Genomic DNA, 143357 nt, shown 5'->3' with positions numbered 1-143357 from the left:
ACTTCTGTGATGTCCCTGCAGTGCTCCATCTTGCCTGTGGTGACACGGCTGCTGCAAAGGCTATCCTCTTCTTATCTTCTGCCGCCATCACACTCATCACCGTTTCTATAATCCTGGTCTCCTACACCTACATCCTGGTCACCATCTGCAGGATGCACTCACTCCCTGGAGGCCCAAAGGAAGGCATTCTCCACTTGTGCCTCCCACCACACTGCCATCTCTCTTTCCTATGGCACCATTATCTTCATGTACGCTCAGCCAAGCTCCAGTAAATCCTCAGACCAGAATAAGGTTGTGTCTGTCTTCTATACCACTGTGATCCCCATGCTCAACCCTCTGATCTATAGCCTAAGAAATAAGGAGGTGAAGACAGCCTTGAGGAAGAAGCTCCAGGGAAAGACTCAAGAGAAAAGCTAGAATATTCTTTCCTAGGGCAATGTCCCATCCTGCTCCAGTGATCGTGATTTAATGGGAAAAGCCCTGGGTTTGAAATCAAAGGGCCTGAATTTGAGCCTTGGGTAATCTACCTACCATCAGTGTGACCTTGGGCATATCAGTGTCTCTTTCAGAGCCTAGTTTCTTCTTCTGTAAAGTGAAGGAATTGGACTAAATGATCTCTAAATTTTTTCCAACTCCAAGACTCTATAATTCTATGATTCTGTTTTTCTACAGGAAGTCAATCCCACCTGCCATGGCAATGAGAATAACAAAGCAAGAAGCCTTCTGATGAAGTAGATAGAGTGCCAAGCCTGGAATAAGAAAAACCTGGGTTCAAATCCAGCTGCAGACACTTACTAGCTGTGTAACCCTGGGCACGTCACTTCACCCAGTTTACCTCAGTTTCCTCATCTGTAAAATGAACTGGAGAAGGAGATGGCAAAACTACTCCAGTATCTTAGCCAAGAAAACCCCAAAAGTAATCACAGAAAGTTAGATACAACTGAAACAGCTGAACAACAACAAAAAGCTGTTAACAACTATAAGATGTTGGGCAAGTTCATTTGCCTCTCTGTACATCAGGTCCTGCCATTTATCATCCTCATTTTTCAGAGAGAAAATGGAGGCTTGTTACAAATTACTTGTCCAGGATCACGTATGACTGGACCATAACTGGATCCTCAGCCCGACACCAAGATCAATACGATACCCTGCCTCAATGGCACCATGCACTCCCACTTTACTGTAGGTCGAACCCTGACTGCTCTGGTAGGCCAATCCTAGACACCAAGCAGTTCTTAGACCATCGCACTTCCCTCAGTCTTAGCAATGAGTAAAGTTTACTTTACTTTATGAGCATCAAGGAAAGCCTCGAAGGGGACAAGAAGAAGAAGGTCGCTAAAGGACAAATAGAACTAGGTGGTGGTGGTGTTCGTGGGAAAAAACAATGGCGGATAATAAAGTAATACCAGGATGCTTAAGGTATAATAAGGTGATACCAGAATGCTTAAGGGTGAGTGTATGTTTATGAACCACCCTTCTTTCTTTCTTTTAAGCACCAGTTGGGCAGATTGCTTTTACCTGTGGCACTTCTCCCTGAGTTGTTCCAGCTTCTTGGTCCAGCTAGCAGGTCCAGGAACCAAAATATCATTGCCCTGATTTTCCATACACTGGGATTCATAGCCTACTTTCATATACTCAAGTAGTGGTATGTACTTTGGGAAAGTGGAAAGAACTTTGGGCTTGGGATCAGGGAAGACCTGGCTTGGAATCCCTCTTCTGACAGTTATGTAACCATGGCCAAGTCACTTAAACTCTCAGAGTCCTTTTCCTTATCTATCATATGAGGGTATTGATCTTAGCCTTTGCTTGTCTCACTCACAGGGTCGTTGTGAGGATCAAAGAAATGGATCTGTAGGAAAGTTTTCAAAAATTGACACATTGAGGGGCAGGTAGGTGGCGCAGTGGATAGAGCACTGGCCCTGAAATCAGGAGAACCTGAGTTTAAATCTGGCCTCAGATCAAACACTTGACACTAGCTGTGTGACCCTGGGCAAGTCACTTAACCCCAATTGCCTAAAAAAAAACAAAAAACAAAAACAAAACAGAAACAAAAATTGACACACAGAAAGGCTGCATGATATAGTGAATACATGACCAGACAGAGTCCAGAAGACCTTGGCTCAAATCCTACCCCTGACACATGAGCTGTGTGATTGTTGTTCAGTCATGTCCAACTTTTCCAGACCCCATTTGGGGTTTTCTTGGCAGAGATAATGGAGTGGCTTGCCATTTCCTTCTCCAGTTCATTTTACAGATGAGGAAACTGAGGCAGAGTTAAGTGACTTGCCCAGGGTCACACAGCTAGTCTGAGGCCAGATTTGAACTCAAGAAGAGTCTGTCTTCCTGATTTCAAGCCCAGTGCTCTATGCGCTATGGCACCACATAAGCTGCCCATTAGCTGTGTAACTATGTACAGATAAATTACTTAACTTCTAAGTTCCCTCAGGCATTTCTCAAAGACTAAATGTTTCAGACAGTAGTAAACTTCAAAGGGTGGAGAAAGTTTTCACAAGAGCAGTTCCTCATCCTGATGAAAGCATCAGTCCAGATCACTTCTACTCCCTCCTCCAATTCACTCTTTTTAACTGGACCTCAATTTCCTCTTCTACCAAAGCAGTATTTTGGATTAGACAATCTCTCAGGGGTCTTAGAGCTCTGAGTTCTATGAACACTTTGAATAACAGATTTATACCATGCCTTACATACTGTTATTGTTGTTCAGTCATTCAGTTGTGTCTGATTCTTCACAACCCTGTGGATGACAGCATACCATTCCAATGTCATATCTTTTAGCATTTTAATATGGTCCATGGGGTTTTCTTGGCAAAGATATTGGAGTGGTTTGCCATTTCCTTCTCCAGTGGATCACTGTTTGTCAAAACTCTCCACTATGATCCGTCCATCTTGAGTAACGCTGCATGGCATAGCTCATAGCTTTACTGAGCCTGTGCAGACCCCTCCATCGCAACAAGGCATTAATTCAGGAGGGAGCCTTACATCCAATAGGTTTTAATTAGTGTTTTTTTATTTGAATAATCAATGTGTAATTCAGCTCTCTCATTGTAAATGGATGAGACTATGAAAAATAAGTTTCTCCTTTGCCCCAGCAATCCATTAGTAGGTACATATCCCCAAAAGAGTAAAAAGTGAATAAAGATAAAAACTGATAAAGAATAAAGGCCCATGGGGCAGCTAGATGGCGCAGTGGATAGAGTTCTGGCCTTGGAGTCAGGAGAATGTGAGTTCAAATCCAGTCCGAGACACATGACACTAACTGTGTGACCTAGGCAAGTCACTTAACCCCGATTGCCTCACCAAAAAAAAGGCAAAAAAATAAAATAAAATAAAGGCCCGAGATATACCAAAATATTGATAGTAACACACTGATAGCAAAGAATTCAAAACAAACTAGGTTTCCATCAATTAGGGGATGGCCAGAAAAATTTGCTATGTGGATATAATGGAATATTATTGTACTATAAGAAAATATGCATAAAAAGAATTCAAAAACCATGGGAAGATTTGTGTGGACTGATGCAAGGTGAAGTCAGCAAAACCAGGACACTACAACAATACATGTGAAAAGATTACTCAAAAAAAAACTAAAAGATGAGCAATTGAAAAGTCAGTGAAGGCCCAGATTATGAAACATCAAATAATGAAACATCCCTCCTCCTCTCACAGAAGAGGAAAAAAAGACTACTGGGATTGAATATTGGGTACATTGTCAAATTATTTTGCTTAATTGCTTTGCTTCATCACAAGAGAGGGATCAGTCTGGCCAGGGGGCATTGAAATGACTTAAAAATAAAGAACAACAAAAAATTATACTCTTTAAAAAAAGAAAAAGGTCTCAGGTACCAGGACTGATTGCCCTGAGTATTTATTGTACATATCTGTAACCCCTGGGTATCACAAATGGTTTGATTCATTAAGCCACCTACCCTTTCTGATTACCATACAGAATAAGAATCTACTTCACCCTACCTTTCAAGAGCTGCCATTTTAAAGGAGACAAGTTGAGGAAAGATGACTTGGTCTTCATTCTTGACTTTAAAAGATGGAAGGCAAAACATACCTTCCTCCTCTTGCCAGATTGGGGCAGACTATAAATGAACACTGAGGCATTACAGTGTTTAGACAGGGCAAGGATATTGATTAGTCTTGCTTAATTGTACTTCTTTCTTCCACAGAAGGATTGTATAGGAATTGAGCTCTCATTAGAAAGTGACTGCAATACTTTTTCTAAGCATCAATGTAACATTTCTTTTAAAAAGAAGAATTGAGCTCTCTCAAGTTCATATTTCAACCGTATGTACACACGTCTCTTACCACATGGATGATCTAGGCCAGTGGTGTGGGTGGGTGTGAAAGAGAGACTAAGGAAATCAAGAAATGACAAACAAGGGTGACAATAATAACATCTTAACTTGAAAACTGCTCAAGAAAAAATGGCTTGAGCAGATGTAGGCATGTGCAAATGACATGTAAATGTTACGCATGTGTTGGTCCAAATTCTGTGTCCCTGTTTTCTCCATTCCAGCCTTAGCCATGGAGAAAATCTTCCCATAAACTATGGACCTGAAGCATAGATTACCCTGATGCCATTGCCCTCCAAGAGATTCCAGCAACTTCATTAGCCCAGAGGGTTGCTTGGGGGCCTAAGCATTAGTTTAACAGAAAAAGCACTGGATTTGGAGTAAGAAGGTCAAGGTTCAAATCCTGAGTCAGCTACATAACATCTACATACAAGTCCATGAGCTTCAGTTTCTGTGACTGTAAAAATGAAAAGAAAGAGAATAAAAGTAATAACATGGAGCGGGGAGCACTAAAGAAGAGAGAAGAAGAAAGAGAAAAAGGAGAAGGGGAAGAGGAGAAAGAAGAGGAAGAATTAAGAAAATAAAGGCCTTGGTAGTTTGCTAGCCATCAATTCTTGCATGGATCATGCCTAGGTTGCAACCAGGAAGGTCCATTCCAAGCTAGAGTAAGGTCAACAAGAGAGAGTAAGTTTAGTTTTAAAGAAAGTTTTAAGCCTAAGGCTATTTAGCCAGTAGCATCTCTGTTTTCTAAGGAGCTTGGTGCCTGGGATAAAGAAACTTCTACTAGAGATGAAAATCTATTCCAGCCGAGACTCAGAACGGAACAAGAAAGCCAGGGTAGGGAGTGTGGGTGGAGGAGGCAGGGAAGTTTTTGTTTTTGTTTTTTCCCTAGGATGCACTTCCGCTAACTCATATCTGAGAGCTAATGCTTTTCCAAAGGAGCTACAAAAACCTTTGAAGCTCTAAATCAAGATCACAGCAGAGTCCACTCTCATCATGAGGGTGACGTAACACTATAGCCAAGGGCTCTCTCCACAAGCTAGAAACAGAGAGAATCTTCATAACCGTGCCCAATGAGACCATGCCTGAGAGTGGAGAACAGAGACTACACAAACCACAGAGCATCATATGACAGAAACTCTTCACAAAACAGAGGAGTGCTCAACAGAGACTAAAACTGATAGGGACAGTGCAGCATCCAGAAAAGAAGCTACATCAGGCAAAGGCATTGTCACCCCAGAAGATTTCAGCAGACCTGCAGCATCAGAAATATGAGTTGCAGCTCTATGCATGCTCTGGTCACGCATGTTTCCTACTTGTTTGTACCTCCAAATGTGAGCCCTATGTAAATTCACTCTTCTCACTGATGCTATGACATTTGTGGGAAATTGTGCCCCCAGGTTTGTGGGAGAAATGTTTTATTACTAGTTTCCTTACAATGCTATTCTATTAGATGCCTTTCTTCGCCTTGAGGCAATTGTATTCTCTAGCTGGCTAATAAAGGTAAACACATCAGTGGGGGCTCATGAGTTATGACTAACCCCTTTAAGTAAAGAATTGTTTCATTTTTATCTTTCTAACCCCAGCACCTAGCACTGTGCCTAGAACATAGTTGATACTTAATCCATGTTGATTAATTGATTAATATAGACCCACAGAATACATTGAACCTCGGCTATCCTCATCTGAGAAACCCACTCTGTGAATTAGGGTCAGATGCCATGTAAAAGAATATCTCACATCCCCCAACAACTGCTTCAGAGGCCTTAAAGATCTCCATAAATTCAATTCATTCAACCAAACGTTTTTAGTGCCAACCATGCCCAACCCTGACTCAGTGCTGAGAATACAAAGATGAAAAATTATCCAGTCTCAGATCACAAAGAGCTTATGATCTAAGTTACTTACCCATCCTACCAGGGGCATATATCTATAACACAGTGCTCGGTACAACACATGCAAAAGAGAAGATACTGTTGAGTGGGAGGGGATAGAGTTGAATGAAATGGATAGAACTGACACGAGAACAAAATGATCAATTTCTTAAAGCAAAATCAATGGAAAACATCATTCTGATATATTCCCATAGCATGTCAAAGACAAGTTAAGACTTTATTACTCTGTCAGTGAACTGGTTAGTGATCTCCAGCTACCTGTGTCTCAAAGAGGAGAAACTGTCTTGTGCCTCTTGTGAAGGCACCAACCTCTCTGCCTTCAACAGAGAAGGGTGTGAGCAATTATAATCAAAATCTTAGGGCTTGGAATTGGCAAAGAAAACAGAAGATCGTAATACTCAGTGTTGGAAAGGCTGCAGTAAGACAGATACAGTAGTACACTATTGGTAGAAACATGAATTGGTCCAAACATAATGGAAAGCAAGGTAGAAGGCTGCTATAGTGACTCAAATGTCCATACTCATTGATGCAAAGATCTCACTGCTAGGCACGTACCTAGTGGAGGTCAAACATAGAAGAAGAAAAAGGTCTCACAGATATCAAAATACTCATAGCAATGTCTTGTGGTAGTTAACATGCCCATTAATCAAGGGATTAACAATCATGGTACCAGAACATAATGGAATATTACCTCACTATAAGAAATGAAAAATATGAAGAATTCAGAGAAACATAAGAAAACATAAAAACTGATGCAGAGTGAAGTAATCAGGACCAAGAAAATAACATACATAATGTCTGTGAAATTATAAAGACTAAGCATGCTTGGTTGGTCCTGAAGAATGGAGAAAATGCACTTCCCTTTGTTCGTTGAAACAGTGAGGAACTATGAGTATGGGATGTTACATATATTGTCAGACATAGCTAATATGTTGGTTGATCTTGCTGAATTGTTTTTGTTTTCCTTTTCTTTTTAATCTTTGTTATAAGGAAAGGTTCAATGGAGAGGCAAGAGGAATCTATTGGGAAATAAATGCGATCTAAAAGCAAAAGATATCAACTTAAAAGTTTTAGACTTTGGGTTGAAAAGGACCTTAGGTCATAGGATTTCTGACCTGGAAGGGACCTTAGAGATCATGTAACCCAACTTTTCCATTATTACAGATGAGGAAACCACCAGAGAAGAAAAGCAACTTGCCTAAGATCAAGAGATACAAGGGAACTTAGAGATCATGGAATCCAATGCCCTCATTTTACAGAGGAAGAAATGGAGGCCCCAGATCATAGCCCCACTACCACCACCACCAACAGCAGCAAGCTGGTAGAAAAAGGAAGACAAAGAGTGAGAGAAAAGGAGGAAAACAAGACAGAGTAGAAGACATGGATTTGGAAATAGAAACACACAGACAGAAAGTAAGACCACATAGTCCACAAAAGAAGGAAAGACTCATTTGTTTGCACCCGATGATAGAAACAAAGTAGTTCCTTTACAGAATGAAGAAAGAAGAGTTGAGACCAAGATCATTCCATAAAGACTGATTTTCAGTAGAAAAAGATAGTTGGAAATTTTCCCCAAATAAATATTATTGGGGGAAAGGATCTCTCATTCAAATTGCGATGGAAAAGAAAAACATTCAATATTCTTTTCTCTTTCCTTAATGAATGAACAACATAAAGTGAGAGTCAATAGAGAAGAAAAAAAATCAACACAACCACTCCATGTTCCCGGACCACTGCAGCCACCCAGGCCTGGTTTGGTAACAAAAATGCTAGTAACAGTGGTCAACTTTGCCCTTTCTTTTTTTTTTTTTTGTTTTATTTTTTTTTAACTTTGCCCTTTCTTCTCCAAGGCACCTAGTGTGCCTCTTTGAAGCTTCCTCTGAGCCTCAAGGCGGTTCAAAGGTCCTGGAAAAGTGGAGATAGGGAGATAGAAGAAAACACGATGGCATTCAAAAAGATAATTAAAAAAAAAAAGTTGAGTGTTTCCACTGCCAAAAAGGGTCAGGAGAAGATGCTGAATGAATAGGAAGGTAGCATACTGCCTGAAACCTCAGAGAAGTGAGATGTGAATTAGATATAATCATTCAAACTCAATGATTATAAGAACTAGAAACTTCTGGTTGAGAAGGATGATAGGCAGACAGCTTCAGGGCTGGAATGGACCGTAGAAGGTATTGAATTCAACCCTCTCATTTTACAAATGAAGAAACTGAGACTCAGAGACATTAGGTGACTTGACCAGGTCCTGCAGCTAGTAGGTATGTGATTCAGGGTTTGAACCCAAATCTATCTGATTCTCCATCTATCACACTGCAAGTTATGACATCTCGGCAAGTACCTAGTTTGCCATTTTTTACACCAGCAGGTGGGGCCATGGGCTTGACTAATAAGAGAACTGGAAATGTCTCAACTAGCCCTGAAGCATGTGTGCTCAGTTTCTCTCCTCCTTGTAACACTTGTAACACTTTCCAAAGGATCACAGACAAGCAAAACAGCTTTGAAAGTTAATCGATGAAATTGATTTTGTATTTTAAAAGAAAAACAAGCTGTACTTACTTGAGATCCACAGCTTCATATACAATATTCTTTGTTCTGCCCCGTTTATGGAAATGCTCGTTTTAATTGATGTTTATCAAAATCAGAATTTAAAAGTTCCCCAGAGGATGTGGATGAGGATGCGGGGACAAAGATGGAAATGCAAAGAAGGAAGAATAGAGAAGGACAAAGAGGAAGAGGGGGAGGGAAGGCAAGATGGTGACGAGGAGGAGGAAGAGGAAGCATCTAAGCCTCAACAGGATCAGGTGCTAGGAAGCGATGCAAGAGAAGTCCCGGACCACACCGCAGAGCTGCAGTCCCCCAGAGCCAAGGAGCACCCATGCACATAGGCAGAATGTTAAGGAGCAGACTCACATCTTGACCTTCGCTGTTACTGTGAGGCATGCACACTATAGTATCGAAGGAAGATGGAGGGAAGTTCCAGCAACTCCAGGGTCTTTCCTCTCTTGAGCAGCAGGGTGGAGGGAGGTGGGGCTTCAGACTTAGGGGCTGTAGGTCTAGAGAGACACAATGGTCTATAATGCAAATACGGATGGACTCAGAGTTAAGAGGTCCCAATTTGAATCCCTTCTGGCCTTTACTAGTTATCTGAATAGGAGCAAGGCTCTGACTCTCAGTTTCCTCATCTATAAAGCTAGGGGACTGAAATCCAGGCCCTCTGAGGTTCCCTCCAGCTCTAAATCCATGAAACCATGAAACAAGCACAAAAGTAATAAAGCTTTTTAAGGTTGTCAAAGTGCTTTGAAGACCATCTCATTTGATCCTCAGAACAACCCTGTGAGACAGGTGAGATTATCTCCATTTTACAGATAAAGAAACTGAAGATCACTCGTTTAGTGACTTGCCCAGGGCTAGTATCTGCAGCACAAATTAAACCCAATCTTCCTGATTCCAAGGTTATTCGCCACACCATTCTTCTCTTAACTATGACTGCCAAGAATCCTGGGCTCACCAAAGGAGAAGCCCTTCTGGACCATCCATGGACTCGGTTTCAAGTCCCTTTCATATTCTTGTTGTGTAATTAACTCATCCTACATTCCATGCCTCAGTAGCTGAGTGCTAGCAAGGGAACTGAAGACACCCAGATGAGAACAAGAGACAAACCAAAGCTGGTATTCTTAGATTTTTCTGGGAGGGGCATGAGTCATAGACAGTATTAATTTTTTATAATCTCCCAAGTTCAAATCTGGGTCCACATGAGCCTAGAGATGTAACATTATATAAATATAACAGACAGGGAAATACTGGGGGAAAAAACCCTCAAGTCCTCTCTTTCTAGGCTCAGCTTCTGCCAATGCCTTGGTATATGATCTTGGCTCTCTTATTTCTCTGTGCCTCATCTTCTTTATCATTCTATGTCAAGTCAACAAGCATTATTAAGTACTTAATACATGTCAGGTATTGTGCTAAGCACTGGGGATATGAGGAAAGGCAAAAATAGTCTTTGCTTTCAAAGAGTTCGTATTCCAATGGGGAGTCAAGCAAACAATTGTGAACAAAGAAGATATGGACAGGATAAAGTGGAGATAGTTAAAAGAAGGAAGACCCTAGCATTAAAGCAGAGTTGAAAAGGCTTCTTGCTGAAGGTGGAATTTTAACTGAGATTTTAAGGAAGCCAGAAAGGCCACAGGGTAAAGATCCTCTGCCTCCTGGGAGAGAATCCCAGGCATGGAGGATAGCCAGAGAAGTTCACAGAGTAAGGAAATGGAGAATCTTGTGTAAGGAACAGCAAAGAGACTAGTGTCAGTGGATCACAGAGTAGATAGAGGGAAGTAAAGTATGAGGGCAGCTAGGTGGTGCCATGGATAGAGCACTGGGCCTAGCACCAGGAAGACTCATCTTTGTGAAGTCAAATATGGCCTGACAGATGCTTACTAGCTATGTGACCCTGGATAAATCACTTAATTCTGTTTGCCTCAGTTCTTCATCTGTAAAATGAACCGGAGAAGGAAATGGCAAACCACTTCAGACTCCCAACTGAGGTCACAAAGAATAGACCCAACCGAAATATGACTCAACAACAACAACAAAAGGTATAAGAAGACTAGAAAAATGGGAGGGAACGAGGATATGAAAGGTTTTAAAAGCTAAACAGAGGATTTTATATCTGATACTGGAGGCAATAAGGAGCCTCTGGAGTTTATTGAATGGGGGTGACTTGACCGGACCTGAGCTTAGGAAGATCAGTTTGATAGCTGAGTAGAAAATGGGCTAGAATGGAGAGAGACTTGAAGCAGGGAGACTAATCAGCAGGTTATAGCCATAGTCCAAGAATGAGATAAAGGCCTTCACCAAGGGTGAAGGCAGTGCCAGAGGAGAGAAGAGGGCATGTACCAGAGAAGTTCTGAAGGTAAAATCAGCAGCATTTGGCAAGTGATTGGATATGGGGAGATGAGAGACAGTGAGCAACTGAAGATGACCCCCAGGTTTTGAACTTAGATGACTGGGAGGATGGTGGTACCCTTGATAGGGGAGGAAAGATAATGAGTTCTACTTTTGACATGAGTTTAAGGTATCTATGAGATCCATTTCCAGATGTCTAATGGGCAACTGGAGATGGGACAATGGAGGTCAGGAGATGTTAGGGCTGGATAAATAGATCTGAGAATCATTGGCATAGAGATGACAATTGAATCCATGAGAGCTGATGAGATTGCCAAGAGAAATAATGTAGAGGAAGAGGAACAAGAATTGCTTTGTGAATGAATGTACACGTCTCAAGTTGGGGACAAGAGCCACTCATGTTCTCCACCAAAGTGAGGAAGTTGTAAACAAAGTCCAGGAGCCTACATCAGGAAAAGAATGAAGCCGTATGGCAGAGCGGAAAGACCTGGGATCTAATCCTGGCTTGCTTTGACCTAGTTGTGTGGCCTTGGACGAATCATTTGCCAGTGAGAAGGAATTCTGCTCCCTGAACCTCAGGATCCTCCTAGGTAGGGTTGATTTTGACTCCCAAGGGTCCATCCAGCTCTAAAATGCAGGCCTTGGACCTCAAATCAATATTCAGAATCCAGACCTAGGAATGCCATCTGGGGGCCATAAAGGAACAGGGTCACCTGGTGGAAGAATGGACAGATGCCTCAATCACCACAACTGGTACTGCCTATCTGAAGAAAGAATGAGTCTGCCAGGAAGAAAGAGAGGGGTGGTTAACAGGGAGATCATCAACAGGAACTATTCATTCAATGTTAACAAACCCCTGAGCTCTTCCTTATGCCCATTGGCATTTCCAAGTTCTGGAAGTAAGCATCACTGCTGAGGGGAAAAAAAAACAAACAAACCCTGTGTGCTGACATAAATAAGAGGCTTAACAAGGTCCCAAGTGCCTCTTAATCAAATTGGCATCCCCAGAGCTCTGAGTTTCTTGGAAGACTACTCAAGCCTTCCTTCTCTGTGCTACACCCCTTGAAAGCTCTCCATACCATTGCTGATGGGTTTGCCAGCAAGAAGGAATTCTTCTCTAGCTCTAAGCTTTCAACTGCCCTAGATCAGTTGGGAAAAGACAGAAGGTGCAAATAAATGACTCGGGGTTGGTCTTCAGTGGCTAGGCAAGGATGACATATGAGCACCGTGGACAAGGCTGATGATAGAGCAAAATATTCTCCTCCTCTTTATTCCATGTGAACCACATGCCACCCCGAGGGCAGCAGGACCTGGACTAGGATAGAAAGTAGAAGAACTCAGGCCATGTGGACCTGTTCCCTCTGAGGTTCCCTGATGATAAGACTGCTGGACACCTACAGTCAAGCCAGAGACCCTTAATCCATCAACGGAAAGCTAGACTCCACCCTCCACAGGTCCCACTTCCTAAAAACAAAAACAAATGACCAAGAGCAAGTGAATGAACTTCCCCCAATCCCTCTGGAAGCCCCTAAGCAGTCTAGACCCCCAAGGAGTGGGTGTATGGTGGGTATATCCCCTTCCCCAGGGCCTGGAGCCTCTGAAGTCATGTCAGCTCCTGCAGGAATGGAAGTGGAGTTATAAAGTTCGGGCAGGATGGGAATGGAACCTACAGCTTGGGTGCAGCATTTCCAAACACCTCTGCCAGAGCCCTCTATTCCTCAGTCAAAGCTTTTGGTGGAGGAGGGGCTGGAGATTAGTTCCAGAGAAGTGAATGATGCAACATGGGATACCTGGAAGCCTCCTGACATGAGGACAATGAGGTGGACAAGCATTACCAATGGTAAAGCACCAAGCTGAAGAACTTTGTCTTTCACAGTAAGTGATTATCTCTAAGTTTCTAAGTTGAGGGAGAGAAAGACAGAGAGAGAGAGAGAGGATTTAGAGGAAGGCAGGGACGGGGAAAGGGAACATTTTTTAAGCATCTACTATGTGCTGGGCACTGGCCTAGATGCTTTACAAATATCTCATTTGATCCACATAACCCTGGGAGATAGGTACTATTATTATCCCCATGTTACAGCTGAGCAGACTGCAGCAGACAGAAAGTTAAGTGACTTGCCCAGGGACCCATGGCTAGTAAATCTCTAAGAATGGATTTGAACTCAGATCTTCCTCACTCCGGGCCCAGCACTCCATCCAATGGGACAACCTGTTTGGCTTATCCTCTGTGAGAACACAAGGGAAACCTGTGGGAGACTTTGCCTGAGAACCTACTGGGTCCTGGAGTGACTTCAGGAATCCTCTTCTGCTCCAACAGAGTCATTCTTACTAACACCTGTGTGCCTATTCCCTAGCACCGAATATATATTTGGAGATGATGATGGTGATGGCAATGATGAAGGCAGAGTGGGACCTGGAACATGGACTAATGGAAAGACCACTGGATTTGGGGATAGAAGAGTTAGGTTCAAATCCCAGTTCTGCTGCGCACTATTCTTATGACCTTGGGCAGTCACTTCCTCTTGCTGAGACATAGTTTCCCTTTCTGTCTAATGAGGGTATTGGCCAAGATGGTCTTCAGGTCTTTCAATGGAAAGAATGCTGGATTTGGAGTATGAGGACTTGTGTTAGAATCTACACTCTCTCACTTCTACCTCACTTAGCATCCCCAGGCCTCAGTTTCCTCCTTTATAAAAGAAGGGCATAGCACTTAGGTCTCTTTAACTCTGTATCTCTAATCCCTTTGGCAGGGACTTAATGTGTATCCTGCTGTTCCTTCCACCTAAAATGCCTCACACACCCCACACACCCCTATCCAAGTGGCACCTCCTCCCTGACCACATCAGCATTCGTGTCCAAGACCAGAGAGATGACTGTCTAGTCCTACTGTGCCCATGTCAGACCACACCCGCAATATTGTGTTCCGTTCTGGTGCCATACTTAGGAAGGACATTGAAAAATTGATTGGACTAGATATGAGGTCCTGTTCCTACTCAAATACTGAGCTTGTGAGAGGCAAAATTTTAGTTTTGTATCAATCAACCTGGAAAGATAGCTCGCTCACTCGTGCGCATACACATACCATTTTGCAAATGTCTCTAACACATTTAAAGTAACTTAAGTGTATACATTTTAAAGCAGGATTCAATAAAAAGAGAGATCATTTGGACGGGATTAAACAAGGAAAGCTTCCCGGAGGAGACCTGAAAATAGTTCTGGAGGATAGGTGGGTGACCACTGGTTGTATTTCATATTTGGAGGATTTCAGGATTTTGTAGTTGAATTCAACAAATGTTTAAGTGCTTACTCCTTGTGAGGCACTGTGCTCACGCGATGGATTCAAAGACCAATATGGAACAATCTCTACCCTCAAAAAGCTTCTATCCTATTCTGGAGATAAATATACACAAGTACAAATAGTATAAAATAATTTTACAAAAAGGAGAGCCCTAACAACTGGGGGAGATGAGGTGTGCCTTGTGCAGGTGTGTGGGATTCCAAGAAGGAGAGATGAGGAAGGAGTGAGTTCTAGATGTGGGTTAAATCATGGGAAGAAAGCTACAAAGGCAGAAAACATGAAGTCATTTTTTAAAGAATAGCCAGCAGGTCAATTTAACTGAAATGAAGAATGTGTAAAGGGAAGTAATAGGAAACGAGTCTGGAAAGGTTGGTGGGAACCAGACTGGAGAAAACTGCAAATGGCAGGCTGAGGATTTTGTATTTTGTCCTAGAGATGTTTGTTGTTCATTCGTGTCCAGCTCTTCTTGACCCCAACTGCAGTTTTCTTGGCAAAAATACTGGAACAGTTTCTTATTTCCTTCTCCAGCTCGTTTTACAGATGAGAAACTGAGGCAAACAGGGGTTAAGTGACTTGCCTAGGGTCACACAGCTAGTAATTATCTGAAGCCAAATTTCAACTCAGGAAGACAAAGAAGGAAGAGCTGAAGATGACTCCAAGGTTGCAAACCTTGGAACCTAGAAAGGTGGTTACGGTACCCTAAACAGAAATAATGAAGTTTTGAGAAGAACTGAGTTGGGGGATAAAGGAAGTTATTTCAATTTTGAGTTTGAGATGCCAAGAATATATTTAAGTGGAGATATATAACAGGCAGTTGACTTTTCAGGACTAGAGTCCAGAAAAGAGGATAGAGCTAGATATACAGGTTTCAGGCATTTGTACTTAGATAATAATTGATGATAATGGAAGCTAATAACGTCACTAAGTGAGAGAATACAAATGCAGAAAAGAGGGCCAGGACAGAGAGTCTAAGGATGCCCACATTTGGTAGGTCAGAAAAGGATGATGAACAGGGAATGGTCAGACTGTTAGGAGGAGAACCAAGAAAGCACAGTGAGGGAGTATGCAGGAGGAGGGGTGCCCAACAATGTCACAAATTACAGAGAGGTCAAGGTAAGTGAGACTTGAGAAAAGTTCGTTGGATTTAGTCATTCAGAGAGTATTGGTAACATTGGACAAAGCAGCTTCATTTGAGTGGGGTGGGGTGGTTGGGAGCCAGATTGCAAGGGGTTGAAGAGTGGGAGGTGAGGAAATAGAAATGAGTTTGGGCCCTTTTGAAGAGTTCAGCTGTGAAAGGAAAAAGATATTTAGGATGATAGCTGGAGCAGATGGCAGCATCAAGGGAAGGATTTTTAAGGATGAGAGACTTGGGCATGTTTGTAGGCAGCAAGGAAGAAGTCAGTGGAAGAGAGATTAGAGGCAAAATAAAGACAGGGAGTCATTAAACGGGTAAGTCAGGAAGGAATGGAATCAAGAACACAAGGAGAGGGGCTGGCCTTGACTAGAAGGGCCATCTCTTTGTCAGACGGTAGCAAAGGAAAACAGAATGGGGGACAATACAGAGCTGGGGTTCTAAATGTTTTTTTTGTTTCATGGGACCCTTTGGCAATCTAGTGAAGCCTATAGACTCCTTCTCAGAATGAAGTTTTTAAATTCATAAAATAAAATAAATAAGATTGTGAAGGAAACAAATTATATTGAAATACATTTATCAAAGTATTTTTTAAAAGTTCAAGGACTTGTAGAGAATTTTTGAAGTATGAAATAAAGCAGGAGGCAGACCTCACAAAGGATTTTATCAGTAAAGTAGGAGGTGAGGCCCTTTCCTAAAAGGGAGAGAAGAGAGATAAAGAAGACAATGCAGGAAAGTTAAGGAGGATAGACAAGATACAGAAAAGCAACTATGGGGAATGAAATAGTCAATTAGAGAAAAATGAAGTAGTGAAGCTCCAGTTGAGATTAGATTACATAAATCTGTAACAGACACAGTAAGCACAAATGTGTGACTTCCTCCAGGGATATCCAGCAATGCATAGCAGCAGAGGAGGCAGATGGTGGGGGAAAGACAAGTTTGAGATTTGACAAAGCATGAACAGAATAGAATAAGGGGGTAGGAATAAAAGGGTAGAGGAAGGAAGGAAGGAAGGAAGGAAGTTAAGTTTGTAGTATTAAGCCCTTACTATGTGGCAAGTTCTGTACTAAGTGCCAGAGATACAAATATGTGAGACAGTCCCTGTCCTCATGGAGCTTACTTAATGGAGGGGACAACACATTTAGGGAAGGGAAGGGAGTTATGGTCTAGGAACTGCCAAAGATGGAGTGGAACAAAAACGCAGTCCATTGACATGACCTTTCCAGAGGCAATGGTAGTGTGGATTTGATTACCATTTTTAGAGCAAGAAGTAGAAAGTGAGATAGAATGGGAGGTGGGAGAGAGAAATGATATAGATGGGTAGAAAGTGGCCAAAATGAAGAAGAGACACCATAGTCCCAGGGAACATAGAGCTGAATGTCTTAGCTCATCAGGCATAGTCTCTGGTGATCCAGTTTGAAGGACTGAGCAGCAGCATCAAGGGCTGAAGAGAAAATAGTGCATAGCTGAACAAATTAACTAAAGGATTAGGAATGGAAAAAAAGGGAAGGGAAGCCAGATGCGATGATGATCCAAGAAAGCACTAAGGAACAAAGGGACTAGGGAACATAGTGCAGATAAAGAAAAGATAAACACAGAGAGAGATGGAAGGATAGGAGGTTGTGGTCAAATAGAAGAATTTCAGAGTTTTTGTTTATGGAGATGGAGCATTTGTGATGGTGAGATCAAGGGTATGACCATCCCTGTCAGTCACTGAGAATGAATGGAGGTCCATGGGAGTTGAGAAGGTTAATAAATTGAAAGTCAAGGGTATTTGAAAGGGCATCAACATAGATACTCAAGTTCCCAAGTAAAAGGACAAAAAGTTGGGAGGAAGGAGGTGGAGAAGAAAACCTTGAGGCAAAAACTAAACTTCTTAGGGGCAGCTAGGTGGCACAGTAGATAGAGCACCGGCCCTGAAGTAAGGAGTACCTGAGTTCACATCCGGCCTCAGACCGAACAACACTTTCTAGCTGTGTGACCCTGGGCAAGTCACTTAACCCCAATTGCCTTAAAAAAAAACAAACAAACAAACAAACAAAAACTAAACTTCTTGAGAAAGGAGGGGAACCTGGACAGGGTGCTAGAAATGGATGGACCATACTGCAAAGGAGAGATTGCTTAGCAACAGTTGTTGAAGGAGGATCTGGAAGTATAAGCGAAGAGCAAGGAATATTCCTACCCTTCCTTCTGGACAGTGGGTTAGGAAGTATGCAAAAAGTAGCACCTGGAGAAGATAGTTGGAGATGGAGTATCTTATGGTAGGGAGCCAGTTTTCTAGGAATGCAAGAAGATGGAAGGAACATGAATTGAATAGACCTAATACAAAGGGAATTTTGTGAGGAAATAGAGGTTCTAGATGGCAGACTTTCAGATTGTCTTTCAGAGGCATAGCTAACAAAAATATGAAATCATGGTGAACTCAGTCAACAAACAATTAAATTATTTAGTTGTTTCCAACTCTTTGTGATCCCTTTTGGCGGTTTCTTGGCAAAGATACTGGAGTAGTTTGCCATTTCCTTTCTCCAGTTAATTCTACAGATGAAGAAACTGAGACAAACAGGATCAAGTGACTTACAAAGGGTCACACAACTAATAACTGTCTGAGGTTGCATTTAAACTCAGGTCTTCCTTACTCCAGGCCTAGCACTCTATCCACAGCTCCATCCAGCTGCCTCCAAATTAAACACTACAATTAAATACTAATCAAAAAAATGAGAAATTTAAGTTGTAAGCTAAGTATCTTCAAGTATCTGAAGGGCTATTGCCTCTAGGAGGGCTTAGACTTCTGTTTGACCCCAAACGACAGATAGGGCAATGCTAACGGTGAATACAAGAGGCAAAGGACAGATTATGACTCAGTGTACCAAAAAAAAAAAAACTTTCCAACATTAACTGCAGACTCAAAATGAAATGGACTGCCTTAGGAGATATGTGTTGTCTCCAATTGTTAAAATACCCTCTTTGAGGATGGAGGGTGTCTTTCCTTTTGGATCTGCATCCCCAGTGTTTAGCGCATAGTATGGGCTTCATAAATGCCTTTTCATTTACTCATTTTATTTAGAATCTCTAGTTGATAGGATGTCAGCTAATCTGCTAAAGATGGTGGAGTTTGATCCTGAGGGAAGGGGTGATGAGAGATCCAGATGAAAATGTCCAGCAAACTGCTGGAGATGCAAGACTGGAGCCAGAATGTGAGACAAAAAAGAGGTTGAAGCTAAGATAGATCTGGAAACAGATCGTACCAGCCTAACCTTATTTCTTTTTGTCGGGGTTACTAGACTGGTCAATTAGGCAAATGCTTCAGATACAGTTTATCAGATTTTAGCAAAGCATTTGACAATGGCTGTCATGCTATTCTTATGGAAAAGATGCGGAGCCATGGGTTAGACAATAGTACAGTCAGGTGAAATTTGAGCTGTTTGAATGGCCAGACTCAGAGAGTAGCTGTCATTAATGGGTAGATGTCAACTTGTAAGGAGGTTTGGGGTAGGGGGTGCCCACAAAGATCAGTGCTGAGCCCCATGGGGTTTAATATTTTCATCAATAACTTAGATAAAGGCATAGATTCCATGTCAATGACAGAAGGCTAAGCTTTTCTTCAGATGGCCTCAAGCATCTTGATGAATTAGGAGGCCAGGACATCTGCTATATGTTCAGGCAAATAAGGAGGGGAGAGTGTATGGTTGGCTGAGGAGAGAACAAAGAGCTTGCAAGTTGCCATGGGGATGAGATAAGGAATCAATAAAGACAGAGCAGCAGGATTGTTGAGCTGTACTGAGGGTCAAACTGAGATTATGTTCCATGGATGTGTGGGGAATGAAACCAACTTGATTTCATGTTTTACTCTAGTACTCCTCATCAACCCTGGAACAGGAATAGAGAATTTGAATAGGGGGAGAGGGCTTCACTCGGGAATAAGGAATTAGAAGTTGAGAGTTACAAGATCACAGGTGATCAAGGGAGTCCATAAACCAGGAATTGCCAAATGAAGGGTAGAAACCTGTAGCAGCTCAGAGTAGAGACAGAGGTCAAGGAAGACTGGTATGGTCAAGGAAGGCTTCCTAAATGATGCAAATCTGGAACTGAGTCTGGAGGAAGTGAAGCACTGGGGTAAATGGAGGAGAGAGGGAACATATCAGGCAAAGGGACCAATGTAAGCAGCCAAAATAAGCACAGTGGGCTTGGCGGACAATTGGGACAGGGTCTCCCAGATGATGAAACCATTCTTCCAAACCTGTCACCCTATCAAATTCTCCTTTCTAATCATCACTGCCAGGGAACCTCTGAGCAGTTGATAGGGTAGTTTCTGATGGATTTATAGAACTGTCAAGGTCACATAGAAAACTTTTCTGTGTGCAAGAGCCAAAGTACCTGGGTTCAAATCACACTTCTACTTGTATATTCAAAGACCTGTGATTTCACTGAAGTGAATGCTTCTCCTGTGACATATATCATAACCATTAGGTTCTAAAACTTGGGAAAGGGTCTTCAAGAGGCACTGTAAGGGATATATTCCCTATTGCACAAGCAACGTGGTCATTAGGCTCTCTAATATAGCAAAGTTGGTTCTCAGACAACAGACCTAAGACGAGCTCATACTTAAAGCTCTTTTCATTGTGGTAGATGAACTTCTGCTCCATGGGCAGGGCCTGCAAGAGGTTAGGGCTACCTCCATGGTTTCTTCAGTGGGAGACTTTAGTACCCTGATGCTGTTCCACATTCCTGGCCACATCACGAGCCAGAACTACCCTTCCTGAAGGTGGTCCATGAACCCCAAATCCCCTGAATCAAAATCACTAGTCCTTTAGTGGATCTGATCTCAGTGTGTATTTCTTTAATCAGATCTATTTCTTCCTGTTAACTAGTGTGAGGGACTTTCAGGCTGACTCTAAATATATGTGTGGGAAGGGGAGAACAAGAAATCTACATTTTTATAGATTCAGAGGAGCATATAGTGGGAAAGAACTTTACAGATTATCTGGTGCAACTTCATGCTGGCTCTCTGTAGTCACCCAAAACTAAACTCACTAGCTTTCTTCAAAAACCCTCCCCTCTTCCTAACTTTGCTATCACTGTCAAGGGCACCACCATCCTCCCAGTAATTCAAATTTGAAACCTAGATGTCATGTTCAATTCCTCATCTCCCCATAACCAAATAGTTGCCAATTCCTGTTGATTCCACCTTCAAAACATCTCTTGTGCATATTCTCTCCTCTGCTCGGGCATTACTTCCACCCTGGTTTAGGCCGTCATCACCTCACTCACACTTGGACTAGTGCAGTAGGATCTTCCTGTCACCAGGTCTCTCCCCAATCCAGTCCCTCCTCCATTCAGCTGTTAAATTGACCACAACACATACACCCCTTTCCAATAAACTCCATTGGCTTCCTATTACCTCCAAGATCAAATACAAAACCATCTCTTTGGTTTTTACAGTCCTTCTTATGCTGGCCCCTTCCTACCTTTCCAGTCTTCTTACACCTGACTCTTCCACATATAGTCTATGATCCAGTGACTCAGACCTCGTTGATCTTCCTCAAACAAGACATTTCATCTCCCAGTTTTGAGCATTTTCATTGGCTGTCTCCCATGTCAGTGAATACTCTCCTTTCTTGTCTCCACCTCATTTCCCTGGCTTCCTACAAGTCTCAGTTCAAATCCAATATCCAATTTATCTGCATACATCTCATTTGTACATAGCTGTATGTATGTTATTTTCCCATTAGACTGGGAGCTCCTTGAGAGCAGGAACTGGGCTTTTTGCCTTCTTTTGTATCCCCAGGATTTATGGCTGTGCCTGACGCATAGAAGGTGCTTAATCAATACTAGCTGACTAAGGCACTAGCTGGTGTGGTGGATCCTAGGACAAGAACTCAGGTGTCCTATCTTCATATGGGGTTTCCTTTCCTCTACACTGTATGATACTAGTCTTGTGTTTAGGGAAGGCATTGGATCATGACTCATATATAAAGAAGGATGTTATAGAACATCTAGCTTACCCTTCCCCTTTTTTGTAGATGAGGAAACTGAGGCCCAGAGAGGTGAAAAAGTAACTTGCCCAAGCTCCTACACTTATTCTTAGCACAGTGAGATCTGTTTAATGTCATCTCCCCACTCCTCCCTATCTGGAATAGAACTCTCTGAACCCAGACCTCCAGAAGCCATGGCCCCAATTCATAAGAGAGATGATCTACTCTTCTTTGGAACTACCACCATGGGACGAGCTGTGTTAATTAGTGAGTGAGTGATCACAAACTCATGGAACCCACTATATCTATGTGGCCCCAGCAGACCATGATTCACATCTTTTCTAGCTCTCTATGAGCTTAGTCCCCGCCCTGATTTCTATCTTTTGCTCTAGTAATCAAATCCACACTACCTTTGTTCCTAACATGGATGTATAAATCAACTGCCCTATACTTCCTCTTACCATCCTAGTTTTTCCCAGACCAAAATTCCCTATCCACCACTCCCTTATGTGTTGTCTCTTCCATTAAAATGTAAACTACTTGAAGGCAACAACTTCTCATTTTTGTATTTATATTTGCGGCGCCCATCACAGTGTCTGGAATATGTGCTTAATACAAGCTTTTACATTCACTCATCATTCTTCTCCACCATTTGCATAATCATTGATCTCAGATAAGAGAAGGAAGTGTCTCCTCCATGGTGTAGAGCCCAAGCTAAGGCTGGCCATGTGTCCATTTTATGTTCACTACTAACTATTCTCTTGAGTTATGTGGTAATAACAAGAAAAAATAATGAGTCGAGGGGTTCCAAACCTTATTGAACAGAGCTCCCTCTGAGGAAACTCCCTCTATCTGTGTAGATCGGCACCTGCTCTGCTACTTATAGTCAGAAAGAATCTTGACACACTGAGAGGTTAAGTGATTTGCCCAACATCAAACAGAAATTATGTATCAGAGGCAAGGCTCAAATCTAGGTCATTTTGACTCCAAAGCTGGTTTTTGATTCACTATACTATATTGCCATCATCATCATCATCATCATCATCATCCTCATCGACATTTAGAGAAACCTTTAAGGTCTGTCAATCACTTACATGCATTATCTCATTTTAATCTCCAAACAGTTCTGTGAGATGGGTACTACAGGCATCATGATTTCCAATTTTAAGATAAGGAAGGAGAGGCTTAATGGATCTACCCAAGATCACACGATTAGCATGTAGCAGAGGCAAGATTTGAACCCAGACTTCTCCTGACTGAAGGCCAGTGCTCTTTCTACTATACTGTCTCTAAGCACAGTAGAGGCTGTATTGTAATGATTAATTGATTAATTGGCTGTCAATTATCATTTTGCAGATGACTCCTGGAGAGATAGCTCTTGCCAGTGGCAACTTTACCCCAGTAACTCAATTTATCTTATTGGGCTTCTCTGAGTACGCAGACCTGCAGACGATGTTTTTCTTCATCTTCTTGCTGATCTATGCCATGACAGTGATGGGCAACACGGGCATGATGACCCTGATCTACATTGACCCCCGTCTTCATAGTCCCATGTACTTCTTCCTCAGCATCCTCTCTTTCCTTGACATTTGCTACTCTTCTGTGGTCACACCCAAACTCTTGGTCAACTTTTTAGCCACTGACAAATCCATTTCATTCACTGGTTGTGTGGTCCAGCTGGCCTTCTTTGTGATACACGTGACAACCGAGAGTTTCCTTCTGGCTGCCATGGCCTATGACCGCTTCATGGCTATCTGTCAACCCCTCCATTACGCTTCTGTTATGACCAAGGTGACCTGCCTCCAGCTGGTGGCTGCTTCCTATGGGTTTGGTGGGGTCAATTCCACCATCCAGACTGGGAATGTTTTTGTCTTGCCCTTTTGTGGACCCAATGAAGTCACCCACTACTTCTGTGACATCCCACCGCTCCTCCGCCTGGCATGCGCTGACACTGCCACAGCAGGCAACATCCTCTATATTTTCTCTGCCTTGGTGACTCTTCTGCCTGCCACAGTCATTCTCATTTCCTATGGCCTGGTCCTGGTGGCCATCGGGCGCATGCGCTCAGCAGCTGGAAGGGAAAAGGCCCTCTCTACATGTGCCTCCCATTTCCTAGCTATTGCCATTTTCTATGGCACTGTGGTCTTCACATATGTCCAGCCCCATGGAAATGACAGTGGCACAGATGGTCAGATAGTCTCAGTCTTCTACACTATCATCATCCCCATGCTTAACCCTTTCATTTACAGTCTCCGCAATAAGGAGGTAAAGGATGCCCTCCGTAGGAGGCTCCAGGCCAATGTCTTCCCCCGCTAAGGCTTGTTGGGTTGTAGAAGGAATAAGGGAAGTGTGATATCTTCCAAGGTCTAGCACTGATTCACCCCAGTCCTCAAACACAACTAATGGGGTAAATAGTAGAAGAGGGTACAAATGGGCAAGGATGTTGAGTGGAAACTCTCAGAAGGAACTGTAAAGAGTAAATAGCAATTACTGAGATGTCAACTGAGTACAGACTGGACAAATGCCCCACTTCTCTCCTTTCAACCCTCCTAGATCTATCTGTGACCAGGAGAGAGAATCCCACCTAATGGTGCAAATTGCAGAAGAGGGTATAGATGAAAAAGGATGTTGGGTAGAAATTCTAGCTTCTCAGAAGGAATTTTAAACAGCGAACAGTAATTACTGAGGACAGACTGGACAAAAGTCCCACTTTTCTCCTTTCAACCCTCCCAGAACTATCTGTGACCAGGGGAGAGAATCCTACCTGATGGAGTAAATGGCAGAAAAGGACACAGATGGAAAAAGGATATAAGATGGAAACTACCTACTTGGAAGCTACGACAAACAGTGAACAGTAATTACTGAGAACAAGCTGGACAAATGTCCCACTTCTCTCCTCCCAACTCTCCAGACCCATCTGTGATCAGGATAGAAAAAAGATCATTGTCTGTATATCAATACAATTGATTTCCTTTATCATCCTATATAATTAATATTATGCATTTAAAAATATTATTCTGAGAAGGGGTCCAGAGGCTTCACCAGACTGACTACCAAAGGGGTTCAATACCCTTGTCCTTGAGCTTAGTACAATATCTAGTATATAATACATAAAATAAATTCTTGTTGAGTGAATGGAAGCTATTCAAACTCATGAAGCATCAGTTATGGGGGGTAGCAAAAACTGGAGATCAAGGACTTTTCTCACCCTGACTGGGAAATCAGGTGAGAGCATAGATTTGAAGTTGGAAGGAACCACAGAAATTGTACAGTCTAACCTTTTTATTTTACAGATACATAAACTGAAGCACAGAGTGAAGCGACAATGGTAGGAAGAAGCAGAGTTCAGATTGCAAGCCATGGGCAGCTAGGTGGCGAAGTGGATGGAGCTCCAGCCTTGAGGACCTGAGTTCAAATTTGACCTCAGATACTTGACACTTACCAGACACTTGACACACAACTAGTAAGTCACTCTCCAAACAAAACAAAACAAAAAACAAAACAAAACAAAGACTGAAATCCAAGTCCTCAGTCTCCACATTTCCATGCTTCCTGTATTTTTTGACCCACTTTGTTTGAATTGCTTTGAATATCTATGATTATAAAACTTCAACATGACGCTCCAACTTGAGAAAGTTAAAAACAAACTCGTCTGTGCTAGGGTTGGAGGACAGCATCCTTGAGCTGCCCTTCCTGGCTCAAGGACAGAAAGTGAATGGAGGCTTTTCTCTTTAACAGGCCTTTCCTAATTGATTATAATGGTGAAAAACACCTCCCTCCTCCCTAGAGAGAGGTGGGTGACTATGGGCGTGGAATACTGCACGCATTATTAGACACTCTCTATGTTGATTGGTCTTGCATATCTGGTTGGCTTTATTGTGATTGTTGTTGAGTCATTTCAGTCAATCTTTGTGATCCCATTTGGGGTTCTCTTGGCAAAGATCCTAGAATGGTTTGCTATTTCCTTCTTGAGCTCATTTTACAGAAGAGAAAATTTTTTGAGGCAAGCAGAGTTAAGTGACTTGCTCAGAGTCACACAGTTAGGAAATATCTGAGGCCGGATTTCAACTCAAGTCTTCCTGACTCCATGTCCTGGTGCTCTATCCACTACACCACCTATCAAGAAATAACTGTGGTATAAAAACAAATTGTATCAATACATCTTTAAAATTAAATATAATAAAAGTGCTTCCTTGTAGCTGGGCTGAGAGTGAAAAGGAAGCTTCCATGTACCTTGCAGCGCTTAGCACAGTGCCTCGCACGGAATAAGCACTTAATAAATATTTGACTGACTGATATGCCTGCTGAGATGTAGGTTGAACTTTGGTGATCAGCCAACTTAGTCAACCTAAGAAGGCTTAAGACACAAATGAAATGATATTGTGTCCCTTTTTATCCTTCTCCAACATTTTGTGTACAGGTTAGAATAAATCTTAAGGGAAAAAATTCCAAACAGTGGGAAGGGCACTGAACTTAAAGTCATGAAACCTAGGTGTGACTACCACTTCTGCTTTTTCCCATCTGTGGTCAGTCTGACCTTAAGTCAATCAGTTGATTCCTCTGGATTTCAGTTTCCTCAGGTGTAAGGTAGGGGGTGGGAAGGAGAGCCCATTTGGAAGAAGGCAACCAGGATGATGAAGAGAGAGGAGATCTTGGCACGGTAGGCTTTTTTCAAGCAGAGGCTGGAAAACCACTGGTTGGCAATATTGTAGCTAGGATTCTTGATTGAGGGAGTTAAGGAGGGTAGGTATAACATGTATTGTACGTAAGTGCAGCTCCTCCTGCTTATGTGGCCTCAGAGCTAGCAATTTGATTATATAAACATATATCTTTGAAATGGGAAGCCGGGACAAGGAAGTCTTTCACAGAGCAGTAATGTGATAGGCAAGCAAAAGTGTGTGAGTGAGTGTGTGTGTGTGTGTGTGTGTGTGTGTGTGTGTGTGTGTGAGAGAGAGAGAGAGAGAGAGATGAGATGAGATGAGATGAGATATGAGACACAGAGATAGTGGACAGCCAGCTGAAAGACTTGTTGGCTAGTTTTGCTGAATTTTTTTTTCATTATTCTACTCTCCCTTTTTTGTTTTGTATTACAATATATAGCTTCTTGTATAGGAAAGGAGTTGGGGGGGTAGGCAAAAATTCAAAAATAAAGATGATGTCACATAAAAGATAACAATAAAAATTAATTTTTAAAAAGAAGTGACACCCTGTCCTGCTTGTCTGCCTATGTGTCTGTGTCCAAGTTTATGGCTTTGTAAATCCAGGGTGATCAGCTGCTCTGCACCAATTAAGTCCTATTTGTCCCAACCCCCTCCCATTGGGACATACCCAGAGAAGTCTCCATAACTTAAACACAAGTCAACAAAAGCCAGGCAGCCCTTTCCCAAACAGGAATTGTGTTTGAGGGTGTTTTATAGCCATGTAGAGAAGTCATACTGACTCATCCACTCCACAGATCTGCAGGAAAAGTGATTTGGTATTCAGTTAGAGGTGAGCGGCAGCTCACACTGACCCAACAGGAGATTGACCCTAAACACCCCAGACTGACAGTTCACTGACCCATCAGGGAGTTGACCTAGATCACCAGGTCTCCGGCACCTTGCCCTGAGTGACAAAAGCTGAAAGAGGCAATTAGAGTGTTCTAACCACCAATTCTCACTTCAAGGTCTTCTGCTGTCATCAAAGAACTAGAACCTTGAACTCAAGCAGGACCTGACCCATGGCCAAAAACATTTTATGTATACTATGTTGGCACGTGCTCACACACTGCCCCTCAGTTTTCTCTGAGAAGTAGCTAAACCTTTGACATTGTAAGAGAGAGGCTACAATTCCCCCTGATTGGCATGTACTAGGAGAAAAAGAGGTATCTGATAATTATAGTAAGAAGTGATGGTAAGAAATATTTGATGGACAGCTGGTCTCAGACAGCAAGGAAATGATGGGTTCAAATTCTACCTGACACACACTAGCTGAGACCCTGGGTAAGTCTGTTAACCTCTCAATGCCCTTTGCAGTTAATTCTTTGAGACTGTAAATCGCAGAGAAGATCAGAGGTTGCAAAAGGAGTCTCCTCATCTGGGAATCCCCAATATCAATGAAAGCACAAGTCTAGCCTCCCTCCCTAAGGGATGGTCAGAATCAATAACTGCCCTTGGGTTTATTTCAGGCTCAGGTATCTTCTCAGTCAGTTGACCCTTAGCCCTGCAGGGTTTTGGAGCATTTAACTAAATGGCTTCTGGTTAAAGTGGAGGATTTAGACAAGAAACCACTCTGAATGGCTGAAACTGCCTCTCTTTAGAAGCCTTCTTTGTTTCCAAACTAGGATGCCCTCTAAATGGTTGCCAGGGAGTGAGATGACGATGTTATGCAGAAAAGAAGATACAATGCACAAGATGCCTACGTGCCCTGAGACAGAGCCTCATGTTCTCAGTTACTTGTATGGGAAATGATAATGCAGCCCCCAAAATCACACCTGGAAGAAAACTCTGCGTTGGCATCCACTTCTGAAGTGTGTGCCAAGGTTTATAAAGCATTTTGCATACATTTTCTCATTGAAGCCTCCCAACAAACCTAAATAAGAGCACCTAAATTGGGTGCTATTATTATCCCCATTATACAGATGAGGAAACGGGATTAGAGAGATTAAGTGACTTGTCCAGGAACGTGGAGCTGGTGAATGTCTGAGGCTGAATTTGAATCCAGGCCTTCTTCAATACAAATTCAGTTCTCTATTCACTATACTTTACTGCTTCTCATTAGCTGACCCCACTGGAATATAAGCTTCTTTATTATAGCACAGTAAAAATAAATTTACGTGAAATGATACAGAGCAAAAAAAGTAGAGACAAGAAAAAATATACCCAGTACCTATAACAATGAAAATGGAAAGACCTCTAGAATCTTCTGTATCTCGAATGAAAAAAAAAAATCATAGATCACTGGTTCAAAAATAGTGCAATCAATTTCATAAAAAATGTCAGTGCTAACAAAAACCCCTATTACAGTTCCTGAGAAGTTGGTCCCTGCCTAACCTGTTCCTTCTTTGCACTGAGTAACTGAAGTTTTGAAGACAAGGCAGATCATAGAGTGGCAGGGAGGGTAGCTGGCGAGGGAAATGAATGCATTTAATGTAGCAGACATCACACTGTGAATGTTGAACAGCTTAAGAACCATCACAAAAGGAGGGCAGCTGGGTATGGTAGAAGCAGTGCTAAATTGGAAATCAAAAGAGCTGAGTTGGGACCCAGGCTCAGTCATCTACTAACTATACTACTGTGTAACCTTGGGTAAGGCTCCTCTCCTTTCTGGGCCTCAGTTTCTTCATCTGTAAAATGAACGGGGTTCAAACTCTGAGGTCCCTTCAATCAATCAACAAGTATTATTTTTTAAAGTGTGTGCTACCTGCCTAGGTACTGGGGCTACAAAGACAAAAAATAAAAACAAAAACAACTCTGCCTTTAAGGAGTTTACATTTCAACCAGAGAGACAACATGTACATATAAAACTACATACCGAATAAATGCAAAATCTTTCAATTCAAGGTAGTTAGGGAGGGAGAGTAGGGCAGCTAGGTGGTTCAGTGGAGACAGTTGCCAGATCTGGAGTCAGGTAGACTCAGCTTCCTGAGTTCACATCTGGCCTCAGACACTTACTAGCTATGTGACCCTAGGAAAGTCACTTTACCCTCTTTGCCTCAGTTTCTCATCTGTCAAATGATATGGAGAAGGAAATGACAAACCACTCCAGTACCTTTGCCAAGAAAACCTCAAATGGGATCACAAAGAGTCAGACACGACTGAAACGAATCAACAACAACTAAAGGGAAGAAAGGCACCAGCAACTCAGGAGAACAAGATGGGCTGCACATAGAAGGTGGTGCTTGAAGGAAGAAAAGGATTTTGTGAGGTAGAGGTGAGGAAGTGCATTCTAAGCATGGAGGACAGATGGAATTTTATGTGTGAGCATCAGAGGGAAAGCTAGTTTGGCTGGACTACAAAGTGAAGGAAGGGAAATAATATATAATGAGCCATAAAAGATAGGTTGGAGTCAAGGTAAGAATTTTAAAAGTCAAACATAGGAGCATGTATTTCATCTTTGAAGTAACAGGTAACCCTTTACCTGACGTCATGGTTCTCTTCAAGAACGAAGGACAAATAACAATAACCTGAAGTTTATCAAGTAGGTGAGGAATATGGTCAGACCTACACTTGAGGAAAATCACTCTGGCAGTTATGTGGAAGATGGATAGTTAGTTGAGAAAAGGAAGGATGACTGCCTGAGCCGCAGAGGATGCCTGTACTACCATTTTTGACTCCTTGAGGTGTTTGTTGTATAGATGAACGGTTCATTTAATCAAAATTGCTGGGTTTTTAAAAATTCTTCAGTAGTGCTTCATCTTCAGAATGAAGAACTATTGTCCTAAGGACAGCTGGAAACAACATGGTGAAAAAGGAAGAGGTCAACAAGCACTCAGATGAGAAAAACCCAGAAATAGGCAGTAAAAGAACAACTGGGCAATCTCCAATTCAAAAATCATACTTCATAAGTACCTGGTTCTCTTTATCACCCTACCCATCCTGAACAGGTGACCTGGCCACCTTTTGAACTGAGGTGAGCCAAAGCGAGCTTCTATTCCACCTCAATATTTCTTGATGTCTTTCCCATCTACCCAAGTGAAATATAGCTGGTAGAATATTTCATGTGTGCCTTTAGAGCAGGGGCAGTTTCTTTATCTTTATATCCCCAAGCCTACCCCAGTGCCTGGCACATACTATGCCCTTAATAAAGCTGGTTGATTGATTGGAGGTCAAATTTAATGGGCCAAGATGGTATTACTTGATTAATGAACCATCATAGTACCTACTCTTCCCTTTTGTTCAAGGAAAGATAAATTTTATATATATATATATATTTTGGCTTTTATTTGGTGAGGCAATTGGGGTTAAGTGACTTGCCCAGGGTTACACAACTAGTAAGCGTCAAGTGTCTGAGGCCGGATTTGAACTCAGGTCTTCCTGACTCCAAGGCCAGAGCTCTACCCACTGAGCCACCTAGCTGCCCCAAGGATAAATTATAGAAGTGTAAGGTTGCCTATATCATCAGTGGCCATCACTTTTAAGATGTTTTAGTTAATTGTTCTCAGGGCATATACCTGGCTGATAGCTAAAATTTTAAAAACTCAATTAAAAGGTAAAAGTTATCTAGAAGAGCAGGAGGAATATGGATGCTAACAACCTTCATCCCCACAGGGATCTCCAACCTCTCCATCCCTCATTACCTTACCCTCCTTCCCTTCCCAAATAATCAATAAAAATTTATTAAGCACTTACTATGTACCAAGCAAGCACTTGCCAAGTGCTATGGACACAGAAACAAAGATAATTCCAACTCTCAAGTTCCTAGTCTGTAGGGTGAGATGCATACATAGAGAACTATATAGTAGAAAAAATAAACAGTGTAATTAGAGAGGGAGGACACCAGCAGTTGGGCACGCAGGCTGAGTCTCAAGAAATGCTTTACAAAGAGAGGGATTTTCTGAGGCAGAGGTGAAGAGCGAGTACACTCCAAGCATGGGGGGAAACCAGAAAACCAGAAAGACAAGGAGAAATGAGATAAAGTGCTATATGGGAGAAACAGAATGAAAGCCACTTTTTTTTTTTTTGGTGAGGCAATTGGGGTTAAATGACTTGTCCAGAGTCACACAGCTAGCAAGTATTAAGTGTCTGAGGCTGGATTTGAACTCAGGTCCTCCTGACTCCAGGGCCAGTGTTCTACCCACTGCACCATCAGCTGCCCCAGGAATGCCACTTTTATTAGATTGTAGAGTATAAGGACGGGAGTGTATAAGGAGGAAGGAAAGATAGGTTAGGACCAGGTTGTGAAGGTATTAAAAGATAGAGGAGCTAATATTTAATCTTAGAGCAATAAGGAGCCACTAAGGGGCAGCTAGGTGGCACAGTGAATAGAGCTCTGGTCTTGGAGTCAGGAGGACCTGAGTTCAAATCCAGCCTCAGACACTTAACACTTACTAGCTGTGTGACCTTGGGCAAGTCACTTATCCCCAATCCCCTCACCAAAAAGCAGGGAAAAAAAAGGAGCCACTAGAGTTTATGATGAGTAGGCAAGGACATGGTAAGATCTTTGCTTAAGGAAAAAAGCCAAAGGAAGAGCAATTAGGAAGACAGCCAGTCGGTCAACAAATATTTATTAAGGGCCTACCATGTGCCAGGTACTGTGCTTAGCTCTGGGGAAACAAAGAAAGGTAGGGAAAGATGAGGAGTGGGAGAACTCCAGGCATGAGTGACATCTGGTGAAAATGAACAGAGAAGGGAAATGGAGAATCTCGGGGATCCTTGTTCTTCTGTGTTTAAACCACCCCTCATTCTCCTTTGCCAGCTCCTCATCCATATCCAGCTAACTGTGGGTGTTCCCCAAGGCTCTGTCTTGGGCCTCCCTCTTTCTTTCTCTCAGCTCTCATGGTTTTAATTATTGTCTTTATACAAGTGACTCATAGAACTACATATCCAGCCCATCTCTCCCCAGAGCTTCAGTCCTTTATTACCAACCGCCTTTTGTTTATTTCAAACCGGATATGTCCTGGGTATCTCAAAGTCAACATGTCCAAAAATGAAAATTTCTTCAGTCTTTCCCTCTGAACCAAATGCTCTTTCCAAATGCCCCACTTCCATTGAAGGTACCACCACCGTCCTGGGTTTATAATCTAGTTATTTTTGAGTCCTTTAGCCCTCCAAGGGACTAATGCTAGCTGATATTCCTGTCTTTTCCACCCATCCCTTTTTTACTATTGAATATCCCACTACTAGATAAATGAAATGATCATGCTAATTCTGTTTTGTGTTTGATGTGAGCTGTATTGGTAGAGATTGGAGGGTTGGCCAATATGTAGAAAAGAAAAGATATGTCCTGGACCTAGCTTGAGGCAGCAGAATAGTGAGGCAGTGCAATAATGATTTCTTTACTGGAACACCCTAAGCCTGGGGTCATCCTACAGTAGATTTTGGTTCACCAGCCAGCTTGAGGTGATAAATACAAGTAATACATAGAGAGTGATTAATAACCTGAAGCAAGGGAAGGGTAGGTACCATCTATGATGGCTCGCTAATAAGGTAGTACCATCTTGGCCCATTGAATATGATCTCCAATCAATCAAAAGAAATTAGTGAACCAGAAGCCTGGAAGGAGAGGCTTACTATGTGCTCTCCTGGATTCCTCTGTCTCACTCCCCTTATTTATTCCTACAGGTGAAATTCCCTTACTACATGTACATTGTAAATACTTATATGTGCACATATTTTTCTCTCCTGATAGAATGTAAGCTTAAGAACAGGGCCTGTTCCGTATTTGTCTTTGTATGCTCAGTGCCTGGTACGCTTCTGACACATAGTAGGCACTTAATTGCCTTTTGATTGATTGAAGGAATTGGGGATGATTAGCCAGAAGAAAAGAAAACTTGGCATGGGTGGAGGGGAAGGGAGGAGTGGAGAGTATGGGCCATGAGAGCTGTCTTTAAGTATCTGAAGGGTACTTACGAAAGAAGGACTAGACATGTTCTGCTCCGTCTCAGAGCACAGAACTGGAAGCAATGGGCAGGAGTTACAAAGAGTCCTATTTAGGTTTGGCTACAGAAAACTTCCTAACACAGTTATCCAAAAACAAAACAGGCTGCCTAATGAGATTTTCAAGCCAAAGGTAGACGGATGACAGTTTGGATTGGACTTGGTGGACCCTGAGGTCCCTTCCAACTCAGGTTCTATGATTAGATTAGCTCCAAAGAAGATGAGGGTAGGAGTGGAAATCAGCACAAACTTTAAGAAGGAGGTGACACTGGAGCTGCATCTTGAAGGACAGATACATGCGTGTGCACTCGACTCACGGGCGCACACACGCACATATGTATATGTGGGGGTGGGTGTGTATTCAAAAAATGGAGATGAATGGGCCATGTGCATATTTGGGGCATTTTTTTTAAAGGCAACCGGGGTTAAGTGACTTGCCCAGGGTCACACAGCTAGTAAGTGTCAAGTGTTTGGTCTGAGGTTGGATTTGAACTCAGATCCTCCTGACCTCAGGGCTGGTGTTCTATCCACTGCACCACCTAGCTGCCCCTCATTTGGGGCATTTTCAGGCACAAGAAATAGTGTGAGCAAAGGCAGGAAAGAAACGGTGCGTACTGGGATTCATTTACATCCTTATCCTAAAGTAGAATTCTGGAGACAGTCTTTAAAATGAAACTTGTTCGGTTTAAGTCTAGGATGTCCCCAAAAGGAATGAACTTCGTACAAAGTAGAACAGGTATAGGACAATTACTTACTTCATCACAAAAGGAATGCTCGAAATACAAGACTCAAACACACACATTGATCTAGAATTACAGCATGATACCCATAATTCCTATTACACTCCCCCAGAAATACTGAAACCCAGGAGGTTGAAACTTAAAGCATAAAAATACTTTGTGGAGTTCTTAAAAGATATTTTACTTTTCACCTCAGCTCTGAAGACTTTCTCAGTACCTCTTAATGGTAATGCCTTCCTTATGAAATAGCTTAATTTGTCTTGTATATAACTTGTTTGTACACAATTTTTTTATATGATGTCTCCCCCATTAGATTGTGAGCTCCTTGAGGGAAAAGATTTTCTTTTTTGGCCTTTCTTTGTATCCCTAGCAATTAACATAGCGCCTAGGCCCTCAATAATTACTTGTTGACTTGACTCTGCATTAAGTAACTATTAGGCTCTAGCAATGGTTTTCTCCTACTGGGTAACCAGAATCCAGTCCCAGGAGCTCCTGCCCTCTTGAACTCAAAAGGTCAAGGCTAGGAAGATCCCTTACGGAATTACTGTTTGTTTATATGTACTCAAGGAAGGAAACACATACAAAGCAAAGTCAAAAAGCTCCTTAATCTTAAAGAATTTATGAGAGGTGGAGGGTGGGTCAGAGAAAGGAACAACACAGAATAGACACATTTTATTACAAAGAAAATCAAGGTAGAATAAAACACTAATAATGGGAGTAGATAATAAAAGGCAATCATGAGAGAAACAAAGCTGAATGGAGCCTTGAAGGAAGACAAGTATTCTGTGAAATGGAGATGAGAATGGAGGACTTATGAAGCATTTGTACAGAAGGTGTGGCACCCATAACTCTCTGTTGCTCTATCCGTGGGTTCATTTGTTCCAATCTATACCCAAGCTGGCAGGTCTAGGGGATTCCCAGAAAGGGAGGAAAGGAATGCAATTCACTCTTATAAGGAGTAAGAAAAGAACATTGGATTTGTCAATTTGAAGAGAGCAGTTTGCATGGAATGATGATATAAGAAGCAGATTATAGACAGTTAAGACAACAGTGAGAGGAGAGGAAGTGGAGGCACCTATTATAGATGGCTTTTTCAGAGTTTAGCTACAAAGTTGGAAAGAAATGGGACAATGGTTAGCAGAGATAGAAGGACTAAGTGAAAGTTTTTTGAGGATGGGGTGACCTGGGCATATTTGTAAGTAGTATGAAAGCAGCTAGCAGTCACAGAAAGATTGAAGATAAGTGAGAGAACAGGGATGAGAAAAGGTGAAATCAACTGGAGAGGAGATGGAATGGGACGACATCGCTTGTACAGGTAGACTGGTTTGCATTGGCAAGAAGCAGGGTCACTTCTTTGTGTGAAATGGATGAAGGAAGAGATGGTGGCAGAAGGCATCCCAGTGATATTGGATGAGGAAGGAAGAAAGTGGAGCTCTCTGAGAACGGCTTCAATTTTTTTCAGTAACATATGAGGCAACATTCTCACCTGAGAGGGTGAGGAGAAGGTTTGCTGTGGGAAGTTTGAGGAAAGACAAAAAGTTTTGGAAGAGCTGTTATGTAGGGTGGCATAATGAGCTGAAGTGAGTTCAATGAGTTAGGTATAGAAGGATTACCTAGCAGTAGTGAGGGTCCAGTAGAGGTTATGTAATATTAATTTGCAATGGACTCAGTCAGAATGGTCTGGTTCTGATGGTTTCATTCACCTTCAACCAGCAACATGTGTGTAGGAATAAAGGCAGCAGATGGTGGGAGTGACCCAAGGCTGAAGCTTGGCAAGGAAAAATTACAGAGGTAAGGAACTCAAGAAGACAGTATAGAGTCAAAGTAATTCAACAAGGGGTAAGATGAGGAAAGGAAGAGAAAGGCTAGCACAGGGGTGATGGTCTGGGAGAAAACTGAGGGCTTAAGGAGTTGGAAGTCCTAGAGTGGATGAAGGGTAGAGTTTGGTATAGCAAAGGAGACAAAAGAGGTGGAAAGTCAATAGATTATGGGGATTTCAGGGTTCTTGATCATACAGGTGATTCATTTGTGGGTGATGACATGATTAAGAGTATGACCATTTTTGCGTGTGGCTGAGGTGGGGTGGAGGAGGAGGTCATGGGAAATAAGTAGGATGAGGAACTGAGACATTAGAGTTTGAGGCATTATCTGTCCCCCCAGTATGAGAGCAGGAGTTGGGGAGAAGAGAAAGACTAGCCAGGTACTGAACTTGTTAAAGAAGGAATGGGAGTGTCCTAGAGAACAACTACCAGGATGTTGATTGGGTGGAAGATGTGAATTGTATGGACCTCAAAGGAGGAGAGGTTACTGAGTTGTGGTGGTAGGGAGAGAACCCAGAAGTGACAATGGAGAGCAAGGAGTATTCTAATTCTCCCCCTCAACTAGTGAGCCAAGGGGAATGAGTGAAAGTGCAACCAGTGCTGGAAAGGGTGGCTAGGAAGGCTGTGTCATTAGGGGGAACAAGGTTAAAATGAAAACCAGAAGATAGAAAGAGTGGGAAGGAAAAAGATTTTATAGGAAAGCAAATGTGTTGTCTCTTGAATAGGCATCCCAAAGGGCACAGCAGAAGGGGTGGATATCATTTGGTTGAGACTTTCAAGTGGGTGGGTTGAGAGGAAATGAGAATGAGGAATTGGGTAGTGGCAGATAGGGAAAGGAGTTTGGATGCTTATCTACAGGGGTTCAGAATCACTGGAATATGCAGGGTATGAGTTCAAGCAGGAGATGGAAGGCATGTGGTCAGATGGTAGATCTCTGTGTTCCTCTCCTCTTTCCTCGGGAGACCCCTCCTTGCACTCCTGCCTGCAGCTAGAGATAGGCAGGAGATGGGCTCTGAAAGAAAGCAAACTACTCCTTCTCTTCCTACAGGAGATTTACTCAGCAAGAGATGGAAGGCCCATGGTGAGATGTAGGCCCTTTCTGCTTCCCAAATAAGCCTGCTCAGACCCTGTCAACTTCTCTCATTGGCTTCTTCCCCTCGACTCTTTCAGTTAGACTCTGGACTGTCTGATCTCTGCGGCTTCTCATCTATCTCTTAAACCAGGGCCATCTCAATTTATGGAGAACAGCAAAATTTCTGCTAGAGATGACAAATGACACATACTTGGTCACAAGCAATTCTTTTGGTGCAGAATTCCCTGGCAATAAATCCAAAGTCCTGAAAAGAGTCACTTTCAGGCTAGCTGCTGGAAAGCCAAGATAGCCACCATCTTTATAGTCAGGAGTTTTGCTTTTAAAGGGCAGAGTTCACTTCGGTCCTCTTGGAAGCATCCCTTCAAGTGCTTTATCTGAAGGGCTGCTTCCTCTCAGCAGTTTGTCTCTTCTCAAGCTGCTTTTCTCTGTCTCACACAAAGGTTCCTTTTTGCTGTCTCTTTCAGCAAATAAAATGTCCATAATTTAAAAAAGAGAGAAGTCACAATAATACTAGCATTTATATAATGCTTTAAGGTTTGCAGGGGGCTTTGCATGTTATTTCATCTGATCCTCAGCACAGTCCTATATTATAGGTGTTATTGTCATCCCTATCTTATAGAAGAGGAAAATAAGGCTAAGAGACTTTAACCTACCCAGGGTCACACAGCCATGAAGTGTTTGAGACAAGATTTGAACCAGTATCCTCATAAGTCCAGGATTCTGCCTCACCATCTGATGGCATTTACATAATTAAAGGCATGGGCAACAGCTTATAGCGATACATGAAGGCAGGGGATAGAATAGAATAGAAGAGAAGAGAAGAGAAGAGAAGAGAAGAGAAGAGAAGAGAAGAGAAGAGAAGAGAAGAGAAGAGAAGAGAAGAGAAGGCAGGGGATAGTTTGGAGAGACTTGAAAGCCAAACTGGGGTAGTGTGAGGTAAGGCTGGAAAAGTAGTTGGGAGTCAGATTCTAGAGGGCTTTAAAGGCTGAGCTATTAAGATTTATTTTAGAGGAGCTTTTGTTCCCTTAGAAAGGTTATATTGGCAGTTGTGTAGAAGATGAATTGGAAAGGTGAGAAACTGGGAAACAATTAGGAATGAATAAAGGAATGAAGCACTTATCAAGTGCTTAATGTGTGCAAAGCACTATGCTAAGTGCTAGGGATACAAATAGAAAAGACAGACCCTGCCATCATGATGTTGACATTCTAACAGGGAAGACAACACATAAGCAAGGTTTCAGTTGCAAGTCTGATGAAAAAGTCTTACGGTCTTGAAGATATCGTGACAAAGCTTATGCTAATGCCTCTTCACTTAATTAGGGGATTATTACATTAGTCCAGAGAAGAGGGACAAGGGCTTGAACTAGGGTGGTGGCTATATGAGGGGAAAAGGGAACAGATTTTTCATCACACTAAAAATGCCCTTCCTCTTCCTTTCTACTTACCTCATGCTACCTATCCTTCAAGACATAGCTCAAGTCCCACCTTCCTCTATTGAACCTCCTCCCCACCCCAACTCCCCATGACTCCTCAGTGCTTGCTTCCCTTTTTTTTGTTTGTTTGTTTTTTGTTTTAGGCAATTGGGGTTAAGTGATTTGCCCAGGGTCACACAGCTAGTAAGTGTCAAGTGTTTGGTCTGAGGCTGGATTTGAACTCAGGTCCTCCTGACTTCAGGGCTGGTGCTCTATCCACTGTGCCACCCAGCTGCCCCCTTCCCTTTTTTTAAAATTTTATTTTTAATAGTATTTCCCCAATTACATATTAAAACAATTTTAGACTTTTTAAAGTTTTGAGTCCCAAATTCTATGCCTCCCTCCTTTCCCCTTTCCCTGAGACAGTAAGCAATCAGATATGGGTTTGATTTTTTTTTTTGAGACTAGGTTTCCTTATCTCACCCAGGCCATTAATTCAGTGACCATTCACAGGCCCAGTTCCACTACTGATTGGCTTGGAAGTTTAGATCTTGTGTTTCTAACCCGGGCTAATTCATCCCTTTGCCTCACCCTCTAGATTTGGTGGGGTCATGTGATTAGCTTTAGCCCAAGAACTGCTCAATCAATCTACCAACCTTAACTCCTCCAATGACAAACATAAGTGTCAGTCACCACATCCATTCCCTCTCATCTCAGAAACAGGTTCCCTCACCTCTTCCATGAGGGGAAGTTGCATCAGCCAAGTACACCTGGTGTACTCACTAAGCCAATGGGCCAGTCCTCCAGCACCACCCCATCAAGTGAATTTGGAGTCCAAGAACTTGGATCTCAATCTGAGCTCTGTTACTTCCTACCTTTGTCACTTTACTACTTCAGGCCTCAGTTTACCTATCTGTAAAATAAAAAGGTTAGACTATATAATTTCTATGGTTCCTTCCAACTTCAAATCTATGATCTCACCTGATTTCCCAGTCAGGGTGACAGAAGTACTTCATCCCTAGTTTTTTCTACCACCCACAACTGGGGCTTCGTGCGTTTGAATAGCTTCCATTTATTCAATAAGAATTTATTTTATTTATATATTATATACTAGACATTGTACTAAGCTCAAGGACAAGGATATGTAATATTTTTATATCACGAACCCCTTTGGTATAACATTTTTAAATGCATAAAATCAAAACCATAGAATTACAAAGGATGCCAATCACATTGAAATACTTATAACTACATAGACATATAGATGTATCTTAATGTACAGACCACAGGTTAAGGAACCCTGGTCTATGGACACAAAGACAAAAAATAAACAGACCCTAATCACAAAGAGTTCATGTTATTTGTCGTGGGGGGTGGGGGTGGGCTGGGGAGCGAACATGTACATCATATGTAATCCTATATTTAAGTTCTAAATAATTTCTGGTGGAGTGCAAAAGAGCAACTTAGGGGAATTAGGAATCTATAGGAGATGACACAAGCTGAGCTTTGAAGGAAACTAGGGATTATCAAAATGAGAGGGTAGGAAGAGGCAGCTGGTGGCTCAGTGGAAAGAGCGCTGGGCCTGGAGTCAGGAGGACCTGACTTCAAATCCAGCCTCAGACACTTCCTAGCTGTGTAACCCTGGGCAGGTCACTTAACCTCTGATGGCCTGACAAAAAGATCTACTACAGAAGGAAATGGCAAGCCACTCCAGTATCTTTGCCATAAAACCCCATGGACAGCTATGGTTCTTGGGAGTCACAGTACCTAACTAAGCAACAAGCAACTAAGGTGTGCATTTTAAGAATGAAGGACAGACAGTCTGTACAAAGGCACAGAGATGGAAGATGAAGGTCACATACCAGCAACAGGAGGCAGGCCAGTTTGGCTAGAAGTAGAATTTGTGAAGTGCAGTAAACCTGGAAAGGTATGATGGAGACAGATTGTGAAGGGTTTAAAATACCAAATGGGAGTTTGTGCCTTATTCTAAAGGTGAGAGGGGAAGTTTGGCTGTGCTTCTGACTTTCCCACCTTTACTCAGCTGCCTTCTTACTCCGGAACATCGTTCCAGCTCCCTCTTATGTGTGGCCTTTCCCTATTAGAACACAAGTTCCTGCACAGAGCATAGCGTCTAGCCCACAGTAAGCACTTAATGTTGGTGGGTTTACTGTCATCCTTTCAAAACCTTACCTCTACCTATCTTCCCAATATTCTTATTTACCATTCCCCTCTAAGTACACAAAAATCCAGTGACACTGGCCTCCTTGCTGTTCCTAGCACCAGGCTTTCCATCTCCTGACTATTTTCACTAGCTGTCCCTGGTAAAGAGAATGCTATCCCTCATCTCTGTCTCCTGGCTACTTAGAGTCTCAGCTTAAATCTCACCTTTCACAAGAGGCTTTTCAGTCTCTCTACCCCCAACCTCAAGCCTCTCCCCTGTAAGACTGCTTCCAATTTGCCCTGTACATATAAAATCTATGTACATAGTAGGCATAATAGGAACTTAACAAGTGCTTACTGGCTTATTTGCACACACACACACACACACACACACACCCTACTACTACCAAAGAGAGTTGTATGCACCTGTTTCAGACAGCAGAGTTAAGGAGGAAAAGGCAGCAGGCATTCTCAAATAGCTATGGCTGCTTACATATTTAATGATACTTTAATGCCTTTAGCCATTTTCATTGGTAAGTCTCCCCTTCATTCGTAACACCTCTTCATACTGCAGGATTTTTATCTATGTTGTCATTCTTTGGCCATAGCAACCCACTGTTATTGCTAGATGGAGGGCACACAAGGTGATTTGTGAGGATCTCAGAAAAGATAAAAAGCTTTCAATAAAAAGAATTAAGTGTAATAAAAGCACTGAAAGAAAAGACATTTAGGAAGCATATAAAGGATTAAACTCCAGTGTTAATCTCCACAAATGGAGTACATACTTGGCTTATCTGGAAAACCTCTGACCACTCAATTTTCCTACTCCTTTAACCCTTGCTCTGGGTCACTATCACCTTTCTTGGGTCATTTCCCCCACTTGTGAGTTTTCTGGCAACTTCGGCCTCTTCACAAGCATTTCAGTTAATACACATACATGCAGATGGAGTCCAAATCCAAATCTGGGCCCAATCTTTCCCCTGAACTCCAATCCCATCTCTTGCTGCCTATAGCTTATTTCCACCTCAAAGTCCTATCACCCTCTCAAACATGTCCAAAACTGATCACCCTCCACCTACCCCTTAAAAAAATCTGCCCTCCCACCCAAAGTTATTTCAACTGAGCACCACCACCACCTTTCAAGTTACCCAGGCACAAAGCTTTGAAGTACATTTGTCCCTTATCCTCATATCCAACGTGCTGTCTCAGATATTTAAGCAGCAGCTGGACAGCACCACAGTGATCCACTGGGGCCCCTTAAAACACGGACCTCAGAAGTAGAAAACAAAGCTTTAAGAAAGGGGTCAGAAAGGAAGGAATAAATGGGGATCAAAGACATTAACTTAACCTGAACATTTTTCCTTCTGTATTGACCCATTTACAAGGCCAATCAACCAACCTGTGGCCAAATGAGTTGAGTTCTATATGATTAGGTTACTGTTCTTTTCCTTTTCTGCATGATGGAAAGATCCTTCAATCTGTGGAAAGGAAGTAATGAGAACTCCTGAAGCAGTTGTTACAGGAAGTTGTTTGTTTTTTTAAGTGAAGAAAGGGAAGTTGCTAACCTATAAAGCTGGAATTTTCTTCAAATGATCTACTGCTGCCAGGGGCAGTAACATAGTTGCCTTCCTCTAAGACGACCTTTTAAATTCTGTGGTATGGCCAATGGAAAGCATTTTTTCCATCAAATGCTACTGTTAACAGGAAACTAGATACAGGTTTGCAAAGTGCAACCTTTGAAGGTGAAGCCTACAACATCAGACAGCTAAGTGGCACACCGGCCTTGACCCATGTTCAAAACAGATGTTCGGGCAGACCATGGCCGAGTCACTTAACCGTTATGTTAGTCTTAATTTCCTTATCTGTAAAATAGCGATAGCAATACTTACCTGTTAGGATTGTAGTGAGGATTAAATGAGCTAACGAAAGGAGTTTACAAACCTAACATATAAATGCTAGTCATTGTTTTATTAGGAGGGCACAGTGGACACGCAGGCCTAGGGAAACTCAGAAGCCCTATAGTTCATGCTATTGGGCAGCTACATGATACAGTGGCTATTGCTGGGCCTGGAGTCAGGAACACAGCTTCTTGAATTCAAATACGAACTTAGACACATGCTAATTGTGTGATCCAGGGCAAGTCACTTAACCCTGCCTACCTCAGTTTCCTCATCTGTAAAATTAGCTGGAGAAGGAAATGGCAAACCACTCCAGTATCTTTGCCAAGAAAACACCAAATGGGGTCACGAAGAGTTAAACACGACTGAAAGCAACTAAACAACAAAGGAGACAGACAAATAAGCAACTTACTCGCCGAAGTCGAGGAAAAGGAAAAAAATATGGAATCCTCATAATCAAAATCCAGATGACAGAATGAAGACTATAAATTTTGGGGAGTCAAGAAACCTTGTTATAAGTTTAACACAAGAGACAGAGGAAAACAGCACAGTTTGGCTATGATGCTTGTTTAAAAAACGTGAGTTTGTTCCAACATAACTGAACATTTATTCTGAGCATGAGCTTACTTAAACTTGTTTTCTTTGGAAACAGAAAACTGTACCTTTTCACAATAACTCATAAGCTGCAACCTTTCTGATGTCTACTTCCATAAGCATACTTCAGGTCTTTGTCAAAGTAAAGTGTCATATTTACAGTGTATACAATCGTACATAAAATGCCAGTACTATATATACTATACCAACTGATTTTGCTTTTACACATTCGAGGCATGGGCCTCAGATTGCAGGAACACATGAAGGCAGGACATGGAGTACCAAGTTTGGAGTGACCCTAGAAACCCAGTTTAGCTGTGAGAAGAGAAGGTCTGGGGGCTCTACTCCCACCCTAACACCATGGTGGAACCAGGGCAAAGATGAGCAGCAGCACAAGGCCTCAGACACCACCACCAGCACTTATATTTATTTCTTAACTGTTGAACATGCATCAAACTGTTATTGTTTCTTGTTAAGCACTATCTTTTTAAAAAATGTGTCATTAGTGAAGTTTTTTAACATTTAGAGTTAACATTTTCCCCCAGAAGCCTTGCGGTTAATACATGATTTTGCATATCTCATTGCTTTTTAGTAAAGCATGTGTGTAACTGACTGTACAGTTGAAAGAGTATTGCCTCTAGAGTTAAAGGATAGGGGGTTCAAATCCCGCCAACGTTTATCACTGGTGTGTCCTCGGGCCACTTAACTTAAGGTCTGTTTCCTCATCTGTAAGATGAAGGCGGGGAGGCAGCTAGGTGGCACAGTGGATACAGCACTGGCTCTGAAGTCAGCAGGACCTGAGTTCCAATTCGGCCTCAGACCAAACACTTGACACATACTAGCTGTGTGACCCTGGGCAAGTCATTTAACCCCAAATGCCCCCAAAAAAGAAAAAAAAAGATGAAGGGGTTGGCTAGATGGCCTGAGGTCTCTTCCAATAATGATAATCAATAATGTATAGAGCACATTTTAGTAAATGCACATTGTAGCTCTTAGTTTTATACTGATTAAGGTCCCAAGGAAGTAACACTTGTGACTCTTCTCTGAAGACCTCTGCAAGCATTTGCTAAGCATCTCAGAATTAGAACGGCAGTATGTCAGATTTACTGGAGAAGAATCAATTCATTTTTCATTTCCTTTCAGCTGCTGGAACTATTGTAGAAGTTTCTATTCTTTACTCAAATGTTAGCTCAAATACAGCACATGCTTGCAGTAACGGGTTTAGCTAGATTTGGAATCTTAGCTTTTTGTCCTTAAGCTAAGACAATAGTCTTGGCCTTGTTTTCCCAATAAAAGCTTTTCTAATTTACCCAACAATATCATTTCACATTTGAAAATGCCTCTGAGAGGCCCAAGCAAAGCTGGGCTATATCATGTCCTGATCCATCAACAGCTTTTCAAAAGTACAAATTTAGTTAAGGGACTGGCACCTCAGTTTCTTTGGAAACACTTAACTTTACACCTCTCTGAGAACTCAGTCTGTCTCTTTCCTCATTTCTGCCCTAACTTTCAGCCTTTTGTCTCCTTTAAATATCTTCTCTACCTAAAACTAGAGAAAATGATCTGGCTGGCTACTACCATTATTCTCCTTTTTTCCACTGACACATGAAACAGCTGCAGTCCTATTCACAGCCATAAGAAGTAAAAATTTCCTATTGTTCAGCCATAACCAAAGGAAGATAACAATAACAAATCCTGAATTAATGGTGTCCCTTAAATTGGTCCAACTGAGAAAGGTACAGGTAGGACTTTGTATTATTATCTTGTATTTCCTGATGCCTCATCCCTTTACTCGAACATATCTAACCAAAAGGGTCTAAACACTTTTCAAACAAAAGAATGTAACTTTTCTGACATGGGTTTCAAAGAATTCACTGCATTATATAAGCAGGATTATCTAGATGAATTCAATCCAGACACGGCAAATTGCAAAGGTTTAAGAACAAAGTTTTGTCAGTAATTCTGTTACAACCTAGAGCTGCAATGGGAATGATGTGAAGCACTGAGAAACACCTGAGGCACAAAGGAAACACAGAGACATGGCTCAAATCAATGACTCTGAATTCTTTAACATACACACTTTAAAAATTTTATTTATATAAAAAACTCATTTGTTTTTAAAAGCGTTAACAAGAAAGAGAAAAGGGCACGGAGCAGAAGACATGTCCCATGGTAGTGTTCGGTGGGGAGGTGGGATTTTTGGTTCTTCTGGAATTGAATGTTTAGTGTTTTATAGTCACACAAAAAATTTAAAAAGGTCCCCAAAGCCCATATCTGTACTGATACCCACAACCCCACCGAGAAAACAAAAGAGCACCAGAGAAAAAGAGACAAAGGTGGAGGAGGGAGAGGGGGACCACATGGAGACCCAGTTCAGGCCAGGATCCACTCCCCTCTGTGCAGTGTGCGCGCTCCTGGGGTCACCGAGAGAGGAAAAAAGCTCCCCTCTACCAGCAGGGGGCGGGAAGGAAACAGTGAGCACCCAAGCTTTAGGGCAAGGCAGCTGGGCACTTCTACCCCAGCCCAATAATCACCACTTGGGGAGGTCTTCCAGTTGCATTGAATGTGGCTTTGAATTTTAGTGAGAGAGGGATAAGGTTTAAAAACAAACAAAACAAAAAACCTTAAACCACATAGCAGCTGACTCTTTTCACTACCATGCTCAAATGCACTAAGCTAGAGGGGTGGAAGAGAGCCCAGACTTTCCAGAAACCCTTCAGAGATGATGCTGAAATTTGGGGATCATGTCTCATAACTTTCCCCTGCCCCCCCACAACATTTTAAGATTTATCCAAGTAGGATTATTGCTGGAAATCCCAACTTTCACTGCTGGGTATAAGTATGTTAAGGCGGAAATAAAGGTTCATCCTCCCCCAGACCAAAAGGATAATTTGGGTTCCTCCAGGCCCTAAGAGCCAATCACTTGAACTCCCCTCAGTTTCAATGGGGAAGCAACAAAATCTAATTTGCAAAATCATTGGAAATGAGGCTGCTTCGGCAAAGAAAGGCACGTGGGGAGGAGGGGACCACCCCAGGCCAAAGGCACATGGGAGAGGCAAGGCCAGGGCAGCCCCCCTGCACAGAATGAGGAAGGGCAGGAGTTATGTACATAAAAATCCTTCTCTTGGCCAACCAACCCCAGGGTAAAGCAAAAGGAGAAGGGAAAGATAAAGGGTTAAACAAAAAAAAGGAAAGAAAAAAAGAAAAGCTTTAAAGCCTCCCACCTTAACTTCAGACCTTATATACATTCCTCCCTGCTCAATAGATGAGGGAGCTGATTGATTTGTTTTGTATGACCTCTTTCCCCTTCCACACTCTTCCAACTCACTCCCCCCAAGAACATTCCCTTAACGGCACAGCCTGATTTCCCTTCCTAAGACTTCTGAAGCAGATGTGGCCATAACATCTGTGGTAGGATGAGGAATGAAGGGTAGAGACAGGCTCAACAAGGGGCAGTAGCTACTCACTAACAGTGAGTTAGAGTCAAAAGTCCTTTGATGGTCCCTGCCCTGGACATGCAGGAAGAAAGGTCTACTCTGAAGGATCCCTTGGTGAGATGCCTCTTTCCCCAAATGGAATGTGCCAATATTACCAACATTCTTTGCTTCAAAACCAAAATATCCATTAGGAATGGGAGAGAAGAACAAGAATTCATTCCTTGCCCATTAAAAACAATTTTCCTTGCCCACCAAAAAAATATTAAAAAGAAAGAGTTTGTCAAAACATGAGAGCTTTGATAGACACCATATACACTGAAACCAACTTCTAATTCTTCCCATGGCTTTCGATGAAGAATCTCAAACTTTCTCCCAACCTCCATATAGGACCAGCAGTTCTAGGGAGAGCTGGCAAAAGAAATAATCTGCAGCAGTTTCTCAAGGCAGGAGAAATTGAGGCATCCTATGCAAATGACTGAGTCAGACTCCTTAGGAGAAACCAGGGTCAGGGAGGGAAGGGCAGGCATCATTGGAAGAGGCTGGGGTTGAGGAAAGGAAGGCAGCCCATATAGGGCCAATAGGGCAGGAGGCAGCCTGGCAGTTGGCACAAATGTCCAGCGAGGGAGGGGGTAGAATCATCAGTCCATTTCACCACCAAAAAATAAAAGTACATATATTATAAACCCAGATGAAGCTTGAAACAGTGGTGCTAAATCTTCTGCTGTAGAAAAAAAAGAGAGAGAAGAAGTTAAAAAGGTTGGTAGTGAATACAGCCAAGAAGATGTAAATCTGGATAAAAGAAAGCAGCACACAATGGAGGGTCAGATCACCAGCTGAATGTCCCAGCCTCCCAGGGCCACGATCATCACAGAATCCCCAAAGCCCCATTATGGTCAGAGGCATTCTTTGGTCAAATCTAATCAGTTTGATTGACCCACTGCTGGCACAAAAATGCCTGATTTGAGAAGGACCTCACATGTGGCTGAAGGACATACCATGGGGGGATAAGCCAACTGGTCCCCCTCATCATCCATAACCAAAACATCCAATTCTTCCTCCAGTGATTCCTGCCCTTCCTCCTGCTGTAAACACATGCAACTTGTTAGTATGGAAAGTAAGGTGACAGAAAACCATGTTAGTGTGTGCCAAACCCTAAGCAGGTTTCAGAACTTCTGAAAAGAGCAGTAATGGAACAGAAAGAGAGGAATGAACTTTCACAAAATGGTAGTGGCAGACAGAGGGAAAGCATATGGGATATGAAGATCAACAGATGAGGGTGGAGTTAGTCATATAAAAAATGTGCCTGCAGTAATCTTTTCCTCATCTTCAATATCTCACAGAGGGTCCAAGAAACCTCAAAATGAATAAAAGCAGATCTCTTTTCTTGAAGAGCTTACTAAATCAGAAAGTTTAGTGAGTGTGCTTTCAAACAAACAAACTGGAAAAAAAAAAAACCCTCCCTAGAGGGATAAAAAACAGACTCAAACGACAGGGTTATAGGATTGAAGAAATAGTTACCATTAAGGGTGTTCCTTTCAATGGTTCCATTTCACCCAGGTCCCCAGATCGGTCCAGTGTCCTATTGTGGTCTCCCCTTTCATTCAATGTGGCATAATTATCTGACAGAAAAATCACAAACAGATGTAATATCCCCGGCTAGGATCTAATCAAATACTCACCAGGTCCTTTTGTGTCCTATGCTAAACAAATACAGACTGTCTGCCCTCATTTAGCTCAAAATATATTTGGGAAAATAAGACTACTTTCATTTAACACTTAGTATTTAATTTTTATATACTGTCTTGTATTGTTTTCTAAATTATTTATCATAGACTATAAGTGTGATAGTAGTTAGTAGTGAGGGGCAAGTCACAGATTAATTCACAAAGAAGGAACTTTAAGAGTGTCCTATGAATATAATTTGGCGAGGCAAAGAGAGGGTACAGCATGAGCAGGCATACTGAAGAAAAACACAATTTGATGTACACATTACAATAAAAATGGGAAATGAGAATGGCTAGGGAGAATGAAATCAGCCATGGCCTTAAAAACCAGGCAAATCAGAATAAATTTTATACTACTAACAATTAGGAGGTAAAGTTCTCCAGAGTCAAACCAACTGTTATGAGAAAAGATGAAATAGAAAGAGTATATAGAGCTACATAGCCTCCCCTAACCCTGATGAAAACCTGCTTTCCTTATATGGGAGAATTAAAAACAAGAATCTTACCTGATGATTTCGTATTTGGACCCATGCTGCTCATCTGAATTTCCTCCCGGTCAGGTTTTTTATCTAATAAAGTCAAAGTGTGGCATGTCAAAAGCCAAACACTGAGCACCCTTATTTCCAGCTGTTATTTTTTTTCTTTATTAAATGTAAAAACTTAACCTCGAATCTTGACACAAACTATTAACCACTTGAAATCATAATTCAAATCACTAATAAAATAAATGTAAATCAAAACAATCTTGAGGTTTTACCTAACACTACAAACCAGCAGTGATTACAGAAAATGGCAAGAATGTTGCAGAAGCTGTGGGAAGATAGTCACACTGGTGCATTGCAAGTGGAAGTATGAATCAGTTGCTACCATTTTGGAAAGCAATTTGGAATTACTCAAATAAAGTGACTAAAGTGCCCATTCTTTGACCCATAGATTCTATTTCTAGGCTTATACCCCCAGGAGGCCACTTATAAGAAAGTCTTTATACACACCAAAATATTTTTAGCAGTACTTTTTGAGACAGTAAAGAATTGGAAAGAAAGTAGATGCCTATTGACTGGGGAATGCTTAAGCATACTGCGGTACATGAATGTAATGGTAAATAGTACTGTGCTATAAAAATAACTAATATGACGAATACAGAGAAACATGGAAAAATTTATATGCACTGGTGCAGAGTGAGGTAAGCAGAGTCAAGAAAATATATACGATGACTATGGAACAATGTAAACAGAAAGGACTGCCCCATACCAAAAAAGTGAATGTTACAAAATTATCAGAACAAGCATGTCTCAAAAGAAGAGATGAGAAAATACTCCCACACTCCATCCTTTTGCAGAGGTTGGAGGTCAACAAGTGTTGCATATATTTCCAGACTTTTTTGATGTATTGATCAGCTATACTAATTTTTTCCTCTTCTTTTTCTTTTTTGTCTTTAAAAAATACTATTTGTTATTTGGGGTGGCTCTCTGGAAGGATGAGTAGGGTTAGTAAGGGAAACTACAATTGAGAAAAAAATAAAAGACCAATAAAAAACTTATTTTAAAACAGAAATCATTGAGATCCAACACTTGGGTATATTCCCAAGGGAATTATTGTGTCAAAATCTGAGTATTTTTGCCATTTTTATCGAGTATTTCTAGATTCTTCGCAAAAGTTTCTGCAAGTCTGAAATTCCATCAATAATATACATGTTTCCTTACAACCTTATCAGCTTAGAAAGTTTTTTTGGTTTTACTTTCATCAATTGGGTAGTGTGAGATTGTATATCTATGTTGTTTTAATTTGCATCTGATTATTAGTGAAGGTTAGCGTGCTTCCAAGCCATGATCTTATATTTCTTCTTTTTTTTGTAGTGACCATTATGCACTGGGGGTTATAACACAGTTGACTGTCACTTTTATTCATGTGGAAATAAGCCTTTACTGCAGCTTAAAGGGACTCACGTAAAGGATAACAAATCTTAGGCTAAGAAGTTTCCCAATATAAAAAAAAATGCATTAGTTCATGAAGCACACTAGCATAAAGGGGTTCTATAAATCTAGGATTAAACCATATTAGGGTCAGTAAGAGGTGTCAAGTAGGAGAACTAATAGCTTCTCCTTCATAAAAATGGTAATTCATCAGAGCAGACAAATATGTTTGTGTCAAGCTAATTCTCTAGTCAAAGAATCACCCAATCTTCTGCATGCATAAGCTCCAGTTTTTAAACAATAAACAAAACAAAGAAAAATAGTCTAGACTACGAAGAAAACTGTTGTTCTAGTCTCTAATGAAAGAGCACTGTGCAAAGCAGTACGAATAGATTGGGGGTGGGGTGGTGGTATTCTTTTTCTTACCTGATTTTTGGTTCCTGTCAATAAGAGGGAGGGTGCTATCATCATAAGACTGGTTACTTTGGCTCCGAGAAGCACTATTTAGATTGACCTGGAGACAAATGTACAATATGTACATAAACTTCAGAGTTTATAGTACCACCATGTCCTCTGTAGCACTATTCCCAAATCTAACTCAACTTCATTAAAATCACAAATAAGTAGGGAAATTAGCAGACCAGATAGCAAAACTATCCATTACAAAAATATATCTGGATAAGACTGGCAGAGATATAATGGTATTTATAAATAATTTGGTCAAACAGTTTCAATGACCACTTCTGTGACCTAAATTGAATTCTTATCTGCAGAGTAATACATAGCTTTGTTGAACTGCAAGTTAAAAAATAGGACTGAACCAACTTTTTCATTTCCTCTACTGCAATACAGACATTGTTTAATGGTATAAATGTTACACTGGGGTTTAGTTACTTTCAAGGCTACCACAATATGAAAAAATTGAGAATGATCTCTCTCAAGAGAGGAAGGAACTGACAAAGAAAAACTTCTGCAAAGAGTTATAGAGAATAATTACTTTAAAAACTACTGGTGGAGTCTCAAACGAAGAATAGTCATTTTGATGGGAGGAGAAGAAGGAATACAGTGAAAGAAGAATAGGCAGTAAGTATAAGCAACTGTCATAGTCCCTAGAATGTTCAATACCTGAAAGTCTGATTTTTTCCACCCTTCCTTCTCCAGCGGCTTCCGAAGTTCCTTGTACCCCCAGACTGTCTGTAAGACAAGTGCTGCTGCCCGAACCTCCTTTTCTGATCTATTACTACAAAGAGAAAGAGATAACAAAACAAGACTTTGGCATGAAACCAGGAAAAAAGAAGACAATCCTTCTCTCCTTCTCAAAATATGGAGACTATATGAATACATGCACAATGGGTTAGGCCTGTTTTGTTGATTTAATCCAGTATTTGGTCCCTGACAGTGGTACTAAAGAATGTGGGGGACCATAGAGGTCTCCATGACACCTGCATCTACCTTAAAAGGTACTTTTTCCTTTAACTAGATTTTGGGGAATGGAACAGCTCAATTTACTGTGTGAATGTGGGGAGGGGAGAAGGTAGGGCTGTTGGGATGGTGGTGTTTGAAGGTGGCACAGAGAAGGGCCAAGGAACAAAAGAAAAGGGAAACTTCTCTTGCAATGGAGGTCAAGACAAACCCCGCCTTGTTGATCAGCACTAGTTTCTCAATGCCCTGTGTCTCTCGGAGTTTCTTGGCAGCCTCCAAGTTCTCTGCAATAACTTCATTGATAGTATTCAGAACTGAGACCACAGTATCCTCTGAAAAGTTGCGGGAAGAGCCTTGCTGACCACTTGGCAGGTTCTTTACAAGGTTGGGGATGGCATGCTTCCCTGTAACATCGAAACAGAAGACAGATGAGGAAAGCTGCATCTAAAAAGGCCATTGACTACTGTATTCAGCTACATTAAACATATGAAGCTATAAAACACTGTTCCAATTAGATGTTTGTTCCTCCAGAATTAGGGCAAGGGGAGGAGCCAGAGGGACCATAGGTGTTTTCTATTTTCCTAAGTCTTCGTCCTCCTCCCCTTCTCCAGGCTTTACATTATCTTGAGAACAGTTGATTATCATACCACAACCCACTTCAGTTAGTGCCATTACTTCACAAGCTTATGAAACAAAGATTCTTCTCCCTGGCCCATCTCACCGATCAGTTCCTTATTTCGTGCATCCACAGCCAGATTACGTAGCGCTCCAGATGCAGCTTTCACCACTCGTTCATGCTCATTGGTCAAAAGGTCAGCTATGGCAGAGAGCGCCTTCTCTTGGCGCAGTGCTGAACGGATATACCGGCCATACTAGAAAGTATCAAATCAATAAGTATTTTATTAAGCACCAACTATGTAACAGGAACTGATTAAGCTTTAAGGATCTGAAGACAACAATGTAACGGTTCTTATCCTTGAGGAGTTAATATTCTAACAAGGGAGAAAACAACGATAAGTAAAACACATACTATGTATATATATATGTAAAATGGATAGAGGGAGTTTTGAGAGGAATGGACTAGTTACTACTGGGGATGATCAGGAAAGGCTTTTTGTATAAGGTGGCACTTTGAGTTCAGTCTTGAAGAGGCAGAAATTGGGAGGGTTAGGGAGAAGGGAGGGGATGGAGGTAGGGGTGGGTAAGGAAATATTATTTATTGATGGGGGAGGTGGGGAATGACAGTAAGACCTGAATTTTAGGAAAATCATTTCTAGTGGCTATGAGGATATGTGTTAGAGTAGGGGAAGAGGCTTGAGGCAGGGAGACCAAATGAAGTTATTATAGTAGTTGAAGTGTGAGGTGATGGGGATCTGAATTAAAATGAAAACTGTGTGAGCAGACAGATAAAAAGAGACAGAAACAAGATTTGGTAAATGAGAGTAAGGAGTCAAAGTAACACTGATATTGTGAACCTGGACAACTGGAAGGATGGTGATGCCGTCAGGGTATGATAGAGAAGTTCAGAAGTGGGGTGGAAGGTAGGGAGGGGAAGATAATGTGTTGTTTTGTAGACATATATAGAACATCTGGTTCAAAATGTCCAACAAGCAGTTGGGACTCATCTGGGAATAATCTGAAGAGAGACAGTAATTAAAATCACTAGAGCTGTTGCAGTAACAGAGAGCATAGAGGTCCCGGAATGAAACATGGCTATACCCACAGTTAAGGAGCATGGCGTGGATGACGAACCAGCAAAGGAGAGTGAGGAATAGTCATACAGGTAAGAGAACCAAGAAGGTAGTGTCAGTCAGCCAATGAATATTATGAAGCACTTCCAGTGGGCCAGCACTGTAAGAGCTGCGGACACATGGAAAGCAAAACAACACACACACCACCCCTGCCTCCAAGAAGCTCACGTTCTAAAGGAGGAGACATGCAAATAACTGTCATCTACATAGACAATACATATACTGTAAATGGAAGACAACTGTAGAAGAACAGGCCACCAGGAAGAGACTGCTGCAGAAGGCTGCCTTCGAGCTGAATCTTGAAGGAAGCCAGGGAATTTAGAAATCAGATGGAAGGGGGATAAACATTGCAGGCCTAGGGAATAGCCACAAGTTCTTGGAATCACAAGATGGAGCATCATGTGAGAGGAACAGTAAGTAGGGAAGAATGGATGGATGACAGAATACAAGGAGGGGAGTAAAGTACAAGAAGACTGGAAAGGTAGGAGGGGGCCAAGTTGTGAAGGGCTTTAAATGCTAAAGGGAGGATATATTTTATCCTAGAGGTAAATAGGTAGCTACCAAAGTTACTGAGTAGAGGGGGTACCATGGTCAGACTTGAGTTTCTGGAAGACCACTTTGACAATAAAGAAGTGGTGCGGAGGAGAGACTTAGGACAGAGAGCTCAACTAGAAAGATACACAACAGTCCAGGCAAGACATGATAAGGGGCTGTACTAAGCTGGTACTTGTAGGGGGTATAAATGAGACATGTTGTAAAGGTGGAAACAATTGCTAGCAACAGATTTGATTTGTGGGGTAAGTGCAAGTGAGAAGTCAAGTTTGGCATCAAGGTTGGCAGCCTGGGTGCCTGGAAAGATGGTGGTGCCCTCTACAGTAGTAGAAAATTTCTGAAGAGACAATTTTGGGGGAAGCTCTGTTTTGAACATGTTAAGATGCCTAATAGTGGAGGCAACCTGCCTGAGAAGACATGGAAGAGGGGTTTGCTTTAGCAAGGTGAAGGGCTACCTTTTCATTCAAAGCAAGAGTGAAGGAGGAAATAGTGAGGGAAGATGTCTGCTTGCTATGAGAAGAGAAGGGGAGAAAAGAGAGTTCCTGGTAAATGGTCTCAAATTTTTTGGCCAAGTATGAGGTCCTCAGCTGAGGTGGGGGAAGGATAATAAAGTTTTATTGTACACGTTGAGAAGGATGGTGAAACAATTAGGACTCTGCATGTAAAACAACTACAGTGTTACAGTGAAGACTCAGTTGAGATTAAGTATCATAAATTTGTAATGGACTCGATAAACACTTTTGAATTTTTTTCCAATTTTCATTCAGCAACACATGAATAGGAGCAAAACAGGCAAATGGTGAAAATACATAAGGTCAAGGTTTTGCAAGTCACAACTGGCAACAGAACATAAAAACTTGGAGTCAAGAAGAGTAACCAGGAAGGTAACAAGGAGGAATAAGGTCAAAGGCTCCTGAGAAGTCAAGGAGGATGAAGCTCAAGAGGAGGTCATTACATCTAACAGTTAAGAGCTCATTTGGTAACTTTTAGGGAATAGTTTTAGTTGAGTGATGAGGTTGGAAGCCAGATCATAGGGGGTTTAGGGAATGAGAGGACAAGAAGTAAAGGAGTTTGGCTAAGAAAGGACAAATATAAGAGCACAGCTAGAATCACTTTAGTGGTGATTTAAGGACAAGGAAGTATGTGTGTATGTGTGTATGTGATATTATAATCTGCAAGACAGCTGAAAGAACATGAGGAAAAAGCTGGGGGTTATGCTATATATTATAATCTCCTTTTTTTCCCTCCTCTAAATCCATTCCATTAAGGTTACTCACTGTCCAGCGGCCAGCACACAAATTCTGGATGGCTCCAGCTGAGGCCTCCAAAATGGCAGGGGTCCTGCTCTCCTTAAGAAGAGAGATATAGATACGGACCACCTCAGGCTGAAACAGAAGCTCATAGCCTGCACGGGAGAGGGAGAAGAGATATTAGAATTCCCTCCCCTAAAAGAGTTCTCACATTGATGGGATATGACTGTGAATACAATAAACCACACTAAACTTCTCCAATTCAAGAGGCAGAAAACTCATGTAACCGCTTCCATTTCCTCTTGGGAGTTAAGACTTCTAAACTATAAGTGAGTAGCCTAGAACAAATGCTGCCACAGGAAACAGTCATACTCTTTTCTTCCTTCTAACACTTCCCTCTTTTTTTTAACCGCAGGAATATATGTCTTAGGCCTATCAGTGAGACACTTTTAGGAATTGTTTACTCCCATTTTATTTGTGGAACTCGAAGCTGAAATAGTCAGTGACTATTGGTATTTGGTCCTAACTCACCTATTTTTTAAACCAACCATGTCCTGCCTTCTACCCATTCTTACACTTTCCTTCCTAATAGATATATGTTGTCCAATAAATAAACTTCAACATCTGGTCAACAGAATGAGCTAAGAACTGCTGACGAGTTTTGTGTTCTAGGGGCTTCACACTTCCAAATCAACTTTAATAGCTTAGCTAGAAGCCATTTGGAATTATTTTAGGATCAATACTAGTGTTGTATCATTTAGTAGGTAGAACCATGGCAGAGTAGAAAGAATATTAGCCTTCAGATCAGAAGATGGGTGTTTATAACCCATCCAGGCTGTAAAACTTAGTAAGCTACGTGTCTTTGTGCAATTCACTCTTCACAGTGACTTAACTGATGTTCTTCCAACTTCAATTTCCTAAATTGTAAAGTGGGGTTAACAATTAAACATTATTTCGAAGGTATATTGTGAGAAAAGCTCCTGGGAAACTTCAAAAAACTTAAAATCATAAAATGTTGATCACCATCATTTCAAAACGCATAGATCTGAAATGAGAAAGAGGCCAAATTCTGCATGAAATTTACTAATCTATCTACAAAACACTTCAGAAACTGTGTTGATAGATCACTGCTTTAGGAGTCAACAAATCTTCATTTAGTGCCTATTATGTGTCATCCATGAGATATAAACAAAAAGAATTCCTATTCTCAAGGGACTTATATTTTATAAGGGAAATAATACAGACACAGAAATGCATAAAATATATACAAAGGAAATACAAGGAAATTTCAGCGGCTGTGGGGAGACACTAGCAGTAAGGGGTGTAAATCAAAAAAGGCATAATGTAGGAGTTGGCATTTCAGATGAACTTTTTATATTAAATTTATTTAGTTTCAGTTTTCAGTATTCACTTTCATAGGATTTTGAGTTCTAAATCTTTCTCCCTCTCTCCACTCCCTCCTTCCCCAAGACAGCATACGATGTGATAGTGTCTATACATGTACTTCAGAGAGGACTTTTAAAAAAGCTTGGGGATTCTAAACGTTAGAAGTAACGAAGGTATGCATTCCAGTTATGGGGTATAGCTTGTACAAAGGCATGAAAACAGGAGCTGGAATACTGTGTATGAAGAACAGCAAGTAGATCAGTCTGGCTGAACCACAAAGTTTGTGAAGAAGTGTAATGTGTAATAAGAGCTGAAAGGTGGACAAGTGTCAGATTGTCAAAGGTTATCACTGCTTGAAGAGTTTACATTTTATCCTAGAGGTAAGAAGGAGCTATACAAGCAACCTAGTCAGACCTTCAGCACAGGTGCTTCTGCATTATCAGCTTGGCACTGGAGGCAGCTTGATGGCGTAGTGGATACAGCACTGGCCCTGGACTCAGGAGGACCTGAGTTCAAATCCCGTCTCATACATATTAACACTTACTAGCTGTGTGACCTTGGGCAAGTCACTTAACCCTGATCACCTCACCCAAAAAAAAAAAATTTTAGTTTGGCAGTTGTGTGGAAGACATATTGGAGAGGAGAGACCAGAACCTGGGAGAACAAATAGGAGATGGTTCCAAATTTTTAGGATTCAAAGAGGGTTAAGATTTTCTTTTTTTTTTTCTTTTTTAAAGGCAATTGGGGTGAAGTGATTTGCCCAGGGTCACCCAGCTAGAAAGTGTCAAGTGTTTGGTCTGAGGCCGGATCTGAACTCAGGTCCTCCTGACTTCAGGGCCGATGCTCTATCCACTGCGCCACCTAGCTGCCCCTAAGATTTTCTAATAAAAGGAAAAAACTTACCTCGAGCAGGACTGGTCCTTTTGGGAAAATCTACTGTATCAGTAGTTGGATCCTCTATGGGTTTTTTCCCTTTATAAAAGTAAGAAAAGATAAAGGAAGATAAGAAACCGAGTACCCAAAACATGGCCTTTCTTCTTATTCTTCCCTTCCTCCACAGTGTGGATGAATGAAATATTCCTTCCAAACACAGTACATCTTTCTTTCTTTTCTTTCTTTCTTTTTTTTTTTTTATCAAAGTGTCTTTGGGGAATAAGCCAAGAGGCAAAGAAAGCCAAAGCTGCCTCCTAGCAGAGTCATGCAAAGACAAGGACAGCAGTATGGGCCATAGGTGGACACAACCTATAACTATTACCACAGCCTTAGGTGCTGCCAGGAAATAGCATGCCAAGAGCCATTAGTTCAACCTATTTCATTGGGCTCTCCATACTATATTTCCCCTGCATGCACCCAAAGGAAAGGATTAAGAGGGAGGTGCTAGAAAAGCTAAAATCATAACATGCATATTAGATATAGGCAAGTCCCTCAAAAGAATCCACTCACCTCTGGAGAACCACTCATCTTCCAGTGCAGCACCCGAAGTGGAGAGAGGAGGAGAGACAGAAAGGGAAGAAAATGCAGGAGAAGGATGACAATAGGACCGCAAATAGGCAGGAAAGCACAGATGGGAACAAGAACACAGGTGAAAAGGGAAGAGTTGGGGACAGGGGGTTCCCCAAATTAGTAGGATGCTCTTCCCATTACCACTAACCCAACCATAGTCATCACCACTCCCAGGACAGCAGGGACACATACGCAACATAGGGGAAATAGCCGAATAGGGATGCTATTGCAACATTCCAATCATCCAGATCCTGAGCTGCTTGCTTGTGGTTTGCATCAGGGGATGAGAGGGTTCTTTGGCTAATCATTCCCACAGCAGAAGCAAGGACTAGGAGCTGGACCTCACCTTTGCCCTTCTTAGACCCAAAGCAGCTGGCAGCATGAGGCCCTGTGTTGTTGGCAATGTTAGGAGGAGCTTCCTGGTACCGTTCTGCCTGTGGAATCTCTCGATGGACTTGATATGACAGGTTCCGTAGAAGGCAGACACAGTTCTCCACCAGCTGAGGGAATGAGGTGAAAGGCTCAATGAGGGGACAGAGAATAGCCAGATCAAGAGTACAGAGAATTGACATATCCAGAAGAGGAGGTTAATAGTGATCTAAGTATTAAGTACTACACCACCAGGCCTCAAGAGGACTGCCCAGGCCAATGCCTCTGGAGGGGCTGTCATAGAAGTGCTGGTCCATTCTTTTGTGGTATGAGCAACAGGAGTCTGAATTAGCCTGATCACGGAGCTGCTTGCTTGCTTCCTCCCTCCTCCCCATAAAAAAGAATACTCTATTTCCTAACCACAAGGTAGGATACCAACTGTTACATGAGGAACGGAAGCCATTCATTTTCAGAGGATCCTCATTCTATTTCTCCTAGGTTATCAAACCAGTAATAGAGAACAAAGATTGTTGTATATGAAGTTATTCAGGCACAGGTTGGACAACTGAGGTCTGCCCCTCTAGGTCCCAAATGTTCCTCTGAGGAAAGTACCCACCCCATCCTCTTCCCCAGTCCCATCCTGTTCTATTTTTTTTTTTTTTTGTACCTTGCTGTCTGAGTCCTTCTGCCCAATCTCTGCCTGAACAATGAAAATCAGGGCATCCACCAATCCATCACACTCCCGAAGTTTTCTACGGGCTTCACTTCGTTCCGAACTGACATTCCTGGGGGGAAAAGGGAGAGTCTAAATTCAGAAATTCTCCCCTCTACTTTTTTTGAAATCAGTAAAGGGTTATACAATAACAAACAGTTCTTCCTTCCTAAGCAACCAGTTTAAATAACTACATTTGTATTATTGTAGAACGGAATACAAATTTAGCTATTTTATCAAACAGAGGGTAACATGGTCAGATCTGATCTTTAGAAAGATCAATCTGACAACTGAGTAAAGAAAGAACTGGATTGTGAAAAGACTTATGTTAAAGGAGACCAACCAATCAGCAGGCTAATGCAATAGTCCAAGCATGGTGTGATAAGGGGTGAGAGTGAGGAGTTGAAGATGACACCTAGATTGCAAGTTTGAGAAGATAGCGATGACCTCCTTTATCTAAAAAAACTAATCTCTACCTCTAAAACTGTGTTTGCTCAAAGATTTTTCACTATGTACTTCAACTACTCTTCCCAAAGTCATCTCTTTTTTCTTTCTTTTTCTTAAGGCAATTGGGGTTAAGTGACTTGCCCAGGGTCACACAGCTAGTAAGTGTCAAGCGTTTGATCTGAGGCCGAATTTGAACTCAGGTCCTCCTGACTTCAGGGCCGGTGCTCTATCTACTGCGCCACCTAGCTGCCCCCAATGTCATCTCTCTAAGCACTACTGCCATATCACATTCACGTCAAGGTAATGGAGTCCAAATGTGGCAGTTTTACTAATGGTACTAATTTGAATTGATCACTATAGCAATACTGGCAGATCTTTTTCCTCTTTACATCTTTTTGTTATCCAGTTTTAACTACAAACACTGTCTGGATGATCTGGTGAGGAGGTATTGTTCAACCTTCTATCTTACTCTAGGTAATGTTTTACAAATTATCTCCTACTCTAAGAGGGCAGTTTAATCTCTTCACTTGACAAGGAGATTCAGAGTCTGCTGGACAGAGTTGTTTCTAGGCTTTTTCTCCATTTGGCAATTTCCAGCTGACTTTCAGTAGTGAATTTCTCAAGGAAACGGTGGTGTGTGCCACCACTTTTGCTCATTTCTCCTTTTTCAGAGTTAACAGCTGGTTTACACACATCAGTTTAGAACTGCATACCGTTTCTCTTTACTTGTATCTTTTCTTCTAATCTGTTGTCAATTTAGACTTTTATTGATCAGAATACAACTCAAACAGCTGAATCTGAAATGAGTCCCACATCTGTAATTAGTCATTTCCCATAGATATATTGGTGTCTAGAAAACATCTGACCTCATTTTTGGGGGGGGAGGGGGCTAGGCAATGGAGTTAAGTGACTTGCCCAGGGTCACACAGCTAGTAAGTGTTATGTGTCTGAGGCTGGATTTGAACTCAGGTCCTCCTGAATCCAGGGCCAGTGCTCTATCCACTGCGCTACCTAGCTGCCCCCTTGACCTCATTTTTTTTAATCTTGAACATTTCCTAAAATGTTTTTGCCATCATCTCCTATGCACACTAATTCTGGTATTGATGTCACCAAACACAAAGACATACATAACAGGTATCCCAAAAGTCTCAGTGCAACTTTAAGTTTGCATTAAGACTTTTTGAGACACGTTGTATACTGTTGCCAATTGAAATTTCTTCTAAGAGGAACCATTATGAATCATTATTCTATTTAGTTAGTTTGATTCTTTGGGTTTACTTGCCATAAGAATGTAAATAAGGATTTGGCACAGTTCTTCAAGTAGTATAACAACTTGCTAAGTCACTGGATAAAGGTTCAAGTGTTTGTGCACTGTCTTAAAAACTGTGCTTCTTAGAATGAGACACTTTTCCTGTCTCTATCACTCAATAAACACAAGGGGCCACCACAGTGAACTTTCAGCAATGAGTATCTCTATCGTTAGTAAGGTTGGTCGTCAAAACAACACGTTTGATGTGACGACTGTGCTCAAAGGTTTTCTAACTTTTATACTTCAGTGGCAAAGCCTTTCAGTACCAGAAAAGGAGTTTTGTGGAGGCTAACAACAAAATAATTCACATACGGATAGTTGTTATAGCATCTGTTGTTACCTGAGGCAGCCAGCTGTATTGGTGAGCACTGACTCCCATTCAATATGACGAGGCTTACAATCTTCATTGGGCTCTCTCTCCCAGCCAGAATGTGGGATGATCACTTCATCTGTCAAAGCATGCAGTGCGTGGTCTACAATCTCCATCTTGATAGAGTCATGAGATGAGAGGTTCCAAAGTGTCCCTGGCAAATAGAGATTATAAAGACCTAGTGAGCTACCTCTTCAGCACTGCTCACTCCATATCCCAAGACAGTGCTAAAAGAACAAACACAGGATTTCTTGTGCCCAGGATCCTACCATCATTCATGTTTTCCAAAAGTAAAGCAACTTGGAAGGAGGGAAGGAAGGGAGCAAACACCTTTTTTTCCAATCTAGAATAATTCCCTCTGAACATTTACTGAAAGAGGAATTACCGGAGCTAGTAACTCTCTTTTAGCCCAGTGCTTACCCGTGATGACTTCTGTAAGGTCCATGTCACGGGCCTTTCGAAGAAGACGAACAAGGGCAGGAACACCATCACAATTCTTTATGGCAATCTTGTTGTCCTGGTCACGACCAAAGGAGATATTCTTGAGAGCCCCACAGGCCCCATGGTGTACCTCCTTTTTAGGGTGGTCCAACAGACCCACCAACACTGGGATACCCTTAAGTTTCCGCACATCGGTCTTCACTTTATCGTTACGATAACACAGGTGCTGCAAATAGGCAGCTGCATTGGACTTGACAGCATCCAGGCGGAAGCCCAGCATGGCAATCACCTCTGGCAATTCTGGCTGCCTCCAGTTGGGAGGTGGAGGACCTCCCTTTCTCAGGCTGTCCAGACTTGCTAAACTTCCCCTTTCATGTTGTGCCAGGGGAGCCCAGTAGTATTGGTCTGGGGGCACTTCCTCACCAATTATATCTTCATAGCTCCTGAATGATTTTAGAAAAAGCAAAGAAAACATAAACCAATGTGATCTAGTCTTTCCTGAATGCACCATCTTTAAAGTATAAATTAGGGGTAGCTCTTGGCATTCCCAGATCTAACAGACAAACCAAGGATTTGACTTGCTTAACTGACAATGACCGGCCTCTCTTAGCATGTAGTACAAAGGACATTACTTTTTTAAATAATGTGTTAAGATGTGTTGTATCACTATCTTTATATAATTAATGTCAAGGCTCTAAGCAAAGACTTTCATTTATCTACTACTTATATAAGTAGCAAAGACCTTCCATGATAAATTAAAATCAGAAAAACCTGCCTTTAGGATGCATTTGAATGACATTTTACAGCTAATGACATCTCTGTGAATAAAGGAATGAGGCTAAACCTTAAACTCATACATATTTGAGGAAACAGAGCAGGCAGATAAAGCAATGATTGAAGGGTACATTAAAAAGCCTAGGAATGGAACTTACAATCACTAACTAGAACAGGATATAAAGTACTTACACAGGAAACAGCTGAAGAGTATAAGACCCCTTGGAATACTTTATATTCTACCTCCACCCTATTCTAGAAAATGTGGGAGGCCTAGAGAACAGCACAATCAAAAACTTCTTGCCATATCATATTAAGATCTGGCCTTCAAAGGATATGACCAGGCAGTTCTCAGATGAAGGAATTGAAGCCATCTATAGTCACATGAAAAAATGCTCTAAATCACTATTGATTAGAGAAATGCAAATCAAAACAACTCTGAGGTACCATATTACACCTATCAGATTCGCCAGCATGACAAAACAGGAAAATGATAAATGTTGGAGAAGATGTGGGAAAATTGGAACACTAATGCATTGCTGGTAGAGTTGTGAAACGATCCAACCACTTGGGAGAGCAATTTGGAACTAGGCCCAAAGGGCAATAAAAATGTGCATACCCTTTGACCCAGCAATAGCACTTCTAGGGCTATATCCCAAAGAGATCATACAAATGGGAAAAGGACCCACATGTACAAAAATATTCACAGCAGCTCTTTTTGTGGTGGCAAAGAATTGGAAATTGAGAGGATGCCCACCAATTGGGGAAAGGCTGAGCAAGTTGTGGTATGTGAATGGAATGCTATTGTGCTATAAGAAATGATGAGCAGGTGGACTTGAGAAAAATTTGGAAAGACTTGTATGGTCTGATGCTGAGTGAAGTGAGCAGAACCAAGAAAACGACGTACACAACAACAGTCACAATGTGCCATGACTAATATTGATAAACTTAACCCTTCCCAGCAATACAAGGATCTAAGACATCTCCAAAGACCTAGTGATGGAGAATGCCGTCCACATCCAAAGAAAGAACTATGGAAGTTGAATTGCTATTTTTTTTTTCTCTTCTGTTGAGTTTTGTTTCCTCTTTCTGGTGGTTCCTCCTATTGGTTCTAATTTTTATTTACAACATCACTAATGTGAAAGTATGTTTAATAGGAATGTATATGTATAGCCTATATCAGATTGTGCACAATCTTGGGGAGGGTGGTGGGGAGGAAGGGGGAGAAAAATTTTAAACTCAAAAGCATATGGAAGTGATTGTTGATAATCAAAACAAATTAGTAACAAAAAAAAAAAAGATCTGCCCTCAGTGTCTGTGTGTTACTTTTTATCACACTGATCACCATCTTTACACTTCAGGCTGGCAATCAGGCTGGAATATACAACTATGGTTCAAATCTGACTTCTTTTTAAGACTGATTCCCTTTCCATAACCTTTATTAAAATGCGGCACTCATTAACAACACAACTGGAATATCTGCCCACTAGCAATAGCAGTAGGCACTTTTCCCTTACACTGGCCCTAAGTCTAAAACAATGGAAAGTCAGTCCTTGGATTTCAGTACCAAAAACCAACCACTAGAGGGTGAAGCAGTCACACTATTACTTGATCATAACCACCAGGAAGAAACCCATTCCCTATCTGTGAGGTCATCTCATTCCATGACTCCCCCCTCCCCCCCAGGAGAAAGGAGAATCTATTGTTTTGTTCTCTTAGAAGAGGCCTACAGTTTATTAGGTACATTATTAGAGCCTCTTGATACTCAATGCTATGTTAAGATGTTCCGTGCCTGCTTCATAGAAGACAATCCCAACTGCTCAGTCCAAGAGTTGTATTTTTAAAAATCCCTAAAACTTCCTTAATTTTGCCTCCAAACATAATCCTTCCTCTTTAGAGGTCATTATCCCCTAAAGGTCAATAACCCTCAAATATCCTGCTTGCAGTCATCCTTGTTACCCTCATGTGACAAGAATAAAGTACTGTGAGTCTTGGTGTGGGCTCCCTGACCGTACAGCCTATTCATCTACCATAATAAAGACTTGAATAGAAAATAGTATTCCAATTTAATACATAAAATACAGTGTGTCTGGGAAATTGCTGAGACTCAACAAGTATATTTTTTATTGATAACAGGTTACCACTAAAACAATTATTACAGGCTAAAGGACTCACAGCAAAACTTCAACATACATAAATTCAAAGATTTATTATGAGCCTAGCATATATAAAGGCATATAAAGGAAAACATACATGGCAAATCACCTCAAACTCATTCTGAAATAAAAATTGAATGAGCTAGAAGAAACCTCAAATATTTATCATGTTTGTTGTTTCTCTTCATTGCCCATATGAACGAGGCCCAGTTCAATGATCCAACCTAGGTCACTCAGCTAATTTATGCATGGAGGTCTCCTGACAGCCTAGTCCAGTGGTTTTTTTTCTCATATGGTACACTGCCACATTGTTTAGACTTTGACCTCGTATTACTCTCCTAGGACCGGAACAGGAAGCAGCAGAATGTTCTTGCTAGACAAGCAGGTTCTTAATCCAAAACTATCTTGGCATACATCCATGGACTGGGCACAGAAATCCATCTCTTTACATAAAGTTTTCAATCCACTATAGGACAGAAAAAATCCTGGCGTCCACACCCTCCTAGAGTCAATCATTTCTCACTAAAGAGAAATTCAGGAAACAGACTGGTACCTGGGGCCAACGCCCTGGGGAAGATCCTTCCCAAATGACCACTACTCACTACTGTTCTAGGTGGCGGGATCTAAACCTCCCGTCCCTCTATGAATAATGGATGAGTCAGAGAGGAGGGGAAAAGATAGTCCAAAAGATAGGTGACTCAGGTTTGGGTAAGGAAGCCTCAGCCTTCCTTCTTTGACTGTTCAGTGAAATCATTTAACGCCATACCAAAGAAATCAGGATCAAATGCTTGCTTTAGAATGTCATGACCCTACGGGAGGATTTAACACAAACTGATAGATACAGTTTTAATCTTAAACTTACTAAGTAGCTGCTAAGTATAAGGCACCCCAGTTAATAATTGGGAATAGAAAAACAAAAGTAAAACAGTATCAGGTAGGGGGCAGCTAGGTGGTGCAGTGGATAGAGCACCGGCCCTGGAGTCAGGAGGAGCTGAGTTCAAATTTGACCTCAGACTCATGAAAAACTTACTAGCTGTGTGACTCTGGGCAAGTCACTTAACCCTCAATTGCCCCCCCCCACACACACACACAAAGTATCAGCTCTCAAGCTTAGGGCAGGGGAGAGGGACAGGTCATAATGGATCCAGACGCCATACTCTATAAGATTTGAGGAAGCAAACACAGTGATGGGTTCCAAGGAAGGCTACCCAAGCTAAAGCTTGAAGGTAACGATTATAAAAGACAGCCATGGGGAACACACTTTAAGGGCATTTGCATGTTGGGTTTGGGGAACAGTCCAAACTGACTTTACTTAATTCAGAGCATCATGGGAGAGGTCTGGAGCTGGAATGAAGCTTAGAGCCAAGCCCTAATTTTATAGATGAGGAAACTGAGTCTCAGAGAGATGAAGTAACTTGCCCATGGTCACAAAACTACTAAGGAAAGATGAAATATGAAGCCAGCTTTTCCTGATCCCAGGTCCACCATGCTCTCCACTCTGCCACACTGCCTAGAGCAAGTGAAGGTCATAGAGGACAAAAGCAAAAGTGTGGGATGGTTCTAAGAATGATGTCAGGAGCCCTAACACTCAGAATGAGCCAGGGTGGACAAGGAACACTAAGGACAACAACAACAACAATAAAAAAAAGTGTGTGTATAAGCTATCCTCATAAGAGGATCTAAGAAAGGACAGTATTGATGACTAAGAAGTATGAGATGATGGGGAAAATGGAGAGCTGTTGAACTTTCATTTGACTTAGTTTGTTTTTTTCCTGTTAAAGAAAATGATCTTGGAACTGGGAAGGACTGAAGAGAAACGGTGACAAGGAGCTGAAATACCAGATAAGGAGAAAGATAGCAAGAAAGCACTTCGATGCCTTTGATGACTGTAAACCACCAGGCCTAGATGAGCTCCACCACATGATACAGAAAGAACAGTCCGATATGATCAGCTTAGCCATTGTCAATAAAAAAGGAAAGCCAAACCGTCCCAGTTTCCAAACAAAGGCAAGAAAATGAAGCCTGCAATCTACAGGGTAGCAAGCTTGACTGAATCCCGGCAAAATTTTGCAACGTACAAGAGAGAGCAGGTGAATACCTAAAACGGAGCTGTATATCCTTGACAAGGTTATTAGATTGATAAACCAAGAGCTAATGCTAAATTCACCTAGATTTTTGCAAACACTTGGCAAAGATACTATACTTGTGAGAAAAAATGGAAAGATGAGGACTAAAAAGAAAACCAGTATAGGCAGCTGGCTTCTTATTTAAAGTAGGAAATGACCAGCACAGAATTAATGTTGGAAGTGATCTCATAGGCCAACTAGTTTAATCCATAAATGAATGAGCATCCCATCTATCATTATTCAGTCTTTGTCTGACGACTCAGTGAAGGGGTAGGGAACCTGTTTGCCAAAGCAGTTCCATTTGACTTAAAATAAGACCCTAGAGCTTTTTCCGATATATTGTTAACTAGCCCTACCTTTGTCATTTTTTTTATTGTGAAGTTGATTCTTGAACCCAAATTTGAGACATTTACATTTATCACTATTAAATTTCATCTTTTTCAGTATGGTCTAACACTCTAGCTGACTGAGATCTTATCCTTTGATTCAGTCACACCATTACTAAGCCACACTTCTAAGAGAAAGACGAAAAGGACTCATACGTGCAAAACATTTATAGTAGCCCCAAACTGGAAACTAAGGAGGTACGCACCTCTTGTCTAAGAGGTGATGGACATAAAATGCAGAATGAAACACTTTTTTGAACATAATCAATGTAGGAATATTTTTACTGGACTGTACATGTTATGAGATTTTTTCTTTTCTTTTATTTCTCAATGGGGAAAGGAGAGGTGGGAAGTGAGAGAAATAATATGCATATTTTAAAGGAAATTTTATGAATGTGAAAAGTGAGGCCCCAAACATAAACTCAAACATGTTCTCTAAGATGTGGTAATACCATAGAAGGTAGAAAAATGAAATTTAAATACATCAATGACTTAGAAATTTAATATCAGTAGAATAGATTTGGTAATTTCAATACAGTTGAAGAGATGGTCATTCAGCAAAGATGACTATCAAAATCCTTAAAATATTTGTAAAAGATCATGGCTACGATATATACATTAAATAATATAATGATTATTTTAAAAGTATGAACCTATCAATCAGATACAAGCATTTAAAAATCTGAACATTCAAATGAATAATAAAATTAAATGTTCTATGTTATAAGAGATAGCTCTCTGAAAAGGGAGGTGGGAAATGACAGAGGGGAAATTTTAAGCAGTGCAAAAACAAAAAAGATATCAATAAAAATCTAATAAAAAAAACAACAAAAGAAGGAAAAAGTTAAGGTCACAAAGGCTGTGGGAAGATCGGTATACTAATACACCATTGAATAGAATTATGGAGTGGCCAAAAACCAGTCTGAAAAGCAACTTGGAACTATGCTTTAAAAAAAAAAAAAAAGACACTAAAATACCAGTAACCTTTTACCTAACAACCATTTACTAAGATAGAAGAGGTGATACTATCAGAGATGTAGACTGAAATATGCATTTCCAGACAGTACTCCTGTATGGATTTGTTTTCCTGTTACAAAGGAGGGCTTCCCTCCAAAGGAGGGAAGACGAGTAAAGCATTGTGGGAGAAGCGTGGGTGGGTTCTAATTGAAATGTCCCCAAAAAGGCAAGAAAAGAGCAAAAGCGACACTTTTTAAAAAATACACAATACAGAACATGAAGTTCAGAAGGCAATTCAGACAATCAGGTCAGTTTTGTGACTATCATGTTAACATACACGTAATGTTAACATATACTTAAAACACCAACATAATAAAATCTCCCAATTTCATTCATGATTCTTTTTCTTTTCTTTGCATATGCTAATATACATGTTTCTTGATATTTACTAAGTTCCCAATAAAAGAAAAAATATATTTTCTTTTAAGAAGCAGAGAGAAGAACACTTCCAAAGTGAGAAGCTCTCATCTCACTGGACTAGCCTTGTAATTATACCTTAGATCGAAAAATATTTTGATAAGGACAGAACGATCACCTCTCAGGACTGTATAGGTGCATATTCCAGTGCTCCATTTGGGTAACTTACACTGCTCTGTATCGAAGCATAAGCACCAACCATAAGCTATCAATCATGACAACTATAGCCACAAAACGTTATCTTAACCAAATGCTGTCAGAGTCAACAATATGTCACATCTTCCCCTGCCCTGAAATCACAAAAGATTCTTCTCCAGATCTAGGCCTACCTGAGACGTCGGCGGGGGTCAGATGGTGTCCCAGTGCGGCGGGCAGTGCCGTAATCAGGCATCATACCATAGTCCAGATCGTCATAGCCCATACTACGCTGGTCATCCTCCAATCCATAAGGTTCTGGATGGAAGCGATGGAGATCCACACTACTTCCACCCACTCGAACTTGGGGCTGAGGCCCATAGACATCTTGTCGACTTGGAGCCCGATATCCCTCCATACTGGGACGGTACCGCTCCTCAATTCGAGTCACCCGGGACAGGCTACCATAGTTGTCACTGCCACTGGGGTAGCCATCCTCATAGTGCCGGCTGTAGCCATCTGGTGGATAATGGAAGTTCCTGGGCAGAGTGGCAGTGCCTGCCTGCCCCACATAAGGGCCAGGCCCCCCATTGCCATTCTTGCGGAAGTCACGGCCCAGAGTTTGGATATAATTGTTAGAAACTGAGGAGCCATCCACAGGAAGCCCATCTGGTCCCATTGGGACTGGCTGTACCGTTCGTGTTGTCACGGTCTTTACTACTTTCTTGACCTTGAAGGGCAGAGGAGACAGTCAACAGAACAAATTAAATGAAGGGAACCTGTCATACACTGATTTTCCTACCTTGCAAGGGCACCTGAGGAATGAAGACACCACTCAGGTAATAGCTATAGCTGTGAAAAAAGGTATTCTGGATCAATATTTCCTACCTTTTCTATTCACTATCTACAAAATTTTCCCAATGTCACACTCTCCTCAATTACAACCACCCGATACTCTCTCATCTACTTTAGCAAATACCCAAAAATCTAGTGGTAAATTCTCCCCCACCCTTCCCAGGTCTTCCTAAAGTGCCAACTCACTGTGGTCTCTGTTCGGCGAGTGGTCCCATCATCAGAAGTTTCCACAGAAACAACAGACATTGCTCCCTCTGGATCCTCTTCAGTGTAAGTCTCCACAATTGGCCCTGGTTCTTGCATCCTGGGGATGGTGCTATACAGAAGGTGACTATGGTCCTGTATGAAATAATGGGGGCAAAGTTACTATGATATGGCCCAAGTGAATACTGACATTAGAAAATCCAGCAAGAAGAGAGAATACTTCATAAACTCCAAAAGGTTTAGGATAGCAGTGCTTCTCCATATTTGGAATTTACACAAAGGCAAAGATGTGGTTTCTTAGAACCTCCTCACCTTCCTGGGACATCAACCTATTAACCCCTGACTGATAAAGAACTCTTTCAAGAGTAACCAACCCATAAGATCTTCTAAGGGACATTAGAAAGCCCTACTTCAGGGAACTCAAGTCATTGGTTCCGAGTTGACTGCCAGAGAGAAGCAGCTAGTTTTCTAGAGCAGAAGTAAAATTGTACAGAAAAGCAATATTTTAATTGAAGGAGACTGATTACAGGCAGTCAAGAGTTTTGCTCACCAAAGTTCATTCTCAAGTGTTCTTGCAAAGTCCCATTTAAAATCATTGTACCCAGGTGTAAGCCAAATTACCAATGTGCTTTCTAACAGAATGAGAAGGGAAGAAAAAAAGAACGTTGCAAGCTCTCTAAATTCTGAAGGAATTACCTGGGGCCCGTTGAGTTTCAAATCTGAAAATTTTTGTCTCTCAAGGTCAGCATCGCCCACAAACCGGCCGTTCTGAAATATATACCATAGGAACAGCTTACTACATTATATGGTCTTCCTATATTCTCTGAAATACAAACATCTCCTTTTATTACAGGACAAGATGATGTTACCACTCAATGTTAACAATATTGGCAAATGTGCGAGATTTGCATTCGGAAGGCCTGTATTTGAATCCTGGCTCTGTCACGTCACTTATTTACCTGTGTGACCCTGGACAAGTCCCTTCCACTCTCTAGACCTCCTTTTCTTCATCTGTAAAATGAAGGGAATTAGACTAAATGGCCTCTAAAGTCCCTTCCAGCTCTAAATCTAGACTTTTTATTATTTTAATTATCCAAATTTCCTGCTGTTTTCACCTCACTGCTAGAAATCAGAATCACACCTGCGATTTAGGTAGACCTGGAACTCTGGGACAATGCTGCTTGACAAAAGAGCCAGGAACAGGGAAAATGAACACATGTTCTCAATTTTGTGTGGAGGCCATGAAAATAAAGAGCCTAAAAGGACTAGGCTGGGTTTTCCCCAAAGAAACTCAATACACTGCTTCTATACCATCCTTACTCCCCAACCCTGTGGCAAACACCCACAATGCCCCTTATATGCAGCTCTTCGAAGAAGCAGAAACAGTACTCTTGTCTACCAGGTGTGAAGGAGAACCCAAACTGATCTCAAAAGTGGCACCAATCCCCACAATATCTCCACCACTGGTTTCTAAAACTACTGAACAGACTATGACCCTTTTTTCCTGGGCTGGAACTTCATTCTCTTCTAGCTACAGAAGAGAATTTTAAGGCCAATAAAATTCATTAAGCAGGGACAAAAAAGACCTGGCTACCTTGGAAGAAGCCCTTGTTCCATTATAAGCACGCTTCAGAGAGAGGAAGTAAAACTAGATTTCTTTCAGTAGAGAGGAAGGGTGTGGTTTTTTTTAACCAAGTAAAATTCAAAGAAAAGACTATACTTATGATCCTGGAATTCCCCACCATCTCACTGACTCCTTACCAGTCCTACTCTCCCCTCTCCACATGCATCTTAAATCAACCTTCTTTTTTGTTGCTTAAGAATGAGTCCCAAGCAAAGAGAAAAGAAATTAAGTGGCAAGATGGGGGTCCAGTTAGGTGATTTCCCAAGGAATCCATCCTCAGATGGAAATCACCTAAGTGGAGCCCCATCTTGCCACTTACTCTCTTGACCCCTCATTACCAAGGACTTTCTTTTCCATCTGCCTTTACACTCAAATAGAAAGTTAGTGGAAAAAAAAGTCCAATTGCTCCTACCTGTAGCTCTTTCAAGGTTTCATACTGCCTATCCAGCAACAACCCCTCCACAGAAAGTAAACTGGACAAAATCCCAGACAGATTGTATCACATCAGGACCAGGATAAAAAAAAGAGAAAACACTTCTCCTTCTGAATACCCTGAGCTGCTAAAGTCACACCACAGACTAGTAGAGCCTCCAAGGCTGCTGGCTGGCTCCTGTGGTTAGCAGGGTTGAATAGCAACATGGTATTTGCTTTCTTCCATTTTCCCTTTACTAGAACAGGAGTAGCCATAACCCTTCCTCACAGACATGAATTACGCAGTTAACAAGGAAAGAACGCAGGGCCAGCATGAAGTGGGAGGACACAGTTGGTGGACACAGACCTATCCCTGAGCACAGCGTGTTCCCTGAGGGCCGAAGTTAAGCTAAGATCACAAGCTGCCCAATTTCCCCAACCATTGAGACAATTGCTTCCTCTCTCCCTTGTACTGTCCCAAGAAAGCTCCAGAAGTTAACACCAGAGGAGTTAGAGAAAATAGATGGTTTCACTGCACAGCTCTGAACTGCAAGCTCTACCACTGTGGCTCTGCAACCCAAGCCAGAGATATCAGTGCAGCGGAACAGGCCAAAAGAAGGGTGCTCACCAAGGATGAGTTCACAGTCCTCAAAGCCGCCGCCGCCAGCTTCCCCTAACATTCAGTAGGTACCAACCCAGAAGATGCCTATTAACTGGAAAAGTTTACCATAAAGCACTGGCACCATGGACAGTCCATCACCATCAGAACAGCTTCCTGGAAAGAATCTCAGTTGCTCTGGTGAGCATCTCAAAGTTCTACCTGCCCATCCAAGGGGAGGAGAGGTTACCTGATGCCGGCGGGTGAGGGTGCCGTTGGCCATGATAGAGTTGGCATCCTGTGGTGAGACACGGACACGCTCCAGTTGCGCCGAGACGTGGCGCCGCTCCTCCTCTAAAGCCCGGGTCAGCTTCTCAAACTGTGCCTCTTGTTCCTTCACAGAGGCCAAGATGCTGGCGGTCGACTCCACCTCTGAGTCGTCCATGACCCTGAGGGACGGAGTCGCCGCAGGGCAGAGTAAAGGGGAGGTGGATCACAGAGGAAGGAGGGAGATAACCTCCCCCCTCACTTCACACCACTAGGAGGGGTAGGGGAGAAAGAAAAGATCAAAGATAAGAAAAGATAGAGATCATCAATCCCAGAGCCAAAGATGTATTATACCTTCAGGTTTGTACCACAGTACAGCAGGGAAACTACCACCAAGCTTAGCAGCCCATCACCAGTGTCTGGTCAAGCAGGATTACTCTTCTACTAGTTTCCCTCAAGACATAACAAAGAACTAAATATGGCTAAGCACCTTATACAGGTGATAGGAAACCAGAATGTGGCTAAAAGCTAGTCACTGATGACATAAAAGTTAGGTCTACTGTTTGCAAGTTCTGCCGATCTTAGCAGCATCACAAAGTTGCAACCTATAAAAATATACGTGCCATACCACCATTTATTACGGGGCAAACCTTGTCATGGAAGTAACCTCTATTAGGAAGGGATGGGTATCTATTCTTCTGGAATTAACCTGTCCTAGCCTTTATGATTAGAATTGCTATGGGGGGAGGGGGGGTAAGAGAAGCAGCTAGGTGGCACAGTAGAGCTCCGGCCTTGCAGTCAGGAGGACCTACAGTTCAAATCTAGAGGAGGACTTGAGTTCAAATCCAGCCTCAGACACTTGACACTTAACTAGCTGTGTGATCCTGGACAAGTCACTTAACCCCGACTGCCTCACTAAAAAGTGAAAAAAAAAAAAAAAGAATTGCTGCTAGGGAAGTTAAAAATTCCTAACTAAAGGGGTAGCTAGGTGGCGCAATGGATAGAGCACTGGCCCTGGATTCAGGAGGACCCGAGTTCAAATCCGGTCTCAGACACATAACACTTACTAGCTGTATGACCCTGGGCAAGTCACTTAACCCCATTACCTAGCCCCAAAAAAAAAAAAAAAAAAAAAGACCAAAAAAATTCCTAACTAAAATCCCAAAACAGAACTGGAGCTCTCTTAAAGTATTTCAATTTCCCATTAATCAAAAAGGGGTAAGAAGCAAAATGCAAATTTAGGGTTCTGGTTCTGAATTTTGATGTTCCTGGATCTGACAGCTTCACATTTAAGGCCAACATGGCCCCAGGCACGACTACTGCCGAGATAAACCAGGAAAACATTAACAAAGAAGGAATGAAAAGTATCCACAGAAAGTTTGTATATAAAAAAAGGCAAGTTCCAGGAATTTAGGCAGTAGGGAAATGAGCTTTAGAGTTCTGAAACACTAATTTGTGAACTGGAGACATCTCAGGTAATTGTCTTCAAAAAGTCAAATGAGAGACATTCCCTAAATCCTAATCTCCCAGTCAACATTGGGAAGTTTTGACAAGATTATTTCATATATCACTATTATTCCTTCCCCATGTGTTCGCATCTTGGATAAATTACTAAATATCAATGGACCCTGTAAGGTACCTAAGTGTTATTGCCCCAATAATCAAGACTCCCAATAATAAAGATGGGAGAGGGAGGAATGCCAATGCCTTTCTTCTCTGTGCTCAGAGAAACATGCTACGGAAACCAACCCCAACCATTACTTCAACCCACCAACAGCAAATTGTTTTCTTGGCCAGAAAATCAAGGGGAAACGGCATTGACATTGGGGATGAAAATCAGTATAAAACTTTGCACCCCAAACACATCACTGGGAAATGCAGATTTTAAACAAACCCACTCCACCCCCAAAACATTTCCTTTGCCCTCCTTACCCCCCAAAATAGAAGAGTAAAAATCTTATTAAAATATATCTTTTTAAAGTTTCCATACACACCTGTTAAGAAGGGAAGGTCGGATTTGATTGGCTTAACAGAGAACAGCCCAGTCTAGATGCAAAGAATCATGGAAGAAACATCTCAGCCACCACCAGGGAGGAAGCAGGAAGGAGAAAGCTGCAGAGATAGTGGGGAGCAAGGGAATGGGAAGGAAAATAAATACACCCAATAAATAAACAGTAGGAACAGAGGGAAGGATTAGAAGAAAGAAACTCTGGGTATGGGGAGGGAAGAGGAGTTCTTCACACCAACAGTCCTTAGACCGCTGTTTCCATACACCTTCTGGCTCTATAGCACAATGGACAGACACAGCTTTTGGTGAAACCTGGATTCCAGGCCCATATTAGAATCTTGAGAATCTGGAGGTAGTTATTGTCTAGGTAGGAAACAACCTACTTTCTCTCTGCTACGAGCAAAAGAAAAGGGAGCTGCTATCAGCAAGTCTTTTCTCTCCTTATTTCCTCCCCCCTCCACCCCAAGGTGGAAACCAGAGGGCCCAGTTGTGGCATGCCTACAAAGGCGTTTGAGAAACCAGAGCAATCATGGGGGATGGGAAGAGGGGGGAAAGGGAGAGGGAAGGAGAGACTTGTGGGGACTAGCCTTGCCTAGCCTGGGCCTCTTGCCTCAGCTCCTTTTCCCACGCTCCCCAGAGCAAAGCCAGCCCTCTAAGACCGGTCTGTGATAGGTCCCATTTGCTCAGCTTTACCAGTTCAGGGTGTGTGCATGCAGGCTTCAGCAATCAACCATGCCCAGAGGAGGCTAGAGAACAGGTGTCCTGTAAGTTCTTCCTATGCCAAACACACCTGCTCATTCTTCTACCACTCCTACTTTCTTCTTTGAATGCAGTTCCCAAACCCAACAACATTGCCCACGAATGTCATCTCATTTCTTGTTCCACTTCCTATCCAAACTGAAATCTTACAAATGTCTTTCAACTATGACAAGCATCATCCTCCAGCCTCCTGAAATTTCCTTTACAGCTCTGCTGTTTAAGTCTCTTATTTCTGCCTCCAAGGTTGCAACTATCACTCAAAGAAAGTGTCTTTAGTATGTAACCTCTCCAAGTCATATTGGACTCCTTATACTTGAGTGCACAGGAAAAAAAGTCAATTTGAATCTTTTGATGTGGCAAAAACGTGGAAAAGGGCAAGCAGATTAAGTCTGACAAAAATTCTCCTTGTCACTTAGTTTCAACTGAAGCCCAGTTGCATTTCCTACTGACAGCCTCCACCCTGTAATCTTCCTTTGCTAAGAAAGGCCCAAACCATAACTACCATAGTTCATACAATGACAACCCTCCTGGCCACAGGGAAAAATTCTTCACCACAGTGCCACAATAGCTCCCTCTCTACTCCCTTTATTCTACTAGATCTATGCCAACATGGTAAGTGGCAGCAAACACTATAGATGAGAAAAACTTTATCTAGAACTTCTGGTTCTAAGAACATTAAATTTCTAGAGGTGAACAGGATCAAGGGGTAGGTTAAAATAGAAAAAACAATTAGGAGTTTAAAGTCCTGAGTTCTAACTCTAGCAAGGCCAAATACTTTATAGATGTACTGTTTTCTGCCAGGAGAATGTTAGCTCCTCAAGGGCAGACTTGATTTGGGGGTTTTGTCTCTGCATATTCAGCATCTGGAACAATGCCTGGCACAAAGGGTGTTATATACAAAGGCCTGGCTCAAAGCCAAAAACCCAAACAATTCCTAGCCTAAAGGAGCTTACATCCCATGGTCATAGCAGGGAGAAATAATATGTATGCGGGTAAATAAATCCAAACACAGGCAATATGGTGCCTCAGAGAGCCCGCCTTCAAAAGAGGGAAGATGTAGGTCCAAATCTACCTTTGATGCAGGTGATAACCTCTAAACACTTCTGACAACTCTCTAGGTTTTAAGGTGTGGTATAGTTGTCTATCTGCATTGGTAGGGCTTCTTAACAGAGTTCCTTGAACAAATGAAATCACAGGTCTGCATGTCAACAACAAAATACAATTAAAAAAATATAATTGAGAGGGAGAAAGTACTAATGCTTTGGGGTAGGGGGTCTGGTAAGAGGAATGCCTGATCTGTGCTTTAGACGAAGAAGCTTGAAGTGGAGGTAAGAAAAGAATCACTACCAGATAAAGGGAGCAAATTAGATGGAAAATTTACAGAGGAACAAATAACAGGCCAGTTTTGACTGAAATGGAGAGTAGGGGACAGAGAATAATTGGAAATGAATTTGGAAAGGTATGTGGGAGCCAGATTGTAGAGGGTTTCAAATGACAGAGGACTTTGTATTTAATCTTAGAGGCAATAAGGACCATTGAAGATTTCTACGAATTGGATCCATCTAAAAGAAACAGGACAAATAATTTTCCTACTTTCGAGTGATCATAAAATGAAACAATTCAGTCTCATTTACATGTAGTCACACTTCTACTTCTTCCAAGAATACCATACAAAGCTTCATTTCTTTAGCTTTGTGAGAATTTCAAATCTAAGGTGGTCCATAAGAAGAGATAATCATACCAATCAGTATACTAAAACAGGTTCTCTAAGGTAAAATCAACTTCAAAAGCAAAGATGAGAGAGGCATGGCTGGGCACCAGTTTGATTTAATGAGAGCTGGGGGTGGGGGGAGGGGGTGCTCAATGGACTGCAATCTCAGTTGGCACCAGTATAACATGGCAGCCAAAAAAGTGACTAAATCTTCAGCTGCATTAACAGTAGCTTAGTGTTTGGAACTAAGGAGGTGACTGTCCAGTTCTGCCCCAGTCAGACCACATGTCAAGTTTTGTGTTTAGTCCGGGCACATTTCAGGAAGGATATTGGTGTTATGGAAAAGGGCCAACTGAAGATCAATAAGATGCAAGAACTGGGATGTTTAGCCTGGTGAAGAAAAGACATAGGGACAATAACAGTTATCTTCGACCTACAGACATAATCAAGCACAATGGAAAGAGTACTGGACTTGGGAGTCAGGGAGACTGGTTTCAAATGCTGACTCTTACATTAGCTGTGTTAAATGTGAACAAATCACTTAACTTCTCAGTCTGTTTCTTTATCTAAAAAATGAAGATAATAACTTATTATTTTAGGGACTGTATAAGGTAATGTATGCAAGGCACTTGAAAAACCTTTAAAGTGCTATATCAATGTCAACTCTTCCTATTCTACTTGGTCCCAGAGGACAGACCTGGAAACAATGGGTGGCAGTTGCAAAGAAGCAAATTTAGGCTTAAGCTAGAGAAAAAAAAATCCCAATAATTATAGCTATCCAAAAGTGGAATGGGCTACCTCAGGAGATAGTGTGTATGTCATAGAAGGATTTTTATTAAGATATATATCAGACTAAATGGACTCTGGGCTGCCTTCTGAGTCAGTGAATAAGTAGTCCAATAAAATTGTACTTTTAAAAATCACAAGTCATAGAATCAGAACTGGAAGGGACATTTCACAATCTGCTTAGTCCAACCAAGCCCTGATCAAGAATCCCCCCTCTACAACATCTAACTAGTAGACATCTCAACTTCTCTAGAAGGCCTTACTTCAATGAGGAAGAACCCACTACTCTTCCAGAGGTAGCACATTTCCCTTTTGGACAGAATCACAGAATTGGAAGGGACCTCAATGGCCAATTCCCAAGAAACACTAAATAGTTTAATCCCAAGAAACCCTAAATTATAAAGAAATTTTTCTTTATATCTAACCTGAAGTTGTGCCTACAAGTTCCACCCACTGCTCCTAGTTCTGCCCACTGGGACCAAACAGCACACATTTAACCACTCATACTTGATTTTTAGATGCTTAAAACAAGAATAGAGTCTCTCTTCTTCAAATAAATTAGTAATACTTCATAAAAATAAAACTCTCTACTTAAGTGTTTATGAGTGTATGTATACAGCAAACCAGAAAGTGAATTCCCAGTGTCCTGACCTCCCATGTTGTGACTTGTAAGGAATTTTGGAGAAGCATTTAATTACCTAAATTAGTGTTTGCCTCAAAGGTCATGGATATCATTTTTAATTCTTGGGGAACCCTTAACATACCCAAAAGGATAGTCATTTTGTTCCTACTGCAAAGGAATATAAACCAGTACTTTACAGACATATATCTCAGCACAGAGCAATGCTTCCCACAGTGGGTAACAAGGTTCAAATTCTACCACCCCGTTTTGCTAGTTAGATATAGAGGGAGCACACTATGAAAAGAATTCCAGTCTCTCTATTCCCATGTGTTTCACTTCTAATGTCAACCCATTCCTACCAACTCTACCCCTCTGCCATTCATCTAAAGAGTCACATTAGATTCATTCTGTGTCATGACTTTCTCAGGAAAGAAATCATGTTCTTTTACTCTAAAACCCCATTACTAAATAGCATACTTCTACAAGACCCAAAAGATTTCCTCTTTTCCTCTTAGGTACACTGTGGGGGGAAAAAAAAAATCCTTCTCCAGCCCAGAAGCTGTATTTGAGAATTGGCCTTTACCTGGGTGGTGGCCATTTCAACATTTCCCCGTGACTCTGCTTTATTCCAAACCTGGTTCTCTTATAGCACTAGTAAGGAAAACGAATGCATCTTACAGGAAACACAATGAGGAAAGAGTCTTATTTCAACCCATCAATAATCCTCATGGTTAAATGTAGTTGTGTGAGCAATCTCTCTAAAGGAAGAAAAACATTCTGAATGGACTGGTGTTAAACATAAAGAGACAAGTCTGGAGTAAAGAGGCAGCTGTAAGCATCAAAAGAACAGAATACCAAGTCTCTAGATTGTTCACTAGTTGCATGATTGTAGACAGCCAAGTTGCTTAACATCTTTCAGTCTTAACTGTACATCAAAGGAGCTGGACTGCTGTCTGTGTCCGTTTTAGTTATGTCTATGATTCTAAAACACTTTTAATTGAGACCTGGACCTCAAAAGGGGAGTGGGATAGTAGCCATAGGTCAACACGGTACTTAAAATCTATTCAGTTTTATTATTCTGACCTTTGTGCTCTATCACTCTTTCTGGTTTCAAACTATGACTTACCTGGGGAAAAAAAATAGTTAACTTCTACTTTTGAAGATGAAGGCCAGATGGGAATTTCATTTGCTTCCTCCAAGTATTCTATGGGGCCTTTCCAGTTAAAATCATATATAATGAAATGTCTGAGAGGTGCTACACCAGCATTGTGGCAAAGCAAGGGTGTGGTTCTCAACTAAAGAGCTGGGGCCAGATCTGAAAGGCTTCTGAAAGAAACAAAACCTGCTTCTCCCCAGAGCATGTATGACACACACAGAACTGGTCTAACAAGTCCTTCTGATCTCTCAGGCCTAGCCAACTCGCCTTTTCTCCTCCCCCACTCTCCATGTGCCTCTTGAGGGCCCTCCACTAGGGACTGATAACACTGAATTCTCTTAGTCCAGAAAGTCTCAGACACTGTTACCTGTGTCCCTGGCTGTACCCTTGCCAAAGGCACCTCACCTAGCCTTATAAGGAAAGGCACAGGAGAGGCAGATTTTTAAAAAACTAAGATAAGGAAGGGCTAGAAGGAGGGACATGTCAGGTTGTAAGGCCAGAGGCGGAGGAGAGGTTAAATGCCTTTTCTCTTTCCGAATCAGAGAAATTTGAGGGGGAAAGAAAGTCAGGTACACAACGGAGAACAAGAAAGCATAGGAGAAATGAAAAGAAAGCATTTAACTCTCTGTATTTTGGCTTTTTTTTTTTTAGTATCTCTTGATGATGTACCTTTTCAGTTATTTTAGAGGGCTGAAAAAGCCAAAATCTTCAAATATAAAGTTTAGCTTTTATTCCAAATCTTTCAGGAATTCATACACTCCAATACTAGAAACAAAGCACATAGAGACCCCATTAACATCTAAGCCCTAAGACTACTGGGATCCAAAAAAATAACTTTTTGAAGCTCATATTTCTTTTTTTGGGGGGGGGTGAAAAAGAGGCAGCCTACTTACCAAAAACTCTACTTTTCCTGTCATCTCAAATTTCCTGCAATTTAGAACTACCCTAAAAAGGACAAGGAGGATTTAGTTTGTCATGTTACTCATCCCAAAGCCTCTGGAAAGAAACTGGAAGCCACTCAGACTTCTAATCTGCCTTCAGCCATTAAGGATGTTCCTTCCCCCTTGGATGTGCAACAAAGAAAGTCAAGAACTTCTAAAAGAAAGTGACAAGACTAAGGGAGGAGGGGGATGATACTTCTGTATTGGCAGCAGAAACAAGAACCACTTCCTTAAGTAATGAGAAGGGAGAACAGAAACCTGGCTTACAAAAAGGGCAACATTTCAACTACTGGATGAATAGCAGTAAATGTTTGCTGGGGGGGGGGAGAGGTCAGCTGGTACTCAAAAGAGAGAGCATAACTACTCATAGCTAATTTTTCTGAGAAGGCTGAAAGGGAAATGGATGAGAATACAGGGAAAAGGCAACAAAAATTATCATCTCAAACACTGGGTCCCTATTTAGTCATAGTATTAAAGCTTGCTTTACACCCAGATTTCCCCCACTTTAAACAGTGAAAACATAAAGGAACTCCATAAAGGACAGACTGTTGAGGGTAGGAAGGTTGATTGAAAAATATGTGGAAGGAGAAAAAAAGTGTTAATAGTAAGTAATAACAAACAAGCCACTTGCACCACTGTTAAACCAGACCCTAAAACAGTTAACCTATAACACAGGTGACTCACTGGTCACCTCCATCTCAAGAAGCTAAACCCTAGAAGCATAGCTCTTTTACGACCAGGTCAAAAGCAGAAAACTTCGGAGAGTTGGGGTAGAAAGCTAAGCAAAGAAAAAAACAGTGCTGGTCGACAGCAGGACAGAGGGCAGGGATTGTTCCAGAGGTATGTTAACAATCTGCCTCCAGGGCAGCTGTCCTCCTGGGCAGTCAAAGAGGGGTTTGTGTGTGAGAGCTCACCAAACAGCCAGCTTGGCGAGAGTTTGAAGGCTCAGCCACCCAATCTACAACGTGAGAAGTGATAGATACCTATTCTACAGCTGAAGCAGAAAGTGGGCTGAAACAATGAAATCAGGGAATTGGAAAGAAGGAAGACAAATAGTATACTACAGGTGTTGTTTCAGTCTAGACAAAAATTATTTCAAGAAAACTGCAGATACAGAGCTTCCATGTAGAAACAGGAAGCTCTGATCCTGCCATTTCTTTGTATTAATAGCATGTTAAGTGTCACCCCTGCCCAGCAGCAGGGGTCATTCTTGGCAGAAGGCCTAGAAAAAGGGCCCCCAGAACTTCACTCCTCTCTGCCTGTTCTTGGCAAAGGATGTATCTGATAGTTAATAATCTGAATAAAGAGCTTGGCCACTTCTTTCGAGATTTACATTTTTTGCTCCCAAGCCCCCAAGAAAGTTTAAGCAATGAACATATTAAATGCAATACAAACATAGCCATTGGGATGTTTCTATAAGGCATTCTATCTTCCTCCTCCCTTCTCCCACCCCACAGCTTCCAAAAATCCATACACTCACTGTAAGACATAACTAGAATCTTAACAGACCTTTAAGTATCACAGTATCAAGATCTAAACCCTATGGTAGGTGTACTAGAATTTAAAAAAAAAAAGATAATGACCAGAATTCACATTCTCCAATCACCGAGATCTGCTAGATCCCCATGTCTGAGTCCCATCAGGCACACAAAGGCGGCTCTCTTCTCAGTAGGACTCGTAGCAGAGCTGCTCTCTCCAGGGACAAAGGGATTTCACAGGAGAACCACAAAGACATTGCCCCTCTCCCGTTCCCCCACTCCCAGCTTTCTCACTTCCTGTCACAGTAGCACCAGACCACAGTCTCCCAGAAACAAACAAATACAGAGTGCTGGATTCTGGGCTGCAAGCCAAACACATTCCACGGCATCCTGTCTACCAATCACCAGCCAGAGCTCCCACTTTGCCCAGTTCAGTTCCTTATCATGTTCGGGAAAACAACCCTCCTCTCCCTGCCCCAAACCAATGCTATAGCTGAAGTGCAAGCCTTTTCCAAAGCAGCAGGGCCATTTAGTATCAGGGAAGGGGAAAGGGGAGGGGGTTTAAAAATTCCTACTTGGCCATCACAGTACTTCCTCACTTTGTAGGCAGCAGGACTCTGGGGAAAAGGCTGCTGCTATACCTCATACCTCAATTAGATCAACCCAATGGGACAATCATACATACCCCCCCCAGAATGAAATTACCTTTTCCAGGCACCAACACTGCCCTGTCCCAAATCTGGCTTATGACTACAAGACAAATCTTCCCTCACCACACAGCCTTTCCTCAATTCCCTAACTGCCCAAAGGAGAGGCAAAGAAAATTGCACACAGAACAGAGGCAGCCGACACTTTATAAAGGGCTATATATGGATAACAGCTTATCACCAGCTGGGAACAAAGTCCATTCCAGTCCAGAGAAAAAGAGGAGAGAGAGAGCCAATAAAGAAGGAAGTCTCAGCCACAGTACAAGTGGAAATGTCCCTAAGTGACAAAAAGGTCAAGATGATTAACTCCAACCATTATCTGATATGCCCACCAGCCTCCGTCCCTCTCACACTACCACCTCTTCCTCTTTCCACTCCCTAACATAATAATTCCCTAACAATCACAGAAGGTTGACCCTGGTACTGTAGGTTTAGAGTAGTAGAAATGGGAACAGGCTACTTCTAATTCTTGACAACAGGAGAAACAACGCCCTTTCCTTTTGCTGCAAAAGAACAGTCCGCTGAGAATATGTCCTAAGCTTCATAAGGTCAGGGTAAGATTTGATCACTACTAATTCCTACCTCTCCAGAAGGAAGAGGAAGATCAATCTTTTGAATGAGAGCTGTTTTGAAATCCCAAAGGACTTTGTGTTGCTTTTAGTAAGGGTCTGACCAGATTTCATTCTTAGCTTCATAATTCCTTGGGTTAACCCCAGCTTCACCTGTATGGCCTCTTATACAGTTAATTGTCAGCAACCTTTCCTCCTCCTTCGAGGCCTCTCTCATAGGCCTGCCAGATGACTGGCCCTGGTTAAAGAAAGGAGTAATATATAAGTAGTTCAACATTTGACACAAGAAACTGGGAGATTCAGGCCACATCTATGACTTTGCTACAACTGCAAAGAGAGGGGTTGTGGATAATGGCAAGCCACTTGAAGTCTGAAGACTAGGATAGAGAAGAATATTAAACAGTTCTGTGTTTTACATATTAAAAGTTATAATAGAATGTGAATTTCCCAGAAAGCAATTAATAAGACCTGACCATAACTTATTAAACCACTGTCCCTTGTCACTGACATAAAAGGACACTTCTAACAGGAAACACACACAGTGGAATAAATAAAACACAAGAACTATCATCTAAAGCTGTATCTTACTCTTTCATCTTTCACAGTAACTGTAAGGTTAAAAAAAATCTTGGGGGTGGGGGGCAGCTAGGTGGCTTAGCGGATAGAACACTGGCCCTGGAGTCAGGAGGACCAGAGTCCAAATCCAGCCTCAGACACTCACTAACTGTGACCCTGTGCAAGTCACTTAAACCACAATGCCTCAAAAAAAAAAAACAAACCTCAACTGTATACCAACCCAAACACTTTCTCCACTAAGGCACAACTTAAGATAAATGACAGGACCAGTTCAACATCATTTTGTGGAATGGTAGTACTAAAATAAATGACACTGATATGAGCACATATTTTGAGATTCCCTATAAATCTGGGATTGTAGAGGACAAAGCCCTGGAAATTAGACACACCTAAATCATGCCACCCTCCTCCCTGGTTCCCTGCCTCAAAAAGAGCAGGTGAGACAGAACCAATGACTGCTGACTCAGAGTTCCACTCAGTCACTAAGAGGCTAGGTCAGAGGGGGAGGAGACCAATACAGCAAACCTGGTGCAATTCAGCATGACATCATCAGATGCCCCAAGTTTTAATTGTATCTGTTTGCAGGCATATTTACACAGACCAACCAAAGAAATAATGAATGTGCAATGAAAAGCCATTTGAGACATAACAAGACATGATCAAAATATTCTTGCTTTGCTATCTGACCTCCCACAGCTCAGTTCCAAAGCAGGTAGAAAAGTTTTTTGGAAAGGGAAAAAATACAATACGCATGATGTTTGGCTATACTCTAGATGCTAACATTCCTACGTGGAATTCAGAATGCCTAAGAGTTCAGTCTCAGAATTACTAGGACCTTGCTAGTAACTACACATCCTTCTGCAAGAGAATAGTTAAGCTGGGCTGACGAATGCACCAGCTGTTTCCACTCCCTCCTCCAATCTCTCTCCCCTTATCCCGAGGGACTCTAATTCAAACTCACATCAAAAATTTAATACAATTGACTGGTCAGGAAGAAGAAGCTTGGACTAGAAAAGCAGCAAACACACCAACTGGCCCTCCTTAGGATGGACACTCCCCCCACCTTAGGCTCATTCTAAAAATAAGAATCTTCAACACCCCCTTCCCAGGAGGGTTCTCTGCTAACTGCATCTTCACAGACAATAATTTAAAAAGAGGCTTCCAACCCCTTCATTTTACAGTTAAGGAAAAAACAAGAGACGTGAGAAGACTTGCCAGAGGTCATAGAGCAAGTCAGGGGCAGAGGTGAGAGCAGAACCCTGGCCTCAAATTCTAAATCTGGTACTCTCCACAGGCTTTGCCTTGGTTGGTTTTCCAATGTCAAGTGTGCACAAGGGAGGTGTGGGCTTAGGTGGAACGGTGAGCTTCGCTTGTCTGTTTGGGAACAAGAGAAGTATCCCTTCCCCGTGAGCAGCAGAGCTCCTAGCAGGACAAGGGCATGAGAAGTGGCCCAACACTCCTCAGAGCTATTTCAAATGTGACATAAAAAGGAGCAGGCTTATGGAGCAGCACTTCAGAAATGACTGTACCCTATCAGAATGCCCAGAGCCCAGGGAACCAGCTTATAGTAGCATCAAGTTGGTAATTCCCTCCCCCAGCCAGAGTCCTCCAAGGAAGGAAGCCAGAACTTCCTCTTCAGACACGAAGTGACATCATGCCTTCCCCTTTCCCATGAAGTTCTAAACAAATGGTCCTGCCGAGCCTTGCTACACATCCTCCCCAACCTGTTACCCTATTCCAACCAGAAAGGGAAGAAAACTGGGATGTATTCTGGAGCATATTTCCTCCCAGCAGGTATGTCCTCTATGTCCTGCTAGGATCTCTCTCTAAGAAGGCAGCTATAAAGTCTACCCTCCTTGGAATGGCCTTGCTAGGCACTTTAGATAGAACTTGCGTGGACAAGACCTAGAACATATTACAGGAATGAATCACCGCTAACTATGGGATTCTCCCATCATGTAACTCTAGTGTAGGGCAGGATACACCTACTATAGCCATCACCACCATTGACTCAATGTAGAGAACTATGCTAGGTATTAGGAAGATACACAGATGAACATCATAGTTCTTAATCTCGAGGAGTTTAGTAGGAAAATAAGAAACAAACACAGACTGCTATAAAATATACAATGTTACATTGTAGAAGTACAAAACCAAGTGTTCTGTAAGGCCTGAGGGGAGAAAGATTGCCGATCTGGGTATAGGGCATGGAGGTGAGAATCCCGGAGAGGCAGCATGTGAGTTCGGCTTCAACAGATGGGTAAAACTTCTAGTTAGCCTTCAGAAAAGGGAGAGGGAGGGCATTCCAGGCATAGGCCACAGTCTGAGTTAAATAGGTGGTACAGGGTGTGGTATGTTAAAATAGAGATCAGAAATCTAGAAATGACTCAGAAGCCATCTACTCCAAAACCTTCATTTTACATAGTAGATAAGCTGACCTTGAAGTGAGGAAGACATGACTTCAAGTTCAACATCTGACACATATTGATTGTGTGACTCTGGGAAAGTCACTAAATTTCTCAGCAGCTGAGAAACTAAGACTATATAGCTGCAGAAAAGTTGCCAATACGTATTGATAGCGGGAATGCCCTCCATTCATAAAATCACAGATCTGACCCAAAAAGACTATACAATGCTTATGAAGAATTGTACATATTATCTCATTTGATCCTCACAACACCTTGTGAGGTAAAAGCACTACAAATATTTTTATCCCTTTTTTACAGATAAGGAAACTGAAGCTCAGAAAGTTTAAGTGATTTGCCCAGATCATATATCTAGCAGGTCTAAGGCAAAATTCGATCCCAGGTCTCTTCTGACTCCAAAGTCCACTGCTTTTTCCACTATACCAGATGCAAGAATATTTTCCAGAAGCTGAACCAATAGGACTTGGTAACACTGGATATGAGATAAAGGAGGAAAAAATTTTCAATTATCAAACTTGGGAGACCGAGTGAATGGTGGTATCATAAGCAAAAATAAGTGAGGTCAGAAAGGAAGCAAGAAGGAAAATGCTAAGCTTAGTTTAATAGTAGTTAGCATTAGTTTTAGACATGATGAGTTTCATCTATCATCCAGATGAAGACGTTCTCTAGGTATCTGGAACAGTAGGTCTGCCTCTCAGAAGAGTTCAGAACTAGAAATGTAGATCTAAGAGTTATTGGTACACTTAGAAACTGCATTTCCATCAAGTAGATTTACTAAACCTACTTCCCAAAAAGGAAATAAAGAGGTAATGAAATAAATTATTCTTATATAATTCATACTCATCGGACACAAATTATTCATCCTGGAATGGAGGCTCTGTGTGAACTCAACCATAGAGACCACAGGTATGGAAAGTCTTACTGGCTCCACCAAATCCTAGACAGAGGCTCTACCACAGAAAGAAGGCACAAATCAAAGAACATACCCTTCCTCAGCACCACATGGTGGTGGACTCAAGGGTCTATTACTGTTGCTCTAGAGGACATCTACCCAATCCGCCCCTCAGTTCACACTAGACTGCCTATACTATCAGCCTGCCAATAAACAGATTTTTTTTTTTAAAACCAGAACACCTTTTCAGGATGTCCCCCAGTGAAGAAAGTAAGCAGACAGGACCAGATGAGGACTCCAACAGTGTTATGGTTCCTAAAGCACTTGCTGTCCGATTGTTTCAACTGTGTTCAGACTCTTGGTGACCCCATTTGAGGTTTTCTTGGTAAAAATACCGGAGTAGTTTGCTATTTCCTTCTCCAGTTCATTTTACAGATGAAGAAACCGAAGCAAACAGGGTTAAGTGACTTGCCCAGGGTGATAGTTAGGAGGTATCTGAGGCCAGATTTTAATTCAGGTCTTCCCGACTCTAAGCCCTGCACTCTATCCACTGTGCCACCTAGCTGCCCTAAAGCACTACTTATGTTCAAATCACTCCCCCACCTCAAGATTTTCAGTATGTCCCCACTGCCTACCAAATATAAAGTCCTAAACTCATTAGAGAAGTATCCAAGACTATAATATGGCTCCAACTGTCATCTGGTGGGAAAATCCCTGAACTAGAAATCAAGGTGGAGTTCTCATCCTGGTTCTGCCATTGACTAGCTATATTGGAGAAGTTGTTTAACTTCTAAGCCCGTTTTCTCATCTGAAAAACGAATGGGTTAGAAGAGATGCATAAAGTCAATGGCTCTCTTTCTACTGCTTTCCTCTAATACAAACTGTATACTCCAGCTCATCTAGGCCACTTCCCAAAGAGTAACTGGATCTTCCCACTGCCTAGAATGCCCTCCTCATCCTTGCCTCACAACCTTTATCATCAAAATCCTATCTATCTTTCAAGGCCCATCTTGCATGCTACTTCCTCTGATGTCTTTCCTGATAAGTGCTAGAAACGATCCCTTATTTGGTACCTAATCTTCCCTACTAGAATATAAACTCCTAAAGGGTCAGGGCCATGTCTTATTATACAGCTGTGTTTCCCTATATTATGCCTTACATACAGTAAGGGATCAATAATTGTTCATTGAAAGGGTTAGCCAATCGGGAGAATAGTAAGTTGGACTCTTGGAACAACAAAGTTTGGCTATGAAAATAATTTTATATAAACAATAAGAGGGGAAAAAGGTAGAGGAAGTCTTAGGAAATTGTATGTCAGTTGGGATATATTGAAGAAAGGAAAAAAGTATGCAAGGTAACAAGAAGACTATTCTATTAGGAGGCAACATCAGGCAGAGGAAAAGAAAATCTGGAGGCAGAGGATGTAGGTTTCAGAAATCCTTGCTCTGTCATTTACTGCCTATTTGACCAAGCCCAAGCCTAATTACTTCTCTGGGTCTCAGATTCCTCAACTGTAAAATGAAGAGAGACTTAGATGAGATGGCTTTCCTGTTCTGCAGAGGGAACCACCATCCTTCCAGTCACCCAAATTCAGAACCTCAGTATCATCCTCAAATCCTTTCTTTTGTTCCAAATGTCCATTCAGTTGCCAAGTTCTGTCTTTTCTTACTTCTATAACATCTCTAAACTGTCCTCTTCTCTATGGACCTGGCTAGCAACCTAGTTCAGGCCCTCATCACCTCTCAGCTGGACTATTAGTAAAAGCCTCCTTAGCTGTCTTCCTGCCTCAAGATTCTCCCCCTTCAATCTCTCTTCCACACAAACTGTTATTTTGGAAGCCCAGGTGTAGCCATGTTACTCCCTTACTCAAACCAGAAGGCTCCTTATTGCCTCTGGGATCAAATATGAACTCCAGTGTTTGACTTTGAAATCCCTTTGTGACCCAGTCCCAACCTACCTTTTTGGCCTTATTAGACATTACTTGCCTTCCCGCACTCTACAGTCTAGTAGTCACGCTGACTTTCTTGCAATTTCATAAGACAATGAAGCTAATAGCCTATCTCCATGCCTCTGTACTGGTCTTCCCCCTAGCCTCTTCCCATACTTAGCATGCATTCTTCCCTAACCGTGGCCTCTAAAAGTCCCTTGTTTCCTGCAAAACTCAGCTCAAGCTCCACCTTTTAAATGAAATTTTTCCTGGTAACTCCAACGGCTACATTACTTTTCCATCTGAAAAAGTTACCTGGCATTTATTTTGCATATAAATAACCAAGCTTGGTCCCAAAGAGATGAGATGGCAATTCTCCCTCCCCCCCTTTTTAGAGGTAGGGGACCAGGGTATAGAACACTGCATGTCATTCTTCTCTGATATGTTGTTTGGTTTTACCGATCTTTCCCCCACTTCAATAAAATTAATTTTACCATTTGGGGATGTGTATGTTTGTGTGCTATCTCCCCCCCCCAATAGAAGATAAACTCTTCAAGGACAGGGACTGTTTTCATTTTTGCCTCTGAATTTGTAGTACAGTGACTGGCACCAGGAAGTGTTTAATAAGTGCTCGTAGAACAATGTGTGGTACCTTTTAGCTCTATGTCAGCGATCCTCTAAGTACTCCTCTAACGCCTCTCCATTTAGATGAGAGTGAAATATGCCACCCACTTAACTCCCAAACCTTCAGGAAATCTGTAGCATAGTCTAGATTATTTCCCAGACCAAACAATAGTTACTTAACAAAGGGAGAAGTGAATGAAAAAGGGAGAAAAAAATGCTTCCTGCTTGAGGTCACCTCCCAAGAATGATACGAAGTTAACAGAATGACAATTAGGCGTAATTAAAGGGAAAAGGAGAGGGTAACCAGGTCAAGCTCTAGGGCTACGCTCCAAATCAAGAAAGAAACAGACTCTTTCACAGAGTTGCTGAGTGACTATACAAGCCATTAAAGGGAAAGTACAAGACTGGATGATTCAGGACAGAGGGAGGAAAAAAGAGGAGGTGTTTATGTCCTTTAACTTTCTCCTAAGGGATCAGCCTAAAATAAGCAATCATTAATATTGATCTCTCTTCCTCCATTCCCAAGCCAACCAGGCAACATCTGTTTCTGATACAAAAAAGAAACATAAAATCGCCATCTGATCATTTTTTCTGAAGCTCTGGAGACTATGGATGTGGTCCATCAGTAAATTTGTCTCCCAGTGGGCAAGGGGATGTTTCAGAGGATGAAAGGATAGAAAAGGCAAAAAACTGAAAAGCTGGTATTTCATATTAAATATTTGGCCAAGAAGTTGGAAAGTCATTTGGAACAATGAACCAAAAGTCACCAAAGTGTTAGTTACCCTTTGACCCAACCATACCACTATTAGGCCTATACCCAAAGAAAAATCAAATAAAGAGGAAAAGAACTCATATGTACAAAATTATTTTAAAGTAATTCTTTTGTAGTAGCCAAGAATTAGAAAATAAAGGAGTGTCATTTATTGAAGAATGTCTGAGCAAATTATTCCATGAGGACATAATTGAGTATTACTCCATAAGTAATGATGAAATAGATGATTTCAAAAAACTGGGAAGACTTGTATAAACTGATGCAGAGTGAAATGAGCAGAACCAGGGAAATAAAAACAATATAAAGCAAAACAATTTTGAAAGATCTGAACATGCCAATCAATGCAAAAGCCAACTTTAATTCTGGAGGACTGATGGTGAAGCTTGCTTATCTCTTGTCAGAAATGCAGAAAGAGAGTAAAAGGAAATCCAGAAAGAAGCACAGAGAAGCAGGAAAGCTTTGGAAGCTACAGGCTGAAAACTTCTTATACAATTAAGAAAAGCAAGCTAAACAAAATAGAGACCAGTAGTTTCATGTACAATCCTCATTATCTACTCTACTATGTAAAGTGAAATGTTTATTGTTTATTAAGTTCAAAATAAAATAAATATTTGACTAAGGGCACACCACACACTAGACCAAAAACTACTCTCAAGAAGAAACCCAATTGGATCTAGTCCTGTCTTCTGCACTGAAGGAAATTGCTCAGGAATAGATATAGGATAGGGGCTATCTCCAAAGGCAAAAGTAGAGCCTTCAACTTCACTCCCCAAACTTTTTCAAGGCAACTGGTTTGTCATTAAGATAATGACATATGATAAATTACGATAAAGCATAATTTACCTAAGAAAAATACTGATACTCCAAAAAACATCGAGAGGGGGAGAGACAGAGAAGAGTTATAGGAATATAGTAGTTGGTACCCTGAAACATCTGTATTACTGTGAAACTCTTCTAATTCTGGACCATGTTATTTGTTTTTATGGAAAAAAACATGCTACAGTATTTCTTTATGAGCTGACTTTCAGCAGGTTAGACATTCACGTGGCAAAATCTGGCCTGCTTCACAAAATTCTAAAGGTAGTCAATGGAAAGAGAAGTTTTCCAAATTCCAACAAAGGAGCAGTGAACAGGAATCAGATTGGCACCAATTTCTCTTTTAAAATAGGTCTACTCTATTTTAAGTGTGCTGGATATGTAGGCTCTACTTCAGTTCAATGAGGATCACTTCACCTGCCCTGAAATGGGAACTGCAGGTGCTTTGATAACTGGATTGAAAGGTTGGCCTAGTTTCTCTAACAATGTCTTATGTCTTCCACTGTCACTGTGATAATTTAGCTTATTAAAATTCCCTACCACCAAAAACCCTTCTCCCCCAAAGCGGGACATGCAACCTAAAGTATCAAAGCAATTCATTAATGTATTTCAGTCAAATCTCCAGTTTCCCACACAGGAAGTAAAAACCTCCCATTAGCATTTTCAAGGAGGCCTATACAAAACCAGGAATTCTCTTGGAGACAGAATTTACCCTATTTATATATATACCCTATTTATAAATGTGAGTTACTAATTAGCAAATATCAAGAGCACTAGATATGGGATCGCAGCTCTGTCACTTAGTAGCTGTTTGACTTTTACCTTTGCCTCAACTTTCTGGTCTGTCAAAGTAAGGGCACTGGACTAAACGATGGCTAATGCACACTCAAACTCTACAGTCCTATAACTTGATACAATGACATTCTGCATAATTAGGGGCAGTGGTAATTCTACTTACATCAGAATTATCTTTTTTCAAGACTCAGCTTAGACGCCTCCTCTATAAAGTCTTCCTCGATTCCCATCCCTCTCTCCACCAAATGATGACGCTCTTGCTTTCTTTCAATTCTTCTTACACTATATTTATTTACATACATGTTGTACCCCTGTAATAGATGGCAAGCCCGTTGAGGGCAGAGATTGTTTGTAACTTTGAATCCCCAGAGCACATGAGGCATTCCATGTTAGTTGAACTGAATCGCCAGTTTTACATGTTTAATGCAGATACAGCCCAACTAACTTTGAAGCAGCTAATCCTAACAGCAGCTCATGTTGGTATAGTGCTTAATGGTCTACAAAATGCTATGGTTGATTTCTTTCCCTTAGAGAAAAAAATGTAGTTTATTCTAAAACAAGAATCGAAAGCTACTTTAGCTAGTTAAAATTACCACTGGGGTCAAGCAATGCACATGAATGATACTGACCTAAGTAAGAAATAAAATGAGGGCAAGTGAAAAGAGAACCGTTTCAGTTCTTCAGAGGAGACAAGAATGAGAAGTGAAAGGAAAAAAGAATCAGGAGAAAGGCCATCAGAAAGTGCCTCACTGCCTAGAGTCCTGGGTACTTACTGCTGCTCAAGAATCAAAAGTACCATAAATGTCTGATAATTGCAAATATATAGATATTAAAATAAACAAGAATCAAAGGAACCTCTCCAAATTCTCTCATTAGGGACTGTCTTTTGGCTTATATCAGTATTCTCCAAGCTTAGCACAGTACCTGGCACATAGCAAGCATTTAATAAATGCTTGTTGACTTGACTTTCATCATAGCTTCTATAAATCATAGAGCAGGCAAATGGACCTTTACAATTCTTAAGTTCAAGCCACTATCCTTTAAACAGATCACATTGAAATAGTGTTTTAATGTTTATAATGTGTTTTTTCTCACATCTACTCTGTAAGATACATAAAACATCATTAGCCCCATTTTACAGACAAGGAAACTGAGGCACAGGATTGAGTCAATTTGTCCATGGTTACAGTTAAGGTGGCAGAGCCAGGATTCAAACTCAGTTTCCTGCAGTCTGACAAATAAATGCTCACAAGCACAGAAGCTTTTAGAAGTTTTCTAGACCTTGAAACTGAGGGTGGCTCAGGTTGATAAATAAGACACGAGGAAAAGGTGCTCATTTATAGATTCAACTACCACCATGAATTGGAAATTTCATCCTTGTAAAAGACAAATGAGACCTCAGGCTAAAGATTCTAGCTTTAACAACTATTGATAATATCAGCCTGACCAGCCCCTTTGCAGTCAGTCTCTAGTCAATGAAGGCATAACTTATGGACCAGAAGAGATAACTCACAAGGTACCTACCACCTGTCCTTAAAGAATTAAGTAGGAAAAACTTGTATTACTATTGTTAGGTTCTACTCAAGGGGCCTAACCAATGGAGATATGTATTTGAATTCTGACACCAATTTATCACATATATCACAAATATTTTATGCAAAGTAGGATTTTTTTTTTATCTCCAGTCTCATTTTACCACTCATTTTAGTTCACTAAAGAGTAGCTCCACAACATTTGCTAAACACAATGAAGGCAGAACCTTTCACTTAAAGACAGAAGTCCAATAGATATCTGGCAGTAAAAGTCATTTAGAAAAAATTTTAAATGCATACTAATGGCTTTCAATAACAGAAGACTGGTTTGAAAGATAAATTTTTCAGATCCACTTTATTCTGAACCTAATGTTTACAAATGACTATTTAAGTAAAAAATGCGACTCATTTGCTAGCAATAAGCATTTTATAAGAGAATAGTATATTCTCTATGCTACATTATCACTTCATAAGACATTTTGCAATACTTTTCATATTTTTAACTGTTCTAATTACATTAGCCAATGGGAAGTGTGATGGAGAAGTAGGAAATTGATTATATTCTCATTTTAGGAATCTGTGCATTTTATTTAAAATGTTCCTGCATTTTTTGAAAGTCACAAAACTATATATTTTTTAAATTTGGTAACAGTGTACAACAGAAGAAAAAAAAAACAGGCTGCTGAATGCTATCACATTTGAATTTTTCCTGTTTCTAGAACTTATAGATACATGAAGAGTCAAGAAAGTAGAAATGTTATCAATCAGGGCAAAAACAAAGTTATTGATTTTACCCAATTATACTTAACTAGTATTGGTATAAAATCCTTTACAAAAGGATAAAACTATTATTGAAGGACATTTTTTAACTTGACATATTCCCCTAAGACAGACTGGTAGCTGTCATACACTACTGGATGATTTAGAATCCAACACTGAACAAGTAATATCAAATGAATAAAATGTTCGTATCAATGAGGAAAACCATCAAACGGGTCAAAAGTGAACACATTCAACAATGTCTATTAATGCCACAAGTCTATCATCTTAGATTACTTCATAGACTTAATAGATACAGCAGAAGATAGTGCAAAAGCTGCAGAGTTAAAGTCTGCTGGAGCACCTATCTGACTTTTTTCTCAAGGGGACGCACAATTATGGCTCCCATTTCAGAAAACCTAATGATTCAGCAACCTCATTAGGGTCAAGTTTTTTATATCACAAATATTAAAGCATCTTTGAAAAATGGAGTTCTCTGGAGCAGCTAGGTGGCGCAGCGGATAGAGCACCGGCCCTGGATTCAGAAGGACCTGAGTTCAAATGTGACCTCAGACATATAACACTTACTAGCTGTGTGACCCTGGCAAGTCACTTAACCCCATTGTGTAACCAAAAAGCAAAAAAAAAAAAAAAAAAAAGAAAAAGAAAAGAAAAAAAAAGGAGCTCTCCTTAAAAGAAGCCCATTTGGGAAGTCAAGTGTTAGAAGGGGTACGGAAGAACAGGAACACTAATGAATTATTACTGGAGCTCTGAATTAGCCCATTCTGAAGCATGCAAGAAAAGTGACTTAACTGTCCACATCTTTAGAACCAACAATCCCACTATTAGATATATACACCAAGAAAGTCATATGGTTAGAAACAAAAGGTCCAACATCCACCACAATATCCATAGCAAATATTCTTTAACAGTAGCAAAGAAATGGGGAAAAAAAGTAGGTGCCCATCGATTGGGAAGTGACTAAACACACTATTATATATAAATAAAATATTACTGCATAGCAAGAAAAAGTGAATTTGAGAAATTCAGGGGAAAAAAAAAACTTTGAGCTTTTATGAACTGAGGTAGAATAAAGTAGGACCAAAGAATGCACACAATAGCAATAGTGTAAATGAAAAGATCACTTATTGGAAGCCTAATTCTGAGCAATTGAAAAACCAGTGAAGATCTCACAGAACAGATAATCAATCCAGTGAAGGATGGAGTAAAAAGAGAGAAAAGACAGAATATTGCATACATTGAGAGATGTAGTTCACTGTGTTGAGTGTCTTTGCTTTGTCACAAAGCAGGGTGTTGAAATAAATGACTGACTATAAATAGCAATAAACTCTTCAAAATTCAGACAATAAAAATTAAGAGGCCATTGACTATTAGTTAATGTGCTAAAATCCACAATACTTAATGAAACTTAATAAAATTGTTTTACAGAAGTGTCCCCAGTTACCAATCATTGGCTAACAAAATGCAGAAGTCTGGCGATCCTTTAGAAAGTCCATCATCACTTTGCCCATCCTTCCTTATCAGATCTAAAGCATTCTGAGGGAGACTTAAATTTCATCTGGGAACATCTAGCAACTGGTAGTTTTTCTAAAGCAAGAGAGCCAAGTTCCATTCTCACTATTTAATATTTAATAACAAATTATTATACAAAGTATAAGTTTGAAGAGACAAACTACTTTCAAAATGTCTAATAAGCTACACAACAAAAACACAAATCAATGCATGCCCTCTATTCCCCATTGGTCATTCTAAACCAGAGCAGTTGTTCCTTCCTTTTAAAAAAATCTCCTTGCCAGGCTACATCAATGCTCTATTGGCAACCTTGTAGGCAGCTGCACTTAAGCAGAGAAATCCCTATTTTCAACTGAGTGCCACATTAACCCTTTTTTTTTGGAGGGGTGGGGGAAGAGGAGATTAAAGAACAATCCCCACCAGTCGGCGCCTTTAGGTAAGGTTCATGTAAAAGTGAGCTTTCATCTTGTTATGAATGTGGCTTAAGTATGAAAAACAGTATCACTGAACCACAAGAACAAAAAATCTCCTTCAGCACGGTAATGGTGTAACGTGGACATTATTTCAAATGAAGAAGAGTCGGGAAGTACCACACTTCTCCTAGAAACATTCATAGTCAAATGTATTCATTCCAAATTTACAAAAAAAGTAACTTTCTTCAGTAAAGAAGAAAGTATTTCAGGTAGAAAATTAACATAACCAATACTGAAATATGTTTCATACATATAATGTATAATATATGATGTATATCATGTATAATAAGGATATGTCCTTATTACATGATTCCCACAAGGCATTTGGTTCTTTCCAAAAAGAGCCACATAAAAAACTCTTAACAGGTTTCAGTATGCTAATGAAGGGCAGCAGTGACTTCCAAAGATCTGGAGTAAACTAGGCCCAACACTTTTTGGCCTTAAACTATGACTTCACAACATTTTTGCCAGAAGGCATGCAATAGAAAAAAAAAAAAGCCATAACTTACACGTTCTATTGTCAACAATTCAGGTTTTTAAAGGTGAAGATTGAACACACAGCCTAAAAGGCTGGGAGGTTTTTACTTGCATTTAGATTTTGTTCTTATATTACCAATACTTTCCTCCAAGGTTTTGTACTACAGCCTCGGCGATCCCATGCATATAGGACAATACAAATCTATTGGCAACCCATCCCCGAAATGACTAAGAAGCAAACATTAGCCCAAATCACATAAAGGTTTTTTGGAGAAATAAAACCACTGGTGAGACCAAGATGCTGCACAGATGTTAAGTTGCCTCATCAAAAGCTTGAAACAGTATCCATTTCTAGCCCAGCCTCCTTTCCCCCACCATGGAAATAGTAGTTAATAGGCTTTCCTTTGATGAAAAAAGCAGAATATTCTGTACATTAAACCAATACGGAAAAGTCAAGTGAAGACCTAGAACAAGATGAAAACATTGTGCCATTTACTAGGGTTTGTTTTTTTAAACCATTCCCTAGAAACTTCAGTAGTCTTGGCCTAGGAAGCAGAAGTAAAGGGGAACCTGGTATCAGAAATAGGATATAATGATTTCTTCAGGGCAACTCTTAGTCCCTTAATGAGCCCATAGAGGTCCATTTCTTTCCAGCTATTCTATCTTACTTCTCTTTTAAAAGATTAGTTACATTCACAAGACTGTCACCTACATCTCCTCAGGGAATAGGACAACCAGGTTTCAACTACTTGGAGCTTTCTTAAAATGGTAGTTGATCCTCTAAATTCCCTGTCAGGTAAGGGCAAATTTTATAGTCCCATTTCTCTACGCCTAAGAAAATACAATTATGGAATTCGCCCCAAATTCAATTCCAACATTCCTGGAAAAAAATAATAGAAACCCCATAATACCCTACCTTCTTCTGGGAGATTTCTCAAGAACGAAGGTCACCAGAACATTTATCACATAGACCATTAATATAAAGGTGAAAACAAAACATAAAAATATACCTGCTTAGCCTAGCACTAAAACTGGAGGGCATTCTTCCCACTACCCTTTTCCCAAGTTCCAAACCTCCTACAATTCTTGGAAATATTAAGATTAAAAAAAAAAAAAAAAAACATACAAGTCTCCTTCCTTGTCTAAAACAGGCCAATGACAATGTCTAGAGCTGCCTCCACTAATTCTAGACCTCTGAGTTTCTTAACCTGGTGTCCACGAACCAAAGGACATATTTCAAGGGGGTCTCTGGGAAAAAATTCTGTTTTTACTAATGTGTAACTAGAAATTGGCATTTCATTCAATTATTAATTTTTAAAATTATTCTGAGGTCAGTAGGCTTCACTAGACTGCCAAAGGGGTCCATAGCACAAAAAAGGTTAAGAACCTCTGTTCTAGACACTTCCTTGGGTCCTACTAACACTGTGCAGTGTCTACCCACTTAAAGCCAGACCCAGTCATCATTACCCAGTCTTCAAGAGCCTATTTTCCATTTTCAAAATGTCTTTGTAAACTTTCTCAACAGACACCCACTTTAAGGTTTAGAGGGATAATGGGTCAACCAGCAATTCTGATCAGTCATCCAAAAAATCTACTCAGAACCTTAGGCTGGAGTTAAGGCAGAAAAAAAGGAGATGAATAGTCTCCAAATTTTTCTACCCCTATTCAAACAAAAATGACAGCCCAAAGGGCTAAATCAATCATCTCCTAGGGTATCTGCCATAAATGTGCCATCCTTTCTTTTTAAATTTAGACTGCAGAATCAAGGAAAAAAGAAGTATTGATAGGGCTTATAAGAACCATTTCACTTTGGTTTGCGGCATTACACAGAAAACGAAGAAATTGCATTTTATTTTGAAACCCCTAAACAAGTAACTCCCTCGACACTCTAGTTTTGCATGTAAAAACATTTTCAAAGAAGTTTCCTAATTAAAAAGCGGAGGGGAAAAAAACATTTATGGGACTTTTAAAGGTATGATAGTTTAAGTACTAAAGGGCACTGAATCTTGTTGCAATTAGGTTAAGAATTTAATTCCACGTATAATTTTGAGAGTAGCTCTGATTATGAAAAAGGCAAAGGGAGAAGTCGTCTCAGTCTTTAGCTAACGATTTGACTACAGGACCATCTAAAATTTTGTTAAAATACATATAAAAAAGTACTTCACAAATAAAAAAGATTTGAAATAGAAAAAAAGTCATTGGCTACAACGCTACAGATTTCTGGTATTTTAGAAAATCAACTGAAAATCTACTCACCCACAAAACTTGACCTTCAGGGTTTGTTTGTTTTTTTAAATTTTTTTCCTTACAAAATTCTTCAAATGAATTGGAAACTCAAGTGTTCAAGAGTTTTCTGCTACCCTATCACCCTAAACAAATAAAAAGCTAAAATCATTTCTAAACTTTTTCTCCTTCACTCAGATAAATTAAATGACCTCTTAATTCCAAAACTTGTGAAATAGTTTTTGCAGATTTTGGGGGGTGGGGGTGAAGGGTGGGGGTGGGGTCTTAACAACCCAAGGTAGTTTTAAGAAAAGGGAAATGCAGTCAATGGGGATCCATTTGTTTTCTTTTAAAAGGCAAAGCAGCAGGGCCAGTATGAGGCTCCCACCCACTGCACCTGGAAAAGTAAATCGGGATCCACCCAGAAGCATGAGGCTGAAACAGACAGGGGAGTTTAATCGCACTTTGGGGGGGGGGGGAGTGGGTAACAACTACCACAGCTTAAGCTGCAAATCTCCTTGCAACTTTCCACGTCCACAAGCAGGGCAAAAAGTAAAATAAGTTTTAAAACATATGAAAAGCCATCTGCGAAACCAGCTTTCAACCTCAAGATAAATTCCTGTCTCAACCCACACACAATACACCAAAAACCAACTTTTTGAATTTTGTTACCAAAGGTTATGTAAATGTGTTCACTTAGATCTGGAAGGCAATATACAGTCAGAAAATACACCAAGAGGCAAATTCACAGGACTGCTCTTACCCCTCAGGAGCAGCTCAGCTAGCTCCCAGCGCTGGAGACCCAGAAGTTTGTTCCTTCTCCTTGCTGTTTTGCTTTGAAAAATAAAATTAAAAGTAGCAAAAATTGAGAGGAAAAAATTGATTTAAAATCAGTTACCCTAGCTGAATTTCTCCCAAACGTTCAGCACCTTTTAAAAATCCCTCTAGTTAGCAAAAATTAAAAATTCAACTGGCTAGCCTATCATGCCCCTTCTGTACACATTATCCACACACATACACACACCTCATTTGCAGACTTCTAAAAAACAATCCTTTACAAAAAAGGAACCTAAATCCTTGCCAATATTGCTGAGAAAGACAAGTATAATAATGCAATTAATTTTTCTCCACCTCTTTCTTCTTTACGGCTCTTTCCTCTTCGTTCTCTCCTCCTCTCTCTCTCCTCTTCTTTTTTTTTTCTTTCCTCCCAGATCCAACACCTAAAATGGAAGTTGCACCCAGCCAAAGGCAAGGGAGGCTGGGTGGTGACAAACTGGTCTGCCAGCCCTACCCCCTCGCTTTCCTAAGTGATGTCAGCCTTTGAGCACTTCCAATAGAAACCAGGCATAAATCAGGGAGCTGACCTCATCCAATAGGAAACTTTATTATAGGAATTAGAAAAAAAAAAAAAGAGACAGAGACAGAAAAAGACACAGAACTTTTAAAAATACATATGCATATATGTAACATGTATATCTAGATATATATTGCAAAAGCAAAGGATATACAATCCTACAGGAAGTATGGCAAGGCCTGAGCCTGAATGGAAAAAAAGGTGTTTGGTTTTTTTGGATTCTTAAAAAATCATTGCGTAGAAAGAAGCCTAAGCTATTTCCTGAGTTCTCTTTGATGATGGGACTGTTGGGAATTTTGTACATGTGTCTTCAAACCCCTTCCCTCTGCTTTCTGATTGTGGGGGATGTCTAGGCATCTGTCAATAAATGATAAATAAATAAATAAATAAACTGTCGATTTACATATCTAATTTAAAAAAATTTTTTATTGGCTCTTGGTGTTTGGTGAGTCACTTCTCAACCCTCTATGTCCCTCCGCGAGAAGTACGGGGGGGGGGGGGAATGCATTTAATCCATTTATGAGGAGACTGGGAGGGGTCCTCTTTGAAGTAAATCTCAATTCCGTTGTTTTGATTAATGTTTTTTAATTGAAACTGATTCCTGGGCTGATTACTTTCTTTAGTATAAGTATATTCTTCCAATCAAAAAACATGTGAACTATATAGGATAAGTGATGTAGACTACAAAACTGCCCAGATAATTCAACTGAGGGAATCTCAGAAAGATAATAATCCGAACTCTAAGCAGATTTGGCTTCATGATTTCTAGTTTAACTCACACTGGACTACACAAAAGAATTATTTACATTCCTTTAAAAAAAATTGATATATCTAGTATAAATGATGCTCTTAGAATGTCAGGTCCTAAAGGGCAGAGGCTGTGTCTTTTAAGTGTCTGGAATAGAATCCAGCGTGTAGAATGTGATATTTGATGAATATCAATAATGACTATTAAATGATGTGAGTTGAGAGCTTCCTTTTCATTCTGAAAGGAAAAAAAAAAACCCATCATCTGAGAAGGAGGATGATTTCTGATGAATCTACTTCAAACACTGGTTTTCTCCTCTTTCCCCACCCTGCAAAATCCTTTAGTGGCTCCCAATAGGACAAAGTGCATTACCTTGGGCCCAGCCCTTCACAATCTCACCCCACCCTACCAGCCCAAGTTTATCTCACAGCTCCCAGGCAAGAACCCGCCCTGCCAATGAGGTTAACCTCGTCTCTATTCCTAGAACAGCCCCTCCTTTAAATCTTTTGCTTGACGCTGGATGTTCCCCCCAAACTAATTTTTTCTTCATCCTTCTCAGACAATTCAAACCCTATCCATTTGTCAATGACCAATTCAAGTTTCAAGCCTCACCTCTTTCACAAAGCCTTCCTAACTATGCTATACTGATCTTTGAACCCTATATAATATAACCAGCACATAAACATTAAATCCAATCCCCTAGTGTGAAATGCCTGTGCCTAAGATTTTTTATAGGAATGAGGAAAAAAAGCATGATGGTTAGGAAGTAATAATGACTTTGAATAGCTTTGGAAGAATAGTATGAGAAGTTAATCGATAAAGGATCATAGGATTTAGAGCTAAAGAGACCTTAGAACTCATTCTAGTCCACTCTTCTTATTTTATGAAAGAGAAAATTGAAGCTAAGCTAGCAAAGTGAACTGCTCAAGGTCACAAATTCTTTAAGTAGCAGAGCATCTTTAAAATTCAGGTTCTCAGATTCCCAAACTAATGCTGTTCCTACTCTTTCTGGCTGTCTCGAGGAAAAGAAATGTAAAAATCTAAAATGCAGTGAAATTGCAATCAAACAGTATTAAGAATTGATGATGACAATACATTGCACATAAAAAGCAATAAATGTTAGCTGAATGATTCACTGATATCCCGCCAGACCAACATGGCTTCCTGGAAAAAAGAAGTACTTAAAGGAATGAAGTGTAGAATATGATACCATATATTACTATACTTGCAAAATTGCTTCAGATTAGCTCAGATAGGAGCAGTCACATGAACTGAGGGCTAGCTCCTGAAAGTGCATAACAAAGAAGTCTGTGTTTGAAAGTGGCTTTATTTTAAAACTTTAAAGTTAATCTGCAGGGAATGAAGAGGACATTCATGAGTAAATAACATTAAAATAAAGACACATAACAAATCACCAAATAAATTAAATATGGCAAAAAAAATTTTAAATTAAATTTATCTAATCTGCACTTCCAAATAAAGATTTCTAAACACTGAGTGGAAACTGCCTCTACAGTAAATTAGAAAAGAATTGAGGGGGAATTGCTTCATAATATTTTCCATTTCTTCATCTATATACATGTTTTATTCCCCCAGAAGAATGTAAACTCTTTTCTTTCTTTCTTTTTTTCAGTCTTTTATACCAAGTGCCTATCATGGTTCATTGCATATAGCAGGTGTCTAATATTTGTTGAATTGCATTAAATCCAAAAAGAAGCAAAGTTGTAGTATTGAACACAGAGAACATTCTGTGCTTGATTCTTAAAAATACACAGAACATATTTTTCATTCAACTTCAAAACTCTCAAAGCCTTACAAAACCACCAGCAGCAGCTTCAAACACTAACACACAGGTTTTTCATTTAAATTGGTGAAGTAAAGATAATGAAGAAATTTTAAAAACAGACAAGGGATTGAACTTTAAAAAAAAATAAAATCACCATATATTCATCTGCATATAAGACAACTATACTATATTAGTCAATTTTGGAAATCTACTTTAAAGAGATGAATAATAGCAAAGAGTCGAGATAAATCTACTAAATAAATCTACTAAAAATGTACTTTTGTCTTCTGTACCCTTTTTGGTTACTACCTATCACCTAAAATGTATCATTTTTGGAATCCTAAGTAGGGATTTGTAGTAGTATTTGTCATTTCTGTTAAAAAATTCTGCTGATCTGGGATGAAACTGTATTTATACTAGCTAGGATAAAAGTACCAAAAGATGGCTGTCTATACTCCTTGGTACTTAGCTTTTTATCAACATGTTCCCAAGAAGATGGAGCAAATATAATCTTCATCTCTTTGCTCAAACTTCAACCCTATCTCCTCACTGGAATGCCACTGCCTGAATCATCTAGGGATACTACAGTGAGACATTATAAACATTTAGGGCTCTGTCTTATGTCTTTGTTTTTTCCTGCTGGCTCCATCTAAATCTGTCTTCCTTCTGTTCTATTTCCTCTCAACTCCTGCTTCCTCTTAAAAAAAAAACAAAACAAAACAAAACAAAAAAACTAGTGCGCCTTTCTCCTCTATTATTTGATTGGTATCGTTAATTTGGAGAAATTTTTGAAAATATAAATTGAATAATATAATTCAGAGGGGGAAGAGACTTTAGAGATTATCTAGTCCAATGGTGTTAAACTCAGTAGGATCCCTGTGGTACACCCAAAAACCACAAATTAACATTATCTGTGTTGTACTATATTTCTATTCATTTTGTTAAACATTTCCTAATTACATTTTTATCTGGTTCAGGCCCCACTAAGGAGTTTTGCAGTGCTCACAGGCCATAAATTTGATACCTTTGACTAATTTAACTCCTTCATTTTACAAATGAGGAAACTGAGGCCTAGAGAAAGCAAGTTGTCTAAGGTCACGCAAATTAAACATAGATCAGGAATAAAATAACAGTAAAAATAAGAATCAAATCAATATTACCACTTCTCAAAGGACCTGTCAATCAGTTTCCCTATCACTGTAATCACTATGCCACAACACACTCTGGCCACACACTCCCCTATGTGTGCTGTCTTCTTCTACTAGGATATAAACTCTTTGAGGGCAAAGACTATGTTGCTTGCTTATATTTATATCCCCACCACTTAGCACACTACCTGGCACATAGTAAGTACTTAATAAATGCTTTTTTATTCATCCACATCCTTAAAATTCAAATTCAGTTTTCTTCCCACTGTAGCAAGCTGCGTCTAATTTAGACCTTCAATACCATGGTCTTCATCCCTTTTATATTACCATCTTATTCTGTTTTCAGTTTTGCCCCTTTCTCAACTACTTATTCCAGTGTTTTATACTCACCCTTCTATTTGCCTTCCTACTTTCAGACTTGCTTTTTATCTTTGGACATCTTCCTTTTCTATCATCAGTTCTCCTCAACTGAAACCGCACCCCTTCAGATCACTTTATCAGACTTGTTTCGGTTTCAACCATACTGAATTAGGCAGAATCACAGAATGTCAGAGCTAGAAGGTATCTTCGAGGTTGCCTAGCCAAAGGATTAGAACTTGAAAGGATATTAGATTGCCTAGTTGCAAGGTAAGCACTAGCAGGGACCTTAGAAGTCAGCTAGCCACAGGATTATAGCTAGAAAGCTCTTAAAATGTTGCCTAGCCCAACCCACTCATTTTACAGGTGGAGGCTCGAAGCCACAAATGGGCATCAGTCTAGAGGCAACAGATAGCCCGTGGTCAGAGGAAATCCAACAAGGCTGGCTGCTCTAATGCTCAAGCAATTTCCCTAAGAGAAGAAAACGGGACCAGAGTTTATGGGTTCCTCACTACTAAAGAACGACCTTTGACCAAGACAACAGGGAACTTCCTGGATTACATAGGAGTCTTACAAATGAGCCAGTCTTAGGGCAGCTAGATAGTGTAGTGGATAGAGCACTGGCCCTGGATTCAGGAAGATCTGAAGGCAAATCTGGCCTCAGACACTTGCCACTTACTAGCTGTGTGACCCTGGACAAGTCACTTCACCCCACTGCCTCACTAAAAACAAAAACAAAAAAAAAACCATCAATCAACCAATGAGCCAGTCTTCCCAGTCCCTCTGAGATTGAGGGCTGCGATAAAACCCGGGGCTGAGCAGGGAGTGAGGAAAGGTACCACACCCGCCTCAATAAGCTGCCTCGGAAGGAATCCTGGACACTGGCCAGGATCTGAAAGCCAGATCTGAAAGGGACTCCGGGTTATCTAGTCCACCCCCTCCTGTTACAAATGAGGCAACCAAGCCGGCCTGCCGTCAGTGCCACGATTTGCCCAGCTTTCATGAATGTCCAAGGGGCGGGAGAGAAAAGACTAGGGATCCCAGTGCACAAAGATGAACCCTTTGGAGGGATCTAGAGCTGGCCTTGGCCTCCCAGGTCATCAAGCTCATCTTACACAAGAGGAAACTGAGTCCCCAGAGGACGAGGTCATTGGCCCCAGGTCACATGACATGGGTAAAATAGGAAGAAGCAGGTCCTCTTATTCTAAATCCAGTCAGTATTTTCCCCATTCGGGCACTGCACCCACCCTCGGGTTTTTTTTCTTCCGGGTTTTTTGGTGAGGCAACTGGGGGTTAAGTGATTTGCGCAGGGTCACACAGCCGGTAAGTGTTATGTGTCTGAGGCCGAATTTGAACTCAGGTCCTCCTGACTCCGGGGCCGGTGCTCTGTCCACCCCCCACCCTCGTTTTACAGAAGAGGCCACTGAGGCCCTGGAGGATCCAATTTGCTGCCCACGGTCGGGCGGGGGGCTTTCAGGTTCTCAAAGGAGATCGTGCGTGTGAAGCTGTCATGAAGACGCTCTCGGCGGGGCGGAGTGGAGTGGCACCTGAATGGCTCCACAGGCCTGGCGACCCCAGTGACAGGCGGGCGGGGAAGGGAGGGCCCCTCGTTTACCCCGACACCCTCTGCCTAGGCCGTGGAGACCCCTCGGCGACGCGCCCCCTACCGCCGCCGCCGCCGTCTCAGCCTCGAAGGCCTGAGAAACGGAGCCTCATTCCTCCCGCCCAAACCGGCTCTCCTCTCGCGATTGGGCCTTGGCGGCGCCCCCGAACCAATGAAACAGCGTTGCCGGGCAGACTCGGAGGGGGAGGGTGTCGACGGGGCGGCCCCGCGAAGGCCATTGGGTGTGGCCGCCCGGGCCCCCGTTCCAATCGAGTGGCGAGGCGGCGGCGGCGGGGGGAGGGGGGCACGTGGCCACTCGGCGCTGGCGCCGCGCGCTCCGAGCCGCGTGCCCCGCGCTGCCCCCGGCCCCCCCCCCGCCCCCAGTCTGCTGCCCTGAGCGGCGCGGCGCTGCCCCGCACTGCCCCCTGCGGCCATCGCCTGCACCTGCACGATGTAAGCTGGGGGCCCCCCGCGTGGCCGCGACGTCGGTGAGAGCCCGCCTCCGCCCGCCCTCCCAGGCACCCCTGCAGCAGGGGTCCGCCCTTCCTTCCACGCCCACCGTGGCTCCCAGGTTCCCACAGCGCCCCGGGGCGGGGGGGGGGGTGGTCGGGGCCGGAGCAGGGAGCGCGAGCTGCGCCTGGACGATCCCTGCCAGGGGGGCGCCCTGGAGGTGAAGCGCCTGCCTGGGCCCGGCGGAGCCGGAGGGGGCACCAGGGGAAGGGAAGGCTACCAGCTCCGTGAGTGGACTCCACGCCTGCTTCCGAGGCCCAGCCCGGGACGTAGTGCTCCCAGGCATGTGTAGCCTGGAGGAGGGGCGGGGCCCTGGAGCTCGCCCGGGATGCGGGTGCTGGCCCCAGAGGGCCCATCGAGGACCGCGGCGGGGGAGGGGGAGGTGTGGGCAGGTAAATGGAGGCCTGATGCCCCAGAGGCGCCCACTCCTGTTGGCCTCTAAGCAAGGACAGGATCCCCCGTAGCGCACTGGGCCTCAGTTTCCTCCCCAGTGGCCGGCCGGCCTCCGGGCCCCTCCGGCTCCCCCTACGTTGTAGGGGGCCTTCTTTGTAAGGGGTTAGATGGGTCGGACTGCATGAGTGCCTCCCGGGTCGGCCTCGGCCGGCTCACTTAACTTTTCTGCTCTTGTCTTTCCTGTTAGCTTTGACTTGAATCCTAAGCCCCACCGACAGAGGAAGCTGCATGTCGCGACAGGAGGCCTGCCATTGCAGTGAGTGTGGGGAGCGAAAGGCACCAGTGGAGAGGACCCTTAGCTTGGGAGTCTGCCCCTTGTACAAGTCACTTCCCTCACTTGGGCCTCGGTGTCCCCACCGGTACAGTGAGTGAGGCAGATGGACCAGGCCTTGAAGGTCACTCCCAGGTCAAAATTCCTGGGCTCCTTCTCACCTTACCTCTTAAATTTTCACCCGACCCACTAGAGGGGGCCTCATGACCACCGGCCCGGCTGTATATACTAGAGCCTTCCAGGGAGTCGATAGGACCCTGTGCCCTTCCCCCCTCCAGTCCTTCCTTTGCCCAGCAGCCAGATAACGTCTTTCCTATGTGTACTGGGTCAGTTGATAAGCATTTGTTAAGCACCTACTATGTGCCAGGCATTGGGGGTACAAAGAGAGGTAAAAGACAGCCCTTGCTGTCTGCTTCCTCTCTCTGTGTGACATGAACGAGTTGGATTAGATCATCTCCCTGGTCCCTTCCAGTTCTAAATCTTAAGGAGCCTATGAATAAATTTCAGTCTTTGGACTGGCAGGCAGAGCCTTCCTCAATCTGGCAAATTTCCCTGGTCTCACACTATTTTCCCATTTGCAGAATATCTTACTGCCAAATAGTACTTGTTGTGACCCTGTGTACAAGTCCGAACTGGGATGGCCCGTAGGGTCATTATCCAAGCCTTTAAGACCCAGATTCTGCATTCCCTGGTGCCTTCAGTCATAGCATTTTGGTCTTCACATCTGTTATACCTGTATCATTTTGTAATCTAGTTAAGAGTGTGTGTGTGTGTGTGTGTGTGTGTGTTTTGACCTTTCTGTTCTCTTTCAACCTACTCAGCTGTGCCCAGCACACAGTAAGTACTTCATGTTTGAGTGGCATAAAACGCCAAATCAGTACTTTGGTGAACCAGGCCTTCAAAGGACTTAGGGAATATGTTACATTTAGAGTGAATTTCTTAACTGGAGAATTAGCCAAGTTGACAATCCTAAAACCAAGATCCTTTACTGATTCCTAGCATAGATCCAGCTATTTCTTCTAGATCTGGGGAGCTTAACTGTTTCTGTGCCTTGGACCCCTCTCCCAGTCTGTGAAGCCTACAGATGGACCTCTTTCCAGGATAATGTTTTTAAATGCATAAAATGAAATACATAGGATTATAAAGGAAACCAGTTATTATTGAAATACAGTTATCAAAAGATTTAAAAACAAGTTCATGGACCTCAGGTAAAGATCCTTGTTCTCCTACCAGGGATTGGTGCCCTGCAGGCAAAAGGCCGTATTTCCAAACAGGGAAACATTCCAGTTGGGTCCTGTTCACACTTGCTTGGTTTCTCCCAAACACCCTGCACCCCCTGCTGGTTGGTAGGGACATATCAGGATGAACCCATCCAAGTTAAGGTCTGTCACATAGGAAAACTCAAGTGGCTTTTCCAAATATTCTTTTGTGGTCAGTTTGTTTAGAAAGGCTGCTGAGCACCTGGGGACTTCTTTGTGAAGGATGAGGCAGTTAGAGAACAGGATGGCCGGATTGATAGTTGAACTTATTACCTGCCATGTATGTTGGTGAGGGGCATGGCTTTCTTTGGGATCTCCAGCAACCATACAGGCCCCATGATGCAATCTCTTATCTTTAGAGACAGTTGGAGTTAGTGGAAAGAGCGGGCATTCAGGAGAAATCTGGGTTCAATTCCCAGGAAGTTTTGTGACTGAGGAGAAATCCTTTAACCTCTCTGAGCTTCAGTTTGCTCACCTGCAAAATGGTAGAATAGTACTGGCCCCTTCCCTTCTCACTGGACTTCTCAGTGGGAGAAAGGCTATATAATTGTGAGTTGTTTTCTCCCCTCGGTATTTTCCAGTAAAAAAAAAAAAGAAAGAAATTGATAAAGCATAACTGAGTTTCTGAAGTACCATGTCTTACTCGCCAGGTACTTGATTTGTGAACAGAGAGAAGTGTGTTTGGAGCTATCATCATGTGCTCTCCTGAGAGCCCCAAAATCCTTTACAGGAATCCCAGGCTCCTCCGCTTAGCTTTTCTGCAGCTCCATCACCAGCAGCAGAGTGGTGTATTCTGTGATGTTCTTTTGCAGGCAGAAGGTAAGAGGCTGGTTGGTGGGGTAGAAAAACCCTTTTGGGGATGGGCTCTCTGGGAAAGGGAGGGAGTCTGGGCAAAATCACAGAATTTTAAAGTTGGAAGGGACGGCAGTGACCATCTAGTCTGGCCTGTACCTGAAAGGGATGGCACAGCTAGAGCATACTTGGCACGTGCTCACTAAAGACCTTGGATGAGAGGGTACCCACTACTTCCCAGGACCCATTCCATTTGAGGATAGCTCGAATTATTAGAATGTTTTTCTAGGTACCAAGCCTAAATTTTTCTCTTCCCAGCTTTTACCTAGTGCTTCTAATTTTGCTCTCTGGGGTCAAACAGAACAAGTGTTGACAGCCCTCAAATCCTTGAAGATAACTATTATGTCTGCCCAGCCCCCCTAAACTCCCCCCCTCCCCTCAGTTTTTCCCTTCTACTGGCTAAGCATCCTGGTTCCTTCCTATGATCTTTATTTGATATAAATGAATGAATGAATGAAAAAGCATTTATTAAACTGTACGTCAAGCCTTCAGTTGAAAACTGAGGATTCAAATATAAAAGCAAAAATAGTCCCTGTCCTCAAACCACAATGTACATTCTAATGGAACAGAGGTACCTTTGTCCTCAGTTACCAAGATAAGGAGTGGGACCAGAGGAGAATAGGTTGACATACCCCATCCAGGAATAATTTCGATTCTGGATCTAGAACCAATGAGGAGTGGGGAAAAGAAAGAAAATCTAGGAATATAGGGAGGAGGCCTTGGCTGGAGAGGAAAGAGTAAATAGAAGCAGTGGCTCAGGCTTTTCCTGAAAATAGTGGTCCAGGCCCAGAGAGTGGAGAGGCCTCAGGAAGGAAGTTCCTTTAGGGCAGCAGTTCTCAAACTTTGGTTTTACTGCCCTTCTAAACTCTTAATATTTATTGAGCTTTTGTTTGTACGGCTTATATCAGTGTCCACCATATACAAAATTAAAACTGATAAAAGTTTAAAATATTCATGTATTAATTCATTTAAAAATAACTAATAAAACCATAACATTTTAGTGTTATATTTATGAAAAACTGTTTTCCAAAACAAAAAAATTTGAGTGAGAAGAATGGGATTGTTTTACATGTTTGCAAATCTCTTTAATGACTGGCTTCATCAAAGCCAACTGGATTTTCTTGTTCTATTTCTATATTCAGTCTCTTGTGATATATTGTTTTGGTTGAAGTCTATGAAGAAAATCTGGCCTCATACAGATCTGCAGTTGGAGACGGGCAGATCATATCTTAGTATTTATTATAAAAACACACAACCCTCTCCACCCCCTCTCCCCCAAAAAAAGTTTTTATGGACCATTGAAAGAGATCCATGAACCATGCTGCTAGGGATTAGTTTAACTTATAGGCTGCAAGAAGAAGTCTGTCCAGGGCTATAGCCAGTGGGTCTGACCCCTTTCCTGGAAGTCACACTTCTCTTAAGGCAACCTAAGATGGTGGTAGTATTTTTGACTGCCACATCACCCAGCTGACTCAATTGAGCTTTTGGTCTGCTAGAATCCTCAGAGCTTCTTCAGACCACCTGCTGTTTAATCTCGAACTCTCCTCCTTTCGTACTTGTGATATTGGTTTATTAAACCCAAGAATGAGAGTTTCCATTGAATTTCATCTTATTAGATCCATCTGAAGGGTGTGGCCTATTGAATTCATTTTAGATCTTGACTTTTATCCAACATTAGTTCTCCCAGCTTTGTTGTTATCTGCAGGTTTGTTAAAGCATGCCATCTATGCCTTTATCTTCATCATTGATAAAAATATTCAGCATCCTAGAGTATGGCACAATGGAGCAAACTGAGATTTGGAGTCAGAAAACCTGGCTTTAAATCCCAGCTCTGCTCCTTAATGCCTTTGAACTTTCTCTGATAGCTTAAAACTAAACTAAGATTTTTGGGATACCCTGTATATAAACTAGGGGCCTAGCACAGATACCTGTGGCACTCTACTAGAGACCTCTTGCCAAGTGACATCAAACAATCAGTCACTGTGATTCTTTGATTCCTAACATTCGACCAGTTCCAAATCTTACACAGGAATTGTGTGAAATACTTTATCAAATACATTGCTTGGCACAGTGGATAAACTGGATTTGGAGTCAAGAAAACCTGAGTTCAAATCCAGCCTGAGACTACCTCAATATGCCCCAGACAAGTTCTTCATCTGTAAGATGATATTAATAGCACCTTTCTCCCCGGATGCATGGGAGGATAAAATAAGATGCCATTTGTCAACACTTTGCAAACCTTAAATCGATAGCTGCAAAATCTAGGTAAACTCATCCTCTAGCATTCTTTTGTTTTCCTAGTTATGTTCCCTGACAGAAAAGATTAGCGTGACGTGATTTGTTCTTAATGAAGCCCTGCTGGCTCTTTGGAACCACCAGTTCCTTTTGCAGATGCTCATTAACCATCTTTCTGATGACCCTTTCTAGAATTTTCCCAGGACTCTTGAAGTCAAGTCACTGACCTAGAGTTTGCAGACTCTGTTCTCTTCTCTGTTTTGAAGAGGAAGGCCTTTGCCCTTCTTCAGTACTGTGGTTTCTCTCTGTTCTCACCAGTCTTCCAGATATCACTGACATTGGCTCAGGAATTGTATCTGCCTTTTCTGAGCATGTAGCACATGTGGGCCAATTCACCTGGATTTTTTAAGGGCAGATGGGTGTTCTCCCACTACATCTTCATTTTCTTGGGTATCGACTCCCTCTTAGACATGTTTGTTCTGCCCTTTCCAATCCAGAGGTCATTCGTTCTCCTTGGCAGAGAAAAACAAGCAGAGTACGGATTGAACAGCAATCTTCTGTCCTCAGTCTATATTCTGTTATCAGGTAGCATCTTTCCATCCATTCCAAGCAGCCCTACTATCCCATCTGCTATCTTCTTTCAGTATAGCTTAAAAACAACAACCAAAACCCTTCTTGGTTTTTGTCAGTACCCACACTGGCAGCCTTAGCTCATTCTGACTTTAGCATCCTGGGGACTATTGATGGAGCACTTTGCATTCATTCTCTGGGACCTTTTCTTACTTCTGTCCTTTGTGCAGTCCTTTTCAAAAGTTAATTTTTAAATTAATTTTGAAAATGATTAAGTTAGTGTGTTCCCTGTGTATCTACATTGGTCTCTTCACACAACTCCTGTTTTTCCTCCTCGGAGTTGTTTACCTTTCTATCCTAAGAATTTTCTATTCATCCTTCCCAGGCTGACTTCCCCTATAGAATTTGAGTCGATGGGATGCTACCTATCCTTTGGAATCTGCTAGCAGATTATGCTGGCAGAATATGGTCATCTTTCCTCTCCTTTCTCATAAGCTCTAAGACAAGGTGGTGAAGTCAACCCTAAGGTTTTCATATTTCTGCCTTAGCAACCAATCCTTAAATCTCAACCTCCATGTAATGGAAAACCAGATCCAGAGTAGAATTTCCTCTTTGGTGGATCCTCCACTTATGATGGATGAAATTTTGAAGACAGGTCAAGAAAGTTGTCCTGCTTTTGGCAGAGAGAGAGAGAGAGAGAGAGAGAGAGAGAGAGAGAGAGGGAGAGAGCTCCAGCCAATGTCTAGATAAGTGAAGTCATCCACTACTGCTGTATCTTGACTCTAAGCCAGACTCCTCTTTTTGCTTTTTTTACCCATTACCTACTAAACTGCAAGACATTTTCCTTCCTCAGTGAGTTTAGTGCCTGGGTCACCGTCTTTTTTCTCTTGCACAATTCCTACCTTCAGACTAAGGGACTTCATTATATTTATATTACCCCCAAACACCCAAACTGTCGAATTTGGTGTATTTCCATATCATCCTGTTTACACGTATGTTCAACCCTCCCTTGTCCATTTTAAGTAAGACTGAGGTTTCATCCAGTGTTTACTCTTTCTCCTCCCACTCTTGCCTCCATGCTTTTTAGACTGTTCTTCTAATGCACCCCAGTTAGGAAAAATTGCAAGTTCTACCCTCTTCTTCCTTCTTTCTGAACTAGTGTATTCCTTTTACTCACCCTTCTCTTTCTCCTTTTCAGAACAGAACCAATCCTCCAGCACCCCTTCCTTCCAGGTCCTCTGTTTTTCTGATTTAACTCCCTCAATACCCTTTAAAGACTTTAAGTTCTGAAGGACACTTGTTTCTTTTCCCCATTAGAATGTTAGCACTACATTATATACTGTCCCTTTCAGTGCTCCAATTACTTTCCCTTTCTAGGTTCCTCTGGACTCTTCTGTTTGCGTTTAAAAGCTGCTACTCACCCTTGGGCTTTTCTTCAGAAGTGCCTGAAAGTCTGCTCCTTTCCAAAGGGCATTTTTGCCCTTGGAGAATATATTTAGCTTTGTAGGTTAAGTTACAAGACTAACTTGTAAGATTGTCTCTTGCCTTTTAGAACATTGTACTCCTAACATCTCTCTTTTTAAAAGTAGGAGCTGCCAGGTTTCATGTAATAGACCTTGACTGGTTCCTTAGTACTTGAACTGCTGCCCTCTGGCTGCTTGGGAGCTCTGGATTTTGGCTGGATTTGGGGGGGATCTCTTTCAGGAGGTGATGAGCGGGTTCCTTTGCCCTGGTTCTGATCTAGGCAGTTTTCAGTTGTGATTTCTTGGATTAGAGTATCCAGGTGTTTCTTTGGGGTCATGCATGGTTTTTAAGGGAGTACAATGATTTGTAAATTATCTGTTTTTGACCTGTTTTCTAGGTCAGTTGCTTTTGATATCAAACATTTTACATTTTCTTCTATTCTTTTTTCACTCTTTTGATTTGTTCTAATATTTCTTGCTGTTGCATGGAGTAGTTAATTTCTTTTTTACTATTTTGGTTTCTAGGAAGTTCATTACTTAGCTAAGTTTTACCACTTTCTCTTCTAAGCTATTTCATTTTTTAATCTCCCACTTCTTTTGGGTATTAATTGTAAAAAAAAAAAATTTTCTTTGAGATCCTGTTCGAAGTTGTAACAGAATTCTTTGTTTTTGTGGGATTTTTAGATTTGCAATAATTTTTGATACTGGTCATTCAGGGTCTTTGGTTTACTCATCTCTCAAATTTTGGTTCTCGAATTAAGGCTTTGTTGAAGGCAAGCCCTGTCCCCTGTGTGCTTTTGGGTAGGGTGGTTGACCCTGCTTGGTCATACCCTAGGTCACCTGGGATCTAGTGGTGACTACCCCTGGAGTTCAGTTCCTCTGGATCTTTGAGGTTTAGAACACTGGGTATTCAGGGCTCTCTGTGACTTCTCTGAGCAAGGACCTTGGAGCCCTGGGGTAACCTGTTCTGACCTGGAGAACTGATTGATGCTGCTCCCTAGGATTTCCTGTGATCTTGCTCTGGGTTTCTGGTCACCCTGGAGCTTTGTGAGCCTTACACTTTTGCTGCTTTCAGAGAGAAAGCTTTAGAGATTATATATGTCTCTGCGCCTGCTCCGGAAGGCCGTCACCTTGTTTTCCTAGGCTGGCGCTAGGTTTGCTGGTTCCCCACCCCTTCCTTACTGCCCAAGGGTTGCTGGCTAATTTTTTGTTAAGTTCTTGGGTGGAAGTACTCACTTAGAATACTTTCTTGTTGGATTTTCCCCCTTTTTTTGTTGTGAATTCAACAGTCAACAACAAACATATAGATATTTCAGTATATAAAGAACAATAAAGAAGGCAAAAAGAAACTGAGCTTCTGTTAATGTATAGTTTAAAATTTTGTAAAATGACTTTTAATAAATGTAGATATTTTTAATACCAAAAAAAGCACCACTCTTCCATGACATAGGTATTTATTTTGTGATAAGTCTGGTTTCATATGTTAGGGTGAAAACTTAGCCTTTAGTGGACGTGAACACATAGGCACACAAATGCCTTGCCTCAGGTCTGCCTGCACCTTTGCTTTTTTTTTTTTTTAAGTGAGCTTTATTTTCATGAAGATCTGCTTTCTTTACCTCCTTTATCCCTCCTTTTCTTCCCTCCACATCTAAAGAGTAATAAAAACAAAACCCCTTTTACAACATCTCATTGGATTTCTTGATCATTGTTTGGTCTGGTGCGAATTTCAAGGCTTTTCCTGGAGTTGGTATGGGGAAGCTGCGTGACCAGCCCCCATTCAGGCTGCCATCTTGGCTGAAATCTTCTCCTTCTTTAATCTTTACTCAGTTATTCTCCACTATACTTACCCCTTTGGTTCTAGAATTTCCCCACATATGATCATAGGATCAGAGATCACCTTGTCTAACTCCCTTATTTCACATATAAAGAAACAGAGGCCCAGGGAGGTTCAATGAGTTGCCCAAGGTTACTCACAAAAGTAGATAGTGTCAGAGATGAGATTTCACTGAATCACAGCACATGAGGACTGGAAGGAACTTCAGGAGCACTCTCATCCAACCTACTACCACGTTATGTATCCAACTTCTGCTTTGTTGTTGTTATTCAGTTGTTTTTCAGATATGTCCAATTCTTCCTGACCCCATTTGGGGTTTTTCTTGGCAGAGATTCTGGAGCAGTTTACCATTTCCTTCTCCACCTCATTTTACAGATGGGAAACTGAGGCAAACAGGGTTCAGTGACTTGCCCAGGATCACAGAGCTAGTAAGTGCCTGAAGCTATATTTGAAGGAGGATGGGTCTTTCTGAGTTCAGGCCTAGCACTCTATCCACTGCACCACCTAGCTCCCCTGACTTCTAACACCTCACTTCTGCTAGAGGCCTCCAGTGAGTGGGAACTTAACCACGTCTTAAGGTGTCATTCCATTTTTGGACAGCTCCAGTTAAAATTTTTTGACCACTAGCCTAAATTTGCTCCTCCACCTCCTACCTGTTGTTCCTCATTCTGCCTTCTGGGGCCACTCAAAATAGATCTAATGCTTCTTTTTCATGAACATAGCTAAATATCCTCCCTTTCTTCCCTTGCTCTTCATAAAATGGGGTCAAGACCCTTCATTTTCCTGGGTACCCTCCTCTAGTGTGTACAATGCAACCCCCCAGGTATAGGACTACGGCTGAGTAAGAAGCACTGTTACTTCCTTAATTCTCCACGCTGTGCTTAGATGTGCTGGACTCTAGAGCCAGTGCTCTTTTCACTATGCCACACTGTGTGTGCTGCCTTATACGTTCTGAATCTATAGCGCTGGCCTGCCCTCTCCCTTTTACACTGTCCTCCAGAACCGTGCTTCAGTTTTGGGCGTCATCACACTGTGCCTCAGTGATACCTCTGAGGTCAAAATTCCCCCTCTTGCTTTAAGACTTTGAATTCCCTGTGCTGATTGCCCAAACTTTGCATTTCTGTATTGATTCCCTCTTAAATTTTGTCTCCTGCAAACTTCTGGGTGTCTCAAATGCTATTTTTTGGTTATAGCTACTTTTTATGGCATATATATGTATATGTAGATGCTGTTTTCTCCCTGAGCCATCCTTTTTCAGTTTAAAGCCCTTTTGATTAGGTTTGCAGGATAGGCAAACATAGGCAAATATGTTCATGCTAGGTAGTGACCATTCCTGGACAGAAAACCTGTTATTATGATGTGTTAAGCCATGATCCAGAAATCCAAATCCCTTTGTCACACACCATCATCTTAGCCCACTGTTCACTTCCCAGATGAGATTTCCTCTTCTTTATCTCCTGCTTTTGTTGACCAAAAGTGAGGTAAACTCCTCCTATGCCCCCATGGTCCTCAGTTTCTTGTCCAAGATTTTGTAATCTTTCTGATCATTTATGCCCACAAGAATCATCAGATGTGGGGAGTAGTCATCTGTTTGGACAAGTCTTGGAAGGTTCTTTATTATGTCTTGGACAAATGCCTCAGGAAGACAACAGACCTCTCAGATGATTGTTTCGGTACCCCTCAGTAGGGAGTAACCAGCCAGGTCTCTTTTTCACCCTGACAGCTTCTGGGGCTCTATTTCCATCATTCCTGGGCGCAAAAGTAACTGCTTCTTCCTCAGAGCATCCATCTCCTTCTTCAGAAAGAGGGATCAATTTTTTTTTAAGCTATGAGCATACAGTTAGTAATCTCTTCCACATCATAACTTTCTCCATTGCAGTTTTGATATATTGAGTGTCAGCATAAGAAGTTAAATGGAATTTTTTTGGGAAGTTTTGGGGAAGCCACAGATGACTGAAAAAGTCTAGAAACTCAGAAATACATAAAACATATGTATAGTGTTATATCGACCCAAATGTTACAATAAAGTACTGTGAATACCCCTTAAAAGAAAAATAAAAAATTTAGACTTCTTCTCTGGTAAGAAAGGAGGGCCAAAAAATTTTACATGGATTTTTCAGATCAAGGGACTGCCATGCCCCTAGCTCCCAAGCTGTGGAAGGGATAACAGTACATGCATTCTTTTCCTTTCCTTCCTCCTCTGTGTATATTCTACTCTAGCCTCATGTCTACCACTTCAGATTTTTTTTCCCCTCCATGAAAACCTTGCTACCATTTGAGAACACTTTATTGTCCCTGATAACATGGATTCTGGAGAGGTGTTCCTTGAGCCCCTTTATCTTCTCTAGAAGAGAAAGACTGTCTTATACTTGGAACATGGACAGAAATCAGTTACTTGTGACATTATAGAATTATGGATTATACAGACATTCCACTCTCTTTGCAGATCGTGGCAGAGTTTCTTGTGCTCTCTGTACTGAGATTCTTGAACCCAGTGACTCTCTTAGGTCCTTATTACTTGGCATCATGCGTGACCTATTGAACTTTGGTCTCATTTTTGAGTCTGAGAGACTACTGAAGGGGAGGATGAATTATCTTTTAATGGTGAATAGTGCTTAGTTTTTCTCTCCCTAAAAAAAAAAAAGAAAGAAAGAAACAACAGTGGGGGTTATTGCAGATGTTTGTGTGCATTGAAATGCTTGTAAAACTTTCTACTGCTCAGCAGATTGTACATCAGTCTGTGGGAAGTTTAGGGATTTTTTTTTTTTTGGTGGGACTTTGGTAGGGATTTTTCTCTTTGCTCCTTAAAAAAAAATTACAGTACATTAGAAATCACCAGCTTGAGACTGCTGTGGCACCATTTTGGAGACACAGGATTTGGGGCCAACTTATGGCTTGTAGGCTTAATTATTACTGTGAGGTTGGCCAGATCACCTCTCTGTGGGCCTCAGTTTCCTCATCTGTGAAATGACATTGAATTAGCTCATTTCTTAATGTTTCTTCTAGCCCTAAATCACATGAGAATATACTTTATTATAATAGCATGAGAAAGTCTTAGTGAGCAGATACTCAGGTTTACTCTCTTAGATTTCCCCACAGTTTCATTCACTCTTCTGGATTGTGGTTTTGCATCTAAAAAATGATGGGTCTCTGGGCAGCTAGGTGGTGCAGTGGATAGAGCATCATCCCTGAAATCAGGAGGACCCGAGTTCAAATCCGGCCTCAGACCAAACACTTGACACTTACTAGCTGGGTAACCCTGGGCAAGTCACTTCACCCCAATTGCCTTTAAAAAAAAAAATGATGGGTCCCTTCCTGAGGGCTGCTAGCAAGTCCACTGAGGGAACTGACCAGTAAAAAGCTCTGTGATTCTGAAGTTAGAGATTTTGTGCCGGGCAGTTCTGTGGTTGAGACAACTGGAGCAGAACCCAGCCAGCTGACTTCCTCTAGTTCCCTTTTCTCCATTGGCTGGTGTTTATAATGTACTTGGAGGGAGTTGCTCCAGGTTAATGGGCTGATAATAATAACGATAGCTGACATTTCTGCAGCCCTTTAAAGTTGTAGAAAACTCTGGTGTTTGATCTCATTTGATCCCGGGTAGCTCTTTGAGGTAGATACTACAGGTATGATTCCCCAGAGATTTCAAGTGACCTGCCAGTGGTCCCACAGCTAGTAAGTGTCAAGAAGCAAGATTCAAATCCAGATCTTCCTGACTTTACACAGAGGCACTGACGATACTGCATTGCTTGTGATTGTGTTGTATTACACACATGTATGAGTTACTCACTGTATTAGATATATGTCTCAAGGTAATGCTGTAATGAGAGAAACGTGGGCCTAGGAGGCAGGAGTCCCAAATTCTGGTCACAGAGTGACCTCACTGGCTGCTGATCAAATCCTTACCCCAGAAGAGTCCTCTCTAAAGCATATTGCAGTGGCCATCTACCCTTTCTTTTTATTTGTCTAATTTTCATTTTTTTCAGTGAACAAAAATCTTATTTTCTCTCCTTCCTGTTTCCCGTCCAGTTCCGCTCATTGGCAAAAAAAAAAAAAAAGAAAAAGAAAAAAGAAAATCCTTATAATAAATATGAATAGTCGAGCAAAACAGATTCTTCACTTTGATGATATCCAAAAAATATACATTTCCATCTGCACCCTGAGTCCTTCACCCCTGGGATCATGGTGGGTCATTGCACTGATAAGAGTGCTGAAGTCTTTCCAAGTTGTTCCTCTTTACAATACTGTTGTTACATAAACTGTTCCCTTGGTCCTGCTCAGTTCACTCTGCCAAAATCCATACAGTTCTTCCCATACCTGCGAGACAGATAGCACATCTTTCCTAAGTTTCTGCATCTCCAGGCTAAATGCTTTTTGGGGTATTTCTTTAACCAAGCTTGTCACTCCATGAACTCAAGGCCCGTCACCATCCGGGTTGCCCCCCTCAGGATGTGCTCTAACTTATCAATGACCTCTATTGCAGGTGTGGTCTGACCAGGGTAAAGCGCCAAGTCCTGGATACTGTTGTGCCTGATATTACATTAATGCTCTTAGTCACCTAGTAAGAATGCCATAGATGTGGTGTTTTAAGACTGACTACCTTCAGAGGCAGTTAGTGGCACCAGAGTGCACAGAGCTCAGGGGCCTGGAGTCAGGAAGACTTGAATTCATATTTGGCCTTCTGTACTCACTATCTTATGACCCTGGGCAAATCACTTTACTTCTGTCTGTCTCAGTTTGCTCAGCAGTAAAATGGAGATGATGCTAATAATAACACCTACCTCCCAGGGCTCTTGGAGGATCAAATGAAATGATGTTTGTAAAGCCTAGTACCCAGCGCATAGTAGGTACTTAGTAAATGACTTGTTTCCTTTTACATCTTATCTCATTTGCTCTTGTTTGTGTTAACCTTTGCAGCCTCAGATCCTTTAAAAACAAACTGCTCTCACCCAGCTGCCCCCACCCCTTGGGAAGTTTATTTTTGAATCCAAATGTAAGATTTAGCATTGTTTCTTATTTATTATCATCTTAATTTGACTCTGGGTAGTCCTGTAGCTTGTTGAGTTCCTTTGGGAGCCTTATTCTTAACAATTGTGGCCTCTGTCCCTACCAGGTGTGACCCGTTGCCTCCTCTTACAGACTGTAGGATCTCCATGAGGGGATCTTTGACTCCTATAACTAGTTAAGGGGGATGTGACTCCGTATTGCTCCTTCATACCTCTCTACTCTCCCTCCTACACATCTCTCCTTCCCCCTGCCCCTAGGTAAATTGAAGCTTGTGGGGAAGGAGTGGGAGGGAAGGCTGGAAGCAGAGCACTGAGAACTTGTCTGGAATGTCCGGGTTGGAATGGTCCCCTTTCCCTTCCCCCCAGTTACTTAAGGTAAGCTAACAAAGGTCCGTGGAAGCTCACGGGTGCTACGGGGCACTTGGGTCAAGTGGGCACTTAGCTCCAGAGTTAAAACTACGGAGGAGAGGGGAGAGAGTAAGGAGCAGTCAGTCTTCAAGCATTTCTTTAGCACTTACCGTGTGCGAAGTGCTAGGAATACAAGTATAAGCAAAAAGAGTCTCTGCCTTCAGGGAGCTTACATTCTAATGGAGAAAGACTGTACAGAAAAGAAGCAAAAAGGCGGTGCAGTAGAAGGTATCCAGTGGGAAGTAGGTAGACCAGTTAGTAACCAGTTCACATACACGTCTTCCCTAGGAGTTGTGACTTCTTTTTCTTTTCGGTAAATACTTTTATTTATTTTTACATGCATTTATAATCTGCTCCTCCCATGATCTTGACTTCCATTGGACAACAAAAGCCTCCTCATAAGCATGCATAGCCCAGCAAAACAAATTTCTGTATTAGCCATATCCGAAAACGCATGTCACGTGAACTTCTTCACCTGTCCTGCAAGAGGGAGGCGAGTGGAGGAGCTCTTCAGACTTCCGGACTTGCCATTTATCATTTCGCTGACAGAGGTCTAAATTACTGTTCTCTGTAACGTTGATATCATCTCTATAAATTGTTCTCCAAGTTCTCTTCATTGTCCTCAGCATCAGTTCATCGGAGTTTTTGAGTTTCCTCTCATTTTCTGTGGCACAGTACCATTATGTTACATCCACATTGCCATAATTTAAATTTCCCAAGAGAAAACCTTGATTTACCGATTTGGGGCCATTATGGAAAAAAAACTGCTAAAAAGACTTGTGGACACCTGGGTCCTTTTCTTCTTTCTTTGCTGTCTTGGGGGTAGGGGCACAGGGCTATCGGTATAGTAGTGGTATTTTCCTCGGAGTTATGCCTCTAAATTGCCTGGTCATTGCTAGGAAGATGGTCTCGAGCTGTTTTCTCAAGGCCTTTGTGGTAGTTTTGCCACATTTGGCCCAGGGCGTTGCTTCTCTTCATGTGTCCTCTTGGAAAAGGATGTGGTGTTGTGGAAGGCTGGCCCAGGAGTCAGGGAGACCCATGTCCCAGCCACCTTTTTGCCACTGATTCAATGTGGGACCTCAGGTAAGTTTCCTCCCTTCTACCTAGGCCTCATTCCCTCTCCACTTTACAGTGAAGAGCTCGATCCTAATGAACTCTTAACCTCCCTTCTGTTTCTGACCGTGATTCAAAAGTGATTTCCCTTTCGATTTGAGATTTGAGACTCCACAGGAGAGGAAAGGGTGGTGGGGGGAGGGTGTGCGTGTTAGTTCACTGACTGACACAACTGCCCACTTGTGACACTGCCATGTTTGGGTGGATTCCCCTCCAGGTGAGGCAGTCCCAGCTCACTGCTGCATCCTCTCAGCCTGCAGCCCCTTCTTCACTGAGCGCCTCCAACGGGAACGGCCGGCCCAGGGCCAAAAGGTGGTGTTAGAGCTGGGGGGCCTGAAGATTGGGACTCTTCGAAAGCTAGTGGATTTCCTCTACACTTCGGAGATGGAAGTCTCCAGGGAAGAAGCCCAGGATGTACTGTTAGCTGCCCGCCAGCTTCGAGTCTCAGAGCTGGAGTCACTGCAGCTAGAAGGTGGAAAGCTGGTTCGGGCAGCACAGGGCAGACGATTAAATCGGGAATGCTTACAGCCCCCAATCTCTGCCCGGGTGGTTGGACTCAGCCGCCCCCGAACTCCCCTGCCCCCTCCCCAGGCCGCCTGTTCCCCTGGGGCTGGGAAGCTGCAGCTCTCGGGAGAAGAGGAGGATCCCCAGGAGGAAAGCAGAGGAGGAAACACAGAGAGCTTATCAGAGATGTCGAGCTCCTTTCCAGTCAAGGGGAAAACCAGGGTCTGCCCTCCCACACGAGCAGAAAGCTCTTCACCTAGGAACCAGGGTCAAGGGCCCAAGGAGAACAGGAGGGTGCCAGGCCCTGCAGCTGCTGAGCTTTTCCCACCCAGCCCCACTGTGGAGGAACCTCTGTTGCCCAGGAAGATTAGGCTAAGCCGCTCAAAACTCTCCCCTGATGTTTGTCCAGCTAAGTCCCTCAGTGCTGTAACAGGGCCCGGTTCGGCACCCACCCCACCCAGTCGCCGTCTCTGGAGGCAGAAGACTTTGAGCAAGGAGGTCACAGAAGAGGAGCAGGGACCAGGAAAAGCCAGCCTTCTGGAGGGGACCTCCAGTCCTTCCCTTCCACCCAAGATGGGTGGGAATAAGAAGCGGAGCCCTGAGGCTAGGGCACCTAGCTCAGACTCTGCAGAGGAAGGACAGGTTGGAAGGGTCAAGCTTCGGAAGATTGTTAATGGGAGCTGCTGGGAGGTGGTCCAGGAATCTCCTTCCAGGGATTCTGAAGACAGCCAACAGACCCCAGGGCCAGGGGGAGAATCTGGAGAGGAGACTCGGGCGCCTGGGATGGTCCTCATGGAAGAAGAGGAGAAACCATCTGTTGAAATCAGTTTGTGCCCGTTGGATCCCCCACCTTGTTCCAGGCTCCAGGAGACGCTGATGCCTGCCAGTCAGTTTCCAGACCAGGCAGTGGTGAAGTCAGAATTTCCAGACATCCCCGATATGGTGGGGAAAGAAGCTCTGTTGGGTGGAGACTGCAGGGAGCCCTATGAGTTTGTTCCCGCTTTGTTGGGTCAGCCTTGTGAGGCAGAGGAATACCGAATCACCAGCGCTGCCGCGACCAGTGAGCTAGAGGAAATCTTGGACTTCATGCTCTGTGATTCAGACATTGGCCCTTCAGTAGATTCCCTGGAGAGTCCCAGGGCTGGAAACTCAAGGACCCCCACCTATTCCCTGAGTGAGCCTGAAAAGAACTGGGTAGAAGGAGAAGAGTGGTGTTTACCAGATGTGGAGCTGTGGCCAAGAGAATTTGCTGAATTAGAGGAGGATTCGGTTAAAGTCAGAGAGGATAAGGGATCCGTGGAGCCTTTTAGCCCCCTTGTAGCCTCTAATGTGAGTGAAGGGGAAGAACTAGCAGTGCCCACCACGTGGACTTCAGAGCCTGGATCTACCAGCCCCCAACCAGATGGGCAGGGAGAGAAATTGCTCTGCACAGGGTCCCCTGTCCATTTTCATGCGCCTTATGGAGACTTGTCACCTCCTTGCTCCAGCTGGGTGGACACTAGTTTTGGGAACCCCTCCGTCACTGATGATACACTCTACCCCGAAGGAGACCCAGTAGTGGCATGTCCAGAGATCAAGGAGGAGGAGCTTGATAACTCAGAGAAGCTGAGATTGTCCCCTGGTAGCCTAGAGGAAGAAGGGGAGATTGATGTAGTGGACTGGACAGCACAGGTTGGGCAGGTGCCTTTCCATGGCCTCTCTGTGTGGCCTGACCCCTCCTCGGAATCAGAAACGGAGGTGGACGTCTTGACGTAGTTGGGCTATCTCAGCTGGGTGGAAATTTCTCGCTGAGGCTAGCAAGAGCTCCAATGGCAGTAGAGGTAGCATGAAACTGAGCATGTGAATGAGGCAGGGACACTCCACTCCACCAGGGGCTCCTCTTTAAAGGGACCCACTCATTGCCCACCTACCTTTTGCTCTGGGAATCAGGTACAGGACGAGGAATACGCTAGCCTGGGTAGGAAGTGAGTGCTGGCTCATAGCCATTTACTAAGATGCATTTCCATCCGTATTGAAGGGGGGAGGGGGGAAAGTATTCTAAGTTACTTGGTGACAGCCCATTTTGCCTTACTTTGGGATAAAGAGGGGAACCCACAGCATGTACTATGCTCATCATTTTTCACAGAGCTAGAGTACAGGCCTCCTACCAGTGGCCTTCATCATGAAACATGAGCTCGGTAGGGATCCCTTAGTAACAGCTAATCCAGAAAAGTGAGCTGGAGGGGTGGGCGGGCAGCTTAACCCAGATTCTACAAGTTGGGAGGCATAGGAAACATCTTTCAGAGCAAAAAAGCCTACAGTCAGTCTGGCAGAGCAGAAGGAGGGGGGGGAGGGGGATGGAACTATGGAAATGGCCCTAACCAGGATCTTTCTAGTCCTTCTTCATTGACATTCTCAGGTCTTCACCCTCTGGTTGTCCAGATCGCTCCCTGCAAACCCAGCGGGAGGCCATTTCTTCACTTCCAGGAAGTGTGTTTAGGGGAGATGCACTTAACTTGCAATAAACAACTTTAAATCCTCCCTGTGACTGATGTGTATCTCTCAGACTTCAGCAGGTTATGTTCCAGACTCTTTAGGCTGTGCCACGAGAGGGAAGGAAAATATTTGCCATCCATGGATTTGAGCTACCGGGAACCACCCTTAGAAATAAATGTTGCACTACACCAACCTGAAACGTTCTGTATCAAAAAACTTTTATTAACAATTCAACATCACCAGGTACACCATGCACCCACTGCCATTCCCAGAAGAAGGAACTAGAGCTTCAGGGTCACGACTGGGAGATTTGGTCATGTTCCATCATGGATGCTCCAAACTCACTGGGGACAGACAGCTGCAACAGAGGGAAAACCAGTTAGGGGTCCAACTTTTGGGGAGGGAGTAAATCACAAGCCGTCTGGGCCAGTTCTCCCTGGTACGGGGAGCTCAGTCCTTGCAAAGCTGGACCTGCCAGCAAGCCAAGGAAAGCAGAAAGTAAACACAACCAAGATCGTCTTCCCTTTAAGACAAACCTCGTCACGGAAGTCCTGCTCACTTGGGAAGGCTCCTCACTTAAGCCAACTGCTTCTTAAGCTCCTCCACCACCTGCCCTGGCTCAGGAAACTTAAGTTTTCGTGGGGGACCCTTCTTAATCCCACTCCAGAGCTCTGCCCCTAGGACAAGAACGGAGAAAGGCCGGCCGTGGGTGCCGGGACGTGCTTCTCGATCAGCCCTAGGGCTCCGGCCGGTCTCATCCGCGGTGCCGCCGCACGGCCAGGAGTGCCGGGGCCCGGAATCGCTTGCACCAGAGGCACTTGCATACCGTTATTTAACCTTTGCGTGGGCCTCTTTCCGTCACCCATAAAGGCAGCTCCGTGGCCGAGTGGAGAAACCAGACCGTCGGCCTTGGGGGTCGGGAAGGCCTCGGACCCTCCCCTGGCACCCGGGAGTCTTGCCTATTACAACCACCGCAGCCCCCCGTTGTCGCGGCCCACGCTCGGCACCTCTCCGGGCTTCCCCGGGCGTAGTCTGACCGACGAGCCGCGAAGCTCGCTCGGGAGAAGCGCTTACCCGAGCCCCCGGAGTGGGAGCCCGGGCCTCCCCCCGGGGCGGGGCCCGAACTCACGGCTGCCGTCGGGGCGCTGCAGCGTCACCTCGAAGCTGCTCCGGCGGGGCTTGGTGGGGTTCAGCAGCACGGGCAGCTCCGGGCGGGCGAGGCGCAGCGCCTGGCTCACCGCCTCCGCGTGGCGCGCGTACACGCGTCAGCTTCGGCTGCGGAGAGACCCGGGGGGCCGTGAGCGCCCGCGGCGGCTCCGGGGCCCCGAGCCCCCTCCCCCACCCGGGAGGCGCGCTTCTTTCCCTCTCCCCTTCCCCCAGGTTCCCCTCCCCGCGCCGCACCAGTGCTCAATGACCACGCGGGCCTCTCCCACGCCCCCATCGCCGCCCTGTGCCAGCTTCTCCGGCTTCTCGGTTTCCCCATCTGCCGCCGCGTCTGCCTTGCGCTTCCTCCCGCGAGGAGCCATGGCACGTGTCGCCCGTGGAGCCGGAATCCCCGCGCCACCGAGCTCCGCGCGCAGTCTCCACCCCCGTCCCCCCCCACGTGGAGGGCGGGACCTCCGGGCGCAACCACCGGGCGCCAGAGTGCGGGGGGGACAGGTTAGCGATACCAGTGCGGCCGCTGCCCACAGTTCTGCGCTCTGGAGCAAGAGACCGCTCTGACGAAAGCCCTGGGGGAGAGGGCGGACGGGGCATATCGGCCCCGAAGCCTAGCAGACCAGCCGTGAGGGTCGCTGTTTCTTTCCCCCGCCCTTTCCAAGTGGTAGGAGCCTCAGCCTCGCCCCCTCCAGGTCACGTGAACACTCCTTCCGTCGGCTCCCAGGTCCCTCCCATCAGGCCCAGCCCCATCTGCGGACGCGCAAGCGCGGGCTCCGGCTCCGGAATGGAAAGCGGGGCTTCCCCGTCCCGAGCCAGGGTACTTTAGACGGGAGGCCGGGTGTATTACTCTGTAAGTTTCAGGAAGGGGAGTCTATAGGAGTGTCAAGGGCTGGTCCATAAACCCCCGTTATTGGGAGAAGGGCCATGTGGCAGCTGTTCAGTTCTGTGACCCTGTTTGGGCTTTTCTTGGCAGAGATACTGGAGTGTTTTTCCATTTCCTTCTCCAGCTCATTTTACAGATGAGGATACTGAGGCAAACGGAGTAAAGTGATTTGGCCAGGGTCACATAGCTGGTGTCTTAAGGCGGCATTTGAAATCGGGAATATTAGCCTTCCTGACTGCAAGCCAGAGCTCTATCCATTTCCCCACTCTGATGCCCTATTTAGCAGCAGTGTGGGAGAAATTAGGGTTGGCCCAAAATCTAATGCCAAATAAGTTACAAATGGATACACACAAGGTCACACCATAAACAAATTAGAAGAGCAAGTACGAAATAACCAGTTGGACCGTGAAGGATAGCAAGAGTTCAGGACTGAACAAATGACAGAATCAGACAAGATAAAACTAACAATTTTGATTATATGTAATTGATTTCGATTATACAAAATTAAGAAGCAAACGAAATCTAATGAAGGAAAAATTAGATGAAAAACAGGCAACTGGGGAAAAAAATCTTTCCAACAAGTTTCTCTGATAAAGGTTGCATTTCCATGATATACAATCCAAGTTTATAATAAAAACCATTCCCCAACTGAAAAATGATCAAAGTATATAGTTTTCAAAGGAAGAGCTATCAACAACCAAATAACATATTCTAAATCTGTAAATAATCAGAAATGCAAAGTAAAGAAGTAACTCTGCCGTTCTGCCTCACACCTATCAAACAGGTAAAGATGATAAGGAAGGAGGAGCTCTGGAAAAAATAGATATACTTAGAGTGCAGTGTGGGTGGAGCTGTGAATTGGTTCAGCCATTTTGTAATGCAATTTGGAATTATACCCACTAAGTTACTAAGATATGCACCCTTTGATGCAGCTATGCCATTACTAGAACTACAGGCCAAAGAAATCAAAACGGAAAAAGATATATGTGCAAAAAACCATTTCTAGCAGCTTTGTGTATGGTAGTCCCAAATTTGAAACTCAGTGGGAATGGCTGACCAAATTGTGGCAAAGGGATGTAATAGAATATTATTGTGCTGTAAGAAATGATGAAACAGGGCAGTTTCAGAGGAAATGAAGACCTCTACAAACTGATGCAAATTGAGCAAAATTATAACCATCTATATAATAATATTATAGAGAAAAAGTTTTGAAAGACTAAGAACTTTGATCAACCCAATGATAAACCATACAGGCAAAAAAAAAAAATGAAGACTGTAATATCCCACTCACCTCCTCCTCACAGAGAGAAGGCTCACATTTCCAGACACAGCCAAAATAGGAATCTGATTGGCTGGACTGTGCCAATGTGTACTGAAGTCTTTCTTTTTTTTAGGCTTGTTCTTTTTATTTGTTCAATATTTGGAGTGTGGGACACAGACTGATTGGGGGGGGTGAGAATGAAGTTGATAAAAAAAAACAAAAACTAAAGATAATCAATAAAAAGTGTCAAAGGAACACCCCTGCTGCCCTGGGCCTTTCTCTTTCAGTCCCAACACATGCTCTTGGTTTTCCTTGGCTCAAAGGAAAGGAGTATTAAAATTAATTAACTATCTCTCTTAAAGCAACTTATATCTTTCGACACTCCCCTAGGGCAGTCCAGGTGTAAATGGATTTTATAATTAGTACCCAAATCAAAGTTAAGCTTCAACCCTTTACCAAATGTTAAATAGCAATAAGGAAGGCCAGAAAGACCTCAGAGAAGTAAGTCAACAATCCCGAAGATCTGTTAGTGGTACATCTGACCTGAAACTTGTTTGCTCTGAAGGGTTCGCTATTTGCCTTCTGGAAGAAGCATTGAAACCACAGGATGGCAAAGCCCTGACTTCTGAATTAACCCATTCTCTGTTCTTCCAGGCCCAGTCAGTATTAAAAATGTTCACATTCAGATGGAAACTGCCTTCTTCCAAGATAAGGAATTGATTTTCTTTCCCCTTTGGTGAAATGGTTGACCAAACTGGGGGAGGTGCTTAGCCACAAAGGACATTCTTTTGTATGCCTCTGTTAATTCCTCCCCTAACAGCCTTGGGCCTGGTTCCATGTCTATTCCAAATAAGGAATAAATATAAATACTAAAAGGCATCAGTCTGTTTAGTCCCTCAGTCATAGTAAGGGCAGGGCCTGAAAAGGCAACCAGGAAAAAGCTGGAGGACAAAGGACCTCTGGAAGGACAGAGCTCCTATTTGTCCTTCTTGCTCTCTTCATCTGGCTGCGTATGAGGGGAGGCAGACTCAGATGGCTCCTCAGGGATTTCATCTCGGGTCTTGGTCTGCTTCTTGGCCCGCTGGTACAGCTCATTCAGGCTGAACTCCCGGATCACGTTCTCCTATGGAAAGGAGACAGACACACACACATAGAGACACACTGATTCAGAGATTCAGCTTAGGTGAGAAACGATTATTAAATAACCAATTAGGGAGATCTAGGGCTTTTCCCTTCCTATCTCCTCATTATCCGCTGGGTCACGTCAGCATGTGAAGGACACTGCAGATAAAGAGATCAGATTAACTTTCTCTTTAATCTTGTTCCAACCCCCAAGTGGGGAAGCCCAAAGAGTTCTACTCAGGCTTGGGTGAGAGATTAAAGTCACGTCCCCCAGTCTCTCAGTAGAACAGGTCTACCTCTCATTATAATATTCATTCTTACTGTTAACTAATCAGAGTTGATTGCCACCCTCAAGAACATCCACTCTTTTCCAAGGGCATATAAGCCCTTGAGTGGGTTCCATGAGGGGTTCTTTGGCATTTGAGAGTACTACTGACCCCTTTTATTATCTGCCAGCATAATTAATAAAATGATTAATTACCCAGAAACTATGTCACTCAAACTTATGTCCCATAGGTGAAGTCCAGAACCTCTGCTGGATAGCTGTGCCTCCCTTATATTTGGACACTACTTAAGGAGAAAGAATCTAGATGCCTCAAAGGCTGTTCTAGATGAAAGCTGTGAGAAACGAGGGAGAGGCCTTAACTTCTCCACCCTCCCTGAGTGTTAGTGCAGTTTAGCATTAAAAAGAGCTGTTCTTTCCTCCAGCATTCCCATCCCTAGGCTTCTCTAAGTACCTCTGAGAAAGTCCAAGAGACAGCTCGACCTTTCTTGTCAATCTGGGGTCTCCTCATCACTTCTTTCCCACCCTGGAACAGGATGAGGGTGGGAAGCTGTTTGGTGAGAGGTGACGTGCTCACTTTGTACCTGAAAGGGAAATGAAGGGTTATGTGAGCTCATCTCCAAGCTTCTTCCTCTTCATTCCTTTGCCCAGGGCACCACATACCGTGTACTGACATCAGGGTATCGCCCGACGTCCACCTTCCCAAAATTCAGCCCCGTGCAATTGTACCTGGCAGGGAGACATGAACATTAATATACTGACCAAGCCTTAAAGCAATAGACTCCAGGGAGGGAGAGTGGTGACAAATGGAAGGAAAGGCCCTGACTTTTCATGTTCACCACATTTTAGTATTCAAGGGCTTTGGATGGAGCAGTATGTGCAGCGGTCAAGACTGAAACGCAGTGAGGGGGCTGCTATTCCCAATGTCCCTCTGGGCGTGTTACTCACCTGAGGGAGAGGTCAGCATAGATAGGAGCAAATGACTGGCACTCATTAGACCAATTGGCAAAGAACTCCACGATCCATGTGATACGCTTGTCCCGTTCCAGCTCTTCCTGCCATATGCAAGGTAAGTCATATCTGTCAGCTGGATGATGGAGGCCCCTGAGGAACCTCAGACCCTAGAATCTAAATCCTCACCCTCTCTGCCATACAAACACATAAACCACATCACACATCCCTGATCCAGTGGCACAAATTCCCAAACACAGATGTTCCTCCTAGCAAAAAGAGAACTGAAGACTTGCCCTCTTCCCTCTCAATAGCATCCCCACCCAACACACACACCTTCCCCAGGATCTCAGGGTATAGAAGGAAGGACAACTCACATCAATTGTCTTGTCATTAAAGTACTTGATGTATTCAGGACCCATGTAGAGGGGGGGTTTACATGTCATCAGGAACACTAAACACAGAAAGAGAGCATAAAAAACTAGAACTTCTCTGGAGATCTGCAGTTCCTGCCCAACTGTAGGTACACGTGCTCCCAAAAACACCTATGTATTTTCCTTTACAGATGAGCTTGAGGCAACTGAAGGGGTGTGAAGACTTAGGGAAAAGAATGAGCAATCTGCTTTTTGATTAGGACCAGGTTCCCCATCAAGTAAATGCCCAACCTCAAGCAAATCAGCCCATTTCCCCAGGACCCTCACCTATGCAGAGCGTGACGTAGAGCAGGCCCATGCGAATGTCCAGACGGAAAAAGAGGATCGCGTTGGCAACTTTACTGAACATGAAGATGTTACCTATATGCTGCTCCACAGTGACTGAAATGCAGATGTCATAGGTCAGGCTGGAGCTGAATGATCCTATACCACCTTCCCTGTCCCTATCTCCAGAGCAGCTTTTTGGAGAGCTTCTTCCACAGGGCCTCAGGCCCAACTAGCCTGGCTCCGCCTCCACCAAACAATGCTCTTCCAATGGAGAAAAGTAATTAGCATGGAAAAAAAAACAGCTAAAACTGATATAATCACAGTCGGAGGAGCTCTTTACCCACAATGAAATCATTGGATCTTCCCAACTGTCTCACTTCAGCTATTAATACCCCCACTGCAAGATGGGGAAACGGGTTCCAAGAGGTAAATGACCACATCTCCCCACCCCAGACTTTGCAGAGAGGCTGAGGAGCAGTGGGGCATACTCACTTGATCTCCGGTTCTTCATCATTACGATGGCACTGAGGAACATTAAGATCTCCACCTCCCTCTGTAAGAGAATCACAGTGACTGCACGTGAAAAACCACGGCAGAGAGACACACAGCAGCAAGCCATGAGACACAAACTGAAGACGACAGCAGCAACAGGTACTTAGGCACTGATTCAGCATGGGCCCCATGCACAACTGGGAAATGGTTGCAAAGTTGCAGAAAAATTGATACAATGAAGTATTTATTGTGACATTCTAATAAATTAATACAATATCTTTCTCTGAAGTTTTCAAAGAAAAGTTGGACCTTTTCTTCTGACATCAATATAGAGTTTGCCATTGTTTTATGATCTAATCCCTTTGGGTTGCTTCCTAAGGGCATGGGGTGGCGAGGGATCATTATGTTTACAGATTAATATGTCTCAAAACATTGGAGAATTGTGAAACTATCCATGCCTACGAACCATGAGTCAATGGCATCGCCTCAACAAACAAACGTGGGGCGAACATCAGTGATCACTAAACTGCTAACATTCCATTCAGTATGAATTCTGAAAAAAAGATACTTTCATACTAAAACACAATCATATTTCATTACAGGTAATTGAATAATTCTAGCCTCAGGAATAAGAATTTACCCAGGGCAACTTTACCATCTTGTCTCTTTTAGGAATACCATTGTCAACAGCAGAGCAGTCATTCAACCTGCTTCAAACACAGTATAATACAGAGGTATGCAAATGAGCCCAACTAACATGAATAACATAAAGAAGGCAGGTACTTCAGCACACATCTGGAATCTGGATTTTCTGCCCCAATTCTCCGCCATCAATGAATGGCAGAGGGGAAGAACACTGGTGAGTCTTGTGCCTGAAGCAGAAACTAGAGAAGGTTTTCCTCTGATCAGCCATTTATTATGTGCCTACCTTATGTCAGGCACCATGCTAAGCACTGGGAATACAAAGAAAGGGAAAAGACAGTCTCTGCCCTGGAGGGGCTCAAAGTCTAATGGGGGACTGGAAGTGTTCAAAGTTGGAAATCAAACCTGAGGTTAGACAGAGCAAGAGAGGGCAGGAAGGAAAAGAGACAAGAAAGAAGACAGACGGTTTAAAATTGTTCACAGATTCAGAATTTTACTGTAGGTCGGAAAGACCTCACCCATTAGACATATATTGGGCTCCCTTCATTTTATAGATAGGGAAGACATTTCACATCTGCACGTTGGTCTACTGAAGGCCACAGGTTCAAAGGTGGAAATATCACGAAGAACAGCAGAAACAAACATGTATTAAGTGGCTGTAAGCAAAGCATTGTGGTGGGCCCTGGAGGGGTGGAGGAGCTCACAAAGTTTAGCAAACTGCCTCAAAGTACTTTGTGGGGCATGGGAAGTAAAGTCTGGTGAAGGAAAAGAAACTTTCCCTAACTCTATGTGGGGAAATTGAGTCCGGGGTAGTAAAATGACTTGCCAGAGGTCATACCAACCTTATGTGCCAAGTACAAAACAGAATATTCGCTGAATTGTGGGTGGATGGGGGTGGAGAGGGTAAGAGACAGGGAGGGAGTCTTCTGGGAAGGCTTCCTGGAGGAGGTAGCATCAAAAGTTGGAATTTAAACAAGTAAGAATTCAAAGAGCAGAGGTGGGAAGGAGAACACTCCAGTAATGAGAATAGAGCACTCTGTGCTGCAGGGAGGACAGGGAGTGAGAGGTAAAGCTCTACAGTTTGGCTGAAGCAGAGTGTACCTGGACGGAGAGTAACAGCAGATAAAATTGGAAGAGCGGAGAAACAGCAGGGTAAATAACATGGACTGGAACTCGAAAAAGCAACAGGCTGATAAAGGTCTCACTTCTGAGTTACGGAGAGAACAGATTCAAATCTATCTGAGTAAGAGTCATTCCTCAAACAACAAATGGTCAAAGGATCTGAATGGGCCTCTTGAGATGAAGGAATCTATGCTATTACTCAGCTATCGATAGCTGTACGAAAAGAAATGCTTCAAACCACTAATAATTAGAGAAATGCAAATTAAAACAACTCAGAGGTTCTACCTCACGGCCATCAGACTGGCAAAACTGACCAAAAATGGAAAATAACAAATACTGTAGGCCCATAGGGAAAAAAGGCAAAATATACTTTTAGTAAACTCTTTTTTTTTTTTAAAGGCAATTGGGGGTTAAGTGACTTGCCCAGCATCACACAGCTAGTAAGTGTCAAGTGTTTGGTCTGAGGCTGGATTTGAACTCGGGGTCCTCCTGACGTCAGGGCGAGTGCTCTATCCACTGCGCCACCTAGCTGCCCCTCGATATACACTTCTGAGGGAGCTATAAACTGGTGCTGCCATTCTGGAAAGCCATTTGGAACTATGTCCATAGAGCTATTGAACTGTTCATAGCAATACCTAGCAATGGTTTATGTAGCAATATACCACTACTATGTCTCACTGGAAGATAAGAGGAAAAGGATCCACATATACACAAATATCTCTGGCAACTCCCTTTGCCATAGCAAAGAACAGGCCCATCAACTGGGGAATGGCTGAACAAATGTTGCTACAGGAATGTGACAGAATGCTAGTGGGCAATAAGAATGAGGATGCTGACAGTTTCAGAGAAGCCTATGAAGACTTGTATGAATTGATGAAGAGAGAAGTGAGCAGAACCAGAACAATTATACAATAAGAGCAACATTGGCAAGATAAACAGTTGCAAAAGACTTAGGAATTCTGATCAATGCAGTGACCAACCACAATTCCAGAGAACTCCTTGTTTCTTTCTTTCTTTTTTGTTTTGTTCTCTTTTTTTGCTTTTTGGTGAGGCAATCAGGGTTAAATGACTTGCCCAGGGTCACACAGCTATTACGTGTCAAGTGTCTGAGAAGAGATTTGAACTCAGGTCCTCCTGACTCCAGGGCCAGAGCTCTATCCACTCTGCCACCTAGCTGCCCCTCAGACAACTCCTGATAAAACATGCTACCACATCCTGACACAGGGGACAGGCTCAGAGCAAAGAATGAGACAATTTATTTGATCATAGGTCAATGTGGGAATTTGTTTTACTTGACCATACATGTTTGTAACGGGGCTGTTTTGTCTTTTTTTTTTTTTCTCATGGAAATGGGATGTAGGGCAGGGAACTAGAGTTGAGAAAAGGTAGCTGTTTGTTGACTGAAAAACAAAATTTAATTACAAAAAGGCAAAAGGAAAGATTTTTCACCTAACAACATAACTCAATCTTTGGGCAAATATATTATACAGTGGTATGGAGGAAGAAGAATAGATGCAGAAAACTTTCCAGGAAGTTATGGCAATATTTCAAGAGGATGATAAAGAGGCTAGAACTAGGGTGCGCTACAGAAGCAAAGACAAGAGGTGGAATGAGGAGGAATGTCACGTATTCCCTTTGTGAGACTGTGAATTCCCAGGCCAGGAAGAATCATCTTGTTTACCTTTATAGTCTCACGTGAAGGTTGGGAGCTTTGTAATTACTACAGAAATGAGAGGTAGGTAGGTGCTCTAATTTATTATTATTAGATCAAGGATACTCCTACAAGACGGCCTTATTAATCTCTATCTCCTTTAGGATGGGACATAGTGCTATGTATACAACAGACACTTAATACAACGTGATATACTAGAAAGAACCCTGGACTTAGAAGTCCAAAAGTCCAGGCATGTATTCCATCTCCACTACTTACTAACTTTCTGACACTTGTCAAGTTGCTTCCCCAATATGCCTCCATTTCCCAAGCTGTAAATGATAGCTTGGACTAGATCCATCTCTAGGGTCCCTTCCAATTCTTAAGGCTCTGTAAACTGTTGTGAGAAGTGATGTGTCTCAAGCTGGGCCAGGATTTGGGTTGGCTGAAAAATGAAAGGAGGATGGGGAAAAACAATATGAATATTGCTGAAAAGGGAGGGATGAGTGTTCAAGTATGTGATAAGCTGTAACTAAGCTTGGATAGAAAGACAGCATAGTTTAGTGAAAAGACCAATGGATTTGGAGTCAAAAGACTAAATGATCTGTGAAAAGATAAAACAACTCCGAGGTAATAATTAAATTAACAATGATTAAACGACCATTAAATCAAGCTACTCACTTCCTGAAAGGTGATGGACTAAATGTGCTGGAAGAGATATTTTTTAGACATAGCTAATAAGGAAATTAATTTTGCTATTAAGATTTTTTTAAATGAGAAGTTGTAGAAGGGAAAGAAAATAGACTTTTGTTCATTAAAAACTTAAAAAGATTATACGACAGTAAACAAAAGAAGGAATGAGTCTTCTGTTTAAATCCTGGCTCAGCTACTCAGTGCTCTGTGACAGACAACGTGGAGTTTCTTAACTTTCTGGCTCTAAATCTAGGATCCAAGGATGGTTCTCAAACAGGGCTACCCATATCTTGTCCCCTATGCCTACAAGGTGTTTACAACCATCACCTCTGAAAATCTCTCCTTTCCTTCCTCAGCTCAAGTGCCACGTTATGCACCCCATCTTCCATTACTTCCTATATGCTTTAAATATATGTGTATTTATTTACTGCTCTTTTTTTTGTTTGTTTGTTTGTTTTTTAGGCAATTGGGGTTAAGTGACTTGCCCAGAGTCACACAGCTAGTAAGTGTCAAATGTTTGGTCTGATGCTGGATTTGAACTCAGGTCCTCCTGACTTCAGGGCCGGTACTCTATCCACTGCACCACCTAGCTGCCCCTGTATTTATTTACTTAACAATTTTGTCTCTTCCAACAGAAGGTAAGCTCCTTGAAAGCATGGACTATCGACCTGGAGGAAACTGACTGATCCTATGACTCGGGTTCATGCCTCTAGTACGAAAAGCTGAGCTATGTGATTTCCCCTCTTTAGGCCTCAGTTTTCCCACAGCAACAGCAATTTCTTTTCTATGCTGGCTTTAAAGATCAGAAAGTGCCCTCCTTACAGCAGAGGCCACATAACCTTAGATCCGGAGCTGGGGTCACCTAGACTAATTCTCAGTTTGCAGGTGAGGAAACCTAGTCCTAGCGGGATGAAATGAACCGCCCAAGGTCATGCCGGCAGGAACCGGTGGAGCTCGGATCCGTTTGGCAACTCTCCCTCACCTTCCAAATCCGTACGGCCCGGCTCCAAGCACCTGCCACCCTGCCTCAGTTACGCCCCGGAGCTCCGGCGGGTCAAGGACACTCCCACCCTGCCCTTCGGTGACCCTGGAGCCACTTCTTCCGCTCACCCAGTCAAAGTCGCAGGGGTTGCCGTCCTCGCGCTGGGTGGGGAGACCGAGGCAGACCGGCGGCAGCTTCCTCACAAGCAGGAAGGCGACTGATAGGAGCGCCGACAACAGGTAGTACGGCTTGGCCAGCCATCGCGACAGCCTCGGCACCGAATACAGCAGCGCCAGCAGCGGAGCCAGCACAGCCATCTTCCCTCCCCTGAAGCAGCGGCCGCCACCACCGGCGCCGCCGCCCTGTCAACTGCTCAGCCAAAGTACCTGCCGGACGCCGGACCTGTCCCACGACCGCCTGCCATCCGGGCCTCCCGATTGGGCCGCGCCTCTGTCGCTCCGGAACCTGAGCCAGGAGCTGAATTATGATTGGATTCGGCTGAAAGAACGGCCTTTCTGAAAGGCTGCCCTCTCTCGGCTTCCCTCTCCTGATTGGATGCTGTGAACAGGGCAGGCGGGGAGATGGGCGTTCCCTAGCTTCACTTCCTCCTATGACATCTTAGAGCGACGGAAGTTCTTCGGCCGGTGGAGACAGACGTATCCAATAAATAGAAGATCCAGAAAGAGGAGGGCGGTGCTGCGCGAGAGGGTTGTCCAATGAGAGGTCGCGGTGGTGCCAGACTCCGAGTGGGCGGAGGCAGCCGCGGCAGCGGTAGAAGCAGCGGCGGTGGCAGCAGAGCGGTCGACGCGATGGAGAACTTCACAGCGCTTTTCGGTGCCCAAACTGAGCCGCCGCCGCCGCCGCCAGCCACGCTGGGCTTTGGGCCGGGGAAGCCGCCCCCTCCGCCGCCTCCTCCTCCGGGTGGGGGCCCCGGAACGGTCCCGCCGCCCGCTGCGGCCCCAGCCCCTCCTGGCGCTGACAAGGCCGCAGCTGGGTGCGGACCCTTCTACCTGATGCGGGAGCTCCCAGGTGAGCACGGGTGCTCTTGGAAGCCAGCCAATCAGCTCCTAGGGAGGGCGTGAAGGTTGGGGCTGTAGGCCAATGAGCGGAAGCGACAAGTAATAGGGCAAAAGAGGGCGGAGACATTGTAGGTATCTCTGTAAGTCTGAGAGCCAAGGGGGCGGGACCGAATGAGCGAGCCAGCCAATGAACGGGTTTGAAGCGCGTCTGGCTGATGGAGGCTGGAGGATCTGGGTTCTAGACTTACTTCTGACATTTTTGTTTGCTGTCCTACCCCGGCATAGTGCTTGTTGACTCTTTAAAGTGCCGTATAAATTATGTGTTGGTGGCTCAGTGGCTGGAGCGTTGGCCCTGGAATCAGGAAGGCCGGAGTTCAAATCTTGCACATCACTCCACCTTTGCCTCAGTTTCCTCATTTGTAAAATGGATTAAATGGCACCTACCTTCCAGGGTTGTTGTGAGGATAAAATGAGATAATCTTTGTAAGGTGCTCTATGAAGCAGCCTGTGGCATTCAGTATGGAGCCCAGGTTGGCTCCTCCTCGAAAGTGGACCCAAACAGAGCAAGTTGTGAAGAGATTCGATGCAAAGCAGGATCTAGCATCTCATTGTCCACTGCTGACTGGCTCCATTCCCAAACTTGGGCAGGTGATCTAATTTATGCGGATCCGCCTACTAACTTTTGGTGCAGACTTGTTTCCTTTGCCTAGCCAACAGCAAGCTAAACTGTAGCGGGGTACCTTGATCCAGCATATGGATGGATCGTTAGCAATGCAATTCCAGCAGCGGTTAGAGAGGTTGTGGTGTTTATCAAGAATGCTGTAAGGAACGATTTGGCTCTACGTTCCCATAGATAGAGGCATTCATCACAGTGCGGCAGCTAAACTAAGCCTGTAGACCCACCCTAACTTGGCAAGGGTAGAAAATTACTGGTTAAAGAAGAGTACTCCCACATATGTTGGGAGCATCTGGAACCATTGCAAGATCTGTACGGGGCTGGGGGAGGAGGTGATGTTGCTAACCAGATGGTTAACTGTCTGCTGAGCTCAACCTTGAAATTATTCATAACCTTGAAGAAAAAGAGGAGGGGATTGCCCAGGGCAGGCTGGAGGAGAGAGGAAAACTGGAAGCAGAATGGCCAGTTTTAAAAAACCCTTATCATAAATCTAGGAATGAGATAAGAGTCTACTAGAGTGTTAGAAGGAGGAATGTAAAGGAAGGTTAAATATGTGAGTTAGAAGCAAAGTTATCAACAGAACTTTATGAGTTTGAATATAGGAGCAAGAGAAAACGAAGTCAAAGATGGTTAAGGTTTCGAACCTGGTTGACATAGAAGAGTTACAATACTTGGTGCAGTAGAAAGTGTTGAATTTACTTCCAAAATCAAAATTTAAAAAAATCATTTTAAATCCTGGCTTTGCCACTGATTCCCTGTGGGACCACGGATGAGCAACTTAACCTGTTGGGGTTATTGACCTCTCCGTTCTCTGAGGGAGTTGGACTGGATGATCTCTAATGTCCCCGCTAGCTGTAGCTCTGAAACTATGGTTCTGTGACTGTTGGCAGAGATTGGTAAGTAAGGAGAGGGTAGTATAGAATAAATATTTCAGGGGCAGGTGATGAGCTTTAGAAGTGTTGAGTTTGCCAAGATATAGAAGCAATTAACAGATAAATGTAACACCAAAAGCCATTCCCCAACAGATAAGTGGTCAAAGAATATGAACAAACAGTTCTCAAAGAATTGTAAACTGTTAATAACCATATGAAACAGTGCTCCGAATCACTGAATGATAAGAGCAATGCATATCAGAACAACCCAGAGGAAGCACACACCCTACAAATTGGCAAAGATGACAAAAGGTGGGAAGTCAGTGTAGAGCAGCTGTGGGAAGATAGCACTAGTGTATTGTAGGTGGAGCTGCACAGTGGTACAGCCGAGCAGTATGAAATCATGCAAATAAAATGACGATTTGACCCAGGGATTCTGTTACTAGACTTAAGGCTATTGATAAGAAGAAAGCCCCATGTATACCAAAATATTTATAATAATGATTTTTGTGATAGCAAAGAATTGGAAACAAAGTACATGCCCATTGATTGGGGAAATGCCTGAACAAATTGTGGCGCGTGAATGAACCCCGATTGATTGCTAGAGTATTACTGTGTTATAAGAAATTATGAATAAAATAAAAACAGAAGCATGGAAAGATCTACATGAACTAGTGCAGAATGAAGTAAGCAAAACCAAGGAAACAATACGTACACACAATGACTACAATGATGTAAACAGAAAGAACTGTCACCAAAACAATCAAGAGTGAATGGTGCCGGGACAGCTAGGTGGCGCAGTAGATAGCGCACTGGCCCTGGAGTCAGGAGGACCTGAGTTCAAATTTGGCCTCAGACACATAACATTTACTAGCAGTTTGACCTTGGGCAAGTCATTTAACCCCACTGGCTAGACCAAAAAAAGAAAAAAAAAAGAGTGAATGGTGCGAAATTATAAAGCGCAGGCATGGCATGAAAAAAGAGATAAAAGTAAATGTGCTCCCACCCCATCCCTTGTAGAGGTCCACAAATGTGCATTGTACAATACTGTATTTTCAGACCTTTCGATTTATTGATCAGTTGTACTGATTTTTTTCCTCTTATTCTTAAATTCTTTTACTTTTCCTTTAAAAAAAAGTGCTATTTGTTATCTGGGAGGAGGAATACTGGAGAAAAGTATGGTGACATTAAAAAGGGAAGGGGAAGGAAATGGAATAAACATTGATATGGTGCCTACTGTGTGCCAGGTACTGTTCTAAGTACCATTTTTAAGTACATTTTATCTCATTTAATCTTCACAATAACCCTGAGGTAGATGCTATTATTATCCTCATATTGCAGTTGAGAAAACTAAAACAAACAGGTTGAGTGACTTGCCCAGGGTCACACAACTAGTAAGTATCGGAAGCTGGCTTTGAACTATCGACTCCAGGCCCAGCACTCTATCCATTGCACCACCAGCTGTGATCAATGTGATCAAAGTAATTTAAAAATTAGAGAGAAAAAAAAGAAATGTGGAGCTTGAGTCGACTGGAGGAACTGAGTAGAATTGTCTCACAGCAAGTTAGAGGTGCAGAATTGGAGTTTGAGAAAGAAGTGACAGTCGGAGATAGAGGTGTGCCCCTCATCCTCACAGGTGATACTGGAAGCGAGAGTATGATGGATGAGCTCTCCAAGGTAAAAGGAGAGAGTAGAGGGCTAAGAACTGAACCCTGGGGCGTGAACCCCAAGAATCACATTTAGTAGGTGAATAGAGGACCATAGATAAGATTGACTAGAGAAACAGGAAGGGGACTGGGATTATGTAGTGTTCCAGAGGCCAAAAGAGAAGGCTCTTGAAGGTCAGCAACATCGAAGGCTTCAGAAAAGTTCAGGCGGAAGAAAGGTGGATTTCATACTGTCTCAGAGAGGGCCCTCGGAGGCCGTGTTGGCTAACTCAGACCTGAACAGTGATCCTTTTTCAAGGATCCCTTTGCTGCTGTTGAATTGTTTTGCAGTCATATCCTACTCTTTGTGATTTGCCATTTCCTTCTCTAGCTCATTTTACAGATGAGCAACCGAGGCACACAAGGTTAAGTGACTTGCCCAGGGTCACACAGCTAGTGTGTAAACCTGAGGCCTGAACTTGAACCCAGGAAGAGTTCAGATTCCTTCCTAATTTTGCCACCTAGCTGCCCCCAGGTATCCCTAAGAAGAAGTTATTCAACATGCAGTGAGGTGCAGAGTGGTGTTCCACTATTAGGTGATTAAGAGGTCACTGGTGAGCTTTGAAAAACCCAAGTCAATATAGTCAATTGACTGCATAGGGTCACCCTGTAAATTTTAGGAACTGGAGACCATAGGTGTGGACCATGCCACTGTTTGGCCTTAAAAAGAAGGAGAAAAATCCCTCTAGGGATTCAGAGTATGTGAGGCCTGTAAGGCACTTTGAAAATCTCTAATTCGAGGCCTTCATGGCGGACCCTTTCATGGTGTCATTTTATCATTTAACAAGTTCCCCCCAGGGGCAGCTAAGTGGCGCAGTAGATAGAGCACCGGCCCTGAAGTCAGGAGGACCTGAGTTCAAATCGGGCCTCAGTCCAAACACTTGACATTTACTAGCTGTGTGACCCTGGGCAAGTCACTTAACCCCAATTGCCTAAAAAAAATAAAATTAAATTAAAATAAAATAAAATAACAAGTTCCCCCCTTTGGAGGCAGAGCTCAGTCAGAGACAGCACAGTAGAGAGAGCACTTTGGACACCCTGACATGAATGTCCTCTTAAACTCAACATGGCCACAGTGGAGCTCATGATCTTTTCCCCCAAATCCTTCTCCTCTCACTTCCCTGTGACCGTCGGTAGCACTGTGCTCCCCGTCACCCTGGCTCATAACCGAGGTGTCATCCTAGACTCCCCACTCTCTCTCACTCCCTCTACCCAGTCAGTTGCCAGGCCTGTCAGAATTACCTTCATAACACCTCTCGTTTACACCCTCTTCTCCCCTCTGACCCTGCCACCTTCCTGATACGGGCACTTATCATCCCTGCCCTGGCCTACTGCTGTAGCCGCTGATGGGTCTGCCTGCCACAGTCTACCCACTACAGACCGCATTCTACTCGACTGTTGAAAAGTGAGCTTCCTAAAGCACAGGTCCGACCATGTGTGTCCAGTCTCCGTCCCCCGTCTCCCAGTAATCTCCAGTAGCTCTCTGTTACCTCTCGGATCAAATATAAAACTCTCTGTTTGGATTTTAAAGCCCTTCATAACTTGCATAACTCCCCTCCCCTATCTTTCCAGGTGCTGTGACTTACCTAAGGTCAGATATTGCATTAGCCACCTCAAAGACAAGAAAATCATAATGCAGTGATCTTTTTATAGTGCAAGAGCATCTGGTACTGACCGATAAAAGGCAGACAGCAAAATATAAAAGGGCATTTCCACCCCCCAATTAATTGCGAATTAACTGGGTGAAGGTGTTTGTTGTTTCTTGGTCAGTGAATAAGAAGCTGAAAGTTCCTCAGGAAGTAAACCAAGAGTAGAGAACTTTTATATTTAGCCCTTAGGTTACTATCCCATTGCTTAGTGCAGCTACTGTTCAGAAAACCTTAATTGTCTTAGTAGGTTGCTGTGCTTAGTACGTTCAGAATGGAGCCTTATCCTAAAGAGAAAATGGTCAGTAGGGGACCAGACATTTCAGCGTTGCTAAGACGAAAGCCCGTGGCCCAAGGGGAGCTGTGTGCAACCCCCAGACTTCTGTAGACTCTCAGCCTCCCTGTCTTTTTCCCATTCTGCATCTGTCCATCTCCCTTGCGCTTTCCCATGTATCTCCTCTCTTACCTGCGTCTTCTCTTGTGTCTTTCCATCTGCCCCCCTCCCCCACCTGTCCCTTCCTTTCTTTCTGCCCCCATTCGAATCAGGCCATAACACGGAGCTAGTTTAAAGGCATTTTTATGGTTGTTGTTGTTGTTTTTAATGTCTGCCATATTTAGGAATCGT

At 42.5% G+C, this 143357-nt stretch overlaps 7 protein-coding genes across 22 annotated transcripts in view; 4 read left to right on the top strand and 3 right to left on the bottom strand.

The window, feature by feature from the left end:
- Window positions 1-417, top strand: part of LOC114041702 (olfactory receptor 1009-like) — a 925-nt gene extending 508 nt beyond the window's left edge. The window contains 2 exon segments of the mRNA XM_027860289.1: window positions 1-158; window positions 160-417. The exon segment at window positions 1-158 is cut by the window's left edge and continues 508 nt beyond it. Coding sequence (XP_027716090.1) covers window positions 1-158; window positions 160-417 — 416 coding nt within the window.
- A 22454-nt stretch (window positions 418-22871) lies between these two features.
- Window positions 22872-23831, top strand: LOC114041685 (olfactory receptor 1052-like). Its single transcript, XM_027860261.1, has one exon. It carries the CDS (start codon window positions 22872-22874, stop codon window positions 23829-23831), a length of 960 nt encoding a protein of 319 aa, XP_027716062.1.
- A 21050-nt stretch (window positions 23832-44881) lies between these two features.
- CTNND1 (catenin delta 1) lies at window positions 44882-100190 on the bottom strand. Of its 14 annotated transcripts, none has more exons than XM_027860308.1 (22): window positions 100058-100190; window positions 99690-99760; window positions 74359-74476; window positions 72348-72635; window positions 70161-70232; window positions 69447-69599; window positions 68600-69135; window positions 61374-61837; window positions 60924-61107; window positions 58783-58900; window positions 58093-58246; window positions 57687-57704; window positions 57147-57215; window positions 54885-55012; window positions 52026-52176; window positions 51516-51708; window positions 51008-51122; window positions 50309-50396; window positions 48476-48538; window positions 47764-47864; window positions 47241-47327; window positions 44882-46966 (listed from the first exon to the last, which is right to left on the bottom strand). In XM_027860308.1, exons 4-22 carry the CDS (start codon window positions 72540-72542, stop codon window positions 46955-46957), a joined length of 2901 nt encoding a protein of 966 aa, XP_027716109.1. In that variant the 5' UTR covers window positions 72543-72635; window positions 74359-74476; window positions 99690-99760; window positions 100058-100190; the 3' UTR covers window positions 44882-46954. The 14 variants fall into 14 exon arrangements, with proteins under 14 accessions (XP_027716109.1, XP_027716116.1, XP_027716115.1 ...); XM_027860315.1 differs by having other exon boundaries at window positions 44882-46963; XM_027860314.1 differs by having other exon boundaries at window positions 72348-72546.
- Window positions 100191-105606: 5416 nt separating this feature from the next.
- Window positions 105607-124881, top strand: BTBD18 (BTB domain containing 18). Of its 2 annotated transcripts, none has more exons than XM_027860328.1 (4): window positions 105607-105642; window positions 107073-107141; window positions 109066-109234; window positions 122111-124881. In XM_027860328.1, exons 3-4 carry the CDS (start codon window positions 109111-109113, stop codon window positions 124150-124152), a joined length of 2166 nt encoding a protein of 721 aa, XP_027716129.1. In that variant the 5' UTR covers window positions 105607-105642; window positions 107073-107141; window positions 109066-109110; the 3' UTR covers window positions 124153-124881. The 2 variants fall into 2 exon arrangements, with proteins under 2 accessions (XP_027716129.1, XP_027716131.1); XM_027860330.1 differs by lacking the exon at window positions 105607-105642 and adding an exon at window positions 106347-106410.
- Window positions 124882-125073: 192 nt separating this feature from the next.
- SELENOH (selenoprotein H) lies at window positions 125074-126453 on the bottom strand. Its single transcript, XM_027860325.1, has 4 exons — window positions 126274-126453; window positions 126002-126147; window positions 125409-125549; window positions 125074-125230 (listed from the first exon to the last, which is right to left on the bottom strand). The coding sequence occupies exons 1-3, from the start codon at window positions 126396-126398 to the stop codon at window positions 125449-125451; spliced, it is 372 nt and encodes a 123-aa protein (XP_027716126.1). The 5' UTR covers window positions 126399-126453; the 3' UTR covers window positions 125074-125230; window positions 125409-125448.
- A 1582-nt stretch (window positions 126454-128035) lies between these two features.
- Window positions 128036-137262, bottom strand: TMX2 (thioredoxin related transmembrane protein 2). 2 transcript variants are annotated; one of them, XM_027860264.1, is made up of 8 exons: window positions 137200-137262; window positions 131724-131784; window positions 131232-131345; window positions 130908-130984; window positions 130528-130634; window positions 130243-130308; window positions 130034-130163; window positions 128036-129297 (listed from the first exon to the last, which is right to left on the bottom strand). In XM_027860264.1, the coding sequence occupies exons 2-8, from the start codon at window positions 131764-131766 to the stop codon at window positions 129151-129153; spliced, it is 684 nt and encodes a 227-aa protein (XP_027716065.1). In that variant the 5' UTR covers window positions 131767-131784; window positions 137200-137262; the 3' UTR covers window positions 128036-129150. The 2 variants fall into 2 exon arrangements, with proteins under 2 accessions (XP_027716065.1, XP_027716064.1); XM_027860263.1 differs by lacking the exon at window positions 137200-137262 and adding an exon at window positions 136942-137191.
- Window positions 137263-137455: 193 nt separating this feature from the next.
- The window catches only part of MED19 (mediator complex subunit 19), a 10019-nt gene continuing 4117 nt past the window's right edge, over window positions 137456-143357 (top strand). Inside the window, exon 1 of the mRNA XM_027860265.1 lies at window positions 137456-137842. Within this exon, the coding sequence (XP_027716066.1) occupies window positions 137530-137842 (313 nt within the window). The 5' untranslated portion in view covers window positions 137456-137529. The remainder of the gene's footprint in view (window positions 137843-143357) is intronic.

The sequence above is a fragment of the Vombatus ursinus genome, unplaced genomic scaffold, assembly GCF_900497805.2.
Source record: "Vombatus ursinus unplaced genomic scaffold, bare-nosed wombat genome assembly UNPS02014177.1, whole genome shotgun sequence".
NCBI classification, from domain to species: Eukaryota; Metazoa; Chordata; class Mammalia; order Diprotodontia; family Vombatidae; genus Vombatus; species Vombatus ursinus.
This window is presented reverse-complemented; position numbering and strand designations above follow the sequence as displayed.

Excerpts from the sequence above, each read along its gene's own strand:
- BTBD18 (XM_027860328.1), top strand. The coding sequence starts at position 109,111 with ATGTGCTCTCCTGAGAGCCCCAAAATCCTTTACAGGAATCCCAGGCTC. Across the intron at positions 109,235-122,110 it reads TGTTCTTTTGCAGGCAGAAG|GTGAGGCAGTCCCAGCTCAC; the intron begins GTAAGAGGCTGG and ends ATTCCCCTCCAG.
- LOC114041685 (XM_027860261.1), top strand. The coding sequence starts at position 22,872 with ATGACTCCTGGAGAGATAGCTCTTGCCAGTGGCAACTTTACCCCAGTA.
- TMX2 (XM_027860263.1), bottom strand. The coding sequence starts at position 137,130 with ATGGCTGTGCTGGCTCCGCTGCTGGCGCTGCTGTATTCGGTGCCGAGG. Across the intron at positions 131,785-136,941 it reads ACCCCTGCGACTTTGACTGG|AGGGAGGTGGAGATCTTAAT; the intron begins GTGAGCGGAAGA and ends ATTCTCTTACAG. Across the intron at positions 130,164-130,242 it reads TACCCTGATGTCAGTACACG|GTACAAAGTGAGCACGTCAC; the intron begins GTATGTGGTGCC and ends TTTCCCTTTCAG.
- CTNND1 (XM_027860308.1), bottom strand. The coding sequence starts at position 72,542 with ATGGACGACTCAGAGGTGGAGTCGACCGCCAGCATCTTGGCCTCTGTG. Across the intron at positions 55,013-57,146 it reads AAGGACCAGTCCTGCTCGAG|GCTATGAGCTTCTGTTTCAG; the intron begins GTAAGTTTTTTC and ends TCTCCCGTGCAG. Across the intron at positions 47,328-47,763 it reads TGAAAGGAACACCCTTAATG|CAGGAGGAAGGGCAGGAATC; the intron begins GTAACTATTTCT and ends ATGTGTTTACAG.